We start from the raw sequence: 110,753 nt of genomic DNA, 5'->3' as shown, positions 1-110,753 counted from the left end.
TTGATTTTTTCTTAACAAAATATTGGGATCTTCCTTCTTGATGAGATTTCAAAAGGTATGAATTCCTTGTGAGTTCCCAAGTCCACGAGTATTCCAACTCAAAATTTTCATTGATCTCGTTAAGATGTGCTCCATCTCTTCCCCCTTCATATTTTTGTAACGGAGCATACTCTTGGTATCTTTTTTCCTTTTCTTCTAAGCAAACTTGGTGCGTATAAATCTCATTCGTTCTTAAAAAGCAAAAAGGGCGGCCAAAAGCTAGCGCCGACTGTCGGCGTTGAAAATTTCAACTATTAATATTCACATTCGTTCTTAATATGAACATTAAAAAAGAAGTATTAAGAGGTGGGCCGGGGTTTGAAAAATAGTCCACTTAGTTTCTAGTGTTAGATTATATGGAATGTACACAATGATCGATCGCCTCAATATCCATCACCCAATAGGTATGATAGTAACCTTAATTTTCAAGTCGATCCTACGTACGTTCCACTTGGAACTCATGATCTCTATATAAACCCAACTACCCCAGCTCTGATTCTCTACACTGAGAAGTTTTGGAGAGCCAAAAACAATACAAATATGGAAGCGTGGAAGAAGTCCTGGTTCTGCCTTCTGCTGATCCTTCTTTTCGCCTCATTTCTATGCATTGAAGGACGTCATAATACAGAACCATTGAAGGACGCAAAAGAGATTGTACCTAGAGTTTTTGTTTCTGAAAAAATCAGCCACAAGGAATTCATGGAGAGTGCCAGAAAGGTGTTGAAGGAAAGTATACGTAGACAAGAAATACTAGAAAGTTTGTATGTCCCTAATCGTATCAGTCCAGGAGGACCTGATCCGCATCATCATTAATCTGCATGCTCTTCTTTTCTTTCCTTTTTCATCTAATTTCTTTCTCTGTTTTTCTGCAGCAAGTACGTACCACTATAAAAAAATAAATGAGTTTTTGAAACTAAAATTTTGCAACCAAAATATTGGTTGCAAAATTTTGATCGCAAAAATTCATTTCCCTTGTAATATATATAAATAATAGTTTCTTGCATTTTTGAGGTGCGAAGTTGAGTGAGAAATGCAGTCATGGGTGCTTTACTAGTTAATCGAGGGAATGTATTACGTACATGAGCTTTGTTGTAAGATAAATAAAGCAAAAATAAGAAAATTAAAGTAATTATAAACAAATGATCCTATTTTAGAAATTAAGATGGCTGGCTAGTACGTAGTACTTGAAAAAGGAACATTTGAATAGCTTATCTCAACGTACAGTCGCAAGCAAATTATCATTATGGTTGCTCCATTATACCTGTACCAAGTACTGAGAATCATGTCGAGAATAAAACAGTCTCTTGCATTTTCCTTTCTCACCGTTTTTAATGGAGCAGCCATGCATATGGTGGGGTCCTCTCGTGGGAATCATGTGAATGATCAGAACAGATCATTAAATGATTAAAAAGTAAAGCAATGGCGACAATTAACCCACTTAATTCCACACTACAATTAAAATTTGTCCCATCAGTACTACTATTAACATGAAGTGGATCAACTTTAAATAGAAACCCCAGTTTCAGTAGTACTAATACTACTACTCATGCCTTGTTGCGGCCATCGTTGCAAGTGCACAGGAGCTATATGATCTGTTTTTCTTATGAGTCGCCGGTTCTAATATGTCGGTAAACAGTCACTCGATCGGTATTAGGCTATATACACTATAATAAAAACGAATTTTTGTGATCAATATTTTACAACTAAAAAGATTATTTCCGATGAAAACGTACTCATTTTCGTTAAAAATAATTCATTTGATTGCAAAATAAAAGTCACAAAAATTTATTTTTCTTGTAGTGATATAAACCCTGCCTTATTGATTGTGATTCTAATTTTTTTTAATAAAAGATATTTATTAAAACCTGATTTGTGGTGGGAGAAAACCATGGTTACAATATTCAACTACTAAATATAATGAACTCATTTACAACATCAATAAGGGATACCGGCTCTATTTATTGCCAAAGCACCCCTCACCATTGGTGGTAACTCATTCCAATCATAAAACATACGAGAGTACTGATGATCTCCCTTATCAGCTCCTGATCATTTTGCCAAGCTATGGCAACTTGATTGACCTCTCGTTAAACATATATATTGGAAAATTACTGATGATCATCACGATGCTAATTAAGCCTGGCCTTTGGATATATATCTATATGCAATAATATTTTAGATCACAGACTTTGGGCAATTACGAACATGCACTTTGATCATGATCACGATTGATTTGAAAATGAAAGCAAGCACCTTTTGTATGACCCTGTTAGCATCTAATATAATTTAATCAGCATTCTTAAACGCTCGAATTGGTGGGGGCCTACGAAGCATTTGGACTAGAAGAAGGACGTACAAATACTAGTTTTTTCCATTTCAACTTGCACGTACACAACATGCGCTGGGATATTGTATTAATGATCAATTTGATCGAGTACTCGATGCATGATATATCTATATATAGAGTATATATTTTCAATTGAACTTACCTAACACATCTATTTTAAAATGGCCGTCTTGGTCTGCCATCCCCACCTTCTTTCGGAGGTCAAATACTTGATCTTTTTTGTCCCCAAAATATATATTTGCACGTACACCAAAAATAGAAGTGGACTTAAGGTGGATCCAACTAATTATTATTGTTAATTTCTACAAACACTAGCTGGCCGCACCCCTAGTTGTTCCTGTAAACCTGGCGCCATTAATTCCAAAATTACATGCAGATCAGGATCATTTGATTACATATATTATAGATCATCTAGAATCTGGAGATCATTATAAATAAATATATATATATATATATATATATATATATATATATATCTTCCTAATTATAAATTATATATCTATTTCAATCAATATCATCTATCTCATCATGGCCGGCTAATTATTAAGATGTAACATCAATTGACTTTCTTAATTAGCTAGCTAGGTTCTATTAGATCAACTAGTTCATGTCATGCAGACCGGAATTAATAGCTAGCTAAATTCATACCATTAAATATTCTATATATGCAATTAACTAAGTTAGGATATATACATCGAGTCATGTTACGGCCTTACAGTACCCGGCCATTTGTTTGTATATTAAACTTTACTCGAATGAAGAGAAAGATCGATCACCAAGAATTATTTATAATGTGTTCCAAAGTAAAATGTCATGGGAAATTAAAAAGGTTCAATTAGTAATTTAATAAATAATGGTAATTTCAGTAATTAGTTTGATAATCATATATATGAAAGTTACATGGTAATATAGAATATAAATTTATTGGATTAATATCTTTTGTTTTTCAAAACTAATATTATTGGTTATATATATATGATCAGCTTGTTGAAGAAAACAAATCCTAGCTAGCTAATTAAATAATTCATTCTGCAAACATGTTTGCATGTTTTATTGCTTGCTGCCGGCCTGTCTTCTGCAAAAATAACCACTAGCTAGGGTTTTTTGTTTGCTCCTAATTTTCTGCATGCAGTCATATTCTACTACTTATGCAGCCTCTAAAAAAAATTATATTTGCAATTAGGAACGGGGACTGTATGCGCACGCTCTATGTGGTTTTTTGACTTTTTTCACTTAAATGATACGAATCGTTTCATTTAAGTAAAAAACCCAGTCTAACTTATCGTCTGACTCATCCCCTACCTCGATGTACCGTTAATTATTATTGCAGGGATCTGAGTCAACTTTCTTTGGAGGAGACACTGGCACCTGAGCTTGGGAAACTTAGTAACTTACGTTCTCTATAAGGATTCACTGTGTCTTGTTTCTAGAACTTAATGTGAAGGGAAAATGGCATGCCTCTCTTTGGTTGATTCATGTGAAGGAAAAATCACGGTGCTGTTATCGCATTACATGATAAAGTTTTAACTTCAGTCTCAGATAATTAATTTTCTCGTGAATACCTTTGTACCAGTTCTAGTGATGTTTCATTTTGAAGAGGTATTTTACGAAAATAAACAATTTGCATCTAGGAAACTACTGTTTCATGTTCAGACTTGGCAGTTCTTACATCTTTAACGTTTCTCAAGGATGTCTTTTTAAGTCGAAGAATGTCTTTTGGTAAGCATTTTTTTTAATATATAATAATAATTATTATTATTATTATTTATGTAAGTTCATGTAGGAGCATATGTTGTCATTGTATTGGGTACCTATATATTGACATTTGGGACTTAATAATTATGGATTCATATGTCTCTATCATTGGTAAATGAAGTACCATTCCAGTATTATAAGGGCTCCGCCATTGTAAACACTAAATCTAGATTCTTGTAATGCAGCTTGATATTTATCAATTTTGCTGTGTCTTTTGAATCTTATTGAAACATTCCGGTTCTTGCTTCCTCTTTTTCTATTTACTATTGACAGTATACTCTTCAAAGAACCATTTGTGTATCAAACTCTTAGAATATTCAAACCTAGCGGCTGCTGTGTACGAAACTCTCAGAACCTGTAATTTTTATTCAATATATTATATTAAGTGTTGTTATGTTTTTAGACAGTTCATATTGCTATGTTTTCGATACTTTCAGAATATCAATGATGACAAATTGAACATGAGGAAAATAATGGCAGCATGTACTAACAGGATCTAGATAATTATAATGACCAATCTGGTTTGCCACCAAAATTTATACTAATCCTGTAATCATTTTCATATACGAATCCATCTCATATCCACCAAAATTTATACAAATCCATACTCACACTACAATAGATTGGACTTTTTCCGACGATTATAAAATGATTCATGCAACACTACAACAAATACAGCCTATTGCTGCCAAAAGTTTTTGCAGCAAATGTGGACAAAATTGCAGCTAATAACCAAAAAGCCACAGAAAATGACCGCCACAGTTTTGCCAATAATAAATTACCAATTTAACTACCTATTTTGGCAATCTCAAATTTTGACGAAAATGATGGTCTATCTTGACAATTTATGCCGTTGCCATAAGACATTTAGTTTGTCAGTAATACGCCAAACAATCCTCCCAATCTCGAACACTAAACCCATTTCCTAGAATGCAACCTTGCCACTAATATGCTATCTCATCAATTCATAACTTGGGTATTGATGTTTTACCACAGATATAGGTTGTCCGTAATAGAAGGATGTTGGGAACTTATGTCGCCAAAAAAATGTTAATTTGGCAACTTGTATGACTCACAACTTCTTACTTGCGATGAGGTTATACAAGTAAGCACCGACTTCAATTGGCATTTCGTACAACTTGATTTCCTTATAATACGTTAGTATTGGCAACTATGTGTTCTGGAAAATAATTTTTAGCAGTAAATCTGGCTCATCAAGTCTGCCTTATAGCTGTCAAGATTTCAGTTTTACATATTACATTCCCATGGCAAAGAACAGAAAACAATTTGCCCTGAAATTGCTAATCATGTATTTAATATATCACTTAGTTCTCCATTGGACATACAATATCCATCCAAATGCACCCTGGTCATCCGTGTGAACATATCCAAGAAACATTAACCCATTTTGTAAAACTATGATCATATCAACACATAGATCGACTTAATCATCAAATCTAGTCTCATAAATTTAATGATGATGCCAAAATTGGCATCCTGTTCCATCTGACATGCCCAGCCAACAGAAATGTTATATGAGTCCCATATCTATGTCCCAAAACATAACTATTACATATCAATAATATATATTTATCAAGCTTCTAATCTCTTCCCTGGTCAAATGGATCTGTGGGGATCTTCACTCCAAAAAGGAACACCTCCATTTGTCCACATAGATGGCAAGGCTGGGCCCTCATTGTGTCTTGGTTTGACTGCCTGTTCATGTTAGCATCAAACTTTTCTCCCGCTACCAGGCTTCACACTCCCTGCACATATGCATTTGGCATAGCCTCATCATAATCCGAAACATGTGAGTTGGGTTACTTCCATCCTAGGTGAGCTGATAAATTATGTGCAGAATGACAATATTTTGGGATTACTTTGTACCCTATAACATCATGCAACAATCTGCACTCAACAACCACCACTTGCATGTATTTTTATCCATCGCATGCAGACAAATTTTGGAAATCTAAAGAACTATATCAAGAGTGAAGGGAATACAAAACCCAAACAATTTAACTATTTTACTTGTAGCATCAGGGAAATCCTACTCAATGAGGGATCAGATAAATTCCTAAATAGCAAGGCTGATAAATGTGGAAAAGCAAAATAAATTTCCATCTGTTTTCAATCCAATCTAGGTAATCATTAAACATTTGTACTCTCAGTCACCCCTTGCATGTATTTTTAACCAATCAACTAAACTATTTAGTTGATCTAAACCATTGACAGTTTGAGTGGATATCCAAATTCACTCAAACTGTCAATGCTTATAGGGTTAACTTTGGGGGGGGGGGGGAATCTCTCTGAATATGTGTCTCAAATAATGAATATTAACATCATGAAGCATTGGGAGTAAATTGCATACCTTAGTCAAGCTTTTTGGTTTGAAATGCATGGCAGCAACCGTTGGCACATTGTCAACCTATATACTATGCTGACTGTTAAACTGGACACAATGTAGAGACTGCCACCACATCCATATAGGTGCCATGCAAGAGAAAGGACCAAGAGACACTAATGTCTATCTTAACCATGCACACTAATGTCAACTACAATATTTTAATTATGTTATTGAATATTGTAGTTGGACATGATGGATCCAGTGGGCAAAATGCAGAAAATTCAAAACACTTTTATCTGTTAAGCACAAAATACTGGTTAAAATGGCCTACATGGATAACCCATGCAACACCACTTGTCATAACCAAACAACATAACCCAATACACATACCAACAAAATGTGAGAGCAAAACCCTTCTGTCCGAAAACTGACTGCATGTAATCTGATTGGGAGTACAGCACACTTGCCTCATACATTCTAGGTTGATATAAGAGGTTATGCAAGTTGTAACACATTAGCAATTCTTCACAAAATAAACTTGTCTAAGATTATCTCTCTAGATTTACTAACATCCCCTATTGACATAGGTATTTAGTGAGTAAAGCTTCCATATTTCTATATAACACAACACCCAATGTTCAAGATACAATTAGAACTGAAACATAGAAAAAAGTGTCCAGGGTAACAATAACAACCCAACCTTTTAAGTGATAAGTAACTGAAAAAAAATGGCATCTAACTATCACTTTTAAGGTCATGCTCAGTTTGCTTTAAATATACATATATATATATAAAGCAATTAGGTTTGCTATATATATATATATATATATGTTTTTTCCTTTAAGGTCATGCTCTTATACTAGATGTTCTTATAATCTTATACTTTATATATCTATATATATAAAACTAGATGTTCTTATACTTTTAAGGTCATGCTCTGTTTGCTCTGTTTCCTCTTGTTTCAATATATATTGAAGTGATTAAAGAGCAACATCATCTACCATTTTATTCATAACTGAAAAGTTATAAGAAACAATATTGAAATAAGAGGAACTAACCCAAAGGAGTCATCGAAAACAAAAGGAATCATGTTAGTTCAACAAAGAACCAGTATCAACAAAAATGATCTAGTTTGGAACTTATCCATCTATGCATACATCATGCTAAAACTATGGGATGAGAAAACCAAGAAGAGGAACTTAACCAACATATTCTGGACCATCCTTTCCAACAACCAAATACTCTTGGAGCATTCAACTAAGACACCTAGTTGCATCGTTCACTTCAAGGCTCTATAATATCCCACACAGATCCAGAAGCAAAGAAATTAAATTAAAATTATTAAGCTGAGGTAAGTCATAATATGCATATTATCTGAAAAAAAAAAAACAATAAAATGAAGAAGTGAAAAAGAAATCATATCTGCAAGCATCTGATTTTTTGCTACTACAACCTGGTTTGTCTCTTCAAAGTGAAATCAAATTCCATGATTCTGTCAAATAACAAAGTGAAACCCACATTTATTCTTCCTCTTCTTCTATTTTGTTGTACTAGGAAAAAACCCAATTTTGTTTAGCCTGAAATTCTAGAACTCAGTGCCACAAAATGAAACCCTAAGACTAAGATTCCATAACTCAATAACATTAAAATGAAAATTTATGTATCGTTCTTTTATTGCCTAGATATAGAAAGAAACAATACTATAAAATAAAGTCAACTGTTATAAATCCCAGAATATTTCCAAAACAAAATATCCAAGAGTATAAAAAGAAAAGACACATTATTTCAATACCTAGACACAAGCCACCCAAAAATAGCTCTACGAAATTTGTAAAAGCAACAAGATTTGAGGTATACAATAACCAATAATTATTGGATGAATATAAATAAGGGTTCACAAATAAGAGCATCGGTGACATAGAAATTTCATGAACAGGATGAGAACTTCAAATAGAGATTGTATAACAATAGAGAACAACAAAATTAGGTCTTGAAGTCAAGGAGATTTGCCTTCCCTTAGAGGATATCCACGGCCATCAATGGACACCTCGTGGGTATCATTTGAAGAGAAGATCTCGTGGGTTTTCTCAAACCAGAGGATCTATGGTGGAGAGAGAGAGCAATATTTACCTAAAGCACAAGGTTGGGCTTGTGTTGGAAACGTCAAGCGAAGGCTAAAGAAGATGTGAAGGGAATTAATTTGTGACTGGGAGCTAAAAGAGCGCTGGCTTAACTGAGAGATGGGAGGGAGAGATCCAACCGAAAAGAGGAAGAGAGTGCCAACATTGGGGATTGGATTTAAAGAAAGACCGGGAGAGCGGGGATAATAGATTTGAAAATGTTTTATACGGAATCAGTTATCAACTTAATGTATACGGCCTTCAGTGACGATTCTATGTCGTTATAACAAACACTTGCTGGACAGAATTTGACTTATTGTGACAATAATATTTTCGGTGTGCATTACTTGCCGAGAATACCCACTTTTACTGTCAACTTCATTGGACATTTTTGGGGACTGTATTTTTGTGAAAATACATATGTCTTTCCTGGCAATTTATCTTCTGCCGGAAAAAAAATGGTGGCAACAAGCAGATTTTGTTGTAGTGTCAATTATATTCAAAATACCCAATGTCATCAACAATACACTAAGTTATAACAATATAAACAACGTGCCATGATTCCATTGAGTTACACAGATGAAGTTACAAAAACATGAACCGATTCTTTTAATTTAGTCAAAATATAGCAATACACACAGTCTTCTCATCTCTCAACCATCAGTCAAATCTTATTAAGCCACCATCATGCAATTGCAAATCTCTTTACAAACAGCAACTATCATGCAAATTGTGGTCATCAATCTTCGAGAGGGCCATGATATTGGAAGTCCACCTGCAAGTAGTTTGAAAAATTGTGCAAAAATCATGACTAAAAATCTCATTATTCATTCAGTATAGAAACAAAAGGAAAAGGTAACAACATATACTTACGAAACAACACTTTATTACGTGCCAGACAATACTACCGCATATGCATGTTGGGTTTAATACATTTTCTGGACATGCGGTTGTCTACATTTGAATACATAAACAAATTAAACAAATTAAAAATAAATGTTTAACCTGAGTGAATGCAGCAATGTTGGCAAGCATTGCAATAGTATGGGTAGGCATTGCAACAGTGTTGGTAGGTCTTACAGATGTGCTTTCTTCTCCTTTCTCTAATGAGTTGTACATTAAGAATACCTATTTAGAGTACAAAATTATCATCAAGAATGAACCGATGAACCATCTTAATCTATTTAAGCACAACATGAAATTAAAAGATTAATTAAATAAGTAAAAAAATTTGCTACGGTAAAGACAACTTGTGTTCCAAAGAAAAAACCATAGTTGCTTATTCTAATATCACAAAGCACAAGCCTGATTCTGAAGGATAAAACTGGAGAAGACGTTATTTTTTACAAATTATAGCTTCTTTCTTTCTTTTTTTTAACAAAATTGATACTAAAATATAATGAGAATACATATTGATTATTATTTAGAAATTACTTTTCCACTACAATAACTTGTAGACTCCAAACACTTATGGGGAACTCAACAAAAATTACAAGGAAAAATATTGATTTATACCTCTGTAACTCTGTTATGAAACCATAACATGAGATAAAATCTGCTTTTGTTCAATTCATGTACAGTATCTGATTTTGGGATTTGTAATTGCAAAGTGGGATTTATATCCCATGTCTTTCACCGTACCTATACTAATTATGTGTTCCTCTCCATAATCTTTAGAAAAATTCTCAATTTTTAATAATAAATTCAACTATTAATTGCGGAGAACAATGCCTATAATATTATTAACAAATATAGTAAAGTGAGATGAAAATAAAATAACATTATACAATAATTAACTTTTACATATCAACAAATTAAATAGATCTGCATATTCTTTCAAATTTTAAACTTTTTTTTTTTTATACATTTGGGGGATGGGAAACCTCTTTCAAATTTTAAACTTTTTTTTTTTTTTGATACATTTGGGGGATGGGGGTTTCGAACTCCAAACCTCCATTTTAATTTGGAGACGGGGGTTATGCCAATCAGGCCATATACATTTGGCCTTTCAAAATTTAAACTAATTAAACTCAATTTGGGCCAATTACATGAATTTTGGATGGAGAGAGAGAGAGAGAGAGAGAGAGAGAGAGAGAGAGAGAGAGAGAGAGAGAGAGAGAGAGAGAGAGAGAGCTAGTAATTAATACATAATTACTCGAACATAAAAAGGTATATATAGAAGGGAGATCTATATCTCTATTAAATAATTACCAATGCAGGTGTGAACCATGATTTTTCATTCAATTTTGTTTTATTCTGCTTCTTTCCATTTTATTCTCTTCTATTGTCCAATTTTTCTGTTTTACCCTTGCCTTTATGACATATTTCCTTTTTTACCCCGGCTTTATAACATCTTTCCATTTTGTTTTCTTTTACTTCTTTCTCTAAGGAATATTTCTTATCCTTTTTTACCCTTGCTTTGTATGACATATTTCTATTCTTTTTCCCTTTGCTTGTTTTTTGAATGTAGGGGTGAAAGTTTAAACAGGAAAACTGGCCCAGACCGGACTGGTTGGTCTGATTTTAGACCGGTCCGATCTAGAACCGGTTTCTATACTGCAAAAGTTGGCCGGATCTAGTCTAGTTTTGGTTATATGATTTCTAGGACCAGACCAAACCGGTTTAAAAATATATATAAAATATTTTTTATATATAATTTGTATATATAATATATATAATTATATATGAAATATTTATATAAAATTATTTCATATATATAATTATATATCACATATGAAATAATTTTATATATGAAATAATTTTATATTATAGTTTAGAACATAAAATTTTAATTTTAAATATGAACATTTGTAATTTGTTTGATCATAAGTTATAAGAGTTATAGCATAATATAGTTAACTTAATATGTTAGTCTTAATACTATGATATTAGTATAGTATGATACTATGATATATATTAGTATTATACCATGATATTAGCATAATATTATAATTTATAGTAGTAACACTATAATACTTTGGTATATTAATTTATAATATAAATTGACACTTGATTAAAATCGAAAACCAGACCGAACTGGAACTGGTAAAACTGGAAGTACCAGTTTATGAGGGTAACCGGTGTAGAATTGGTTAATGAAAATACAAAATCAATATAATTTATTCGGTCTCAAAAACTCTACAAAATCGGACCGGTTACACTACTACTTGAATGTCTTGAACTCCAACAAAGAACTCATGCCCATAGAGAAGAAACGAAGAAAGATCGATTCAAAATAAAACAAAATAGATCTAAAGAAAAGAACAAAATTTTTCCATACCAATAGACAAATTTACAATCGGATTTGTACAAAAAGAAACAAAATCTGTCCAGATTTGTAAGGATTGAAAAAAGATTTCATACCCATATGTTTAGATCTAAAGAAAATCCCTTCAAATTAAGTTTACCACATAAATCATTCCCATTTACACTTTTCAAGAATAAAATCTAAAAAGAATATGCAATACATGTAGATCTAAAGATAATAACAAATCTCCTCATACCATTATAAAAATTTTCACTCAAATTTGCAGAAAAATAAACCAAATCCAATAAAATTTATGACGATTCAAAAAGCATTTCATACCCATATAACGGCAAGCAAAAAAATTTCTTTAGATTTGTAATGATTCACAAACAAAGTTTCTAACAGACAAACAAACAGAGAGAGAGAGAGAGAGAGAGAGAGAGAGAGAGAGAGAGAGAGAGAGAGAGAGAGAGTAGGATTTTGTAGAAATGGTGTCACATAGGATACAGGGATTGGGCTTTGCAAAAATTTTGTGAGTACCTGAGCTTCTGATGTTAAAATTTGGGCTTTCCATGTGAAAAAAAAAAAAAAAAAAAAAAAACACTACTTTAAACATTGGCCAATGTAAAAAAATACTAGATCTTCATAAAACTTTTATGAAAAATACTAACTCTTAAAAAAATAAACGTTAACTTAAGTAACGTGTTATTTTCTTCACTTTTAGATTCTGTGATTATTGTATTTATTTGTTACATTTTAGTATTGGACATTATATTGCTTTTGATTGTTTTACATGTGATTAATTACAAATTTATAAATAAAAAGTGCTTCTGTTTTATTTATGTCACTAATGGATTGTATAGTCTCTATACTCCGTGAACATACAAGTGAGGTAAAATGTACATTCATAGATCTATTTAGAAAATTCGATACATTACTTTTTTATATGTTCTAATTATTACAAGAGCATCTAACATATTTACAAAATATTTCAAGAAAAGTTTCAGAAAAATAATGGATAATCTATGCAGGTGCAGAAATAAATCAACTTGAACAACTACGTCAAAATAAGCTGAACATCCTCTCCATCAATCCTGTAACTGAAGCAACAATATAAACGTTTCAAATCTCTTGTTCTAAAAGTCTCAATATTGTAATTATATGTTTGGACAAAAGATTGACTCGTATATAAAGTTGATGTGTTTGTTTTCCACTTTCTACTATGTTTGATTTAACTTCTATAAATTTATAACTTATTTTAAATCTTTTTGAGTTTTTTAAAAAAGTAATCATGGATTAAGGGCTATATATATCCAATTCCCAAGCTATGTGCTATCTACCACTACAACAAACAAGACTTTTTGGGACGATTTTATTTTGGGACGAAATAAAATTCGTCTCAAAAAGTGAGATTTAGGGACGAATTTTATATTTCTTGCCAAAAAATAGATGGAAGATGGATACCATTTGAACGCGTTCGAACGGTATAGTTAGGGATGAAATATTTTATCCCTAATAATGAAACCGTTCGAATGTAATGTTTTAACATTCGAACGGTTAAATTTAACTGTTCAAATATAAATTATAGGGCTTTAAGTAAAATTATTATAGTGAAAAAGTGTTCTATTGTTCGAACGTACCAATTTCACCATTCGAATGATGAATCAGCACTGTTCGAACGTATTTCGTAATGTTCGAACGATATTCATATGTTTTTTTTTTACAAAATATATTTATATTAAATAGTAATTATAAGAAATTTATCAATTAAGTAATAGGAATAATATAAATCAATAATTAGTTCATAAAATATAAAATAATCCTAATTCATAATTCAATACTGAATTTACAAAACATAAAATATTGTTCATTCTAAGAACAAAAAATAAATAAAAAAAAGATAGAAAGTACTAAATCTTAACGAGAATATATAGTGTTCGAATGGTATAATATCTGTTTGTCTCGTCTCATTTGAATGCCTAAAAATATGTTCAAATGGGGTATTGTTAGAATCGTTAAAACAACGTTCGAACATTAAATAATTGATTAAGTTACCGTTCGAACGGTAGGGCATTCGAACGGTATGCGAATTGCACTCAGCAACGATGTTGAGTCGACTCAGCCATTGAATGATTTTTCGATTCTATGGATTTCTCAATAAAGTAAATCATAGAAACTTAAATAGAGACTTAAATAAACCTTCCTACAATGGATTTAACCAAATCTACTGTGAATATTGATGGATAAATTGTTTTATCGTAATTTAAACAAATAATCCAAAAAAAACCTAGATTTAAACGGTAAAATAATTAGAAAAAGAGCATATCGGTGTTTAGAGGAAGAGGTTTCGACTGAGTACTATTCGCGGCAGCGACGACAACTTTAAATGGTAGAGATGGATGGTTATAAAGGAGAAAACAACGTTTTGAGTGTGGTTCGGCATCCATAAAAATAAACGTCTGCGATAACTTATATATGCAAAACCGTTCGAACGGTTTTATTCAATATCTTTAAATACTATACTATATTATATAATATTTAATATATTATATTATATATATAATATACTATAAGTTATATGATTTAGTATAACTTATAGTATATTATAACTAGTATATATTGCATAACATATATTATGATATATTTATATATGTTATATAATATATACTAGTAGATAATATATATAATATATTATATTATACTATAGTCTAATATCAATGATACTAGCATAGTATATTATATACTACTCTAATATTGTTGATACTATATATTTTAGTTATAGTCTAATTAGATGACGCTATATATGATACTATATATATTTTATCTATAGTCTAATATATTAGCATATTATATTTTAGTTATAGTCTAATTAGATGACATTATATATATATGATAGTGTATATATGATATATATAGTCTAATGACTGATATATTAACATATTATATTTTAGTTATAGTCTAATTAGATGACACTATATATGATACTATATATATGATATATATAATTTAATATGATATGCTCGATTATGTTATAATATGATATTACTATGTTACTAAACTATAGTGTCATCTAATATGTCTATATACATTAATGTTGTTCTTTTATTTAAAGTTATAGTGTAAAAAAAAAAATATTATTAAACATTTACCAAAATCGTTCAAACTCTTGATAATAAGCTTTCAAACGGAAAAATAATATTTTGAGGCATCTGGAACAGAGAGGAAATGTATAGTTTACCGTTTGAACAAACTATTTACCCGTTCGAACGGGAAATTTTTGTCGCTTCTTAGTTTCACGTTCGAACGATTAGTAAATAACCATTCGAACGGAAAATGTTCTGCAAATAGACGACAAAACCTCATTCTTGCTCTCCTCCTGCCGCTCTCATTCTCTCATTCTCCCTCAATCCAGCCCCAAAATACTCCTAGTTTTCATTTCACTCAATCATTCTCTGATTAATCCTTTATTTTTACTGCTTTTTGGGGAGCTCCTTTGCAATGGGTACATGGCACACTTAATCTCCTTGCATTTTCATATCCATTAACTCAGGTATGTGACTTATATTCTCATTTAGTTTGAATATGATATTTTGCAATGTTAGAAATTTGTTTGTTTTTTATATTGTTGTTTGTGTTGTTGTGAGTTCGAGATTAATGGCATTTTTCATTGTTGCATACGACTAAAATCTGGAACATACTCGTTTCAACGGTTTAGGCTTATCGTTCAAACGTGTTTGTTCAAGTTTGAACATAGTTTAACACCGTTTGAACTTAAACTTATATATCAATGTATTTACAATTAGAAATTAGAATATATAAGGATAGTTGTCCATGATGATTATTCAAAAGTAGTTTAAAAATACTTAAACTAAGTAAGAATACAAATAGTTAATACGAAATCTTAAAATACAAATTAATAGTTAAGATTTAAGAATACTTAAATTGTTAATTATAAATTAATAAAATGAAGTAGTTAAATTAAAATACTACTAAATCTTAAAATACAAATACAAATAGTTAAGATTTAATAATATTTAAATAGTTAATTTTAAATTACTAAAATGAAGTATTTTTATTAAAATACTACTAAATCTTATTATTAAAATGCAGATAGTTAAGATTTAATGATACTTAAATACTTAATATTTAAATTAATAAAGTGAAGTATTTAAATTAAAATACTACTAAATCTTAAAATACAAATACAAATAGTTAAGATTTAATAATACTTAAATACTTAATATTTAAATTAATAAAATAAAGTATTTTAATTAAAATACTACTAAATCTTAAAATTAATGGAAGATTTATGAGTAATGCATTCCGTAAATATAAGTTTGAGAACAAGAAAGATGCAAGTCACATCCCTTTCAGGATATCCGACTTACTGAGTGGGTAAAACTTTATGACGTGTTTGAAGAAATATCATATCAGGTATAATTAAAGTAATTATTTTTCTTGTCGTAGTTGTCATTTTGCTTCATAATATTTTAATTTTTTTTGTAGGAGAGAAGTTCTATTAACAAAACAAATATATCAAAATTGAAGATTAATCATCATCCATGCTCAAGATCTTTCTATCGTCTCTGTAAGAAATTGATATTACTATTTTTTTTATTGGATATAATTAATTATTTGGATGAATCATAATGACTTTATATCTTAACACATATTTATTACAGCAAGATTCAGATACCAATTATAATTTGACAAAATTATATGCTACATCGCACACTGATCGTAATGGAGAGATGACTCATCCTGATGCATGCTCATGAAAATTATGTAAGCATTATAACATGTTTTAATTAAATATATTGAAATATTTATGACGATATTATTTTTTTTTATCTTATTTATGTCTAGGGTAAAATGGTTGCTCTATGTGCTAAATCTGCGTCAGATCAAAATTTCTCAACAAGTGATGTTGTCCTATCTTGGGTCAACGTTTAGGATATTTGAGGGGTTTGGGTCGTTGTGTAAAGCCTTCTCCCTCTTCCTCTTTTTCTAGGTTTGCATCTATGACCTATATAGCGTTAGAGAATGCGAATTCTAGAATCGAAGAATTGATTATAAGGCAACATGAGTTAGAAGCTCAATTGGCGAAACAAGCAGACATGAAAATGTGCATCAAACAATATGAAGACCAACAAGAAGATTTCAGGAGATAAATGCAACTCTAAATCCAGCAGCTTATGCAATAGTACAGGCTTCTAAGCAACTGATAGTTTTTTACGTATAACTTTTAGGATTATCTATTTATGTATGTATGAACATTGCTAGTACTGAATTACTTAGTTAGTTTGCACTTAGTGCAAAATATTTGTGAGTATTAAACAGTTTCTAATGTATTTTACTAAATATTATGAATGTCTATTTATTTTTTTATTGAGTTTAAATAAAATATTTACCGTTCGAACGACCACACACCGTTCGAAAGCAAATTATTAAATCATCTGAAAAATAATATAATCCAATTTATATTCGTATCATTTGAATATGTCTTTTTACCATTCAAACGCTTGTACCGTTCGATCTGCCCGTCTATCGTTCGAACTCTTGTACCATTCGATCTGTCCACGTACCGTTTGAACTCTTGTACCATTCATTCTGTCCATATACCGTTCGAACGTTCTCAAATTGTATTTTTGTTCGAACGTATTTCGCAATCGTTCAAACAAATTAATACCGTTTGAATGTAAATCTTAACCGTTTGAACGATATTTTGGGACGAATTTCAACCGTGACAAAAGAAATTTCGCGTTCAAACGCATTCAAAAGGTTTCCTTCAAATTCGTCCCAAAATATTTCTTTTGGGACGAGCTCGAGACGAATTTTTGTCCCAAAATATCTTCTGGGATAGTGTTGTTGGGATAAGCTCGAGACGAATTTTTTTTGTCCCAAAACATTTTTTGGGATGAAATACCTTTAATTTGGGACGAAATTTTTCGTCCCAAAAAACATATTCTGTTGTAGTGTACCTCTTCATACTAAATTATCAAGTAGTTTCGAAAGCCAATTACTTGGAAACTACTACTCTAGCATTAATGGCCGCTCCCAAATTTTGGTTATGCCTTTTGCTAGTAGTTTTGTTTTCATTAATTGAGGGTTCCGAAAGTAGTACTAGCCGTTCTGCAGCAGCTGGCCGTGCATTTCCAAACAAGGCCGGCAACCCCGGGAGGCACTGATCGAGAGTGCCAAACAGGTTTTTAAGGCCACCATTGATCAAAGGCATGCAGCTGGATTGAGCCCTTTCGAGATGTCGCAACGATTAAGTCCTGGAGGACCTGATCCGCACCATCACTCTCTCTAATTAATGATCTGTTACTCATCATCAATCACACCTAGGCAAGGTGACCTAGCTCCGTCATATATGCATAGCTAGCTAGCTTGGGTTAAAGCTGCTTTTAATTAGCCATCTAGCAACTCGTATAAGATATAATAATTTGCAGGATGAGGATCATGATGAAATTGTAGCATGCATGCATGCTATATATATATGTGCAATGGTACTTAATAAATTTCTATCCTTTACAATTAATCATGATGAGGGAGACATTGCACGAAATCTTCTAAAGTTCGAACCATGCATATGACCGGTATGATCACTCATTGACCATATGTACGTATAATATATTGTTAAATTCAAATGTATAATTCATGACAGTTGGCTAATAACATTATAATTAGTACATTGACGGTTTGGAAAACAATCGATTTGGCCAAATTTCAATACCGAATTCATGAATATTGTGCATGCATGGCCGTACATACTAGGCCTGTGACGAAAAGGTGCCGACCTGACTCGACCCATAAAAGCGGGTTGAACTAATTTGTTGGTCAAACGTGTTGTCGGTTTCAATCGGACTAAAACTTTTTAACAAGCAACAACTAGCTCCCCAAATCTCATTATCTCAAATCGTATGTCATCTCTCTCAAAATCTCAAACCCTAGCAGATACATATGTTAGAGTCAGAGAACAACAAAAAGAGATAGGAGTAACTAGACCAAGACGATGCTTTTGCAGAGAATTTGATTGGTGGGTGCAGTGAGGGTGTCTCTTCGTGATTCAGGAGGCCAATCGTAGTAATTGGAAGGGGCCTTTTTGAAAGAGAAGTTGTTGACGCTGTTCGCATGGAGGATGGAAGAGAGGCGAGCTTGGATGTTGCACACGGCGTGGGAGAAGGGAAGAGGAGCGAGGAGGGAAGATGCAGAGAGGTCATGGGATGAGAAAGAGAGCTCAAGATGCAGAGATGCAAAAAAGGTCAATGAGGAGGAAAGATGCTGAGAGCTCTAGATGCAAAAAGGTCATGCAAAGTGTGCTCCTTGCTGGAGGAAAAATGAACGATATTATGTGTGCTACTATCACACCATTCATTTGTATTCCTTGTAATTACAACTGCAACTTTAACACAAAGAAGCATATTTCAAGATCCATTTTTTTTTCCCTTTGTTTCTTTTGTTCTTTCTAAGCATATCATAGAGAAACCAAGAATTATAATTTAACCCTGTTGCGTTGACCGACTAGGGTTAATTATTTAAAAAAAAAATCTCATTATCAAGTCAGGCTCAATCTCATATTGGATTAGTCGGGTTACTGGCCTAGCAAGTACCATAAGTATATAATAAAAGCCGGATCAGGATCGTGATCCAGACATACGTACGTACTTACACTTGTACGTATATATACAAAGACAACAAGCTCATGACAAGGATAGGTTTCTTTCTAATTTTGTGTTTCTAACGATTTTGTTTTTGTCTGCCGGCTATTGTAACCATTTCGGTTCCCATTGGACTGAATGAATCAGCAAATTATCGCCACAGGAAAAGTCACGATCACTTATATTATAAAGTACTGGTGAAGTTATAATAATATTGTAGTCTATTAAAAAGAGTTCCTTGCAGTTATTAAAGAGAAATGATATTTGCAGTCGTAGTTGTGCAAGCGGCGTGCAGTCGCTTTGAAAAAAATGAATTAATATGAGACCTACATGAAAAAAAAAAAAAACTAACTTTTTAATCATGGACTCCACTCTTTTTCAAAGCGATTGCGCGGCATTTGTAATTTCACGACTATATGTAGCATTGCTCGTTATTAAATATTAATGTTTAGATCATGATATTGATATTCAATATTTCTAATACATAATTGATCTGTATTTTTTTATATATTTTAAAAAGAGTAATAATACGTACCATGCACGTGCACATATCATATCGTATAAAATGTAACACGTTTATCACTCTTAAATCATTATTATTTTAAAAAAAATTTAAATTTCATGAATAATCCTAATACTTTATACTATGACGAGAGTGTAGTATATGTATATTTTTTTGTTTTCAAGAATATACTATGATTTTGATCTGTTCATGCAGTACGGTACGTAGTACCCGACCCCATCGAACGATTTAACCGTCGTTTGGGCGCCCCCTTTAACCTTTATTACAAAATGATACGTTAAATCCAAAGGTTTTTGTTTTATCCTTCGCAATTAAATCTAAAATATTATAAGAGAGTACTGTAAAGAGAGATATAGCAGGTCAGTACAAAAATTAATGACCCAGAAAATTAACTAAATGCTTTAATTTTCTAATTATGGATAAAATAATGATTAATTACGAATTAAATGACCTTTTAAAATGCTCTCATACCATGACATGTTTATCAAAAATTTATATACAATCATTCTTACGTACTCCATTAATATATATAAATATATATATATGACTCGTAGTAAATTGCAGCTGAATCTGATCCTTATATTTTTCTATAATATATATATCTATATTAATGGTATAAATATTAATATAGCTTGAATATATATCATGTGTACGTAATGATATATGCTGGCTATCTCATGAAAGGCTCTCATGAATATATGGGATTAGTGATCACCACAAACTGATCAGTCGTCTCTCGTACGTGGCTTGAGACGATTTATCTCTAACACATTAACGATCACCACGAACTGATCAGTCGTCTCTCGTACGTGGCTTGAGATGATTTATCTCTAACACATTAACGATCATGTCCAATAGAAAAGCTGAAGGGACGGGACACAAATTAATGCGGATTTTTTTTTTCTTTTTTAAGCAAATAAATTTCATTAAATTAAAAGATAAGACATGTTAGGGAGTGGGAATCTCCAACAAATACCCCAATACAACAATCACAATATAAAAGTGGCGAAAAAGAGAAGGATTTTAAAACAATCCCAAGTTGACCCTATTAATATAATTATTAATTAACCAACCACTCACTAGCTAGCGTAAAGGACAGGACAATATGATCTGTAGGGAGGACTCGGTGGTGCTTTGGTTTTCCTCCTACTTTTATTTATTTTGATTTAGTGGAAAGCTGTAAGCTGTGGTCTTCTATCTCTCTCCCTCTCTCTCTTTTTGCGTTATACATGAGCCAAGCGTGCGATTTTGGATATACATATAACAGATCACCTTTTATTCCTTTAAGACACGAGCTCGTGCGTGGCCAATTTTCACAAGCCTTTCCTTACGTGGATACAAGATTTGTGATTCCGGACTGGTGCATGCAGTATGTGAAAGCTTTTGTAAGATTCTGATCTGGTACAAAGTGTGAAAGCTTTTGATAAGCAAAAGACAGAAACCAATGTCAATACTGTCGTCGGGCTAGCCTTGGTGATATGGCTAGATGGTTATACAATTAATTAGTAATTATGAGTATTAATTAATTTGTTTGGACGTAACGATTTTTGAAACGTACGTCAGTGCAAGAAATTTAGTCTTTTATGGTGATTTTATTATTGCCGTAAAAGATATCACCACAAAAACTACTATATTGCGACGCTTTCGGTTATCGCCGCACAAATTAATCGTGAATGTAAATGTTTTTAGTGAAGGAGTTAAAAATATTTAATATATAAAGAGATTTGATCATAAAAATAAATTCATAATTTAGTTATAATAAGCAATTAATTTAGACATTGTCAATGAAAATGATCATGATGTCTATATATAATATATATATTGATATTGGATTGAAAACTTAAGGATTTGATTCAAGGAATTATATGACTCACGATGCTCTCATGCCTATCCTCTACCAATAATTAGTAGATAAGATGATCTTATATATATCGGATATGAGAACCATCCTGATTTGACAAGTAAAGATTAGTATTTAGCTATGTATAATTAATCTCAATGCTAAAATGATGTTCTTTTGACCTGATCGATCCCTAGCTATGATCATGCATGATCTCTACGACAACGTCTATCTATAAATTTGATCAACCCCAAGATGATGTTCTTTTGACCCGGCCTCCCTATCATCAGGCACCATGTATATGCTTTCGTCTTTATCTTGTATATAGCCTTAGAATTACTCGTGAAATATATACTTACGATCGATTTGTTTCAAGTAAACAAAAGTTAGTTGGGCCCTATATATATAAGATGATCATCATGTCGTCTGGCGGCCTCTTATCTTAACAAAACAAAAATACTATAGGACAACGAAGGGGATTAATCATCGGCTTGCCTTTAAATTAGTGCTAAGACAAGAAGACCCAAATTGGGTTCAGCCAATAAGGACAGAACATCATATGTGTGTATGTAGAGGTAATGGGGATGACTAGAAACACAACTCAGCATTAGAAACACGACAAGCATTTTTCTCCCCGATGTTATCTGCCTATTCAGAGTCGCAATACCAATCTCATGTCTTGATCAATTGAATACAGTTTAATTATCAAAGCTTCCAAAAGGTTGTTCGTTCCTTGGATTGACTAGTTTCATGCTCATATATATATATAGAAGGACACTCTTGCTATACTACTCGAAGCTGCTAATTATTAGCACACATTGCATGCATCTTCATTGTAAGATCATAACATTTTAAACTACGTACATGGCTACTTTGTTGAAGGGTACTTATAGGTTGGGGATGCTGCCCATGATATTCATTGTGTTAATCATGAGTGTAGGGAGTTCCAAGGCACGAATTTCTCCCGTTTTCTCAACCATGCCGAAAAAGAATGACAACCACATTATCTTACATGAACTGGAGTTACAAATCCAGTACTTCCAAAGAAGGTTGATTCAAAATGCAGGAACACAGAGAGTCGCACCTGGAGGACCAGACTCTCAGCATCACTAGCCACTTTAATTACTACTTCTTATTCTACGGTATGGCAGAGCTCTTTTATTGTCGGATAGTCTCAAGATATATAAGAGTAAGGAATAAAGAAGTTTCTTTATGATCACTAAGAGATATGCTCGTCTTTCCTCGTAATTTGTATTATCTTTAGTCGTATTTTAATTAGGGTGAATATTATAGCATTAATGCTTTAATGTGAAACGCATTAGCTTGGTGTCTTTAAAGTAGTAGTTAAACTATATATATATATATATATATAGTAGTTCTTGTCATGAAGCTACAACTTGGCCAACTACCTTGTACCAATTCATGTGGTGTCATTGCTGTGTTTTTTTTTAGTTGCATTGTCTGGTAAGAAAATGTATTTGATGGCAATGGCGTTCATGTCTTTATTATTAAACTGTCATGACTTGGCACTAAAACCTATTTGCTCCACTTTTGTAATTATTTGCGTCTCTACTAGCTACTTGTTTATATACCGGCCTTAATTAACTTGTCGCATGGAACCACCACAAGTAATGACAGAGTTTGTCCTTTTTCTTTTAGCAAATAACATTTTATATATAGTAGGGATAGATGCCACAACGAGCATCCCCAAAGAAGACGAATCTCTACTACTTTGCATAGATATATCGATACTGCTTTCACTTTTCTCATGGAGTCCACCACAAACGCAGACAGAGTTGGTTCCATTTTTTAGCAGATAAATACAAAGGTAGAGACGTCGGGGACACAATGAACAGAAAAATAAAATAAAAGGAAAGGAAAAATGGAGACAGACAATGCAAGTCCAATCCTATATTTTTTAGATCCGAGGTCAAGAAAAAAACCGCATTGAATGCATTTCCGACTTTGAAGGAAAATTCAAAACAATAGTAGAATGAGCACATGTGAGATATTCTAAAATGAGGCAGCTGTTGTTTGTTAATGATCTCTGTCTCTCTCGCATCCATTGATAAGAGAGCATACATCAACCGTAACTCTTAACAAAAAGAGATGTCGAGTCTCGGCCGGCATGAATCTTACACGCTGGTGGGACGGAGATACCGGTAATGTCTGAGGGTGACGGTGGACAAACGGATCAAACTTCCTATTACCAAAAGAGAGAGGAGACAGATCAAGGGGAGGACAAGGAGAATAAATAGTAAGGGGGGAGGACAGAGAGGAGTTTTAGGCAAAGAGATCAGATTGTGAAATTGAAATAGAGAGATTATAGCATTACGAATTCACTCTACTCTTCAGACCCATTAATATGTCAATAATATTGCTAAGAGCTAAAAATACCACGTGCCCAAAAGTACATAAATGATCATGGAAAGCTGGCAGATTATAAATAGTTAGCCTTAATTAGCACTGATGAAATCAGATGATCTGATCATGCTATGCAGTTTTATGCAGTTTTCACCTCCTTTGGCAAGAAGTTATATGTGTTGGCTAGGGCATCACAGCTTACACAGATGCTGCAATATTAGCACGCATGCATGCATGGTGCTCCTTATGCTGGGTGTCACTTCAGTAACAATGTTGAAACGTCTCTGATTAGGCAGATTGCTTTTCTTACACAAGTAGAAACTATAGCATCTTTTTACATTCACTAGTTCAAGCTAAATGGATATATACTGCTAGATAAACAGATTATAAACTCAACACAGAATTTTTACGTTAATTATATAATGGGCCGGGATTACAAGATGATCACTATTTTGGTATTGAATCCAAAACAGCCTTTTCAACTTACACCTTTCATAATTAGCCGATCGAGGCCATTTTATTTTATTCCATGTGAACATCGAAAGCATATAATTCCTTGCAAGCCATGTCTTTCTTCTGCAACATGAGTACTTTCAGTAGTCCATCTCATATCGCTGACTCCAAGGTCTATCCACTAAAAGACTTCACATTTGGCGAAAAGGTAATACCCGAATCCTTCATTTACAACTATGTACTGTCCCAACTATGCTACCTAGGATGGTTAATTTGGGGACAAAACTGGCATCCCACAACGCATTGATTCAGTCAATGTAAGATGATCAAGGCCCTGAGGTCGATCTCAGTGTTGGGTTCTCAAACACATGGGGGAGAATACAGTACCGGGATGTCGTTTGACTATCGATGAAAAGGCTTGCATTGGCAGGGTCGACCTCATGTTTTCTTTCTTCTAAGCCCTAGTGCACCTGCTTCTGGATTTCTCTGCGGCAGTTGATAGATACTTTTGATCACTAGAACTTCAGTACTGGCATTGATACGGATGCTGACACATCTATATATGTTGTCTATAGCTTCTTGGAACTCTGTCATGGGGCCTTTTTGGCAAAGCCCCATTTGGATTTATTTATTTATTTATTTTTATTAACAACATACTTTCCATTCATTCATCAAAATGGTCATTACAATTTGTTATCAGATACAAACTCTGACAACCATATGCTGCTCAAACATAATTCAAAGTAGAGAAGTAATACATCTTGGCACTTCCTCTAGCTCGACCAGTTCACCTTCAATGTTGAGGGCATTCTTTACTAAACAATGAGCCACTTGATTTGTTGATCTACTAGTGTGAACCACTTTCCAGCTTTCAAATCTTTGGAGTGATTTTTGCACATCTGTGACTATCATTCCTACTCGTCCCCAGTGCTCCTTGTCTCCATTAATCTCTTTGACAACATTTAGTGCATCACCCTCAAGGATGATTTTTCTCAAACCCATGTCTAACCACAATAACACAGCATGAAGAGCCGCATAAGCTTCTGCTAGGTGTGGATTAGGAAAGAGAGGTCTGTTCATCCTCATTGTGCCCATGACATATCCTTCCTAGTTCCTGATAATGGTGCCAATCCCCACCCTGCATCGCTTGTGATCAATTGCAGCATCCCAGTTGATTTTATAAAAATCATTGGGAGGGGTTTGCCATTGTTCTGAATACACTGCAGCACCTCTCTGAATTTCTAGTGTTACTGGTGGTTTATGGTGCAACAACCTTATATCCTGCAGCTTTTGGTTGGCTTGCTTCAAAATGGTTGTGGGACTAGTGAATTCTTTTTGGAAAGTCACCTCATTTCTTCTTTTCCACAATCTCCATGCCACCACAGCCATCTCAATTGAAACTTCGTCCTCTGCCTCATCCAGTAAACTGAGAAATAGGTCTCTAAAGGTTTGGTTATTGATGTTTCTTTTCTGCAGCTTCATGGAGCACAAGCCCCACACATATTCCACAGATTCACATTCCCATAAGGCATGTTCAATGATTTTGACTTGGTGTAAGCAAATTGGACAGTCTAGGTCTTCAACAACTTTCTTTCTAAAAAGATTCAGCTTTGTTGGTAAGATGTCGTTGCAGGCCTTCCATAGAAACAACTTCTCTGCATTTGGCATATTTAGTTTCCACAGTTTTCTCCATTTTTCTTTACTCTTGCTACAACTCATCTATCCCTTGCTCATCTATTGCATTTCATTCTTCAAGTGATGGGCGCTTCTGACTGAAAATAGTCCATTAGTTGTGCACCTCCATGTGAGTTTATCTTGGTTGTTGCATACACTTAAGGGGATTTTCTGAATGGTTGATGCTTCCTCTTGAGAGAGTATTTCCTTAATCAAATGCATCTTCCGTGCTTTTGTATCTTGGTCAATTAATTCTTCTACCTTTGCCTCAGCATCAAGTTTGTTTATCCTGCTCTGTATTTTGAATGAAGTAGGCGTTGGCAGCCATTTTTCATGCCATATTTTGGTGGATTGACCATTCCCAATTCTCCATAAGAGCCCCTCCTCAAGTAAGGGCTTGGCTTCCAAATGAGAGGAATTTTTACCAATTTTAGCTTTTAGAAAATCACCCTCTGGGAAGTACTTTGCAGATAGAACTTGAGCGGCCAAGGAGTTGGGGTTTTTAATTAGTCTCCATCCTTGTTTTGCTAACATAGCAATATTGAAATTCTCAAAGTTTCAAAAACCAAGCCCTCCATCAACTTTTGCCAATCCCATTTTTTCCAAGAGCACTAAAGAATCCTTCTTTCTTAAGCTTTTTGCCCCCACCAAAACTACTTCATAATTCTATTGAGTTCCTACAAGATAGTCTTTGGGATTTTGAAGACTCCCATACAATAGGGTGGGATAACTTGGATAACTACCTTAATTAGGATCTCTTTTCCAACTTGGGATAGGAATTTGGTCTTCCAGTTTCTAATTCTACTTCCTGCTCTATCCATAATACACTTGAAGCCTTTTGACCGAGATCTTTCGATTAGAGCTGGAAGACCTAAGTACTTTTTATAAGGATGAGTAGCTTGAATTCAAGCTATCTGGACAATAATTTCCTTCACCTCTGGGTTGGTGTTTTTGCTAAAAAAGATAGATATCTTGTCTTTATTTAATCTTTAACCCAAGGCAAGCTCATAGACTTCTAAGAGGTGAATCAATCTACTCCACTCAAGAGGATTAGCCTTATATAATAGGAGGCTATCATCCGCAAAGAAAAGATGGCATATCTTCACCTGGTTTCGAGCTAGTGGGATCCCAGTTATTGCCTTTGTAGTTTCAGCTAATTGAAGCATGCAACTAAAAACTTCAGCACATAGAATAAAAAGATAGGGTGATAGTGGATCACCTTATCTGGTGCCACGAGAATGAGTGATGAAATTCTAAGGCTCACCATTTATGATAATAGCATAGGAAATAGATGAGATACATCTCATTATGACCTCAATCCACTTTGGAACAAACCCCATTTTCCTCATTACAGCTACCAAGAAGGCCCACTCTATTTTATTGTATGCTTTGCTCATATCCAATTTTAAGGCCATATACCCTTCCTTTCATTTCAATCTACCTTGCATGATGTGAAGTGCCTCAAAAGCTACTATGATGTTGTCTATAATCAACCTCCTGGGTATAAAGGCACTTTGAGCTAGGGATATAACGGTGGGTAGGAGCTTCTTTAGTCTATTGGCTAGGACTTTTGTGAGGATTTTGTAGACTACATTGCAAAGGCTTATAGGTTGATACTTAATGACTTTAGTTGGGTTGTGGCTCTTAGGGATTAAGGCAATATGTGTGGCATTGAACTCTCTAGGCCAACAACATGACTAAAAAGCTCTTTGAACTTCTGCACACACCTAAGAGCCTACAATATCCCAGTGGTCCTGGTAGAATATGGCTGAAAATCCATCTAGACCCGGGGAGCCTAAGCCATTCATGCTGAAAATTGCCTTTTCAATTTTTGCTCTTTCAATTCCCTCGGTTAAGCCAGCATTCATTACATCAATTATGGAAGATCTCATGTGCTGGATGCATTTCTCAATCCTATCAAGTTCTAAAGAAGTAAAGAGATACTGAAGAAAAAAAAAAAAAACCTTGGAATAATTGGCTCGTCTCTTCTGGTGTAGAGGTCGGTCTGCCATGCTCATCTGAAACTTGCTTATTGAGTTGTTCTTTTTCCTTTGGCTTGCACATTTGTGAAAAAAGCTTGTGTTTCTATCACCATCTTTCAGCCATTATTGTTTAGCCATTTGCTTTCATTTCATGTCCTCTTCCTCTAGCAAGCAATCCACCTCTCTTTTCAAGTTGTTGATTGTTCCATTATCCTCTCCCATGTTTAGCTCCTGGAGTTGTTTAAGTTGGTAGAGTTTTGCAGCTATAAGCCCTTTCTGGTTCCTAAAATTTGTTTTGCTCCATGTCACCAGGTGTTGTTTACATCTGTTAGACCATCTGTTACCTCTTGAATGCTTGCTTGTTGGTTATGAGTTGAGGTCCAAGCTCTCAGGATAATTTCCTTGCATTCTTCTCTTTTGCCCCCTGGCTAGCTTCATACCTGAAAGGTCTGTCCTTTTTTTTTTTGTTCCCTTCTCCTTTCTAATTAACAGAAGTTTGGGGCTGTGGTCAGAGCTTTGAGTTGCGAAGGAACTTACATAAGAGTCTACGAATAAACTGAACTAGTTCTGATTTCCAAAGGCTATATCTAGTTTTTCTTTTGTAAAACCCCTCCCCTCCTTTCTGTTACTCTATGTGAATCTATCCCCTTGAAAATGCACCTCACTCAGGTCACATAACTCGACAGCTTGCCTGAAATTTTTCATCTGCCTATATGGGTCTCTTAGATGCCTCCTCTTTCTCACACTAATGCAAAGTTTCATTGAAATCTCCAATGCATAACCAGGCTCTATTTCTCTATGGTTTCAATGCTCTAAGGAGCTCCCAGTTGCCATTCCTTTTACATGATTCAAGATTGCCATAAAAGCAATAAAGAGGGTCTTAATTTTTGAGTCTAGCATTTTGACAGATAATAAGATATGATTTCTGGTATAATTCTCTAGCTCAACATCCATACCATCTTTCCAAAGAAAAGCTAGCCCTCCATTTAGTCCCTTACTATCGACTACAAAGCTTTGTTGAAATCCAATTTGTCTCCTAATCCTTTCCACTTTTTGCCTAGTACAGTCTGTTTCCATGAGGAACACAAAGTTTGGACCCTTATCCATCACCAAATGATGAAGTTCCCGAATTGTTCGGGTTTTCCAAGCCCTCAATAGTTCCAGTTGAGGCTATTCATGGTTGTAGGTGGGGCTGCTTAACAGTCTCTACCTTTGAGATTGATTGGTTGTTCTCATTGCTAACCTTCTGTTGTTTGAATTTCTTGGATCCATAGACATTTGAAATGTCTCCCAGAATCTTGCTAGATGTTCTTTCTTTAATTTTTCTATTAATTCAGCGGTTTCATTTGAATTTTTGTTCTATGATACTGGGGCTTTTCTTTTCTAGCAAGTTTTTCTGGTTTTGAGGGGGTAAGTACCATAGGGCAACTATTCTAGAGACTCATTTTTACTATATATTGTGCCCTCTCCAACCTCAGATGCCTCATGTTCCATGTCAACCACCAAGCTTTTAATAGGTGGGGGTGTATTTGGAATTAAAGGTATATGCTGGTTGGAAAAGTTGGACAGATCCTTGGTAAAAAGCCAAGATTTGTCAACTACTACATTATTCAACTTCTCACCTGTCATGTGGCTACCTGCCATGTAGCTTTTTTGACTTTTGCCCTGACTTAGTTGGTGAGTAGATGAAAAATGCATGGAAACTTGCACTTCTGGTTCTGGAACCGTATGGTGCTCCTTATTTTGTGCCTTTGAACTCTCCTTAGGCTTTGTGCTACCCTTACTGGTTGCACTACCATTCCCTGCCGTGGCGGGTTGCTGCTACACTCCCATAGTGCCTGGTTGCCAAAATTGAGTGCCTGTATGGAGCTGCTCTCAGCCAAGGGCCATACTGAGTTGGATGATCATGCTGCTACTAGGTACTGAACCTTTGATTTTGGCATCCTCTCCCTTGATGTTTTATGGTCCCACACCTGAAACAAATATTTTGTAGTCTCTCATACTTAAAGGCTATCCACATTTTCCTTTCCCCCACTTGTAGCCACCTACCTCGAACAAGAGGTTTTGTAATGTCAACTTCCACATACTTTCAAGTATCTACACCATTCCTATCCCTCTTTATCAACTTTAATAATGAGAACTTTGCCTATGGCAGATGCAATTTGGATACCGTATTTTGCTGTCATGCTAGCGAAAGGGACATTGTGTAGTTGCACCCAAAAAGATTTATGAGAAAAGCTTACTGCATTTGGTGGGAGGTTATTGTCGACATCTTGGAGGGCTATCAGATTTTAGTTGAAAGTCCATGGCCTGCCTTGTAGAACTTTAGCTTTATCATCACTCTGGTTGAACTCTTTAAGAAGACAGTTATCTCCTACTCCAATGAAAGATAACTCCTTCCACTTTCCACACTTAGGGCATTGTGGAACAAAATGTTTCCTTGTTGAAGCCTCTCTCATTGATTATTATTACCATAGGGCAGTTTGTTCCTCTTTGTGATGCGGCCAGTATATCTTGATCTGAGAACTTGACTAGGTTTTCCTCATGTTATGTAAGGTTAAGGCCTTCCCATAGCTTTGATAGGTCATCCTTCGCCATGGCTACCCTTAATAAGTGTATTAAGCCTCTGGCTTCTCTGTTTTTGCAGGAAGAAAAACTAAGGTTCCCAGAAGAGGTTTTAGTTACTCTTACACCACTTTTATAAAATTAGTGCTCTCCGCTAATTCTACTTTGGCAAAATCAGTCCTTGAAAGCTACTCCACTCTCAGCTCTCATTGAGAGACCATTTCTTTATAAGAGAAGATATAAAGAAACTCACTTTACACTTTCTCTCTCAGAGAAGAAAGAGAAGGACCAGCACTTACCGTCATTTTTAAAACATGAAACAATGGTAGCTAAAGACCAAGCCCCATTTGGATTTGAAAGAAGCTTTTTGAACGACTTTTAGTGCAAAATTTCATATCAAATGCCATGCCACATTTCTGCTGCAAATATGACAACTAAACAATCAGTGTGTGCACGTAATCAAATGCCCCATTTTCATTTGCCATCCAAAAAATCTCGAAGGCTAGAGAGAGAAGCTAGAACAAGAAGTTGACTTACAATGTGAGTATTTCAATCTTTTTTTTTTTTATTGGCAGTGGGTGTCCAGGAATAACGTTCTGATTAATTTCAAGAGTGTACAGACTCTTGACAATGAGTTTCTCGCAAGTCCATATCAGATAATTCAAGGAAAAAATCTCTGTACATAGAGATTATTTGCATATAAGAGAATTTGAACCTTAAACTTAGGTATTTCAATCCATTAAGTAATGATAAATAAAGTTCTTTTTTATAATTTTTATATAATTATATTTTAAAATAAGAAAAAAAATATTTTATATAAAAGATATTTAATACTATATTTATGTGACATAATTTAATTTAAAAAATAAATTATAAATTATAAATCTTACCTTAAATAATATTAATAATATATTTTATACACCGATTTTATAATAGAAAAATTCTATATATAGTCACTTTTATATATTCTTTTACGCACTTTATTAACGTGATTAGTTATATATTAAAAAAAATCTAATTAATTATATCAGTCAAATATATAAATATATATATATATAAAAATCATTGTATATATAGTGAGTAATCAACACGGACAACTCTATTAATTATTACGCAAGCAACTATGACACGTGCGTATCAACATGGTCAGTTGCACGTCTCGGTATATTCCAATGCACGGGTCTTATCTGACGTGGCACTTATTACCTTCACTCGCTCTCCAGCGCGTGCTCTGCCAACCTCACTCCCCAAGTGTAAACTCTGACTCGCTACCGAGCCTGGGAGCAGGAAGCGTGGGATTGTTCTCGCAGCAGTCGCATTCTAGGGTTTTTCTGCAACTAATTCGAACCCTGATTCGGTCATCTTCTTTCTCAGCATCTCAAAATCCTAACTTTTGGGTATATTCCCCTCCGAAAACTCTTACTCCGTCCTTTTCTAAATCCACCCAAACCTCTAAATCCTAGGGTTTTCATATCACCCGTCCCTTTGGGTTTTTTTTTTTTTTTTTTTTTTTAACTTCTCCTACGCAAAAGATCCGAAACCAAAGCTTTAATCAGATTCAGACTGCTGGTTTTGTGTTCAAATTAGGGTTTTTTAAGCTTATTTACATGTATGGCTTCGGGGTTATTACGGGATGACGAAGCGAGAGAGAAGAAGCGCAGGTGGGAGGAGAGCAGCAAGGTCTATAGCCGAAAGAACCACAAGAAACCCAATAATTACGGCAATGCCACCCAGCTGTCCCCCTCTCAAACCCTAGCCACCACCACCGAAGATAACAACTCCTCTCAGCCGCCGTGGACGTTCGATTCGGTGGCGTCAGACGACTCTTCAAGCCAGAATCTGCATGAACCGGTTTCACAGAGCTGCCGTGAGCTCGCCAAGGGGAATGGCTTGCCGGACTATGCCAGGTTCGAGAACCGGGTTAGGATTAGCGTGAAATCAAGGTCGAAGAGTGAGGTTAGAGAGCTTAGGAGGAAGCTAGCGAGTGAGCTTGACCATGTGAGAAGCTTAATGAAGAAGCTTGAAGTTGTGGTTGATAAAGTTGGAACTGCAATGAGGGTCAATTCAGAGGCGGGTTCGAATTCAAAACCATTTCGGAGTTTGACCGTGTCTGCGGCGGAGAAGAATGAGCAACCAATTGGTGAATCAGCGGTTAAAGAGAAGAAGACGCCCAAGGCGAATAAGCATAATCAGAATTTGGGTCTCGTCTCGGGGAAGGAGACCAAAAAGAAGTTGAAATCCAATGGAGGGAAGAGGGATGGTGGGGGTGAAATGGGATTGGGGTTTGGTAAAGATTGGTATTTGAGTCCGGTGTTTAAGAGTTGCGCCGATTTACTCTCCAAGTTGATGAAGCATAAGTTTGGTTGGGTTTTCAATAAGCCGGTGGATGTGAAGGGTCTCGGGCTTCGTGATTATCATACCATTGTCAAGCACCCAATGGATTTGGGAACCGTGAAGAATAGGCTGAATAAGAATTGGTACAAGTCCCCCAGGGAGTTTGCAGAGGATGTAAGACTCGCATTTAATAATGCCATGTTGTATAACCCGAAAGGGCAGGATGTTCACTTCATGGCTGAGCAGCTTTCCAAAACATTTGAGGAGCAATGGAAACCTATAGAGTCTGAGTTCATTCGTAGTAGGAGAATTGAAATGGATCATGATGCAGGTTTGCCAACACCCACTTCAAGAAAGGCTCCCATGCTGGCTCGAGCTCCAGCTCTACCTCCCGTGCCTGCTCCACCACCAGTGGAAACGAGGACTTCAGAGATAGTAGAATCTAAAACCATGCCTGTGGAACCTAAGTTGAAACCCGCCAGTCACAGTCAGCTTGTTAGGACCCCGGTTCCGAAGAAACCTAAAGCTAAGGATCCTGACAAAAGGGATATGACTTATGAGGAGAAGCAGAGGCTCAGCTTAAACCTTCAGAGTTTACCTTCGGAGAAGCTAGATAATATTGTCCAGATAATTAAGAGGAGGAATCCAGGTCTCTTTCAGCAAGATGATGAAATTGAAGTGGACATAGCCAGTGTTGATCCAGAAACACTTTGGGAATTGGATAGGTTTGTGACCAATTATAAAAAGAGTTTGAGCAAGAATAAGAGAAAAACTGAAATTGCTCTTCAGTCAGAGGCAGAAACCGACAATGCTACCCAGGAGACAGTAAGACTATAAATTACTCATTCGTTCAGTCTCTCTATTTACCATATGAAACTGCTGTTGGCTAATAAAAAATTGATTATTATATTTTCAGAATTTAGCACCAGCCGTTGCTGAGGCTCCTAAAGAAACTGAAGCAGGTAAAATTCTTGACCTGAGATTGGTGGTTCTTTGGTTTGAGCTCGCCATTGGTATTTGAGGAAAATTTAATTGTTATGTGCTGTCGTCATTGGAAACCTGTTGAATTTTAACCAGTTGAAAACAATGTTACCAAATTCATCCCAGTTCAAGGAGAAAAGCAAGGTGATAACGTGAGTGGATCTAGTAGTTCCAGCAGTTCTGGCAGTGACTCTGGATCCTCTTCAAACGGTAAAAGATTAAAAGTTCACAGTTGGCTGCTATCTTTTCTAAAGTTGTAATAGTAGGATTTCATTCCTTTATTCCTGTTCCATCTAATCCCTGCTGTAGATTGATCAATTTAGCTTGCTATTCTGCATGCAGATTCCCACAGTGATGGTTCCTCTGCAACTGGGTCAGATGCACATTGACCTTGAACGTCAAAGGATCCAGGTGAGGTAGGAATCATTGTGTGTGTTTATACACAGGTCTCCTGTTATTTGTGTGTTTATGCATATACAGGTGTAAAATCATCGTAGTTATTGAAAACCATTGGTCTACTGTTGTTTACATGACTTGTAATCATATTGTCATTTAAGCTTTGCCATTCTGGCTTTGTACCATACACACAGCCCAACAGGCTGCCGGCTCATGGGATGAATGGCTAGTTGCATGACAATAGAGGCCAAAGAGGTGTTTGGAGAATCAAAAGACCTGTCATCGTCTAAGAACACTTGATGGTGGAACGAAGGGGTTCAAACAGCAGTTAGGTTAAAGAAAGATAATGAACAAACAGTGAGGTTTGTGAAAATTACAGAGTGATGAAGAAGAATCCAAAACAGGTAGCTAGTGAAGTCAAGGAAAAGGACAACATGAGAGTTGAGTCACTATAAATGTGTCAAAGATGAAGGTCAAAGAGTTTTAGCTAGTGAAGTAGAGATTCAAGAATGATGGAGCTTTTTTATAATCTTCTTTATAGAAGTAATATAGCAGATTAGGGAGGGCTTTATTCAGGATGGAAATTGTTGGATTCATACAAAAACCGAGGATGGTTTAGGTGAAGGATGCTTTGAGGAGATAAAAATGGATAAATCTTTTCATTAATGTGGTGCATTTTGGAACAGAAAGAGCTTCTCTAAGGTATGTTGACATGATCAAGTGGAAATGTCACATGCGAGAGCTTCCTAATATGGTAAGTTTACATCATGGATCAAAATTAAGGCTGTATATCTTTGGTGTATCTTTTTTCTATTTTGATAGGTAATCAAAGATATTATATTCATAGAAATAGGCAAAGCCCAGGTATATAGGCAATATACATGAGGAAATGTCTAGCTAGAGGAAATAAAAAGAAGAAAATTATGGACACTTGGTCTGTTACAAACGATGGCCCCAACCCACAAGAACAATGATTTAAAAAAGAAAACTTTTAGCTCATCCATTGTTCTCTCTCGATCTTCAAAGCTCCTAGCATTTCTCTCCCTCCAAATGCACCAAGACATGCATATCGGTACCAATATCCAAATTGTCGCTACCTGTGAATCACTATGTATTCCTCTCCAACTTGCGAGGAAATCCACCAATCTACATGGCATAATCCAAGGCAACCCAACTCTTGAGAAAAAATCATCCCACATGATCCTGGCCACCTCACAGTGTGAAAGCAGATGAGCTACTAACTCCCCATGCTTCTTACACATGCAACAACAATCGAGCACAATTACCTATTATTTCCTCAAATTATCAGTAGTGAGGATCTTATCCAAAGATGTTGTCCAAACAAAAAATGTTGCTTTTGAAGGAACTTTCGTCTACCATATACTCTTCCACGGGAACATAGACCTTCCGGAGTTCGTAAGCACTTGATAAAAAGAACTGACAGAGAAAATACTTTTCTTAGAATGACTCCAATATATCTTGTCTCCAGTGCCCCCTAAAATACTTGTGGACTATAGTGCCGCAAAACACTCCGTAATAGACTCCAACTCTTAATCTTAAGCTGCCCTAATGAAATCAATATTCCGTTGAGGGGAGCTCCTTATTTCTAATGAGCGCAAAGATAGTGGGGAATGTGTCTCGTAGACAATGGTTACCACACAATTTATCAAACTAGAAACTGACCCTAGAACCATCGCCCACAACAAAATGTTCATTTCCTCGAAATGTCTCCCAAAGACTCCCAATATTTTTCTATAACCCCACTCCATGAGTGCCTCGTACCTCTTTCGAGCACTGTCCTCCCCCAACTTCCCCGAACTGTGAATTTATAACAAACCCATAAGACCTCCATTTCATTTTGGTACCTCCACAACCACTTACCCAAAAGAGCTTAATTGACTTTCATCAAGTGCCGAATCCCCAACCCTCCCCAAGAAATTGGGGTACAAACTGTTGACCAATTAACCAGGTGGAATTTAAAGATAATATCATGTATCATGTTGATGAGACTATGGCCAAAATTAACTCCTAGTTGGAGTTTGGAATGATAATTTAGGATTGAAAGGTTTTAGGTCAAGTAGGAATAAAACCAAGGATATATAGGGCAAGTTTAGAAAAAATAGAAATACGGATGGGGGATAGTACATTGCACCTCTGTTTTGTACTTCTTAAGTTTTTTTTTTTTTGATCGGCCGTACTTTACTTTATAAGTTGTCAAAGCCATCTTTATATATTTATAAGTAAAGCTGTCGAAGCTATCTGCATGACATACTAAATTTTCTTCTTCTTTCGCTTTGGGAATTGAAAGTTGCATTTTCAGAAGATATGCCAGATGTTTCAGGAAACTTCTTTCCATATATCTGTCCCAACCTACACCAAATTGTCTTTCATAATGTGCATTAACATGAATTCGGTTTTCAGATTCGGTTCATGTTATAGAAAGATGACTGATATTGTATATATGTCTCTATTTGCTTGTGTCCGCGTTCATGTGTGGCGCGTGCATGTGCATGCGGGACTGTGCTTGGTACCAGTATGATAATAAAATCCAAAGTTGACAAGCTCAATAATTTTGGTGCAGTTTTCAAAGATGGCAGAAATAAGTTGATCTGCAATTGTTTCAGCTGACAATCTTAAGCAACTGATTTTGCATAGCATATGGTTGTGTAGAACCATTCAAGGTGCTTTTGCTTTATGGCTGCATTATGAAATGGAGTACTTGAGGAGTATGACTTGTAACCTTTATTTATAGGTGGCTCATTGTAATCCTTTTTTTTTTTTTTTGGCCCTTCTATTGTGATCCTTTGTTCTGGAAGCATTTTGTATAATAATGTTAGATATTATAATGACAACAAGAACCTTTTCGTGTAGCAAATGTTCATTGCCAACTCCAGTCATCCCTGATTTCAGGACCCTGATGCTAGGTTTTCCTGCTTTTCCTTTCAACACTGCATCAACATGATGGCCATTTACTTGTCAACAAAAATACATGGTGGCCGTTTACCATGAAAATGTACTAGACGGATTGGAGGGACCAATTTAGTCAGATGAATGTGTTTTGCCCGTGTATTGTTAACACTTGGGACCGTATGTTATGTATTGTAACGTGTCCTTAGGTTTCAAACCAGATGGAAAAGCCTGATACCTTGCAGATTGGCAATGAAAACCTACTGGACGTCATTCCGCATCTTTTTTATTGGTTTCTATCTACACTGGTTCAGAGACGCTCTACCGGACAGGTTGTAGACTCTCATTCATAAACAATAACAATTTTGTGGGCAATGAGCCAATAACCGTGTGTACCCAATGATACAAGATATTCCCAAAACGTAGCACTTCCTTGACACAAATGTTCTAGATTTTATGGTGAAAACTCGGGAATGGTAAGTAATTTGCCTCCGGCCCTTCTTTTCTTGTTTTTCCGTTTTAGAAAAGAATTTAAGTTAATTTCACATTCCGCCTGGTCAAGTCCAAGCATCCACTACATTTCCAACATCCTCTGGAAGCCAAAAGAGCTAACAATCCACAACACATTAATCCGCTGCAAGTCACGTCAATGAATTTATCAGTAGAGTTCGATGAATATATCATCCCAACTAAATGTGTACCGCTCAAAGCTATCCCTCCCTCGACATGCCACTGGGAATTATTGATGGAATCTTTGCTTTTTCAAAAGGCCTGACAAACAGCGAAGCCGGTGCCACTTGCAGCAACAAATACAACAATGGCAAAAGAAAACAAAAGGCAAAATTTGGGCGTCTCTCTCAGGAGTAGGGCATATACCGGAAGCCAAAAGAGCTAACAATCCACAACACATTAATCCGATGCAAGTCACGTCAATGAATTTATCAGTAGAGTTCGATGAATATATCATCCCAACTAAATGTGTACTGTTCAAAGCTATCCCTCCCTCGTCATGCCACTGGGAATTATTGATGGAATCTTGGCTTTTTCAAAAGGCCTGACAAACAGCAAAGCCGGTGCCACTTGCAGCAGCAAATACAACAATGGCAAAAGAAAACAAAAGGCAAAATTTGGGCGTCTCTCTCAGGAGTAGGGCATATACCACCCCAGCCATAAATAATAGTGTTATCTAACTCTGGTTGGCAAACTTGATTCCCTTCTCAATGGATGCCAGGAGTTCGGGCTTCAGACTTTCCAAGTTTTCCTTTTCATAGTCGGAGAGGGGGCCCAACTCCAGAACCTCCTCCACCCCATTCTTTCCAAGCCGCACCTGCAAAAAAGTAGGAAGCACGTTTTAATACTGATCACCAATAGAGGCAAAATATAGCCACACCGTTTCCATTATCATCTGCCTGAATATGAAAATCAGAATGGCCATATGTAAGTGGCACACAAAAGCAGGGAACATTCGAAATGGTGGCCTTTGTAAAATTCTCAAATAAAATGAACCAGTTTCAAGTCTAAACTTTTTGACCAACTCATTCCTCGTAAACCCCCCCCCCCCCCCCCCCCCCCCCCCCCCCCAAAAAAAAAAAAAAGAAAAGAAAAATGATCAAAGCATTAATGGTGCAATGCAGGGTACCATTGCACATTTGCACCAACGAAATAAAAGGTTAAAAGAACTCGTGACAATTGACAAGTGTGGACACTGCAATAAGCAAAGACCTTTCCGTAGAAATCATCAAACGAGTTCAAGGTCAATCACCTTAGAAGCAAAGAATGGAAGCTCAGTGACAGTTGATTGAACAAATGAACACTCCACTACATCTGGAACCCCATTGAGTCCCTTCAGGCAAGCATCAGCAAACATGGCTCCAGCATAGCTACAAGAAACACAGGCAGATACAGAATCATACATAAAGGTTTCCTTCTATTCCCCAGCACTACAAAAAGAACAGGTATAAGAGATGGAGTTACAACATGGGAAAACAATGGAAAGGTTGGGCAAGATAATATTACTTATCAAAATAATAAAAAGGTCGGGCAAGATAAGTGGGACAAGATACATATAATCAGACCAAATGAGCTTTAAAGCAAAAATTCTCAAAAGATCATAATTCTCTTAAGTAAAATCCAAATTTTTGCATTCATTCATCCATGAAAAAGATTTAACCGGATGCATTTCAAAAGTAGCATTGATAATTATAGTGTATCCATAGCAATTTCATCTGAAAGTTGAAACTAACAAAGCTTTTGTCTAAAGTTTTATCCATTTATTTTACACGTGTTCCTAAATGTGAAACCAATTCACAGATGGAACAATTGACCACTGATACAAGCAAATACCCAACTATTTCTGAAACTACGAGCGCATCAAATACACATGAATACATTTTTTTCATCTCCAAAAAGCAATGTCATGGTCTTTGAGAAACAAACCACAGTATCTGCATATAAACAGAAAATATATTTGTGATGAGTATAAATTGAGACTTACGCCATTGACAATGTTGCAGACCCCTTTCCAGCCTTTGCTTCTACAACTTCTGTGCCTCCATCTTGAGTTCTCTTTGTAAGAGCCTTGATATCTTCATCTGAAAAGTTGGCTTTTGGTGTGGCCTATTAAACAAACAACTCAGAATTAGCCATGTCTCCTTAAACAAGAGGGAAGCAAACCAGTTTTACCAGCATATATTCAATGGAGATATAGCTTGATATGATAGAACAGGATGGAAGTTGAGGAGCAAAAGAATTACTTGAGAAAATAGCGGGAGAATGGTTATGCCAGCATGGCCGCCAACAACTGGTACATTGACCTCTGTGTGAACAAATGCACAAAACTCAGTTCAGCCTGAAAACCATCCAGGATAACTTTTCCTTGAACATGAATGAACATTTTCGAGTAGCAAGAATAGAAAGATAACAAAATACTAGCTGGAATCCAACTCTTAAGCAACAAATATCATGCATTAGACCCAATGGAAAATGAAATCCTCAATTCATCTGAACCTTAAAATAGGATTTTGACCAGTTCAGCTGAGTTCTAGTTTATTACCAATCAGACAGGAATATACAAAAACTTTTTCATTAATTAATTAGAATTTATTATTTTAGCAATAACAGAGTAAAAGAACTAGTTTCCAGTTGTAGGCCATTAGCATACCTGCGACATTCACGTTTCCCTTCCCAGCATAGAATGTCTTAGCTCTAACCACATCAAGGGTAGTCACACCAAACAACCTCTTCTCATTGTATGTTCCTGCTTTCTTGAAAACCTCAGCAGCAATGGGAACCGTTGAGTTCACAGGGTTGCTTATCATGTTAACAAGAGCCTGATCCCACAAAACGTTTGCCATACAATCATATAAAAATATGTCATCAAAAGAACCAAAATAACAAATAGCTCAAATCACTCGATGCCTTCTAGAATGCAAAGGTCCAACCATGTTCTGCATAATATTTTACTTCCCGTGTACATTGGATATGCCTATTATTGCTCATCAATAATATCCTTCATTACTTATAAAAAAAAAATTGCCCAACTCCGCATTATACAAAAAAAATAAAATAAACATAAAAATTGAAAAGAACTTAGTGAAAAATATGAAAGGTGTTAAATGCTCAATTCAATGCGATCATTTTCAAAGTCATGTAGCAAGTTTAAAAATGAGAGGAAAAAAAAAAGGGACAGAAAAATATATACAGAGACTCACGTTAGGGCAGTACTTGGCGATGGCAGTGCACAGAGATTTGACGATCCCTGCATTAATATTGAAGAGATCATCACGGGTCATACCGGGCTTTCTCGGCACGCCGGCTGGGATGATAACAACATCGGATCCCTCTAAAGCTTTACCCAGCTGTTCTTCACCCATGTAACCAGACACCTATACCAAAGGCAGATACATAAAACAACTCATTCAATTAAACCCAGTAAATATAGACCATAAAGTAGACAGCTTTTGAAAGGAAAAGGAATTTACTAAAAAACATATATTCATAAAAGCAAAAGAAAATTAGGAACAGTGAGTTATTCAAGTATTAGACTTTCTTTTTCGTTCAATTTTTCGCTAACAAATAAAACCAATTAATTGAGCTGGGAAAAAAAATTGAAAATCGCACAGTCGCATGTACAAGGAATAGGGATTCCGAAACATTTACTCACGCGGACATGATCAAACCCAGTATAACAGTGAACCTCGAAAACAAAAAAAAAAAAACTCAGATCAAAGAAAAACATAGATGAAAACCCGAGAGAGAGAGAGAGAGAGAGAGAGAGAGAGAGAGGTGCGTGTGAGTGGACCTCAGATCTGGTGTTGATGTGGCCGACATCGGCAGCCACACCGGGGGTTCCCGCAATATCATAGAGGGCAAGCCTGGAGACGAGAGGGTTGAGCTTCATTAGCAAAGCCAGGGGCTGCCCGATCCCGCCGGCGGCGCCGAGAACAGCAACCTTGCGCTCCGGAACGGAGTGGGTGGAGTAGGAACGGCGAGGACTGTTTCTTGCAACCGCGGATTGTACGGATCTGAATATAGACGGCCTCATTTTTCACAAACACTGAGAAATTGTGAGAGACAAGGTTGAGCAAATGAGGGTTTTGGGAAGCAGCGTTGTGTGGAGTAGTTTCTCACGACAACTCCGTGCTTCTACGCTTTTACTAAATAAAAAGTGAAGAGAACTTTGTTTTTATTTTTTCACGAGTAAAAAGGGCAGATGGAGAAATTGGAGGTCACCATCTATTTATTTTAGGAAAAATGATAGGTTGACCCGACTATATTCATATATATATATATATATATATATACTAGGTGGGAATAACGTGTAAAATATATTTGTCTAATTTTATGAAATGATTATTTGTAAAAAATAATATATATTTTATAAAAATTATTGATGTCACTTAATAATTTAAGGCATATTGAAAAAAATAAAAAAATTAGTTCAAAGTATCATATAATCCAATACATGTTTATAACATCTATAATTTTAGCAAAGATGTATACGAAAAATTTAATAAAAGTCTAACACAAACGGTAGTTCAAAATATGTGTCGTTTGTTATTTGTATTATAATTCATCAATTTATGTCATCCTGTAGACAATCAATAGAGACAACATTGAAATTCTTATTTTGCTGTTGGTTGAGTCGATCAGGGACAACATAAAGTTAAAACATAATCTTTTTATAAAATTTGTGGTATAATATTTTCTATATATAGCATATATATAAATCATAAAATATATTTTGAAATTGTTGGCCGAATTTACTCTTTCTTGATTAGCTCAAGGATCACGGCCTTTGTCACGTGCCTATCATAGCAAGCCCATGTATGGAATATGACTTAGCGGAAGCTACATCCTACTACCATGGGGAAAAAACACTTTGATTAAACACACTTGTATTATATATTATATGAGATTTTTAAATTTGGAATACTCAATAATCTGAGTTAATGAAACGTATAATACACGTATATTATACTTAGGGATTCACGTCTTATGCACCTAATACACGTGTATATGTTAAGGAGAAAGAGAAAATTAAAATATAATAACTAATATTTAATTACTTATTATTATATAAACTATTAAGTATTATAATTATTGAGATTAATAAATCATATAACAACATTGAATGTTATCTCTTTTAACATTTATGTCTTCATTTTATGTGCCAAACCGTTAAAACAAACGGTGTTAACTTTAACGGAAAAACAAGAAAAACCGTTAAAACAAGATTTTCCATTTCATACACACTTTTTATATATAGAAGATATATATATTTCAGTATTTGTATTTGTGTATTTTATAGTATTGTGTTTTTTTTTTTAAATACACAAAAAATACTGATGCTTTATTCTATTGGGGTGGGTGGATGCTAGATCAGGTTATATCATATGATCCAATGAATACTATAGCATATTCTGTGTACCAAAGGCATCTTTGGATGCTGATGACCGGAAAAGGTTTTTAGCTATAGAAGGAATAAGTAATTAGACGAAGGGTCGTTCTATATACAGTCCCCTTAAGGGGATTGTATTGCAGTCCTAGTACATAAAATGACTAAATCATCCCCAACTTAAAATGTTAATTGACTAAAATACCCTTCCTTCAACCTAAATACGAAGCAAAGCCCTGGGTCTTTTCCCCTTGAATCCGGTTGACTCTTTTCCCTCTACCGTGCTGCTGCTGCCCCCGATTTGAACGGCCCTCTCCTCCACCATTGACGACCACCCTCCACCCACCATCGACAGACTGACCTCCACCATCGACCATCGGCTGCTGACGAAGTTAACGGTAATTTTTCCTACCGAAGAGGACTTGCAGGATTTATTTCGGACTCGTCTGGTTTTCATTTCTTGTAGATGTTGTCCATTCATCAGCCATTTCTTAGGCGCACTTTCCAAGCGGAACCCAAAACAGGTTCGGTTTTTCTGATTTCCAGTTTCTTTTTAGTTTCTCCACCCATTTATTTTCTCCTTGTAATTGAAGTACTAGCTGGAACATGGACAGATATTCAAGTTCTCAAGTTTGGAATTGGGAGCAGTTATCTTCGATGACTTTGCTCACTATAAACTGTTGGAGAGGCACAACAAAGCACGTCTCTACAACCCTCTTATCTTGTCGAAGTTCTACCTTCAATGGTTGGTTCATTCACCTGCTAACATATTGCGAACATATATTTCTTTTTAGACAAAGTAACAGTTATCTTTTTTTTTTTTTTTCAAAGCAACAGTTATCTGTATGTTATTTTTCATGTGATTATCAAGTAGAATTTGGCTGCTTTGATTTCTCCCGTAGAAATTATATCTCATGATTGTCAAATGTGATTACATGTTCTCAGGTGGGGAGCTCCTTCATCTTTATGGTGTGCAAAAGGTTCTACCTGCTAAATTGTTCAACGTGAGATTCTCATTCTGTAATGTGATCTCTAAAATTAGAGAAAATACTAGATTTTCGTTTTCTATGTCTTAAACCAACATAGTTATTTTTTGCAGGGTTTTAGACTAAACACAAGGGCTTTTGCTAGTCGGAATTCGGTGAGGAAATCGAGAAGAGATGTACAACCACCAAAAAGTGAAGCAGATAACACTCCCACAAGTGTTCAAGTTGACAGCATGGTTTCCTCTTCCGAAAATTCAGCTGCACAGAGTTCTTCAATAATTCCTTCCAGAAGTACTGTGCTTCAGGCATGCACTGTCACTTCCGGATTAATAGCAGCTCTGGGTATTATAATTCGTCAGCTCTGAGTATAGTTTCGGAATACGTTACAGCACCGATTGGAAGCTGCGATGGAGATGGGGAGCCGTGACGGTGCCGAAGCTGCTGGGTATCGGACTGGGTCTGCTGGGTTTTGGGTCAATAGCTTCTGCCGATGATTTGGCTTAGGGGGGACTTGGGTATCTGGGGGTGAAAGACTTGGGTATTCCTTCGTATGTTGCTTCGGACTCGTTTCGCAACCTTTGCTTTCAAACCATCGGATGTCTTTTGCACTTGGTCTCCTCCCGTGTAAATGAAATGAAACGCAGTGTTTCATTAAAATGAAACGACTCGTTTCATTATGACTATATTGCAGTCCACTTAATCGGCCTGCAAGAAGAATTATTCTTAGACGAATCATAGTGATTGATGTTGTTTAGCTGACCATTTGGAACAAAGATGCAAAGAGAAAGAGCCAAAAAAAATAAAAAGAGGTAATAAATAACAAGCTTGAAATCCCCAATATGCTTTGAATTTAAAAAAAAAAATATATATATATATATATATATAATGAAGGAAAAAGAACAGCAAATTACAGGCTAGTGCAACGCTTCCTGAAAAAAAATTAAGTCTGAACATTGTATATATAGACAATGCAACCTTAACAAAAATTGCGCAAAGTAGAATCTAAGTCATGTGAGAGGTGTGTGTACAGACATTGAACTTGAAATGAAGAAGATGGTGCAGGTATTGTGAAGCTAGGCACAGCTGACACCAGCAATTTACTCAACATGTCACTACCAAGACGGCAGATTCAATAGCATTGACCAAGTCACGCGTGCCGGCAGCAAGAGATGCAGCGTTGGAATTCACCAAGATATTACTTTGGTGAACTACTGATGTTCAATAGATGAAGTCACCCAGAAGTCCATAACCGAAAGAGCTAGCTTATTATGAGCAAAAGTTAATACAGCCATCGTCTTGTCGATGTCTTTAAGCAACAAGTTTTCTTCTTCTTCTTTTTCTTTTTTTTTTTTTAATGTCCAGACAAAGAAAGGCATGCAGCAATTTAGTAGATCATGTTGCATGAGAAAACATTAGCATTACTCCTAAACCGTTCAGGGCTAAAGCCCTTTCTCCTCTTCAATTAAAGGAACAAGAAAAGGAAAAAACAATGAAAAATGCTGAGGATCTTTCTCTGAAAAAAAAAAAAAGTGTACCAAAGTTGGTGTAACATCCAGTCCAGGCCCGATTTGCCTGTGTTGAAAATTTTAAGTTATCACATGCAACAACTACACAAAAAATGTGACACTCGAACCCTACTGATTACTAAGACATACACTGATCCCATTGTCAAAATCCTGCTTTTCTGGAAATGCACAATGTGGCTTTAAGAAGATGGATACTCAAATGAAGATTAGCTGGAGTCCGAGAGTCACTGCCAAGAAGATGAATGCTTGAAGGCCTTGATCAAAGCTGATGAGGATAGAAATATGCCATAATGAAAGGAAGGGCCTCAAAAACTAACCTAACCCATAAAACAAAATTATTTCAGTTCTGATTCCATGAAGTTGAGATGAGCTTAGTTCATGCGCTCATTGCTTCACCTGTGGGTTGGGTTCTCCTTATCCAGTCCAAGATATGAGAACAATCTTGACGGCTCACAAAATGCCTTCACATATAAAGAAAACCTTTTAGCTATCTGCAACAAACAACAGAACAACATAATATTAAGTATAACCATAATAGACCTATTTCTTGTGCGGTAGGCCTTGAGTTCAGAAGTTTCTCGGCGGTTTGAAATATCCTTCTTCATCCTTAGTGATTCAGGCACCACCAAAGCTCCACCCTTTTCGTGGTATCCATCATAAATGAAATTCATCACCTGTTCCTGCAAAATTTTCTCAAGAGAGGATAACATTAGAAAATAGTTTAAGCAACACCTGATATGATTAATCATTATTCCTTTGGTGCCAATACATCAAGAAGCTCATATCAACCAGTCTCAAAAAATCTGACGTTGCTAAATGTTAAAATGATTTCACAACTATAATTGCAGCACAAAGACTACTGAGTTGAAAACAGAACAAGTTAAAACCTACAATAGGGTTAAAACCTCAAAGTGTTATGATAAATAATGAATTCACAGTTCTGTTCTAATAGGATTTTACACTCATCTATGAGCTTCTATTAATTAAGATTTACTAAATAAGCATTTGCTGAAATAATGAAGACATTTAAACTACTTAAAGCACTCCAAGATGAAAGAAAAGTAGTTGAGACAGATTCAGGAACAAAGGAAAAAATGCATACACATACCAGGGGCTTAGAAGCATCAAGCCAATGATACATTTGCTCGTTACGAAACCAAGTCAATTGCCTTTTCGCAAAATTTCTGCACAACAAATTTACCGTTGCTGGATTGATATATAATGGATAGAGCATCAAAAACACATAAAAAAATAGTATTTTTATTACATACTTCCATTACCTAGATGCTTTCTGGAAGTCAGATAAAAAGGCAAAAAAATCTCCAGGAGAACTCCTACCTCCTTGCTGCCTACAGTATAATAAGTACTCCATTGCCTGAAATTATGAATGACAAAAAAAAAAAAAAAAAAAAAAGAAGAAAGAAAAGAAAATAAAAAGATTATTGAATGACGCAAACTAAATGAACTGTAGCATAACTGCCTAAGATAGAATAACCACTTAAGACCAAAACGAGCCAAAATCAGTTGAACATACAATTATTAGGCAAAGTCAAGTAGAGAGGAGGCAAGATTGCATCATGTTGAGGTTCAAATATTTACTACTTTATACAGAATGGCATTTAAGAAGTCATAGTTGTAAATTTAGAAAACATAACAACATTCAATACAGCATAGGTCAAGCGGAATCAAATTTCTAAAGCTTGGAAGTAACAAAAATTCAGTGAATCCACAGATATTAGAAAGTCTAATTAAGAGAATCATGCATTGCAGGAGATACCCAAACAGGCTTTGCCAAGGTGTCTGGAGATCACCAAGCATAGTATGAGCAAGAATCTAGCTTAAGGATCAAACGATGGGCCTTCCTTTATGAATCGTATCAGCTTTTGAAAACAAAGATTGGTTGAATCACCAAATTCCAGAAACAAATTATAAGGACTATCTTCACTACTTCTTGCAAACTAGACACTAAAATAAACAGAAAGAACAGAAGAAGAAATATCAAAGGCATACTTGTCTGTAACCAATTGCTCGAGTTGCAGAATTTGAATTGGGTAGAAGACCTGTATCAAGAAGCCAGCTGGCCTCAGACAAAATCCCGTCACTTCCTACAGGCAAAAACAACTGTTTAAAATGAATAGAAGTAACGAATATAACAAAGCTAATATGTCAAAAAAGAAAATATACAGACTTATTCATAAGAAAATATCCCTTAATATCAGTTTATCGTCCATTGCATAAAAATTCATCTCAGAAAGTACTATGCCTCTGTCTTTGTGTACACTGACAATAAACATATAATAAAATCACCTTTTAACAAGAAATAAGCAACACTATCATAGGAAGTGGTAATTGATAAACTATGTAGGTAATTTTTTTTTTTTATTAAGTAAAAATATGTAGATAAATAGGTGTGTACTCCAAAGAATTTGAGAATTTTTAGTGTCAGAAAACAAAAAACATAGTTATGTTCCCACAGCATGATCTACCTGAAAGCATATCTTCACAACGATAGTCAATTAGCTTATAGAGATCAACTCTCCGGCTAGAGAGGAAAAAACAAATAAAATCATAGTCCAAATCCTTCGAGTTATTCTCCTCCAGGACATCAGCAGAAGTGTTCACATCATGAGAGCTGACCATTACACCATCACATTGATCCCTGAAAGAATCATACGGTACCCGAAAAGCAGATGGAGGTGATCCAGTAGACTGCCATTCCAAAGGAAATATTGATAAATAGAGAACACTTGTAGTTATAAATATGTCCCAGTGTATTTAATTAATACGCTGAAAGCTAATTTTTAGTAAACTATCTCCCAAAAAATGTCCTTACTAGACATTATTGTGTGTGGGATTATCCTCTTGTAGAATAGATTACTGATAAAGCCAACTAAGCCAAAGTCTAGGTGATAAAAGGAAATAAGCCTTTTAAACAAAATCATACTTCTGGAGCTGTTATGGCAAAGCATTCGAATATTCATATTGAGTATTGTGCAGCTTTGTGTGTGCGTGGGGGTGCTGATAGAGAGGGGGGGAGCCGATGTTCATAAATAAATCAGAAAACATCATAAACTAACCTTGATAATCTCGAGGCTACGCCGTAACCGATACCAATCGTTGGCAGCTAAAAACTGGGCCTTTGGGTCACCTGCTTTGACCACCAACTGCACAGCTGCAGCCCAGTCTTCATTTCTCTGCAAATCTGCTAGCTCTGAACATACTTCAGAGGCAATCTCAGGAGACGCTTTTGGGACATCTGGCTTTCCATACATGAACCTTATATTTGAAAAAAATAAATTGCATTTACATGCCATAAAAGTTTGTATTTATTTATAATGCATGATACGGTATACCTGGGCATGCTAGCCACAACTGAAGACATGATAGTGCTAAACAAGCTTTACTTGCTAGCACTTAGATATTGCATTTGGGGTTCTGAAATGCAGCGCATATATTTGGAGTACATATAATGCTATTGCTAAGAATCTTTCTATTTTGGGGGCTGTGATAACCACATAATTTTTCTATAAAGAAGGATTTTTTAATTATAAAGTATTTAAAATTCCAAAGTTACAGAAATCCAGCAAGTCTTGAATTCAAGACCTCACCCTCCATCAAACACTCATGGAGGAGGTCCCATTTGAGAAACAGCTCATTAGTATTCTAACTATAAATTGCTTTAGTGACTGGGATTTTCAGAAATAAAGTTAATGGCAATTCGCTGAACTTGCATACTGCTAAGATGGCCGTTTGATTGTTTTCACTTTGGACCATCAGCCTTCATATCTGATTATGTTTGGATTGTTTTCTTTCACACCCCTTGTGTTTCTTTGACAGGATTTTATAAGTCATACTAGGTGGTTTGGAGGCAGACCAGACAAGATTCGTAAAAACAGGGACTAGAAATTTTTTTATCCCAGTAAGATATCCATCACTATTCATTCTCTGATGCCTCCAGTTGAGCATATGTTATGTAAATAGGCCAGACAACCTTCTGACACCCCAGAGAAATGAGAGTTTTTAATAAATGTGATCATATTCTTCCAAGATGACAACATCAGATCAACAGTAACTACAAACTATAAAAGGATTTATGGTAACATACCATCGCAAGTACAATCCAGTCCCACCGGAAACTATGGGAACACGTCCACTGTCAAGAATGCATCTTGTAGCCTGCCTTGCATCCTCAAAGAATTGCCCAACAGAATACTCTGAAAGAATATAATAGTAAATATTAAAGTTGGATTAGCCCAGTCTAGTTCCCAGCAGCTTGTATTTAGGTGTTTTCTCTTGTATACTTCCTGTGTACTTGGGCTATGCCTATTTACTTGTCAATAAAATTTTCTTTTTAATTATCAAAAAAAACATTAAAGTTGGATAAAAGAAATGTTCGAATACCTAACAATTGAGGAATCAACGGTATTAGAAGAAGCAATTTTTGAATCATAGCTTCAAAATTAGCACAATATAAACATTATTGCCTAGTTGAAAAAAGCCAGTCCCATGGGTAACATACCTTCGGAGGGATGCAGTATGTCAACAAGATGATGTGGTACCTCCTTAGAAAAGGTAAAGAGCAAAAATTAAAAAGTTGTATCATTATCATTTTCTTGATAAGGAATAAATTTATCAAGAAAGTGGAGAAAATCCAAGTACATAGGGCATAAAAATTGTAAAACTATGCAACAGAAATGGAAAGATCTGGTCAAATCCAGTTAACAAATAACAAGCAAGGTTAAATGACACAAGCAACCAAGTAGCTGCCTCCCAAAAAAAAAAAAGCTGATAGAAGCATAGTGGAATCAATAATTAAAAGAAACAATAGGCATGGTTTAGTTTGTTGCGTTGTGAATGGCAGGCGAATGTACAAATTGGTCTCTGCTCGTGATAGAAAAAAACAATGGGTATGGTCTAACTTCTTGTGTCGTGCATGACAAACAAGCAACACATATTGGATTCTACCCGTGAAAAATAATAATAATGGGGCATGGTTTCCAATTTGAATTTTCGAATAAAATTTGATGAATATTCGGGGAATACATGACTAGTTATGCATTCCAATGCAACATATAAATATTTGAAAGCAAAAGTAGAGCAATCATTCCATTGCTCAAAAGAACTGACGTGCACATGATTCTTGTATCACTAGATTATCAAGAATAAGTGACGCTCTTGTATATATTCCGTGTACTTGGGCTCTTTCCTATTCTTATTTTCGATCAAATTTTGATTACTGATAAAAAAAATTAAAAAAAAAAAAATTGACATGCACATGAGATATTTTCACTTTAAATATCAGTGCTTTATAATCTTTCGGTTTTCCCTCAATCTAATTAGGCAGAGAAATTTCTAAACATTCTTTAGGAACTGAAATTGAAACATGAGGCGTAGGCCTAATGTGAAATGACAGATATGGCAAAACAGTAGCCAGAGACACCATAGCAGAAAATCTTGTGGTATATACAAGTCAAGATAATCTGTTTCAGGATGATAATCCCAGACGTGCATTCAAGGACTTTAAAATACATTATGGCTCATCAAACACACATGCATCACACGCAATTACATTGAAACAGTAAACAGATAAGCTTGAAGTTTAGAGGGATAAATTCTTCCACCATAAAATAGATCTCCACATGTATACTTGAGCCATGGTATCAACATCACTCAAAAAATCATAACCAATAAAATTCAATTCTTAGTGGCTTCGAATTACCTCTAATATGACGTGCTATACCATGATAACATGAAATATATGGTAACCCACAACTCATTATTCATCAAAAGGAAAACATGATAGAAGAAGGAAATAATAAGCATCTTTCTTATCTTAATCAGGCACCTTTCTATCACTCGGAGTAGGCTTTGCAGATCCAACATCAAGACCCTGATATACCTGAGATATGAACAATATTTAATGGGTGAGTTTGGTAGAAAAGAAATTTCAGTGCCAATTTTAGGCAGAAAGCGAAGGCAATTCTATCAATATTTTCTTTTTATATTAGTAAGAAGAATTCTATCAATATATCCTATCAAAAACACGATGTCAAGTTCTTTCTTTCGCTACAAGTTCTTAGCTGCCAAATAGCTTCAGCGTGCCACTAACATTCAATCTTTTGTCCAAAATTATCCATAATTGTCACATTATTTCTACTATAGCTACAACTGATAATGCAGAAGATTATTTAACTCTCAAATGGACAACACTCGAGATTTGATATGGCACTTAATGAATTCAATGCTGGGAAGACAAAAAGTTTCGTTTTAAATTAAATCCAAAACAACCTCTCGTACTCGGCAGTTCCCAGCAGAAAATTACAATCGTCTTTCTCGTGTTTTATTTACAAATAAATGAAGCTACTTTTTCCTTGCTTCCAATTTCTCGGAAAAACAAAGAATGGAAGAATTAGTTTTTTTTTTTTTAATAATAAACAATAAAAGGAAAGTTTCTTTTCTTTTTTTCAAACCTGGACAGAGTCGGCGCTCATAATTTCGCCATTGAGCCGCTTGGCGAGTTCCAATGCAAGCCGGCTCTTCCCAGCACCGGTGGGTCCAGATATCACAATCACCTTCTCCTTCTTCGCGCTGGAAACTGGGCACGCGACCGAGAACACGCGGCGGCGACGAGTTAACCGGAAAGAATCGGCCCTGATGAGGGGCTTCTCAGGCGAGAACGAAAGGCGTAAGCAACAGGCGCGGAGGCCACACGTTCCACTCAGCATTTCGGTCCCCCAGAGAGAGAGAGAGAGAGACCACAGGGGATTACTTTGCGGTTTGTGCTACTGCCTCTTACAGTCCCACTGGAGTCTCTAGAGAGAGATTTCTGGCCAGTTTTTGGAAGCGGGATAAGGTTTTGAGGCCACCCAGTCCATTTTTCGTTTCCTTTTTCTACTTTTTTCTTCCCATAAAAATAATAGTTTCTTAACGATATTTTATATATATATTTAAGTGTAGTTTCGTTATAATATTTTAAAAGATTATTATTTTGTCTAGAGAATAGTTAAGAAGGCCGAGTAGAGTGAAAAACAAACACTACAGCCTACACAGTTAGCTTGTGGGCTGGGAACTTGACAACCCATCTTTCTTTATGGCATGAAAAACAAAAGATAACGAGGAGGAAATTCCTTGCGGAATTGGAAATGATTTCATTTAGGACAAACTTCCAATGGGTGTCTGTGTAATATGGATGGCCCATGTTGATGATACTCATCAGTCTACCTAAACTCGAATCTACCAACTGGTGGTTGGATGTAGCATAGCTCAGATGCTTAGAACTGAAGAAATTTCTTCAAGTAACCAAGAGAAAATGAATCTCAACTGTGAGAAAGACAACCATTTCAGCTCAACAGGCTATCCTAGATGATGAAGCAGCTCTGGATTGATCGCCGGATCCAATCCCTCTTCCCTGTTGCATTGGTATCTCTTCTAGTCGTAGGAACTGCACGGCTAGTCCTCGATAACTTGAAGAGCAACCACAGCCAGGCTTTCCAGTTATATGGCAGGGCAAGAGCAGAAAAGCATAGGATACCAGTTGTTATTTCTCCCAAGGATCGTATTGAAGAAGGATGCAATGTCTTTGAAGGGGAATGGGTGTGGGACAATGAGTCCTATCCTTTTTATACAGAAGAGAGCTGCCCCTACTTGGTTAAACAGGTGACTTGCCGAAGGAATGGGAGACCCGATTCCTTCTATAAGAATTGGAGGTGGCAGCCTAATGGATGTGATCTCCCAAGGTAAAATTTCTTTTAGACCTACTAAGGGCTCGAATTTTATCGTTTAAATAGTCATCTGGTCAGCATTTCTATAGCACTGTCCTAACTAATGAAAATGTTTGGTGAAAATGTTTTTCCACTTTGCACGTCTCAGGTTCGATGCATTGAAGTTGTTGCAGATCTTGAGGGGTAAAAGACTGATGTTTATTGGAGACTCTGTACAGAGAGCTCAGTTTGAATCAATGGTCTGTTTAGTACAGTCTGTAATTCCTGAAGGAAAGAAGTCCCTTCGAAGAGTTCCCCCCATGAAGATCTTCAGAGTTGAGGTACCCCAATTTGCTACTGTCACTTATGAACTATGATTAATATGAATCATGATAAAACTTAGGAGCATCCTATCAAAGTCTCGATATGTTTCCAGGAATTTGATGCATCCATTGAGTATTACTGGGCGCCATTTATCGTTGAGTCCAACTCAGATCATGCAACAAATCATACTGTATTAAAACGGTCGGTCAAGCTTGATTCCATAGCTAAGCATGGCAAACAGTGGGAAGGAGTTGATGTGTTGGTATTTCAGAGCTATGTATGGTGGATGTACAAGCCTCTGATCAATGCAACGTGAGTACTGGATTCTATACCTTTCTAATCAAAATTAGTTCGGGTTTCCATATATCATTTTGTTGCATTAAAGATAGGTAGAATGCAGTTAAGCATAACACTATTTATTTTCTCAAAGTTTCTGTATGTTTCATGGAGATTGAGTTGGTCGTGTGTATTCTGCAAACATTTAAGTGCAAAAGACTTTTAGACCGCTTTGGAATCAAGGGGTATGATCAAGGTTGCCAAAATGAGACAGAACTAACATTTCTCATCTAGGGGCAGACAATAAAAAATTGAAGAGGGAGCAATAGAATAATCATGACAGGCCATGGAAGAGTCCCCCCGGGGTTAAAAATTAAAAGCTAGAAGAACACTTTCGGCCTAAAATTCATGGTAAAAGAGAAGGGAATGATCCAAATTCATGGCTATGAGACATGCAAACACCCAGTACACTTGCCGCTTACATTTCAAGCTTATATTCTGTGGAATAAACTTTTGAGTGGAGACTGAGTCTTGGTTTTATGATGTCAGATTTGGGTCTCCAAATCATGTTAAAGAATATAATGTGACCACGGCGTACAGATTGGCTTTAGAAACTTGGGCAAGTTGGATAGATTCCACGATCAATCCTCAAACTCAAACGGTGTTCTTCATGAGTTTGTCTCCGACACACCTGTGGTGAGTTTTACTTCTTTCTTTTGTCCTGCGTAGTGGTGAGTGTTACTTATAAGACATGAAGACTACACAAGCATACATAACTCTTTTGCTCCTTTTAACTCCTCCCCTATCTCACTTGCCCCCTACAATTCCCTAACACTAGCAAAGGACCTGGGATTTGATCTTTAGAGTTCTAGTACAAAGGAAGAACCTCGATTCAGTTGTAACATGTCTTACTTTGACCATGGTTTCTCCAAAACCAGTGAAGAGTCCCCTGCTGTTCTGAGTTTCTACTTCATTTTGAAAACATCCTTTTTATTTTCTTAACATTGTAGGAGCTGGGAATGGAAGCCTGGAAGTGATGGAAACTGCTTCAATGAGTCGTACCCAATCCAAGGTCCATACTGGGGCAGTGGTTCAAGCCTCCAGATCATGGAGATAGTACACGACACAATGCAACAATTAAAACGCAACGTAACACTCTTGAATATTACACAGTTGTCTGAGTTTCGAAAGGATGCTCATACATCAATTTATGGGGAACGTAAGGGCAAGCTCTTGACCAAGGAACAGAGATCTGATCCGAAACATTTTGCCGATTGCATACACTGGTGTTTACCAGGCGTCCCTGATACTTGGAACGAAATTTTGTATGCGTATTTGTTGAAAAATCACCACAACTATTAGTAAGTTCAACCTGGATTTGACCCTACAAAAATTTGGAGGGCCTCATCTACATAATGATACAGAGGAAGAAAATTGCAATCTAAAAAATGTCAGGAAAAATAGGGAGGAAAACCAATGACTACGTCCAACGGTACTAATGTTATGCTTTATTAGCAAAAGGGTATAATTACTTGTTGAAATTGTATCTCAAAGTTGGTGCCATGTCCGGCAACAAAACCAGACAATAATACCATTCGATCTAGATTTACAGCACTCATAAATACTGCCTTATTATTACGTGTACAATTAAAATTGAGAACCTCAACCATGATTATTCACACAAATTGGCATATATCCGACATATTCATCTGCAAAGGCAACTGCAGCTATACACGGGTGTTTTTGTTTACCTACAGAAACTCCCAGTCGGAGTCGCAAGCCTGCTGTATTGGCAAATTCTTCAAATCTAAAGGTGTGGCAGGCATAGATTGCAAGCTGTCTTTGCTAGACCCCATATCAACATCTCCATACCAAACAGCTAGCTGTTCATATTCCTCTGCCAATCTCTTTTTCGAAGCAAACGCATCTTGAATCCTTTTCTATTTTTTTTTGGGGGGGGGGGGGGGGGGTAACACAGAGAGAGAGAGAGAGTCAGTCAGTTGCACAACTCTCCAGATAATAATTTAAAAACTGAATGAATCAAGAAAAAATACCCAAGATTCTAATATATTTTTCGAGAGGCATAACCAGTAATGAAGTATATAAAAGGAGAATGGGAATTATACCTTACATCCTCGAACTAATATCCTTTTTGTAATATGCACCATAAAATATGAAAAATTGTAATGTGCAACTCAAACTACCAAGGGGTATGTCTGGCTGTGCACTTTTATTTATTTATTTATTTTGATTAATAGGACTTCAATAAAAGGTGTAAAAGACACAATCCAAATACACAGGAAATATACAATAAGACACTCAATTAGAAAAAACAAAAAAAAAAAAAGATACATGGGAATCGTGAAAATAATGCAAGTTAAAGTCTATGGAAGCTGTCCAAGAGGAGACTATTGAAGAAGATAGTTTGAACTCCTCCAGCGTCCATTCATGATCTTCAAAACTTTGTTCATTCCAATCCCTCCAAATACACCATATGAGAGGTAGAAACCATTTCCCACACTGCTGCATTTTTGTGGGAGAACACCTAGCCCTCTCTAAGAATAAAATAGGTTTACCATTCTTCGGTCATGACCCCAGCCAACTAATAGTCCTAAAAAACGACTCCACAGAGTACTTGCAATCTTGCAATAAAGTAAAATATAATCCAGGGACTCTCCACTCTTACACATACAAGACCAATCAACCACCACAATTTGTCTTTTCCCTAGGTTTTCAATGGTGAGAATCTTTCTTAGAGAGGATGTCCGAGCAAAATACACAAACCCTATGGAAACTTAGTCCTCCATATGCTCATCCAAGGATAGGAGTTATATTATGTTGAGTAAGAATATTATAGAAAGAACGGACATTAAATATCCCTATCTTGGCAGGAGCCCAATAAATCATGTCAACTCCACCTCCAGTGGTAGATTTAATAATGCGGTGAAGGCATCTATCTCCCAATCATGGGTCACTCCGGCAGAACTGACATTCCACTTGTCAAAAGTACTAGATATGATTCTCCATATGGTCCACCACATAAGCCATCCTTAGAACATGCAATGGTGTATACATTAGGGAAAGCTTCCTTAAGAGCCCTATCTCCACACCCCAAATCCCAAAATCTAATCATGGTCCGCCTTCCACCACAAATCTTAGTCTGATAAGAAAACTTTCCCCACCCCTTTCTTATGAATTACACACTCCAGCCCATAAACCTCCAACCTCATAAGAGCACCATCTAACCCACATACTACCATACTTAACTTCCATCACTGAATGCCATAATGCCTCCCTTTCCATGAGTGCACTTTTAATTAGGATCTAACCGTTAAGATGAACGGGAAAAAAAAACAAGTGGTAGTTTAGGGTACACATTACAGAATGGGTATTAGTAGAGGTCAAAAATATAATTTCCCAAAGAAAATAATTGTTTTCAAAAGCTAAACTTGATCAGTGATTCCAAGAAACATGTTCCTAATGAGTGTGACCTAAGAAAATTTCATGTATTTGCTGAAATTTCCATAAACAGGTCCTTCCCACACGACGAAAAGGAATACGCCTCACCATGTGATGGATCCATTTTGGCAAATCCAGTATGATAAACCTAACCTTTGATGCATACTTTCTTCTTTTAATATAAAGCGTAATCAAGGGTATGAAGAGAGAAATACATTTCTAATTACACAGCTAAAACTCATTAGATCTAGTTCATTTCCAATCCATTTTTATTCATTAGCATCCAATGAGATACGGAAATGTTACAAAGTCCTTTCCAAATCTACTTTTCCACTGGACCTAACACAATAGCAGAGAGAGAGAGAGAGAGTACCCTGTATGATCTGAGCTTTCGGACTCTGCGAGAGACAGCATAAAGTTCACTAGGTTCTACAATGACACAGCTTTCATCAAGCTTCACCTCATCACACAATTTGACAGTTTCCATGCTAGAATCATTAATATCTTTGTTCAAGTCATATGAAGGTCCTGTAAAAGTTTTATTAGTGATAACTAATCAGGTAACTCCAATATCAGAGATCCATGGATGACCAGCTATATTTCCACAATTAACAATCGCTTCAGTATCATCATCGCCATCATTACATTTATAATTTCTAACTACCAAAAAAAATCAGCAAAAGGCTAATGAGCTCTTGCTCAGCTAGCTCCTCCTTCTCCCAAAAGACTGGGATGAAGACTTAAGGTCTGAGACCCACTGAGTTAACAATAAAAAAAGTATAGAAAAAAGAAAGCCAACTGACAGGAAGGGATGAGGTAAGGAAAAGAGTGCATCTAAGTCCCACCTTGAGCAGATTCCCTGAAATGAATATGCCTATTTCCAGATGATTCTTGAATTTCCCTAATGCTGGAAGTGTCTTCCTCTGCCAAAATATAAGTTTGTGACACCGCAATAGGGAATAAAGAAAAAATCTTATAATATAATAACATTATAAGAAAAAATTATATTATATATTTCTTATTCTTATTATAATATAATAAAAATATATATACCAACCAATGGATTCCGCTAGTAGGATACTGCTGGAAGAATCATGTCCTAATTTGTCTGCCTTTTCCTTACAGGGGATAACTGGGGCAGGTGCAGAAGAGGGGAGTTTACTGGAACTATGACAAATACAATCCCCATGATTATTACAAGATGCTGCATACAGGGAGTTGTCAGGTAATTTCCCAGGCAGGCTACAAGACTCTGCTGCTAGGGAACTGCCAGAGCACACGAGTTTCATCTCCACTATAGTTTTCTCATCAGATATAACTGAAAAGGCTGATTCAGAAGAAGTATTCATACTTGAGACATCAGACATGCTCTGACTGTCTTCTTCACGGCAGTCAGTAACTGTTCCCATTTTCGGAGGGGATTGGAACTCCACACAATGAAATGAAGATGCTGGCGGAACCTCAGTCACAACTCCAAATGTATTTTGATGATTACTTTCACTGAACTCACAAGAAAATGATGCTCCAAAGGGCTCTTTATCATTCAGAGAAAATAACTCCAACACCTCAGTTAAAGACTCCTCTGTGGCGTTTTCTTCAGCACTCACATTTGGGTTTTCATCTGTCATAATATCATCAATCTCTTGAGGAGATGGGACAATCTCTTCCACTTCAAGGCAATCAACAGAAGTTGGAGGTATGTTTTGATTTATAAGGCAAAGCTTACTTGAAGTGTCTGGCAGCTGCTTCTTCAAATGATCATCTGCATTGGGTTCCACGTGCGACTGCTTGATGACATCTACATGATTTTCCTCATCACCCATCATTGCCTTCAAATAGGTGTTAATCGCATCATTGCTTTTCAGAGCCACAACTTGTGCTTGACACTCAACAGGATCCACTAAAGGAGGAAGTACATCCTGAACAACATCAGAACAAAACTTTTTCACACTTCCACCCATAGTTTGCAACTGGTTTTCAACATATTTTACTGTATCCTGTGGATTAATTCAAAATTATGACAGGAAATGTCAGCTGCAGTAAAAAGCTTAACAGCAATTAAACTGGAAGATAGCCCTCAATTCAATCTTCTTCTTCTTTTTTCATATGGGTTGATGCAGCTTATACCACTAACGAAGATTTACTTCACACAAACATAACTTCCCAATAATACCCAAAAAGATAGGTTCAGTCAAGGCACCAAAAAGAACGGAAGATTTGATCGAAAAAATAAAAATCAAAGATACCTTGTTGACAATATCATCTACCTCTTGGCACACAGCTTCAAGCTTCTGGAAAAAGTTCCCAACCCAGGTTATACCTTTATGTTTCAGATCCATAATATTGCTGGAACAAATATTGTAGATATGTTAAAGCTCTCAATAGGTACAACTAATTATTCTTATTCAACAATGATAAAATTTACCGGAAAACTTGAAAATGAACTTTTCTAAAGAATCACAAGACACGTATCATTATAGTGCTAATTCTAAGACCAATATCTCAGCTCAGAGAGACTGTATAGATGCTAGTTTCCCCTACATCAGCAGGGTTAAAAAAACGTTTGAAAAACTGAAAAAGAGACATGAAAAACGAGAAAAAATTCATAATCCCCCCAGATATAGAGCCAGACAACATAACCGCATTTAAAATTAATCTAGTCAATATGTTCAAAAACATGATTAGGAGGAAAGAAGTCATGGAAAGGCCAGCTAATGATAGAGTGTGTACTGCCAATCATCCCAGTGAGAGAATAGCTTAATCAACTTAAGTGTGATATTGTTATGCTTCCGGAAGAAATCAAAGAATTTATTGTACCTTTATGATGGTTGAGTTCCAATATTACAAAGATTTTTATGGGTTGTCTTTTCATGATTTCTTTGTATATATTTATGTTTCTAATTAGGTGTTTCTCTTGTATAATTCATGTGCACTTTTGGCAGCACAAAAACACATCATGTGTTTCTCTTGCCAATCGTTACTCGTTCACAAAGCATGGGATTTCGCAAGCAAAGCACTTAATTTAATTTAACCATGTCTTCCCTCATAATCAAGTCAAACTAATCCAACGCCTTATAGCCTATAATCTCGTCGTCATACAGACCTAGAAAATAAAGAATTAAAACAATACGCCATACAAAACACAAACACACCCATACACAAAACACATGGTAGCGTATTCACGCAAGCATACACACATACAAGATTTATGCCAAACAGAGAACTTGAACTCGAGGCCCCGAGCTTGTACCCAAGTTTTCACTGTGTTTCCAGAGAAACATTAACGCGAGCAAAAAAACAAAGCAAAATATTACTCGGAGTTTCCACAGACAGGTATAATAATTTAACACTATACATTAAAGCAAAAACCCTACAAAACCGAGAGGGGAGAGAAAAACTGTTATACGCAGAAAACCTAAAGAAGAAGAGTATGTAGATGACGGAAGGGTGGATTACCTGTAGCAGCAAGTGATCGGCGTTGAGTGCTACCGGTGAACTTAGCACAGCCTTTTATCGTGGTGGCTGCTGGCTGATGCTTTTCGCAGGGCCACAGGTTATAACTTTATTAGTTAAAAGAGTGGGTTGTTCCGCGAAAAGTAAACGCTGAACTTGGGAGTGCCAAGCTCAAGACGGCGTCGTTTTTTATTTTTTACTCGTTCCTTATTTTATATAGAAAATACAAGATGAAAAATATATATTATTGTAGAGGGAACTTAAAATAGATTGTACGACTTTATCAAAACAATGCAATAATAATTTGTTCTTAATAACTATTATTTTGAATTATATACCATATTTTGAGTGGAAATACAAAGTTGCTTTCCCTCTTTGCTACTACTCATTACTCCCCCATACTCAATTTTAATTCCTACTTAATTGTAGTGTACATATTTCCTTATCTAGCGATCGAATCTTCCCTTCCAATCTCCTCTTTTGACTGGAAAATATCTTCTTCTTTATCAAGATTCTTTACTATTAGTAAATATAATATCATTACTAAAAGAAAAGGAAATACGATTGAAAGAAGTAAGAGCCAACAAAGGAATAGATACAGCATAAATAAAATAATAAAAGATAATTATTTGAAATTTTAGAGCAATCTATTGGTTAGGTTTGAAATATTTATTGTAGGTAAAACACAGTAGGAAGATATGCAGAGTGTTGAATCGATGGTTGAAAATTATATAATCCTCATTCTCTACATATCAGATAGAAAGTCACTTTCTGAAAAGAGAGAGCACTAATGTTTTCATAAAAGACGGAAGAAAAGTTGGACACCCTGACAGCAGTGACGGAGCAAACTTTCTAGCACCTATAAGAGAGCGATAGAGAGAGAGCCAAAACACCATAGGCTGTGCCTATCTTTCGTGAAATCGCTATGACAACAAAGCTCTAAAACGGTACCCATCATTAGGCATGCATACATTTTTTGGTGATGGGCTTCTTGGAAGGGTAATAACTACCGTTGAGAAATCACACATGCAACCGTATCTACACCGATTCAACTTCATTGCCTTCGTGTACATGTAAACCGTATCTAATATGGTTTTCTTTTTCAATTGAAATGGGAAAAAATAGTAGCTATTAAATACATTGTAGTCCACCGTACACAAAACGGCAACGGGCACGGGTTCTGGAAATCATGCAGTGGCAAGGGTTGCACATCCATCCAGCCTCATCTCGGCCAACTATGCTCCGACAATTATCTCGGGCCCCCAGGTTTGGCCTCATACCAGCCGAACACAAGCAACACAGAGACACACCAAACAAGACGACAGAATGGTCAAAAGAAACCAAGAAACAAAGACGAGAAGTCAGCCACTAAGTTAGTCTCAACCAGTTCCATGCCACACAATTAAACTGGACCAACGTCCTAGAAAGTTTAAATCCATTTGCATTTGCATATACATACCATTAAATACCAGGCAAGTTCAGTTTCATATGCATTTCTACAAAAATAAACAAGGATTACTGATGAGGTGTCAACGACCTTCTCACGAGAGAAATTTGCGACCACTTCTGTCAAATGTCCACATCACAACTCATAAGGGTGAACCACTTTTGGATATTATAATAAACACCACTTCCAAGACCACACTCTAAACTCTTATCAACTTATCTCATCGAATCATTACAACTTTTTCATATTCCAACACAAAATATAATAAACAATTCAACTTTTTCAAATCTCAAAATAATAATAATATTAAAAAATAATATTCTAACAATATTTTATTCAACTTTCAACTTTCATCTCAATTCAACTCAACTCAACATCTAAACGTAGCCTTAATTGGGGGGAACAAAAAACCATAGAGGGGGAGTGCGCAAATCGAGCCAAAACTCTAAAAAGGGTAACAAGGGGTCTATTTCAAGCTCAAATAATGCTCCAATAAGGAAAGCATTTCTTCTCATCTTATTAGTATAACTTTCTTAAATTTTCATACAAAATATAATAAACAATTCAACTTTTTCAAATCTCAATTCAACTTTTTAAAATCTCAAAACAATAATAATATTAAAAAATAATATTCTAACAATATTTAATTTAACTTTTATCTTTCATCTAAAACCATCTTACCTCATCTCTAATTCCAAACCAACCCTAAATCTATTCTACATACTCCTGACAAAGAAATCTCCTAATTTGGCATGCTCGTGAACAAAACTCTAAAATGTACCTCAATACCATGCCTTGATTTTAAGTATGCACGACACAATTCGCGACAGAAATGGCCCCCAATTTGGCAACCCAACTTATTACAATCCTAGTGTGATCCAGGTTGCAATACAGAGACAATCTTTTATGAAAAGCAGCCAAAACGGCTTGTGTCAATGACGAACTTCACGAAGTTGTGAAATAGATTTTCGCAAGTTAAGCGAAAAGGGTAAATTTAAACTTGGTAACTACTGAAATTCAAGATAAACGGAAACAGACCGTCTCCGAAATGCATTTTAGTCAGAAGGCAAACGACATATGTGAGAGAGAGAGAGAGAGAGAGAGAGAGAGAGAATTCATGAAAATTAAAATGAAAGATGAAAAGAACTCACGAAGCAGACAGGTCTAGCAAGTTACAAAGCTCAATAAAAACAATCAGCCACTGCTCACACCACAAATTGAATAGCATGCCTTCTAGAGCAGATTATTTTGGACTGTAGTGAAGATTTGGGTTGAAAACACAATGCAGCCTTTTTCTGATGTAATATGTAGAAAGATCACAACATTGAGCAGAAACGAGAAAAATATACATGATGGTAACAGCGACACATCTCCAACTGGCACTCAAGGAACCCGGGTCATCACAGAACAGAATCTGTGCAACTGGAACACATCTATCAGTTCACAACATCCCCTTAACAAGTGGTGTTCGACAGCCAATGCAAGAAAGTACAATGAAAAGGTCACCAAAGCAGGGTAAAACTTCATTTAGCAGGCACCTTCATTTAGCACAGTACAACTTCCACAATAATCAACACAAAAAGAAAATAACTAAATTAACCACTGCCATACAAAATGAGCTCTCTGATCCCACAAGACAATTGCGCCACAATTCAAATACACACTCAAACAAACCATAGTGTGCACGAACATTACAAACTTAGACAGAAATATAAACAATGTACCTACCGCACTACTTACTCGAAAAATAAAATAATCTACGAAACATAACAGCTGGGATAAAAGAAAATCCGACATGGATATAGTGCACACCATCTTAAAGATACAACTGCCAAACCAGCGTGTATATGGAGCACTGAAACCCCCACTAGGAGGTTGATTGCAACATACAACAGATTCTATTTCATCAAGCAAGTAAATAAACCTTCCCCTGCAGACTTCTTCACAGCCAAACATACCATACATTTATTTTTTATTTTTATTTTATAATTGCATCTATTAAAAAAATATTTTCTTGCATTAAGTTATGTAGAGCGTGGTTGAAAGAAGTAAATATACCAAGGAGAAGCCAGATAAAAGACAGGAAAACTTGAACTGAAATATATGAGACCAAACATCCACTCAAATAAAGAAGGCAAAGCATATTTTCATTACTTGTTTTACTAAAACTATATTATTGACTAAAAAACCCCAGATGGACACAATGGTTCCTGATAGAAGTACATAACTAGTCTAACTCAGTTGCCTTGACTACAAGCACTCAAAAGAACCACAATACAAAAGGTGAAGACGGAGAGGCTGTAAAGGAACAGCTAATGCATTCATCAAACTCTGCAATAACGCAATCACCCAGAACCACATAAAGCATCAGCGCCGAATAAGCTCTCATACACCTGAATCAAACATCCATTCACAACTCAATATATCATTCCACATTCATCACGCAAAACATAGTTCATTTCATTCTAACTCAAAGTGATAATCAAACCAAACAAACAAACAAAAGTATACCTTCTTTGGGCACCACTAAAAGAAACGGCTCATGTCTTTCCTAGCCACAAACAAAAACAAACATCGTGTGACACAGAATTCAGGGCATCTTAAATAGAAGTACTGGGCAAACAAAGTAGCAAGAATCATAACATCAGAACACAGGAAACTTACAATAAAACAAAACGGATCATGATGTGAAAAAAAAAAAAAAAAAAAAAAAAAAAAAAGAGAAATTGGAAGCACATCAGGAGGCAACTTCCATATTCTCTCTTAATGAAAGATACAACTGGAAAAGCAATAAACATAAGAAGGCAGCACGTCAGTAACAAATAAAGAAATAAGTTTCATTTGAGAGGATGCATAACTAGAACCAGATTTTGTATTAAAAATGTTAATTAAATATTCCAAGATAAACTAATAACAAGCCTTCCACATTTGCACATGGGCAACGACAAAAATGAAGGTTGCATTAAACAGAGCATATGAGTATAATACTAGAAGTAACAACAGCTTCAATCTTCCAAGCCTTTATTTGAACCATTTTTGGTTAAATTGCTACAATTGCAGTGTGACAAGTATAATTATTTTAACAGGAAAAAACCCACATACAAGCATCACAAAGATACTCTCCGAGAAGAAGATCAAAGATCAACATATGCTAAATAACGTGAAAACTCAACCCTCCATGCAATTTGCAATACTCAAATAATCTTAATGCTAAATTATATGAAAAAACAAGATAATTCAAACTAATTATTTTTTTTATTGGCACCGCGTGTCTACAGGGGTGCACAGGCTCTCGACAAGGAGTTTTCCACAAATGCACATAGGGTAATTCAAGGGGAACTTTCTCTAGTTCGATAGCCTCTAGAAATTATTTGCACTCAAGAGGATTTGAACCTTAAACTTGGAGGGACCAGCATAGTAACAAGACCAAGGCCCTTACCACTTGTGCCAAACCCTATGGGTTCAACTCAAATTAATAATTAGCAGGCTTTCAGCCCAACCAGCTCAGAAAAATATCTGATGTAGACAAGTGTCCAGCTAAACTCGAGAAAAAAGAATGAACTGAATTACAGCATTGACAAAGCAAAAGCAACATATGTTTTTCCATATTTTATTTGTCACGATCCAATTAGAGCTAAGATGTCATAATAAACAAGCTCCTGGTAAGCAAGATATCAGAATCAAGTGTGTCCAGTATCACAGAGCAACTAGGCTTATATACATCTTGACCCACCAGATTCCACTACCAGGATTTCTAAAACAGATGACCATATCAAGTAACGTAAATGCGTTGTGCAATATGTGGAGAGGGTCTATCAAGATTTATCAAAATCAATTCGCTCAGGTAGGCAAACAAGGCCCATAACAAATATCATCACTTTGGACCCACAGAAGTATATTATCTCAAATATATATAACAAAAAGGTATGATACTTGTCACCAAACTAATCATTAGTATCAAGCAATAAGTCATTTGAATATAAACCAAACAAAGGGGCTACGAGTTTAAATCTTATACCATTTCAATTGCTGGCACAATTTGGTAGTCAGAAATCAGCATCCAGGTTCAAGTTACAAAAGTCATTGATCATTATACTTTCGCATAAGGGAAATAAAAAGTCGTTTCACAGGTCGATTTCCAAGCAAAAAACCATAGAAAACTTTATTTTCCATAATTTTGTTATCCAGAAGCCCAATAAACTGCCGGCATACTATTTTTTTTTTTTTTAATCAGTTCCAGCATACTATTTTAAACAAGCAGATTAATTTACATATATAAAACAACTCCATATAAACCAAAACAATCGCAAAAAATAAATACAAAGTCAGTAACGATCACTGCCAACAGAACCTTTGTAAGGCCCCAATGAAAAGCCCAAACCACATGGCCTATACTCCAAAAAAACTAGTCAATAATATAGTTGGAGCTCCATTAAAATCTTATAAAGAGTAAGAAATTCTCATTCCTAAGCAATGTGGGATTCCATACACCACCTACCCTTAATCTTATCGTATGGGAGTATTACAATATACCCCTCTTAAATTTCTGACATCCCCGTCGGGCCTGTCCGTTGTAGATGGCAAGGGTCAAGTCCCACATTTCTGGTTAGGATAAGCTCTGATACCATTTGTAACGCCCCAATAAAAGGACCAAACCACATGGCCTATACTCCAAAATGACTAGTCAATGATATAATTGGAACCCCATTAGAACCTTATAAAGAGTACAAACTTCTCCTTCCTAAGCAATGTGGGATCCCATACACCACCTACCCTCAATCTTATCGTACGAGGGTATCACACCTGCAGACTTCATTACTACAAATACACATGCTCACCCCATTACCACTTAACACCAGAGTGACTTCTAAGACTTCAAACTTTCACAAAAAGAATACAAAACAAAAAACAAACGCACAGAGACAGGCAAAGCAACAGAAGTACGTACAAAATGAAACCCAAGGAACAAACCAGAACATACAGCCATGCCAACACGCAACAAGACAAGAAGCATCAACAAGCAAATCCATAGCATGGAACCCAGTCGGGCGAATCAAGCGCCAAATAAAAGCAAATATGAACACAATCTCGGCAGATAGAAAGCAGAAGGCAGCAAAGAAAAAATTACCTCAAAAATAATGCGGTACGTTAGGGTACATTCCTCCACCAGGTGGAACCCTTGGCACCGGCGAGGTTCCCGCTGGCTGGTGGTGCTGAGTCGGATACCCCGCCGATGACGTCAAGCTATAATGCGCACTGTCCGGATACCCACCAGAGGGCATTCCCCCCGAACTTGGCGGAAATCTATACAACGAAGACGACCCACCCGCAGAAGCACCAGCGCCCAAACCCCCACTAGTCCCACCAATGCCCCCATACCCACCATACGGCCCAGCTAGCCCAGTACCATAGCCAGCAGTCCCACCCAAAGACGATGGCGCCTGGCTATTAACTGAAGACAACCCTGGTCCACCCAACGAGGACGAGTTCAATGGATGATTCCCCATCGGCGGTGCACCAGGAAACGCTCCATACGTGCCGATTGAGCCTGGCCCGCCGTACTGCGACCCTGGAATCGGACCCTGCGCCATTCCCATTCCCATACCCATACCCATACCCATACCCATCCCGTCATTCCCAGTACCCGAAAGCTGGCCCGGAACACCATCTGGCCCGACTTGGCCGGGCGGCCCTCCTTGCTTTCCTTTCTTCCCATCTGCGTTCGCCAATTTACAATTCAACTGCCTCCCGTCGATCGTCTTCACCGGATTAGCCAACGCCATCTGTGCTCCCTCGGCGGTCTTATACACGAAGAGCGCGAAGCCCTTCGACTTCCCAGTGAACCTGTCGAACCCCAAAGGCCCCTCTTCGATCTCCCCGTACGACGAGAAGTGGGACAACAGCTTATCCGGAGACATGTCGTGCGGAACCTCCCAGACGTAAATCTTCCGCATCGACACGTCTCCTGAGTTCGCGTTTGCGATGTTACCAGAGTTCCCTGCGGCGGCGAGCTGCGTAACGGTCACGCGACCATCGATCCGCTTGCTGGGCTCCTTCAGAGCGAGGAACGCGCCGTCTACGTGCTTGAAGGTGACGAAGCCGTAGCCCTTAGACTTACCGGTCTGCTTGTCGAGGATGACAACGGCCTCCTCCAGCTCGCCGTAGGAGGAGAAGAGGCTGCGGAGGCCATCCGTGGTAGTGTCCCAGCCGAGGCCGCGGATGAAGAGCTTGCGCTGGGAGGCATCGGAATCGGCGAGGGATCGGACACCGTCCAGGACGTCGGCGTGGCGTGAAGCAGCGGCCGCCACGATATCGATGAGCTTGTCCTTGTCGATGCGGTCGACTATTTTGCGGACGTCTTCGGGGGTGAGTTTCGGGTGGGAGGAGTCGTTTTCTGCGGAGGGGGCGACACCATTCTCGTCGAGCTTACGCTTCTTTGTTGGGTCCATTGGATGAGAGTGACGGAGGAGAGGAAGAAGAATCTCCGGAGTTAAAGAGGCTAAACCCTAACCCTAACGACCGTAGGCTGGAGGAGTGAGGACTGTGAGGTACACACCACTGCGTTTCGATGAGGAATAGTGACATCCCTCATTTAAAGGGTTTTGAGATTGGGTTGGACCGTTGTGAAAGGCGGTGCTGTGAAACTGGGTTTGGGCCACTCCAATGAGTCCAATCCATGCCTCTTCAATTTTAGTTAAAAAATTATATTTTATTATTATTTAGAGATATTGGATTTAATTTAAAATAATTTTTTTTTCAAATCAAATTATATTATATCAATAATAAGAAATTTTTATTTCTCACATTAATTTACAATGATATGCATAAACTTGAACCAATGATGAGATAGGGTTTTTTCACAAAAATCGAATAAGGGTTAAAAAAATATAATTATTAATTTTTTAATAATATATCTCACTCTTTTTCAAAACGATAACGCGATATTTATGTATTTCACTGTTATATATATAATTACTTTTTTCAAAATCTCAAGTCAGTGTATAGGAAATATTATTCACATAACTTAAATAATAATATTTAATTTGTAAGATTTAAATTTTAAAATTTATTTTTAAAATCGAATCATGTCAAGTAAATATTTAAATATATATACTCTACACACGAGTTTGAAAATATATTTTTTTTAAATAACATTACTCTAAAAATCCTTTTAGGTTAAATAAAATTTAAAACTTGATTATTATACACCATACTTAGGGCCTCTTTGGAGTTGCGATATAAGTTTTAAAAAGTACTTAAATAATTTTAAAAGCTCTTTAATAAAAAAAAATTAGGTTGTTTGGATATTACATAATAAAACATTTTTAATCTCAAATAAACTAAAAGGTACGTTTGAGGAAAATCATCATTTTAATCTCAAGTGTGATTTTTCAAATAATACGGAACGTTACTCAAATTTTAAAAAAACTGTTAATTGATGAAAATATCCATATAATTTTAAGATAATTACAGCTTTCACACATTCAATGATATGGTAATCATCTTAAAAAATTCAAATAATCGTTATTTCTATCTTATAAAATATTTTTTTAATTTGTTTCCGAACAAACGTAACATGTTTGAAAGTGTTTTAAACATATGATTATCAAACAGTAAATAATTTTTTAATAATAAAATTTATTATAATATTAAAGCTATATGATAAATTTCTCACTGCAATCTCAAACATGCACTTACTTGACGATAGTAGGAAATGGACCTCGCAACCCAAACCCATCCGCCAAACTTGAATAGGGGTTTGCCATTTTTTTCCCTTTTAAAACAATGATTGGTGATTAGAATTTATGGTGTATTTGGTAAGTGAAGTTATCCCATACTACTTCACTATTATTTACTATTATTTATAAACAGTTTATTACTATTCACCACTTTTTGTTATTATTTATTACTAATATTCACGTATCATATAATATCACCTTAGTATCCAAACATATCCTTAGATTTTGGGTTAATAATATTTTGCTCTCAAACTCTCTTAGAAAGATATATGTTTGTTCATATGCTCTAGGAGAGACATGTTGGGTTTGTGAAGCCTATTCATATCTTATTCCTCAAGATAGATAAGATTATCTGCAATTTCATGGATATAAACCTGTTATCGAACTATGTAAATATTTGTGTAATATGAGTATTTCTTGTTTTACTTCACAACAAAACAAAGAACAAACTTTTTAAGGCAAAGATATTGATGGCAAATTGTTCCGGCCCTGCCAAATCAAAACAGCACATAATAAAGTCTACGATACACAAAAACATAGCTGCCCTATTTTGGAACAGGGAATTCAACTCGAACAACAATCTCAATCTCATGCCACCAACAAAGAATCCTACGCTTTTTCTTGTCTTCTCAGCACCCAAAAGGGGCCGGATTGAGGTTGATCACTGCAAATCAAACCCCTACAGACCAAACATAAATCAAGTGTTGAAATCCATATATACCTCAAAGATCGATTCGAAGCTCCCAATATATTTGCACACAGCTTTATTCCAATGATCAGAAAACACAGAGGGAACTCACCATTATCAGAACCCCATACTCCCCATCTGTTTAGTACATAACTTTATTCCAATACTAACAAATAAAACGAACAACAAAAAAAAAAAAAAAAAAAAAAAAAGACAACTTTACTACAAATTCAAACACATGCATATATAACCCAGATACACGACTTCAATCTTGCTTTGGGAGAGCAAGAAAAAGCGAAGTAACTTTATTTGGAAGTTTGATGTCCAAGATCAGTCTTTGGACCCACCTCAATATTGCTGCAACACATCATCAGACTATATTCCTTAGTATTCTTCTCCAAATACGAAAGAACTTTCTCTTTCTCCCCCTCGGTCTCAAACTCCACGTTTGAGCAGCACAATAACAACTTCCTCTTCATCATCTTCTTCTTGTTGTTGATATTGTTAAGGTTCAGGCCGTCAAGCGTCTCCTTCTCCTCCTCCTCCTCATGAGCTCCAGCATTGACCACCAAGTTCGAGCAACAAAGCCAGAAAGACTTCTTGGAGAAAAACCCACGTCTGTTTTTCTGCTTGTTCTTTGTTTGTGTGAGCACTGCTACACGATGGTCGGAGGGCATTTTCGGATGATCGGGATAATCATCTTCAGTTGGAACTGCGTCGTAATCCATGATAAAATGAGACTGAATATTGATTTCAAATTATAAGAATGGAGTGGTCCATAAATAGAGTTTTGATTTGCTTCATGTGCAAGTAATAGTCAATGTAATACGCACGTACGCACATAGAACCAAAACTCTCTACGCGTATTGATTTATTTTTAGATCAAAGTTTTTCATGGTTTGACAATGGACTTTGTTTGTTTAACAAACCCTGATGCTTGTACAAATTTAATCTTGATTCTTAAACCAGGCTAGAGAATTTAAAAACTATAAAGGTAACCGCGTTAGGCAACTATTAAAAGAGTAATAATATATATAGTCATGGTATATACAAATTCTGTGTAATTATTTTAAAAAAAGAAATAGAATCTGTCATTAAAAAATTAATTTTTTTTCATATTAATTTTTTAAAGTGATTATTTAACACTTACATATTCACGACTGAAACTATCATTTCTAGTTCAAATACGGTAATACTAAGTAAGATCACTTTCATCTTTTTTTCAAGGCAATGTGGTGATCATGACTTGTTGTAATAGTAGTTAACCAATTGTTGACTCTGTGGTTTATAAATAATAAAATAATCCCATTGGTTATGACAATCTAGCAAACCTACTAATAATAATAATAATAATAATAATAATTTTAATTTATCATTTGATGAGTGATTACAACATATAAATTAATTCTAACCTTAGCATTTAAAAAATTAAAAAAAAAAGTAGTAGAGCTTACGGTTCAAGAGGGGTGCATAAATAATGGTGCGTTTCTAAAGCTGTTGGCTTCACACTGTATTTATAAATTTAATTAAAAATACATATAATTTAGAAACTTAAAAATTAGATGATTGGAACTAACATTTCCCTCTACCTAAAAAAGCCATACATTTAACATAAATATTTATTAAATATTTAAATGCCCAAGAAAAATCATATAATATCTGTTATCACAACATAAATAAAACAGTGAAATTAAATTAAATATTCTGATCCCAATATTTTTCTTTTACTTATCAAATATGAAGAAAAATAGTAAAATACCATCAAGAAAATAGTTAATGAAGCAATTGAGTTCACATTTTTATATGGAATGCACTATGAGATAGATTTTAAATTTTGAAAATTGGCGAATATTTAGTTTATGAAAAGGTTTTACGAAGATAAAATTTATAAATTGATTTCATTTATCATAATATATTAAATAAATTCCTTTTAAAATAAAAAAGAATCTAATACAGCTTAACCAATTGTGAAACTTTTCAAGTTTCAACATATCTATTGGAATTTTCTTTTATATTAATTTATATTTAGAGTCTATTTGACAATACAGTTGTTCTAAAATATTTTAAGATATTTCATTTCCAAAAATCATTCAAATACAAAACATTTTTAATTATAAATTTTTAAAATTTTTTATTTAATCATCGTTTAATCATTACAATTTTTTCAAACTCTTAAATAAAATATAAAATTTATTTTAAAAAAATTTAAAATAAAATTTATATTCAAATAATGTCTTAATTTGATAATAGTTTTATTCTATTTTTTTTTATCTCTTATTTTTCAACATTATAGTTTAACAAACGTGCCTAAATTGGAAAAGTGTTTTCTCTTCTCACGAAAAGTGTTTTCTCTTCTCTGGTGAGAAGCAGTAAAGCTTCAGTGTCGTTGGCTCCCAACGGCTTAAGGTCTCACTATTTGTGAGATTTTGTTTATTTCTGTCTCCGTCGGTTCTATCTAGTGTCATTGAAGGAGTGTATTAGCATCCCGCCAAGTCTCAAAGGCTCAACTTCTACCTGTCAAACAAGTTAATTCTTGTGTTTTGAGGAAGCACACCAATGGAGGCAGAGGACCTAGCCAAACGATGGGAAAGATTACAGCTAACAACGGAGGAAAGCTCACCTATCCAGGTGAAACTGGATGGGCCAAAGGAGAGGATCAGGATTGGGGAATACTGCATTGTGGGACGGGCTATGGTGGAGAAGACGGTAAACAGCGAAGCTTTTAGAACCACGATGTCACAAATTTGGAGGTTGCAAGGATGGCTGAGGTTCAAAGAGATAGGTGACCAGAGCTTCTTAATAGAATTTCAGGAACTGGCAGATAAAGAAAAGGTCTTGGGTGGCAGGCCATGGTTCTTCGACAGGTGCCTATTATCTCTACAAGAAATTGATGCTAAGGTTTCTATTAACAGCATGCAATTTCGTTTTGAACATTTTTGGGTTCAATTGCACAACCTTCCACTAGCCACGATGACTGAGGAGGTTGGAATACAGTTTGCAGAATCCATAGGACATGTTATCCTTGTAGATGCAGAGGTTGATGGACGTGCATGGGGTCGTTGTTTGAGGGTGAGAGTGGCTGTGGACCTTCACAAACCCCTGCTTAGGGGAAAGTGGATGCTATTTGAAGACCAAGAATATTGGATCTCATTCAAATACGAACGCTTACAGAACTTTTGCTTCCACTGCGGTATCATATACCACAAAGGTAAAAACTGTAACAATATACGTCATGAACAACAAAAGGAAGACTAGGCCCCCCAACAGTTTGGTCACTAGCTAAAAGCTCAACACATGCATACAGATATCTTTAGTGTCTGTAAGTATGGTGGGTCAAAGGGTGGAGCAAGTGGTGGAGCAAGTGGAGGAGTATACGGTGGCAACAGAAACCGAGGAGAGCATGTGTCGGAGGAAGGACAATGTGACAGAAAAGAGCCCATGCCAAGCAACCATGCTGTGGAGCAGGAGGTGTCAGCGAAAATGAAGGAAAGCTTTCCAACGGGAAACTTGAAAAAGGTTGTCCAAAAAGCAAAGGGTCAAAAGGCAGATGAGGAAGTCCCAACCTCTGAAATGATGACAGGTACATATCTAGAAACTAGTACCAAGTTTCATTTAGATAGGCCACTCCTAAGTGTGCACGAGGCCCTCATACTGGACACTAACAATGAGACCTCACTGCCTCTGACCTTTACTATAATAGAAATAGATCAAGTCAAACAAAGTCTAGTTCAGGTAAATACACATCCAAAACTAGATAAACCAAATGGAACCAATGAGGAAAAGAATACAGGTGAAGGTTTGACTAGGAGGAAGGTTGTTAGCTCAGAGGCAAGGAAAGTACCCGTTACACAACTTGAGGGTCCCATTACCAGAAAATGGAAAAGGCTTGCACGAGGAGAGGAATCTCATGGAAGTATATTAGAGGAAACTGCTTTGAATGATATAACCAATATTTGCCAAAGGTCAGGTTATAGGAGGGGATGTAAAAGAGGAAGTGAAGAAAATAAACAAGATACTAAGAGAATCAAGAGGTTAGGAAAGGACCATGAAAACACAAACCAAGGCAGAGGCTGGGAGCCAGCCCTACCAATATCAATGAGCATTCTAGTGTGGAACTACCGAGGGCTTGGGAACCCTCGGCCAGTTAGAATCCTTAAAAAACTAGTTAAGGACAAGTGCCCCAACCTAGTCTTTCTAGTGGAAACAAAGGCTGGGAAACAAAGATTAGAAAGTGTGAGAAGAACTCTGAGGTTAGATGGCTGTTTTGCAGTGGATAGCATGGGACTTAGTGGTGGGATTGCTTTACTGTGGAAAGAGGAGTGGGAAGTTACAATTATTAACTACACCTGTTGGCATATCAGTGCACTAGTTAAGGAAGAAGACAATGGACAAACATGGCAATTCACAGGATTCTATGGACATCCAGAAATAGCAAAAAGAAAAAGGAGTTGGTAATTACTTGAAATGTTAAAACCCCCCACACTTATGGCCTGGCTATGTGCAGGAGACTTCAATAAAATCCTGCACCAGAAGGAGAAACAAGGGGCTGCAAGTAGGCCTTACAAACAGATTGAGGATTTCAGGAGGGTAGTCGAGTTCTGTGGACTCCAAGACCTCTACTCACTGGGACAAAGCTTTACTTGGTCCAATAACAAAAGAGGAAGGGACTTTACAAAAGAAATAATTGATAAGACAATGGTTAACAAGGAATGGAGTGAGTTGTTTAGCTCTGCCATCTGTACTGTTCTAGCAGCAATAAAATTTGATCACTCTCCTCTATGCATCAACAAACATAAGGAAGGCAATGGAAAAAGGAAGAGGAAAGTGTGCTTTAGATATGAGGCCGCTTGGGACCTAAAAGAGGAGTGTAAGGTAATAGTAGAAAAAGCTTGGAATGCAGATAGAATGAGTGAAAGAGGTGTCAACTCAGTGCGACTAAAACTTGAACCATGCCAGAGGGGTTTAGTGCAATGGAATCAGAAGGAAAAATTGCAGACTCAAAATGATATCAACCAGAAACTGAAAAAGATTAGTCATCTCCAGGAGACAGGCAGTGGGGAGCACATAGCAGCCATAAAGCACCTTCAAAACGAAGTTGAGATCTCAATGGAAGCAAATGACATGAAATGGAGACAAAGAGGTAAGCAACACTGGATGAAAGTTGGCGACAGAAACACTACATATTTTCACTTGCAGGCTAATCAAAGAAAGAAGATAAATACCATTAGAAGTGTTCAGGACCCACAAGGAAGGGTAATAACTGAGCAAGAGGGTATTGGTGAGGTTTCTATAGGCTTCTTCAAATCTTTGTTTACTACTTCCTCCTCAACTAATCTTGGGGAATGCTTGGTTGCTTTAAACACCACATTAACCACTGAGATGACATAATGGCTCCTTAATCCTTTCACCCGAGAAGAAATCCATGGTGCTGTAATCCAAATGAATCATTTAGGCTCCCCTGGGCCTAATGGATTCCCAGCATTCTTTTACCAAAAGCACTGGAAAGTAATAGGTGAGGAAGTATGCCAGTTTGCACTACATGTTCTAAACCAAGGTGGTTCCTTAGCTGAGGTAAATGACATGCTTATATCTCTAATCCCAAAAGTTAAATGCCCCACAAAAGTGACTGAATACAGACCCATCAGCCTGTGTAATGTACTGTACAAGATTGTCTCAAAAATCCTTGCCAACAGACTAAAAACCATCCTCCCCAACCTCATATCCCCCAATCAAAGTGCCTTTTTACCTAGCAAATTCATTTCAGACAATGTAATAGTTGCTTATGAAACTCTTCACTCCATGAGTACCAGAATGAAAGGAAAGAAAGGGAGTACGACCCTTAAGTTAGACATGAGTAAGGCTTATGATAGGGTAGAATGAGGCTTTGTGAAGGGTGTTATGTCAAAAATGGACTTTCCTATCAAATGGATCAACCTAGTTCAAACATGTCTTAATTCTGTCACATACTCAATCCTGGTCAGTGGGACACCACAGAAAAAATTCTTTCCCTCAAGAGGCATAAGACAAGGTGACCCTATGTCCCCCTACATCTTCATTTTATGTGCTGAGGCTCTCACCTCATTACTGAACCAAGCTGAAAAACACAAAGAGATAACCCCAGTTCTAATAGGAAGAGGCCCCATCACTGTAAACCACCTTTTTTTTTTTTTTTTACAGATGACAGCCTCCTTTTCTGCCAAGCAAACCCAAAGGAACTTATTCACTTGCTTGATACTTTAGCTGTGTATGAGCAGGCCTCAGGTCAAGTTCTTAATAAGGAAAAATCATCAATGTTTTTCAGCAATAACACTAAGCAAGAGACCAAAGATCAAATTCTGCTATTGGCAGGGGTTAAGACTAATGGGTCATTTGAAAAGTACTTGGGGCTTCCAACCTGTGTTGGGAGGAAAAAAGTGTCTGCATTCCACTCCTTAATTGACAAAACATGGGCCAGAATTGCAAACTAAAAAACTAAGCGCCTTTCAAGTGCAGGGAAAGAAGTATTACTCAAGGCTATTCTACAGGCCATTCCCACCTATACCATGGGGATTTTCCTACTTTCAGACTCGATCACAAGGAAACTGAATCAACTACTAAGAAAGTTCTGGTGGGGCTATAATGAAGACACCTCTAAAATACAGTGGATCAGCTGGAATCAGATTAGCAAAAACAAAGAGGCTGAAGGCCTTGGTTTTAGGGACTTCATAAGCTTTAATCTTGCACTTCTAGCCAAACAAGGCTGGAGAATGCTCAATAACCCAACTTCCCTAGTGGCCATGATTATCAAGCATAAGTATTGTGGAAAATGTGCTTTCTTAGAAGCACAGCTAGGCTCGAGACCATCCTTTGCTTGGAGAGGCATACATGCAGGCCTAGAGATCCTTAAAAAATGAGTGGTATGGAGAGTAGGTAATGGCCAGAGTGTAAATATCTGGTCGGATAACTGGATTCCATCTCTGCCATCATACAAAGTCATCACCCAAAGAGAAGAAGACTGCTGGTGTAAGCAAGTAAGTGATCTTATTGATCTAATATGTAGAAGTTGGAAGGAATGTCTACTCCAGGAATTATTTTCAACACACGAGATAGAGGCAATCAAAGCAATACTAGTGTGCCTTGGGGACAGACAGGATAGGATGATTTGGCAACATACCAATAATGGTCAATTCTCAGTTAAGAGTTGCTACCACATGCACAGGTCAATGGAAGCTTAAGTATATGGGGAACCCTCATGTAGAAGACAAGATACACAAGTGTGGAAGACAATATGAAAGATCAAAACCACACCAGCAACCAAAATGTTTATATGGAGAACATGCAGTGAGGCTCTCCCCACCTTGGTAAATTTGAAAAGAAGAAGAGTTGTGGAAGACAGTTCTTGTGGTATTTGCAAACAAGTCCCTGAGACATCAAGCCATGCCCTATGGGGTTGTGTTGTTGCGAAGGACGTATGGAACCATAGCATTAGAAAGGTTCAAAAAATGACATACCATAGTGATCACTTCTTTGATATATGGTCTAATCTAGTGGAGGTGCTGAACAATTGTGAACTTGGGATAGTGGCAGGCATCTCAAAAGGAATATGGAACAGGAGGAATGAGATTTTACATGGCAAGGAATTTAAACATCCCACCAGGGTATACAACCAGGCACTAGAAGAGTTGACTCTATACACAGACAGCTTGCAAACCTCAAGAAAGGGAAGAGACAACCCTCGAACAGAGTCACACAAGTGGAAAAAGACAGCTGAGAACCACTACAAGGTCAATTGGGATGTGGCAGTAAGATCAGTTGAAGGCAGAATTGGCATAAGTGTCATAATTAGAGATCACACAGGCCAAGTTGCTGGTGCACTTAGGGCTCAAAGAACCTTCAAGGAGAGGCCTTTTGATGCAGAGGCATATGGCTTACTGCTAACAGCAGTGTTCATCAAAGAGTTGGGCATACAGCAGGCTTTTTTAGAAGGAGATTCAAAACAGATAGTTGACTTGACTGAAAGATAAGGCTTGGACTGGAGCATGAGAGGATGTCTAGTGGAAGATGCAAGAAAAATACTGAACTCATGCGCACAGTGGAGTATTACTCACGTTCCTCGTGAGGAAAACATGGCAGCCTATCGTTTGGCACAAGAAGCATTAAGCTGTTCAGAGGATATCTATGATGTTGAAACCTGTCCTTCATGTGTAATGTCAATTGTAACTAAAGAAATGGTGTAATCATAGCACTCTATGTATGTATGTAGCATAGAGTTATCTGTTACAAATTGTTTCTGATTTATTAATGAGATGAGATTTCTTAAAAAAAAAAAAACAAACAAACGTGCCTAAATTTTTTGTGGTCTGGATGGTCCGTTTAATCCTAATTCGTAAATAAGCACTGCCCTTTTTGGTTCAAGTAAGACCGATACGCATTTGCAGGTGAAGTGGGTACCCAAGATAAAGTATCCTGACGGCGAAGCACTCCTCCATGATTCCTTGCTAGTGGTTGCGGCTGTATCATCCTCTCTGAAATGAGATGCCATATTATCGGTTGTAAGTCTCCCACTGCCTCACCCATTTCTGGAAGTCGGTCTGTTTTTTTAAAGTTTAGTATTTTTTCCCCCTTTCTTCTCTGAATTGTTCTCATGTTATCTTGTTCCATTGCCAAGAAACAAACAGAAACGGAAAAACCCTCGTTCAGTGAGCCCAATTTATAGTTTTTCTGGTCAGTAGTGAGCCTGATTAATAATATATAAGTTCTGTTTGATGAGCTTTGAGGTTTAGTTTCTTTACTTTCATGGGTTGAGCTTGGATTCTCAAGGTTATAGCTTGATAGGTTTCTTTCTAATCACTCATTTGCTTTCTATCAGGGGATCATCTTTTCTACATCATCCCAATCATTTTTCAATGCCGCTGTTTGGTAATGTGGTCAGGTGCGCGCAATGCAGTGCAAACGCAGTGAACTTGAATAATCATGTAGCTGTGGTGAAGAACATGTCTTCCTCATTGGCTTTCAATCGTTCTTTTCCAATATATTATCCTTTTGCAACCCTACAAATCAGTGTCGGTGTGGGAGATGCATTTAATTCTAGCAAGTGTCACCAGTCTAAAGTTTCTGAGAACCTGATTTTGGGCGAGGATCACTTTGTTGGTTACATTGACTCTGTAGAAGGTATTGAAGATGATAAGGAAAGGCAAAGACGAAGAAAGATAGGGTTAGCAAACAAGGGGAGAGTGCCGTGGAACAAGGGCAAGAAACATAGTGCAGGTAACTGCATTTAGGATGCATCCCTATCAAATTTTAGTCTCTCTGATTTTAACTTTTTCTGTAAACGTGAAATTATCATCGGATCTGAAGTCCTTATGTACTATACAATGTAGAGACTTGTCGGCGTATCAAGCAAAGAACAATAGAAGCTTTGAGAGACCCCAAGGTGAAGTCATGTAAGATTCAGTTAACTTTAGGATCTTTTTTTTGTTTCCACGGGATGTTGTCTAGCTTGCAGGTGATATTTCATTTTGAAAGGCAGAAGGATTGTTTCTGCAGATTTTTGGATCTTCATTTTGTTCATTTTTCTTTTGCAGTAGATTTCATTATAAGGAGCAAACTTACTATCCTTTCAATATAATTGAAAGGAAATCCTTGTTGTCTCATTTTATTGCTTTCTTTATTCTTTATTATGTATTCGTTGAAAGTTAGTACATACCAAAAACCTTTTTTTATAGATAGTTGTTTTTTATTCCCGACACTTCTTTCTGCTTTTCTTCCTTAACAATTTCAGGTAAGGAAGAAGATGTCTGAACATCCACGTCCTCACAGGTAATCTTGGTATGCCTACTATATGTCCTCCACCAGCCTCTATGTTTCAGTTCCTTCTCCCAAATTAGTTTTGTTGTTTTTTTTAAGTTTTTTTTTTTTTTTTTTGCCTATCTATCTTCTATTATTCTGCTTATTGCTGGTGAAAAAAGCAAGGGCAGCTTCTTGATTGGCACTGCCTACGGTTCCAGTCAAATTGTCCTTTTACAACCTTGCAAGATTGAATTTGCTAACATCGCTCGCCTGAACTTCACATAAATTATCGACATCATTTTGAAGTTAGGATATGGTTGTGCAGGGTGCAAAATAGATAAATTCTTAAAAAATTACAACCAAGAATGTGTATGATGGAATTAAACATTCCTTTTTTTATTGATTTCCTATCATTCACGTGAAAAATAACTTAGGGGAAGGAAGGACGTATTAAAGAGTCCTGCATTTTACCTCTTATATGGGCTCACAAGACATTTTCTATGCTGTAAATATTTTCCTTTTTAAGTGTTCCATTGATCAAAAACTAAAAGAAAGAAGAAAAGAAAAAAAAAATGTTGTAGGATTTTCTTAGTGTTGGTAAGCAAGTTCTGGTGATCCTGATCACAACAAGAATCTTCTTGTGGCTGGTAGAATTTGACCTTCCTCAGTTCTAGATTCACCTTAGGCTTAAAGGTAAGCATGAGGTCAACTTTTGACTCATTGGCTGATCTATGTGTGCTTGATGGCTGTCTTACCACTTCAGTTTTCTTGACCTCAACCTTGACTAGTAGACTTATTCACATGGACACCGTCTGCCTTTTTACAGCGATCATATCAAGGCAAAAATAAGCTCTTCACTTCGAAGTATTTGGCAAGAGCGCTTAAAATTGAAATGGTCAAGAGAAAGGTTCTTCTGTTCATGGCAAGAAAGTATAGCAGAGGCAGCTAAGAAAGGTGAGACCGACCAGCTAGAGCTAGAATGGGATAGCTATGATAAGATAAAACAAGAAACAGTCCTCCAACAGCATCAGTGGGTGGTAGAAAAGGCAAAGGCAAAGCAGGTGGCAAAGGCAAGTGCAGAGAAAATCATTCTTTCATGGGCAGAAAGCATAGCAAAAGCAGCTAAGAAAGGGGCAACAAACCAGCAAGAGCTAGATTGGGATAGCTATGATAAGATCAAACAAGAGGAAGTCTTCCGACAGCTTCAGTGGGCTGCAGAAAAGGCGAAGGCAAAGGAGAGGAAAAACATAAGGGCAAGACTTGCTCAAAAGAGAAAAGAACTGCAAGAGAAGGCAAGAGCGAGAGGAGAGATTCAGGTAACAAAGGAAGACAAAGATGACTTGGCTGTTGTCCAAGAGTCAAATCTTAAGCAGAGACTGACCAAGGTAATTTGCCCAAGGGACTTCATGGGTTTAAACAATGAAAGAATCATTTATTTCACTATTTGAATCAGAAAAGAAAATTATTTCACTATTAAGTATTTAGGGCCTATAATAAATATGATTCCATTAAGCTTGTCATCGTTGCATATGTATAGGCAGATAGATGAGGGAACTCTATCTAGAAGCAGACTAGTGATTATCACTTATCAGTTAGGGTGCAGCCTAGTGATCAAAGGGCGAGCTTGGGATGGGCTGTAGACTTAGACATCCTGGGTTCGATTCCCTAGTAGGGATACCTATACACACTTTTGGCAGGTGAGGTTGTGTATACAAAGTTTACTCCCAAGGGGTGTGAAGAAATTTATGAGCTTAATTCATCTCATTAAGCCGGTTCAATAAAAGATGATTGTTTATTGCTTATAAATATGTCCAAGACCTTATCCACATGCAATGTGAGATTTATTCCTCAACACACTCCCTCACGTGCAGGTTAGTATTTTTTTTTTATCCTTGTCATGGGTTAGTAGTGTGAGCCCCCATTCGTCTTGAACCTGGCTTTAATAGCATGAAGAAATTCATGAGTCTAACTTATCTCATAAACCGGTTCAATAAGAGAAGGTTGTTTATTGCTTATAAACATGTCCAAGACCTTGTCCACAGGCAATGTGGAATTTATTCCTCAACAAAGCGGTCCAAAGGGCCCTGCCTTAGTTGGGTTTTGCTTTATGCCTGACTCTCAGTGTACATTATAGCTTAATGTCTATCCATGGAATGAGCGGGACATGACAATATGGGCTTCTATCCAGTTTACAAGAAACGAGGGCCATTGTGTTCTCTTTAGTTTTCTCTTGACCATTGGAAGAAAATTGCTTATTTGATTCAAATTATATCATGGTTCTAGTTGTCTATTTGTTTGGGCTCCATGAATCATGTTTGTATCTTTACAACATGATTCTATAATGCTTTTTCCAGTGTTGTATTATGTAATGAAACTATTTTTTGTCTGTCCTTTAGATTCATGTAAAGAAGTCCATAAATTATCAACATGATTTTATGATGCTTTTTTCCAGTGTTGTATTATGTAATGAAACTATTTTTTGTCTGTCCTTTAGATTCATGTAAAGAAGTCCATAAATTATCAACTAGCTGATCGAGGGGACACAGTGGCTTCGCATTTTGGAGCCCTGGAGAAATTGAATCTAGAACACATAAAGAGAGAAAAGACACACAGGGAAATTTCACTCGCTGATCAGATCCAAGCCATCAGGAAGAAAAAGGAATCCCTGGCTAGGGAAGTAGTGGCAGCTCATACTCTGATTACTGATCCAATAGAAATATGAGTCAGCTTTGGTTCACTGTTTAACAAACAGTAAATCTAGAATGTATGAAGACAAGGTAACAAGGGAACCCCTCCTAACTTTGATCATTTTCTTGTTTTTGCAATAGCTCATGCTTTGTTCAATTGTTCACGATCTACTCAGTAGAAGTGTTGATGTCGTGCAACAGCCACCTCCATTTTAGTAGTTTTAAGATCCCAATTCTCATTTCTTCTCCCGTGAATCATTGTCATCATAGCTAAATTTCATCGATGCCTAAGCAAGGTCAATTGTTCTTCAACCATTTGTTTTAGGTTTCCATTTGAGAATGGACTGAGTTCTGGTTGTACATTGGAAAATGTTAAGCTGGCCCATCAGGAGCTAAATTTCTGGTTGTACTTCATTGGAAAGTATCTGCTTGGAACGATGAAATAACTGATGTGTTCATCTATATGCTGCATTATAAGATTTCCATAATTGTACTAAATCTTTTAATTCCCCGGACCAGTTTTGTCTGTCGAGTTTTCATTGTAGTAGGAGACCTTGGATGCTGTAGTTAACAATTTTTTTCATATGCGATTCTGTTTTTGCATGCTTTATGAAATCAGACCAGAAGCAGCTTTCGAGCTCCAAATATCAAGATTCTGCATGTTCCATTGTGGTGAGTCTATGGCTTGGAGGAAATCACAGAACCATATTCTTGTTTGGGTGACCTATGGACTATTGTTATGACATTAATTACACTAATTAATGTGACAGCGAGGACAACAATTCAACAAAGACGATGACAATGATTGGTGGTATGGAAACCATAATATAAAGTAATAATGGTGGTTTAGAGATGACGATAATGGTGATTGGTAATGGCCCAAAAAAAGTGGTGGCAACTACACAATGAGGATGAAGATGATGATTGGAACTTGGATTTGGATGTTTGAAATTTCAGACTCTCTTATAGCTTTTTTGTGAATCATCGAACTGAGGACTAACAGTGGGATTTTGAAGTCTCTATTGCCCCTGTTGAAAATTTCCCTATTCAACGTGCTTTTTGACTTCCAATCATACTTCTGTTTTAAGTCCCATTGGAGATTTTTTTATGGGCTTTCAAAACAACTTAGAAAGTCCGTTTGTACGTACCCAGAGCTTGCCCATGTAACGGACTTGTTCATAATCACTTGCGCGCAGTACTTCGATGTTATAAGGATTCACGCACTAGTTCGAGCAATTGCGCCTACAGCATTCCCTGGCCCATGAAAATTTATTTTAGCCTTCCTATCACCGATGTGGAAGGATGTTTCTTTCTGCTAAAATTGCTCATAAAATTTACATGCGCGTCAACCGCTAAAACCGAATGCCCCTAGAGAAAAAAAATTCAAAAATCTTTGTTTTTACTCTCACATTTAAAGGAAGAACACTGTTACCAGAAGAATGAGATTTGTAATAGAACAGAACATTGCTGCAAGGATGGCCATACTTCGACATCTAAACTTCTGTTAGAGAACAACCAATGGGCAACACTCAAAATCTGCAATACAAGAAACTGTACGAAACAACAGAGCAGCATAAATAACAAGACAGATACATTCATACAAAAGAAACAAAGGCAATGCCAAGTGAATAAAATTTCAATCTGGAGCCGTTTTTGTCAACCTCACAAGAACAAGAAGGTTATCAAAACAAAAAGTGATACATCTGGTCTACCATTGAAATTGTAGAAATATTTAGTTGAACATACAACCAGGTCTTTAAGCAGCAGCAGTGTGCCACAAGTAAAGTAACACTAGTACATCCAAGTATCTTAATAAAACGATGAACATAATACCATAACCCCTAGAAAGACTTGGACCTCCTTACTTATCTACAGCATGCCTTTGGGGCATGAGCAGCATCTCTCTCTTAGGGGCACACTTCAACCTGAGTAAGGGTATCCACCAGGCCCCATGTCCCTATTTGGAGGGTAGCTATTTGGGTGCTCTCTGTTTGGCATGTTATTACCCCATCCAGGATTAGGTGACCCTCCACCCATGTTGTTTGGTCGCACGCCTCCCATGTTTGGTGGAATGCCTCCCATGTTGTTCGGTGGAACGCCTCCCATATTCGGCGGCACCCCTCCCATGTTGTTCGGCGGCACCCCTCCCATGTTTGGTGGCACATTGTAGTTGGGTGGCCTATAGTTGTTGGGCTGCACATTGTTGTTTGGTGGGAACCCGCTATAGTTGTTACCACCCATATTGTTATTGGGTGGGAAACCACTGAAGTTGCTGGGAGGGCTTCCACCCATATTCGGGCCAGGATTCTGATTTGGCATAGGAGGCCTATTTTGATAATCAGGCATACCAGCCATATTCGGGCCAGGATTCTGCATAGTCTGATTCGGCATAGGAGGCCTATTTTGATAATCAGGCATACCAGCCATATTCGGGCCAGGATTCTGCATAGTCTGATTCGGCATAGGAGGCCTATTTTGATAATCAGGCGTACCAGCCATATTGGGCCCAGGATTCTGTGCAGTCTGATTAGGCAGAGGAGTCCTATTCGGAAAATCTCGGTTCTGCATATTTTCTCTCCTCCTCTCGAAATTTCTTGATCTATCAAAGTTGCGAGGTCTGTCATTGCGCCTATTTCTCTCATTTGCTCGAGCATTGTTTCTTATCCACTCCTCATGGTACTTGGGGTCATAAGGAACTGCTTCACCATTAATGAAAGGTTCACCTGCAAAAAGCAAAGCAAAGATCAGAAGGCAGAAAATCACATGCAAGATTCTGCTTGACAACAAATTTGTTTCCCTCATTTTACGGCTCTCTTTCTGATTATTTTACTTGCCAAACTCCAGCGATTCAAATGTCCCAATTCCATACTTTGGTACCCTAAGCCTTAATGATGGCAGTCAACACATTTAACATCTATCCTTCAACAGCATAAATGCACTCAGAAGACAATGGAGAAAAATTAATCTAGAAAACTGATCAACTTCATTAAATTTACTTCTCACAACAAGAAAAAAAGAAAAGAAAGAAACAATAAACTAGCACTCCTCGACTTTTTTATTTTTATTTTTATAACTAGCACACCTATATATTATAACGCGCACAATAGCATGACTTCTTTTTAGTAACCTCCAAATGCCAAGTGAATATGTGATAAAACTGGCAATAAATTACCTCCATAATCTTTGTTCTTTACATCCAAATAGGAATCAGGAAGAACCCATCTGACTCCGGGCAATTCTGAAACATTATAAACAAAATCAATGAGAACTTCCATCTAACAAAAATCTCCACGAATATTAACACTTATAAGGCAGAAGCAGATCACTTGAAAGAGGATAAACCTTTGATCTTGTATGAAAGTTCTTCAGACACAAGAGCCCCAAATGCAAAGTAACATCTAGTTGAAACTGAGTAGATCTTCATCCTTGCTTCTTGCTCACTGAAAATTTCAGTAAAGACTTTTCCTTTAAATATCACATGGAGAACTAAAGGCATTTCCACAGATGCTATTAAATTAAGCCAACCTATAGGTATAATTTGATAATGATTATATCTTATGAGCATTTTTACCAAACTTTAAGCCAAAAATCAACAACGGTCCTTTCACATACAATACAACGCAGATTTATTTTTCAGCCTAGTGATATTGTACTCTCACTGTGTTACTAGGAACAGAGTGCCGCAGAACACACGTATATAATGTTCTAGTAAAACAATCTGCCAACGCGGATTTCTCCAGTAAATTGAGTGTGGTATAAATTTCCACTATATCCAGATTTCACTCACCCTCTCCATTTTTTACTTCCCTAACTAGCGGTGTTCTTGGTGGCCAAATACATAGATGTAAAACCATTACATTCATACTATCTAGAAGGTTTTAATTAATAAAATCCCATTTCAACCGAATATACCATAAAGATCCCACTTCTGAAATCATATTAGCAAAACAAAAACTATATCTCCGGTGAAAATTACACCCTCCAATTTATTGACTTGATTTTTAAAAAATTTTAATTTTAAAATTTTCTGGCAAATCAAGTCTTGCCATGTAAATAAAATAGAGTGTACTTTACACGCTTCCAAATAATAGAGTTTTTCATATCGGTCGGGTACCGTCAACTCTTTCATCTTCCTTTTTCTCTCATTTCCCTTCGTTTTCTGAAAAGAACAGAGACGAAATCAAGTAAAAGTGAATTATAGAGATAACCATCACCTTCCGACGACCTTGGCCAGAGTTTTGATGTAGCTATCGATTATCTCGTCCCTTGGAGGGTCTCCCTCGGGCTTCTCCATCACGACAAGCCAGTGCTCGAAATCGCACCCATCAAGCAAAATTGTCTCCTTGGGGGGCCGGTTCGACCAGTTGGGGTTTGGATCGTTGAGCGAGGACGACGTCGCACGCGTCGCGAACCCTCTCAATGGAGTCGCTTGAGAAACTCGGTGAAGGGACACGCAGACCGCAGCGAGGGGACGTAGTAGCGAGAGGGAGGAGATAGAGTGGCGAGAGGCGGTGGGGGCCGATGAGTAGAAAGAGCGGGAGAGGAAGGAGGCTAGGGTTAAGGTTTTGGGAAGAGAGCGAGAATGTATCGCCATGGCTGTAAAGAGCGAAAGAGATATTCTCTGAGAGGGGAGAAAAACCCTAGAGAGAGTGACGGAAATGAGGGTTTTGGCCCTTCGGGGGTTTTATTCGAAGATGGATATTCGGAGGTTCGGAAATGCCCCTATAATTTTAGGAAATGGCTTTTTGGATTATTTTTTTTATAGGAAAATTATTTTAAACCTTCGAATTGAGAAATCATCCGTACAAACCTTAATAAAAAAATATAATATTATATACAATCGTGAGTGTGTAAAGAATAATGTTACATATGGTCGTAAATTATACAAGTGCAATGTAGTTATTTTGAAAAAAAAATGTAGTCTACTATTAACAAATTAATTTTCTTTTCATGTAAATATCGTATTTATTCATTTTTTTTAAAGTGATTACGCGCACTTACATACTCATAACTGTAAATATAATTTTTTATAAGAAGATTTATGAATAGTAATAAAAGTATGTGAAAAGTAATAATAAAATAATAAAAAATATGTAAAAAATAATAAATAGTAGTTAAAAGTAAATGGAAAGTAATAATAAAGTAATGAATAGAAGTGAAATATTATAAGAATACCTCAATACTCTTAGTACCCAAAAGTAGTTTAATAAAAAAAAAACATAATGTTATATACAGTCGTGAAGTGTACAAGTATCGTGTAGTCGTTTTAAAAAAGAGTAGCCTACTATTAAAAAATTAATTTTCTTTTCATGTCAATTTCATATTTATTCATGTTTTTTAAAGTAATTGTCAAGTGCTTATATACTCAGGACTGCAAATATCATTTATCATAAAAATATATATATATCTCACCATGAAAGTTGTTAAAAAAAAATATTTTTAAGTAAATTTATATTTTTTTCACAAAAAAATTGTACGAGATTTATTTATTTAAAATTTATATGTAACATTAAATTATACTTCTTTTAATAAATTGGCTAAAAGATAACCAAGCAATATATTTTAAAAACTCTAGTATTTATAAAGGAAAATAATAGTATGACTATCAAGTATACACGTCTAATGTACTCACTCATCTTTTTTTTAATAGTTAAGAAAGTGATTATTAATAAATTTATATATATATATATATTTCTTAATAGTTAAGGATGTTTAAAAAATAATTAAAAAAAAAACTCAATTGTACTAATACGTATATTTGGTGGGCACATTTGATAGTCACGAATTTATAAAATATAAAAATTCTCATTCAACATGGGTACAAGATTGTCCTCCAATTTTGTAGCATGCAATCTCGCCAGTTGCGAATGCTATTTGGGATATAATAGGAAGCATGAATTTTTCGTGACTCCTAACTTGTTTACATTCAACTCTTCCCTGCCTTAATTTTCTTGTTCTCTTTTTCTTTTTAACCTTTCTTTATATATATATATATATATATAATGTATGAATATATGTTAGGATATGTTATATTATGTTATTAACTTAACATTAAATAATTAAAATTATTTAATATTTTTTAATTATGCGTCAACTCATTTAATATTATATTGTATACTCTAAAAAAGCTGATTGACTTGTCCTGAAGCTGGTCACTTCTTATATTAACCATGGATCGAGTTACAAAAATCCAGGTCATCCAAGCTGAGCCGGGCTCAACAAAGCGGCCTGCCTTCTAGTTGCATACTGTTGAGCCACTTCAATCCGCTTTCTTAAATGGAAGGATGAAGGATCACCTAAGATTAAGAAAAGGGGAGATCGACTTCATCTTTAGGTGAGATCTGTCAATAAAATATCATTTGTCTAACTACAAGATTTAAGGGCCCCTTACAAGCATATGGTCCTATCGTTGGTAAAATCTGCCCTTTGTTAGATTGAGAGCACGTTTGGATTTAGAGAATATTTTTATTATAATTTTTTAAAATTTTCACATAAAATATAATAAATAATTTAATTTTTTCAAATTTTGAAATAATATTAATATTAAAAAAATAATATTTTATTTAATTTTTATCTAAAATATCTTATTTCATCTTATCTCATTTTTAAATCCAAATGAGACCTAATTTGGAGCAAGAAATCTCCTATCTCTCTTCTCTTTCCAGTTTCCAACCTAACTAACTGCTTATGTGGGATAGGGTGGGGAAGATGGTGGGGCAACCAACACCAACCCTGCTCAGTCAATGTTAGGTTTACCTGGAAAAAGTGGAAAAGGCTTACCAAGTAATGAGCCCCTCTTGCTTTCTTTCTTTCTTGAAGCAGTCTTCCAAACCCCACCAGAAGTCCCATTTTGGAAAGTAAAATCAACTCCAGCCCATGCTCATGTGCTGTCTAAGCCCATGCATGCCTAATATCTATATTGGCTTCTTAAGCTTTTTAACTTCCAACTTTGTAACACGTAGTTTGGTGTGTTAGCTCATCTTCTCCTCTTCTTCTTCTTCTTCTTGATCTTCTTCTTCTTCTTCACATTCCAATCTAATATTTTATATTTCCTTTATTTCACTGTGTTTCTCTCGATGGAATTGCCAGTGAAGGGGCCGGTTTCCGGTAGCCGGAGAGTTCGCTATGGAATAGAAACCAAAAATCTGTCCTACAAAATATGTGGTGGCCCTGATGAGTTGAGTGGAGTGTGTTGTTGTGGAACTCCAAAGAGACCTCCTAAATTCATTTTGAAGGAAGTAAATTGTGAAGCAAGGCACGGGGAAATCACGGCGATAGCTGGTCCTAGCGGAGCTGGAAAAACCACTCTGCTAGAGACGCTTGCTGGAAAGATATCACCGAGGAAAGTGTCAGGTCAGGTATTGGTGAATGGTTGGGCGATGGACGCTAAACGTTTTAAGAGAATATCAGGATATGTCACTCAAGATGATGCTTTGTTTCCCTTACTGACAGTAGAAGAAACACTCATGTACAGTGCTTTGCTGAGGCTAAAGGATGGGAAAAAGGAGGCTGCCGTTAGAGTAAAAAAGCTAATGAAGGAGCTGGGGTTGGATCATGTTGCAGGTTCAAGGATCGGTGGGGGATCAAATCGAGGCATTTCGGGTGGGGAAAGGCGGAGAGTCTCTATTGGAGTTGATTTAGTTCATGACCCGGCTGTTATTTTGATTGATGAAGCAACTTCTGGATTGGATTCAGCCTCAGCCCTTCATGTGGTCTCATTGCTTAGAACAATGGTAGTAAGTCACGGTAAGACAATTGTTTTAACCATCCACCAACCTGGTTTTCGAATCCTTGAGCTGTTTGATCGCATTGTTTTGCTTGCAAATGGATTTGTCATGCATAATGGATCACTGAACCTTCTTGAAGAAAGGCTTAGGTTTTCTGGCCATTTCCTTCCCCCACATGTTAATGTGCTTGAATTCGCTATTGATGTAATAGAAAGCTTAAGTACTATTCAAACTTCAGACACTCCCAGCAACAGAAATATATTAGAAGAGAAAGATTTGGAAGAAAACAAGGATGAATATCATCAAATGCTGAAGAGTGAATACTCCAGAAATGGTAGATTTGAGGAGGTTCTAATACTAGGACAGCGATTTTGTAGTAACATATTCAGAACCAAGCAACTCTTTGCCACAAGAGTCATACAAGCTTTAGTAGCTGGATTTGTACTCGGGACAATATTCCTGAAGGTTGGCAATGAGCAAGGGCGAGTAGCCTTGCAAGCCAGAATTGGGTTTTTCGCCTTCAGCCTCACCTTCTTGCTATCTTCCACAACTGAAGGACTGCCAATTTTCTTGCAAGAGAAAAGAATTTTGATGAATGAGACTTCAAGAGGAGCATATAGAGTATCTTCTTATGTGATCGCAAACACCCTCGTCTTTCTTCCTTTCCTTTTAATGGTTGGTCTTCTCTACACAACTCCAGTGTATTGGCTAGTCGGTTTAAGGAGGGAAATCAATGGATTCCTTTACTTCTGTCTGGTGGTTTGGATGGTTCTCTTGATGTCCAATTCTTTTGTAGCATGTTTCAGTGCTTTAGTTCCAAACTTCATCATGGGCAACTCTGTGATTGCAGGGTTAATGGGTTCTTTCTTTCTCTTTTCTGGGTATTTCATATCAAAGGAAAATATACCTAGTTACTGGATTTTCATGCATTATTTGAGTTTGTTCAAGTACCCGTTTGAGTGTTTCATGGTAAATGAGTATGGAGGAGAGCAAGGGAGGACCAGGTGCGTCACATTTGAGGAAGGACAATGCACTTTGAACGCAAACGGGTTTCTAGGGCAGCAACGTCTTAAGGAGTCACAGAAATGGAGCAATTTGATCGTGATGTTGGGATTCATCATTGGGTATAGAGTGCTATCTTTTATCATTTTGTGGTGCAGATGTTACAAAACCAGAAGCTAACTAGATGGACTTTACAAATCATTTCAGTAATTTAATTTTTTATATTATCCAAATAATGTATTATATTTACATGTATTGTACGCTTATATTTTTATAAGCTACTGAGTAAATAATGATTTGTACCTCTCACTTTGCACTTGAATGCCAATGTTACCATAGCAATCAGCTTTCTATATCTACTAATGATCGGGTAGCCTTGTAATACTTCTCTTGTAATATTCAAGATTCGAGATTCGAATCACAGTAGAAGCGGAACATTCTTTTTTTTTTTTGGATATGTAAAGATGGGAAATTAAAAGAGAAGAACATTTCTTAGAACAATAATTATGGATCACACTTATAGCACCTTGGGGAATTCATGTGACAGGTAATATATCACATTTCATTGAAGGTATTACCAACAAAGTATCCCTGGTTCTACAAGAGAGAAGGAATGGCTGAGGGGGAGGCTGTTGAATGCTCATAACTATATCTTTGTAGACCAGAAAAAATAATACGTGTCCAACAATGAAAAGGGAAAATAATCTGATTGATGACAAAAAGATTTACCATATTGGAACACCCACAAAAGAATTTTACAATTGTTGTTCAGTTAGCTCTTTGAAGGTACTTTCCTGGCTTTTGACAGAAAAATCTATAATGATATTTGCTCAAAAGAAATCAAGATAAGAGCCTTGAAAGCGCTGTCCAAACAAGATCTAAGAAACTGGTTTACCCTACTCACTCGGTTCGGTCGTATATTGAATTGAAGGTCATGGTAGCAACAGAGGAGGTTACGTTTCCATATGATGATGATGTATCTGGCTTTTCTAAGCCGGAAGATGCTGTGTAAGATGCATTCTTCATTTTGGCATCATCTTCCTGGCCTCTATCTTTTGAATCCATGAACTGAGCAAGCAGGCCTGGTTTTGATATTTCCTCATCAATCAAATTCATTTCACCCAGTAGCATTCTAACTACCGTGGACATGGATGGTCGTAGCTTTGGGTTGTCTTGGGTGCAAAGAAGACCAATCTTTAGAAATCTGCAAGCCTCCTCAACATTGAAATCATCACTCAATGATGCGTCCACCAATCTCAGCAATTCCCCCTTCTTATGTAGTTCCCATGCCTGCAATACAGATGTCTCTCAAGTGATAAGTTTGGCATGTTCTGGACACTTCCATGTTTTCTTTTTCTATTGCTTTCCTCATATTTGTCTATTATGTTTCCAAATTTTATTAATCAAAATAATTCGTTACAATAGGACTCGGAAGATATTAAACCACCTAAACCATTGGTTGCTCTTCCTCACTTAGCAACAAAAATTGCCCTTCCTGATTTGCAATTATTTATTAATAGGACTCGGAAGATATTAAACCACTTAAACCATTGGTCGCTCTTCCTCACTTAGCAACAAAAATTGCCCTGCCTGATTTGTTCTCTTAATAACGACACAAGGAGCTAACACTTCATCGTGGTGCCCATATCCTGATTAACTGAGAGCAACTAAAAGACCAACACGCCCATTTAGCAGTCTCATGGAGAGCTCAGAAATAACAATATTTCCTTTAGTTTTGTTTCAGTCTTTTTATTGCACAAAAGCAGAGGCAAAATTAAGAAGATTATTTTTTTGTGTCTGGAGGAGGCAATCCAAGGAAGTACATAAGCACATAGATACTTATAGTCTCTCTCTCTATGGGTGCATGTGTGTTCATGCACAATTGTATAAAACAAAAACAAAAAAGTCCTAAATTAATTCCATGATCAGTTAAGTTTCTATACAAAGGTTATACATCTATAAAATCAACTTAGAAAAGAACTTTCCTTTTGAATGCAGAAGTTTTCAAGTTTTTGTAGTAAGTCGTCAGATTTGTTTTTAAGGCAAAAACAGAATGTTAAACACGTCTGACAAGTTTGTCAGACCTGTTTATTGTAGCTAAAGCCTTTTCATTTTAGCATTGTAGGTATCAGAACTGCACAACTAAACCTAACAATGACAAACACTAATTGAAAATAAAAAGAGAGAAAAGAAAGACGGTGGGATGAGGAAGGATTTGTGCAGTCATTGGACTTTTTTTTTTTTTTTTTTGGGTTTCGGTTTTGTGTTTGTTTTGAGACATACATGTTCAAGCTTCCACGAGACTTTGAGAACTTTGGGGAACCCATATTAAAAAGCCTAGCATTCCGCATATAACTCAAACTTAATTTTGATTCTTTTTCTCTAAACCAACTGGTCAAAAATCAAAAGGATTTATTTTGGGAAATAAATTGATAGCCTTAACTTGTTATGTTTTATTGGGAAAAGATATCTTCTTTTTCCTGGGAAAACTATACATTTGGATTTTTTAAGAGTGAGCTTACTCTTTGGTAGGCATATATTGTTTTACTCAGGTGTAGAAGTCCTAAATGGACGTGTATGACTCTTTAAGAATTCTTTCTATTTAATCAAATTGAGGAAAAAAAAAAGAACTCCAAATTCCTTACCCTTTCAAGTAGATATTGTTCTTCAGCCGGTAACCGCTTGTTTGTGTTGTTCCTCCCACTAACAATTTCTATGAGCAGAACACCAAAACTATAAATATCTGCTTTCCTCGTCACTTGACCTCGTATTGCATATTCAGGTGCCAAATAACCTCTACAGGAACCAAACAAGGACACTTGATCTTATGAATATAATATACCAAAAATGGATCAATTTGGTGAGAAATGAATTGAAAAATCAAAATGAATATAAACTCTACAAACTTACGCTGTTCCAGCTACACGGGTACTAATATGGGTCAGGTTGGCTGAAATAAACTTTGCAAGACCAAAATCTGAAATTTTGGGTGTCAGGTCTTTATCAAGGAGAATATTGCTCGCTTTGATGTCCCTATGAATGATATGTGGTTGGACGCCTTCATGAAGGAATGCAAGCCCCTGTGCAACACCAATGCAAATTTTGTGCCGTGTTTGCCAGCTGAATTGGACACTACTGTGGCCTCCACCTAAAAATAGAAACAGACACTAAGTCACCTGGAAAAATCCTGGAATATTAATGAATTCCAATGAATAATAAGCAATTGAATTACCAAGAAGTGTTTGCGCAAGGCTATTGTTTTCAAGATAGCCATATACCAAAATCCTGTGGTTTCCTTCCGCACAGCAACCGTACAACTTAACCAGGTTGTCATGTTCAACTTCTGAGATCACATTTATTTCTGTCAAAAACTCACGCACCCCTTGACTGGAGTCAGCTGACAATACCTTTATAGCAGCCACACTACCATCTCTTAGCGTTCCCTGTTCAATTACAAAAGTTTTGGAAAAGGAAACCACTCATTAAATGAAAAAACCAGAAACATTTTGTACATAAGAAAATGGTGATACCAATTATTTCTTAATAAAAATATTTTTTTATGAGTAACAAATTTTATTAATGAGAATAGGCATAGCCCAAGTACACAGGAGGTATACAAGGGTTTACACCTAGTTACGAGGAAGTATTCCTTAATAAAAATATAGAAATATAATCATATGCAATGTGGAATCACCTTATAGACACAACCAAATCCTCCCTCCCCAATTTTATTGGCTGGACTGAAATTATTAGTGGCAACCCGCAATTCCTTGTAAGTGTACATATTAACATTCCTGATGCCTGAAATATCTATAGACATGAAACCAATTAGAAGCTTTAACATTTAAAAAAAAAAAAAAAAATGTTCCAAATATATACAATGAATTGGCAGGATGTCCAACAGGGTCAATTTTGAGCAAATCTATGCTCATGCTCAAGATACACAAAAGGCAGTCACAGTCTCCTGACATGGTAATAAGAAATTTTGATTTTTAGACATTCCAAAGAAAAGGCTTATCTTCACCCTGGGAAAAACTGAAGTCAAATATGAAGCTATCCAAAAGACCCATCAACGCCAATTGAGATGCAGGTGATTTTAACAAATTACACCAAAAATAAAAAAATGAAAAATCTCCTTTAAGAATCTATATTAAGGCATATAACTAGAACAAACTAAACAAATATAATCCAACTCATCCAGTATCCCAGCAAGAAATATTTGAAGTAAAAACCACAACTTCTATTCCACACCCAACTAGAGAGCCAAACTCCCCATCCAATAAGGAAAACAGTCTATCTTGTCTGGTTATATGATCTAGTTGAGACGGTCAGGGCTTGTCAAGAATTTAAAAAGAGGCCTAGTTATCTAGAAAGAACTCGAGCATAACCAATTGAGTACCTGACTTGTAAAATAGCAACCATTTGAGTTGTTTTTAAATATGAACTGGTTCAGAGAAGTGATATTTATAAGAAGATAGACCCTTCCAAATGTTATCCGTTGAGACAAGAAGGATCTAAAAATTTAATGAGTCTGTGACTATTTCATGGTAGAGAGCAGCCAATCTAAGTCAAGTATTTTCTTTGCCCTAATAAGTGTTGTTGGCACGGATCAATTGAGCATCAGCACTTATCAGCTGATAAATTAATTATACAAAAGAATAAAGTTATTTTAATGTGTACCTTCATCATCTTTAATCGTTTGTTTATCTGAGGAAGCTCCTTTTTTTCTAAAAAAGAAAGAAAAACAAGGCATCACCAGCTTCTTATGTTTATCAATACCTGCAATCAATCAAGCCCCTGCCTGTCAAGTTAAACCATTGAACATAAATCCATCATCATGTAATTTTAACTACTCAAAATCTTAGTCATGAACTCTGCTACAAGGAAGAACGGCTAGGAACTGTAATAGTCGGTTGCTTCATACAGAGCAACTTCACTAGTGTGATGCCCAGAATTTAGAGTTAGGTGGCCCAAATTAACTTCTTTGATCTGCATATCTAACTAGCAGAGTGAAGTAAAACATAGCTGCCCACAATATTGCAATTAGCCGCATCCTAATTACTGGTTAAATAATGTTGGGATTGCGATGCTCATACATCTAAAGATATCATCCCTAATGACTGTAACTTCGGTATCATGTATGATTGGCTTTAAAATTTCGTTCTCTTATGAAAGTTACTACACAAACAAATAAGCAGGCAGAGAGAATGATGTACAAGGAGGTGTCAACAAGCATAAAAAAAATGAGTTCTTGGGAAGATTAAAGAAAGAGCGATGAAAAGAAGAAAACCCAGGTTTTAAATCTTTGGTTTGGGCTCACCGTTTTCTGGAAAGAAAACTCGGACTTTCATCTTGAATAGTCCGTCTCACCCCAGTTTCTGAGAAAACAAACTGATAGAAGGCAATTTTCTCCCTAAATCAAGAGATGAAATCCTAAATTACTGAGAGAATTCGTAGAAAGTCCATATATGAACTTTGAAGAAGTTACCTTTGTAATTGTCCTGCCAACAATGTATTTGAGAGAGAGAGAGAGAGAGAGAGAGATATCGTCGGGTCTGTTGGGTCTGTTGTAACTTTAGAGCTTAATACTTGCAGTTTCCGGTCCGGTACGATGTCGGAGGACTCGACGAAAATGGTCAACAAATTAAGGCGTGGGAAAGCAACTGGTACCTCCCTAGAGTCTAGACAGTAGACTGAAGATTGTTCTCATGTTATCTCTCTCGCTGTTTTTTTTTTTGGGTGTCTAATTATTTATGAAATCAGGCGTTTTTCGCGGAAGTATCGACGTGGCGACGAGTCAAGTCAACTTTTTCTGTCTCCGTCTACAAGCTGCCTTCTTCTTCTTCTTCTTTCTTTTTTTCCTAAGCAAGCTTGTTATATTATAAATAAAGAAAGTTACAGAATTTAAAGAGGATAAAAAAAAAGGAAAAAAATTATATAAAGGTATGCTTCCAAAAATATGATTAATTGATGTTCATTGCACTATAGAATATGTATATTGATTTGTAGTTCGATGTATTTTGACTAGGATCTACTATTCATGAAGAGCGAAGAAGTGTTGGATATCAATTATGATGGGATTGATTTGCCAATTTGGAGAAGATGGAGCGTCTTTTACTGCTGTAATTACTTGCTGAGAGTCTCCTTCAAAGATGACATGCATGTAGTGAGATGATTCAATCATTTTTATAGCTAGGAGAGTTGCACTTGCTTTTGCCACAAGAGGATTTGTTGAAGTAATTTTTTCTGTCTGTATTTTTAAGACTTTACCTTAGTGGTCTCTGCAGACTACAGATATAGTGTAGAAGTTGTATTTAACTATAGTATCAAAAGAGTAGCTTAGGAAGTTTCTGAGTGGTGATTGCCATTTTTCGAACTCCTTGTTTTGCTTTATTTCCCAAGCGACTTGATAGTTGAGGTAGATTTTGCTTAATTGAGTTTTGGCTGTCTTCAATGAGAAGTTGAGCTGGTTATGAACAATGTCATTTCGCTGTTTCTAGATGAAATCTAAAGTTATAACTGCAAAGAGTTGAAATTGGTGGATCTCTGTGTTTTGAAGGCCTAATTCTTCCTTTAGATGGAGAATCATTCTAATCCAATCTATAATTGAGTGAATTAGCAAATTTCTAAGGTTTAGAGACCATAAGCTTTGACTCCATAATATTCTCACAATAGGGCATAATGACTACAAGCTGCCTTCTCAATATCATAAATGTGCACTTTCTATATGTATTGATAATTAAGTATTTTTTTTAATATTTTTTAAACATGTTTAATCATTAAAAAAATTAAAATATAAATATAAATTCACTTATAGTTTTTTTAATTATTAAAAAAATAAAAAAATATATGAATAAGCATATTTAGTGAAAATATTTAAAAGTCATTATTAATTTTCATATAATAAATATATTAGGCCAATATTTAAGGTCTCGTTTGGTTACGTAGTTCAGATGAGATGAGATGAGATGGGATATTTTGGATAGAAATAAATAAAATATTGTTATAATATAATTTTTTAATATTAGTTTTGTATTGAGATTTGAAAAAGTTAAATTATTTATTATATTTTGTATAAAAATTTAAAAAATTATAATGATGAGATGAAATGAAATTATTTGGTTTTTTTTTTAAAAAAAAAAACTCTCTTACAGATATTGAATTTATTTTTATGTACTAAATCGTCTAATTTGATGTGATAATAAAAAATTAAAAAAAACTTCAAATGCTTTGAAGGGAAAAAGAGAGAGAGAGAGAGAGACATAAATAAATTGTATAGACTAGGAAAACATTGGAGTCATCTACTTGTATGTGTTAATTAAGATATTTAGCCATAGATGTTAGAACCTCTTTTGCATGCGTCATTCTCAACCCATGCAGAGGAGACACTAAATACGTTATAATATAATAGCACTGCTAAATGTATGTGTATAATTACGTATAAGATTCATTTTATCTAGGGTTATATAGGAACCAACTGTCACAAATTAGAACTAGTTGCCTAAATCAAAAACTGGTGAATAATCGATTGGCTAATGGTAGAAAATAAAAGAAATCGACGTCGGCCGATTCGATTTTGGTCTAAACTAGTTTTAAATTGCCAAATCAGTCAATATAATATATATTATATATATTTGAGGTAAAACTATGTTGTTTGTCGTTTAGGTGAAACGGCGTTATTTTACATGTAATGTATATAAAAAAATAATTGAAACAAAATCATTTGACCTTAAATTAAACGATGTCGTTTCATATTTTACATATAAAAAATATATATATAAGTGACACCACGGCGTCGTTTCACTTTAGTCTGTCGTCTTCAACCTCCCCTCCCCTTTTATTCTCCAGAGGCACCATCTTTCTTTCGTTCTCTCTCTCTCTCTGAGAACCACGTTCATGCTCCACCGCCGACCAAGAAACCACTAGAATCGATATGGACGATATCCCTCCTACCCATAAGTTGGTTCGGCCAATCTTCTTCTAAAAAATTTACATATAGGTCGGTTTTGGTTTTTGACAAAAACTGACTACAATCGATTTTTACCCCTAATTTAATCATTTTTATTTTAAAATTTAAAATTTCATAATTTTTAACATATCGATAATTAACAAGTTATCACGTATTATTATATAAGTAAAAATTGTAAGTACAAATAACATTTCTATGTTAGAACTAATACTTTTAATAGGTTATTCAAATCCACCAAATATTCTAAAAAATCCTTAATCTAACGAACACACTTCATTAATTATCTTGATGGGTCAAACCGCCATGGTTGAACAAGATAGGTCGAAGTTTTTGAGAAAATAAACAGTGTGGATGAATTTAAAACAGGACCCCACGAATTAAATGGTTACAAAAAGACCGCCGTTCATGTTGATTCTTGAACAAACAGTGAATGCAATTCGCCTTTCGTGTTCCGGTACATCCTACTACTTATTAAAATTCATTGAAAAATAATTAGGGGATCGGAAAACATTTTCAAGCCTATTGTTTCTCTCTTTTCTGCATTTTTTTTTTATAAAAAAATTAATAATAGAAATTCTTATAAATAAATAAATTAAAAAAAAAAAAACTCGTGTACCCGAAACTCAAATGAACACTCTTGACTTAAAGCCTCAAATTTGTGTGGAAAAAAAAAAATAATAATAATAATAATAACCCACAACTTGAGATTTGGGTTCACGCGTTGATTCATTTTTTAGTGGCGAATCGTTTAGTTGACATATTAAAATGAAAAATATTATATATATAGTATTATTTATTAATTATTAAATTCATTATTTTCACAAATAATAATTTATCAAATAACCTATTAATATATACTATCACATCAACGCATTATGATAAAAATATAATAATAACATAAATTGTGTAAAAAATAATAACTAAATGGAAAGAAAATAGACGAGACTAAAAAAATAAAATGAAATAAAATTCAGTTAATAAATTAAAGAAACACAATATATATTGGCAATTACAGGAGAAAGCAGGGAAAATCAACGAAAGATACGGAAATTCTAGGATATTCTAATCTGGGAAATATATATATTTATATATAATTATTTAAATTTTCATTTATTTGGTCATTTTAATTGGACAATTTGGACTTTATAATTTTATGTGTGAACACACACATATGTGGATAAATTAAATAATAAAAGCCGAGATTTTAGACCATGGAAATGTTCAGTTTTGGAAAGCGAAAGATAATTATGAAAATCTCACCAATATAATCAGGTCGGTCCAGCTCTTCTAGCGCTAATTAGCTTTTATATCCATGCGCTAATTTTATTAGCTCTTCAAATAAAATTATTTATTGTTTTGTTCTGCAGTGGGCTCGAGCGAAAGCTAGATAGAGAGTTCACTCCATGCACACTCAACATACTGCTCGACTGAATGTTGTAGAAAAGTAGAGATTATGATTTCAATCGTGTAATCTTATAAATATGATTATTTTGTATAGTACGACCATTTTGAATCGTGAAAAATGGCCCAAAAGTATATCTTGTGATTCTTTAACATAATAAAATCCTATGCAATTCCGTAAACGTAAAAATGTTGCCAAACTACATAAATTTGTATCATATAATTGATTGCTTGATTATTTCTTGTTTATTTGTATTTCATTGTCATCATTTTTCACAACACTCTCCCCTCACTTAGAAGTCATTTCGAAGATAAGTAGAATGAGAGAATTCCATCTCTTTATATCTTCAAATAAGATTATTAAAAAATAAATAAGAAATTACAGGACAAACTTTGTTGAGTACTGTGGAGTCTAGTCCATACTGCTCGAGCAGAGGCATTGGCCGCTCGAACGAAATCAAACAGATTCGAATACTCGATATTATCTCGACAGTGAGCTCGAACGGATGCGGAAGAAAGTTTCGTTCGAACGAAGTCAGACAAAGTTGAACGCTCGATAGTGAGCTCGAGCGGATGCGAGAAGGAAGTTCGCTCGACACGCCGCTCGAGTGAACATGCATTTTACACATCTCTAAAATTTTTTCCGCCATTTGATTATATATATGATTATTATATCATATAGCCGTACTGTAGAAATACTGTAAACGTACAGTGATTGATCCATCATTATACCGTGATATTCTTCAATAATAAAATCCTCTACAGCTCTCGTAGACGTAGACAATTTACCAAACCACATAAATCTTATATCGTGTGTGATTATTTTTCTCGTTCCATATTCTTTTTTCAATTTATTGTTATTGTTTTTCACAACAAATTCCTCTATAAAATAGAGGTTACATACCGACTTGACAAGTCCTTGACTCAAAAAATATCAACTTGTTCGTTCAATCGGTGTATTAAAAAATTGAGAATGGTCAACATTTACCCATAAGAGAATATCCATATCTACTGCTGAAACTGCTAGTTCTTTCCAAACTCATTTATTTATACACAAAATCGTTGAACATAACTGCAAAGTGGATTCATACTCAAACGTGAACTCAAATCACCATGTTCATCTCGGTAGAGAGTCCTACACAACTTCTATTTATAAGCTCTATAACGCTCAATATACAACTTAAAAGGTCTATGGGTGTACGACAAGCATCATCTTGGCGAGCTCTAGTGCTTTCTGGCGCCCAAACAGCTTCTCCACAATTGCAAGTGCAAACTCCATCGAAGTTCCCGGCCCTCTGCTGGTGATGAGTGTGCCATCGACCACAACCCTGTTTTCAACTTCACTCTGATCCGACAGCTTGTTGCAAAGGGCAGGAAAAGCTGTAGCCTTTTTACCCTGGATCAGAGAATACATGTCAACCGAAGCCACAACAATGCAAATAATATAAATGGTCAAAACGCTTATGTTATAGATTTCAAGAAACTATTGATGCAACGGGAGTAAAGATTTTGGTAATAATATTACAAAGCATTGGACATAGATCAGAAGAAATTCAATAATTGTATGGGGAGTGAAGTCTCATGAATTTGGGCTTTCCAGTCTACAAGGCAGCACTGATTCAAGTGATATGCTTCCAAATATTGCAATTAAAACGTGTGTTACTCCCAATAGAATTCCATGAGATAATATCAGGTTGTAAAAGGCAATACCTTGAGTAAGCCATGGGGCTCCAAGACTAAAGCTGGGGATGCACATATTGCTCCATAAGGTCTATTTATTTCCCTCTGCTTCTTTAGCAGGTTCACAAGTTTTTCAGAGTTTGCGAATGCTTGGGCACCACCAAGTCCACCCTGAAAATTTCCAGAATGTGGTTATGCTGGAAAATGTTTTATGGATAAATATCAAGCCAGATCCCCAACTTACCGGCAATACTATTAGGTCAAACAAATGATTAGCAGCATCATCAAGGAGCACATCTGCCACGAGTTTAACTTTACGAGAAGCCAAAATTTCTAGTTTATCCTCAACAGAGGCCACCACAACATTTGCCTTTGCTCGTCGTAGAATATCAATGATCACAACAGCTTCCATTTCCTCAGTGCCATTAGCAATAGGTACAAGAATCTGAAAGGAAAGCAAATGCAGATATTCATGATTCCGTGATTTAGTAACATGTGTATGTGTGTAAGTGCAAGTAATAAGCCACATCATAATTTTTCATAAAGTGGGGATTCAGGAGACTAGATGTCAGTGCAGTGAACCTTATAACAAAATATCCCAACTAAATTCTCTTTATAATGGCAAGAGACATACATGTCCAGGCAATTGAACAAGGACAGGAACATCCCTAATATATATATATATTTATAAGTGAACATCCCTAAAATATATATTAAACGGCTAGCCACAGAAATACTTTTACAAGTTTGTTTTTGACAACAGAAAAACATCAAACAATCAAACAAGGGAGCATATCCATGATAGCTGATTGCATTCTAGGTGGATTATAAATGGGAGGACGAGGATACTGAGTGTTGTATCAAAATATTGAATGTGTTCTTTTATTTTTATAAATTGTTGGTCTGATAAAATTTATATTTGAATGACACTATAATTCCAAAGGATACTTAAAATTAATTTAAAAAAATCACTTGGAATATAACACAACTTACATTGCGAGGCAAAGTGTTAAGGCTAAATTAAGCAGCTAAGTAGTTTTTATGGAATTAAACACAATTCCAGACATATTTGCACATGCTCCAACACCCTATTTACTTTCTTCCTCAAAATAGCAATACATGTGTAATTTGTAGTTTTGTACCAAGGCAAAGACTGCGACACCTAAAATTTTATTAGACACAACTGGGTGAATGTAAATCAATATAAATGTCTATTGAATGCAACCATTTTTTTTTTTTTTTTTGGTAGGTTATTGAAGGCTACAATTATCAAGAAATAAACTTCTTAGCCCATAGGACCCTATAAAAATTGTCTAACGCATTACTGGAACCAAGCGATTCATACAGTGCAATTCATTGAATGGTTGTATAAAAATTAACATGGCCTGAACTATGCAGACAGCAAGAAATATAAATAACAACCAAAGCCTTGCCTTGGGGCAATCATCAAATTTCCACTCCACCGGATTTAGCTCCCTTACAGTATATTCATCCCCATGGTTTGAACGCATAACCTGAATACAAGACAACAGTGAAGCACAAGCTCAGAGAAAAAGAGAGGTTTTTTTTTTTTTTTTGGGTGGGGGTGAGGGGGAGAGGAGGAAATCCTAGTCTAAAAAGAGAAACAAATACAAGAGCATTTAAACCTGCTAAAGAGGCAGCTAAGCTTTACAAACTAAGCATTTCCATCCCAAAGGGGCAGTATTTTGGGTTGGTTCTTGAGCTATAGAGTGCAGGAGACTCTTTATTGTTTTTATGAGAACAGAGTGCAGGTAACATTATAATCCAGTCAATAAGTCTTTTTGATAGGGTAATCCAGACAATAAGTAACAGATTAGGATTGTGGCACAAAAGTTGGCAAACTCAGGACTCGCAAGTCTGACTAGGGATTAACTTTGATAGCATTTGTAGCCACTCACATAATTTATAATGACTCAAGGAAAGTCCAAGTCATATTTGGACATATTCAAGAGGAATAGCGAATGCTACAATTGAAGTTCTTTGAAATTATCATAAATTGCAAGAACTTCCCATTCTTAGGCAACATGGGATCCATTCACCATCCTCCCATAACAAAGTTGTGGTGTTACAGACAATATTATGAAGAAAAAAACATGTGCTGGAGAATGTAGATACCAGTGGCCCGGAAACCTCATTCGCTTTCTCTTTCCCATACAATTGCTCTATCAGTGCAACAGCAAATTCCATAGTGGTTCCAGGTCCACGACTTGTCACAACTATGCCATCCAGTTGCACTCTTGATTCAACAGCAGTTGCACAGGGGGCTAATTGTTCCATAAACGATGGATAACAGGTTGCCTATCAAAACCAATATACCAAAACCTTTGGACTTAAGCGTCTATAATCAAGAACATCTAGCAACACTGATAAGAGTTAAAATACACAAGATGACTGCTTAAAAACAAACAAATAGCTAACTTACTTTCAAGCCCTTCAACACACCCCATGGCCCAAGCGCCACAGCAGGTGAAGCACATACCGCAGCGTAAAGCCGCCCATCAGCTGCCTGCTTCTTCACCAAGCTCTCCAGAATGGCACAATCTCTAAGGTTGGTAGCCCCCGGCATGCCTCCCTATAGTACAATAAAGTAAATACTTAAAAATAATAGTAAGCTCTAATAGAACTCAGATGAATTAACAGTAATTGTAGAACCTTGTAGAGAGTATATGAAGAATACAGAACGAGACAGAGAGACATGAAAACACTTCCACTTGTCAATATAAAGGCTTACGGTAGCCAAAAAGGACAAAAAATACTTATTGGTTAGTAGCTCCAAACCGAAGTTGCAGTAAAAATACATAAATTATTTCAGTGGAATGCCTAATGATGGAACCAGAAATTTATATTTAGGGGGCCGAACTGCTTTACAATTATTAATCTCTCTCTCTCTCTCTCTCTCTCTCTCTCACACACACACCTAATGTTTAGTTTTCTATATTGATTATAATTGAGAAAAAAAGGCTATTATTAACATGTTCATCGACCTATCGATATATAGTGCATGCTTGTGGTAATAAAAAAACATATATGAATTTTAGATAACAGTTTCCCTCTTCAAACTAATACATCTTATATTCAATGGTTTCCTAAATGAGAAAGGAATTGGTTGAAGGGGGCTTGTTAGAAGATAACTGGATAAAGAAAAGTCAGGAGTGATGAGTCTTATAAAAAGAAATTATCTTTTGGCATTTAAAAAAAAATTAGGTCCAAGCATTTGAAATTTTAGGAAAACGGCAAAAAAATCATAAGACTTTGGTTCAAATTTTGAGCCCTAGAAAAATCCTACATATATGTATTTTTAAGAATTCTGAGAAATAAAACTGGATTTTATAGATTGGTGGGGGCTAAAGGAGGTGAATGGCCTAACCCGCTCATATTCATTTGCTATATTAGCACGAGTAGTCTATAAACCACACCATTAACCAAATTTCATTACTTTGATTTCTCCTATCATAACCAGAAAGTACTTCATCATGCTCAAAAACTTCAATTTTAGAGCTTCACATGCAACGAGGTGCAGCATTCACTCAATTTAACTGTGGCAAACTGACACAAAATAAATATTTTTTTGATAAGTACACACAAGATAAATATTTAAAGGTTAAGGAACTTAAGCACTCAGCAAAGCTAGATTTCGCCCCCACTATGGAAGCAAGAAGCACCATAAACACGCGCACAGAGAGAGAGAGAGAGAGAGAGGTTTACAGGTAGAGCGATGAGATCGAAGCCACCATCGCCGCAATCAGAAATCAAAGCATCGGCAACAATCTTCACGCCATGGCCAGCATCGACCGGAAGCTGCTTTTCTACTGAAGCCACCGTAACGTCAGCTCCGGATCTTCGCAGAACGTCGATCGTAATCACCGCCTCCATTGGCTCAGTGCCGTTGGCAATCGGAACCAAAACCTGAAAAGAATCAAAATCAGCCTTGAGCGAAACCAAATAATCCCAGAGCTTTCTTCACTAGATCATCTTTTAGGCTAACCTTCCGAGCAGGAGAAGCCATTGATGACGAGACGGACAAGAAGCGCTTCTTGGGAGAAAAGATAGCGTTCAAGTGAGAAATGCGCAAGAGAGAGGAGTGTGGGGCCAAATGACGCAACGCCATTTCTTTAAAGTTCGAGAAGGTCGGGAGAGCTAGTGTACTGTGCGGATATGGCGGAAGTGGGTCTCGAGTTATTTTCTACGGTGGATGTTTGTCCGCTTCAGGATCGTTTCGCGTTGTGATTTTGCCACGTCGTCTATCGGCAGTAGATAAAGCATTCGGGTCTGATTTCAGGGTCGACCCCATTGCTGATGGGCGTGGGCCCTTGTAAATGAACTTTGCTCTGGACTTTATTCTCTAACCCAACTCCGGTAATAAAGTATTATGACAATGTTCACTATTATTTATTATTTTAATATTATCTATATATATATATATATTATTTATTATTATTATTTAATATATATTTTTATTATTATTAACAAAATATCTAAAATTACTTCAATACTCCTTAAATTAGATTGCGCCACATGTCCAATATTAAATTATTCCATATTTAACCCGAAACACATTGACACCTTTCATATTTGGGGACACAATGATTAAAATGTAAAGCTAAGGCGATAAAGTTTTTATTATGCTATCAGCCTATCAGTCGGTCATTGTTTTCTTAAAAACGCCTTCCATTTGTCCTGTTCTTGCCTACCTAACATCGTCCGAAAATCAAAACCCAATATATGTAAGAGTCGATTCCAACTCTCTTTCCCAGTTCTATATTAAAAATTTTATATGCAGTTATTTATATATATTTTATTAATATAATTAATTATATTTTTTTTAATATTAAATAATTATTTTAATTAATTATATTAATAAAATATATAAATAATATATAAAAATAATTATATATAATATAACTTTTTTAATATCTCTATTAAATTATTTTATCTCATTTTATTTTATATAATTATTATATTTTTTATTAATTTTTATATAAAATATAATAAATATTTTAATTTTTTAAATATTAAAATAAAAATAATACTAAAATATAATATTTTAAAAATAATATTATAATAATATTTTATTCATAAATAAAAATATCTTAATTCATCCATCTTATTTAAAGCGATAACCAAAGTAGGCATCTTTCTTTACCGTATACTAGCCAAAGTGGCAAAAATAATTCCAGTACCTTAAAAGCAGCAAGATGATATACTCCATTTTAGCGGTTGCGCAGTAAATGAGACATTTTTTTAAGCCTCCCACACAAATAGAGAAAGAAGAGCGGTTCAGAGATCTCGTATGAAAATTTTGAGTTTTAAAATTAAATATTAAAATATTATATTTTAATATTATTATTATTTTAAAATTTAAAAAAAAAATAAAAATTAAATTATTTATTATATTTTATATAAAAATTTAAAAAAATTATAATAATAAGATAAAAAATTTATATGACTAAACACTACCTAAGCCTCCGTACAAATGGAGAAAAAAGAGCGGTTCAGATCTCAGTAGTCAGTAGACTCGGTGCAGGTAAGAAGATGCAATATAACTCACATGGGAGAGAGAGTCAGAGACTTGGAAAGAGAATGGCGAGGTTTGAGAGAGGGGGGGGGGGGGGTACGTGTCATCTGTTGTACTGCTCGTGTTTCCCAAAGCTCTCTTTACTGTTTGGGTCTGGTCAATTCGCAGGTGACGAGGCCAAAGGAAACGTCCTTATCTGCTCTCCCGCGAGATTCTAACTTTGCTGTCAGCAAAACTCATTAGGCTCCCTCAAATTTAAAACTAAATAACCTTTTTTTCCTTCTCGGGAAAATGCATTGCAAAGGTGAGCTTCATTTTTTAGGTATTTTTTAGTTTACTTCTTTTGCGTGAAGGATCATTGGATGTGGTTATGGAGAGGTGAAATGTGACCTATAAAAAAAAAAAAAGAAGAGGTGAAATGTGATATACAATTTTTTTTTTCTTTTTTGGGGTGGGGTGGGGGGGCTTTGGTCTGTTGTGGTTTTGATTGTTGATCAATTATTCGTTCCTGGAAATGGGTTTAAAGAATTGTGGCGAAAATGTTCATGGAATTTTGGTTCTGTTTGGTGTTTTCGTGATTTAATGCTCACTTGATTTAATGCATGGGTTGTTTCTGCTAGTGCTTCGTAAGGCAATTCACGTTTGCTTCTCACACTTTCCCTCTTCCTTTCTATATATGCATTTATTTTTTAAGGAAGACACTGTAGATACAAAATGATTCTACGCAAAGAATCTCACACATTGATGTAGTATACTACTAATATCCCATGTGCCCCATATTATTATTATTATTTTTCCCTGTCCCCACCCTTGCCCTCTCCCTGTGCACCCTCCCCGCACCCGACTATGGTGGTCGGAATGGTCGGCGAAAGACGCTGGGGCACGACCGGCATGGTGGCCGTTGATGAGCTGTGGCGATGGTGAGGGGAGAGATGGGTAATAGCAACCGACCCGAGACCTGCACAGCTTGTCAGCTGGAAGAGAAAGGGAGGAGAGAGAGACCGAGGGATGGACGGCTGTTTGTTGGCAACGGGTTGTGGGCAACGGCAACGGGTTGTGGTTGCAGGCTGGAAGAGAAAGGGAGGAGGGAGATGGGAAGGGAGAGCAGCAGGGGGAAGAGGGAGAGCGGGTGAGGGGGGAACGGCTGCTAGTAGTCGCCGTCAATGAGTTGTGGCGGTGGTGGGCGCTGCTGAGGGGAGGGGTGCACGGGGAAGAGGGGCCGCTGCTGAGGGGAGGGGTGCACGGGGGAAGAAGAGAGAGAGGAAAAGTGGGAAAAGTGGGGCTAGGGAAAATGGACACATGAAAGTGGGAAAAGAGGGGCTAGGGAAAATGGACACATGGCACACTAATATTGTGTCACATCAGTGTGTGAGATCTCTTTGTGTCTCTAGCAGCTCTCATTTTTTAAAGGCCCGACCTTTTCTATGGGCATTAGAATTCTCACGGTATTGTCATGATCAATGTGTATTTGGTCTCTCGTGCTCACTGTTTCTCTGACCTACGCATTGTCTAGTTTTCCAGTTTTGGAAATTTGAATTTTTACAATGCAGGAGATCTTGTATTTTGCAGCTAAAAATTGATCTGTTTTCTTGGAGAACATTCATGAGAACCATAATCACACAAACCTAGGAAATTTTCTTTCTTGTCATCATGAATCATCATCATTATTATTTTTAGATGCTGCTCTCTTAAATGAGGATTTTAGTAATGTGAGAATGAATCAAACTGCTCTCTTAAGCTTTTGGTTTTCATTTGTTCATTTTTGCCTTTGCATGCATATGAATGTGGTGTTTATTTATACTTGCTGGCTACATGCGTTTATTAAAGTGCATGCTTTAATACATAATGAAGGTCCATTGCTTTGATGAAGCTTAGTTAAGTTATGATGCCACAAGGCGATTAACATAACATATGATGAACAAGGGTTAGAATTCATATTGGATTATTGAAACAT

General features: G+C 36.2%; 13 protein-coding genes across 45 annotated transcripts; 5 read left to right on the top strand and 8 right to left on the bottom strand.

Moving 5' to 3' along the window:
• Positions 1 to 25,803: 25,803 nt before the first annotated feature.
• LOC122282493 lies at positions 25,804 to 26,364 on the bottom strand. Its single transcript, XM_043094441.1, has one exon. The coding sequence runs from the start codon at positions 26,362 to 26,364 to the stop codon at positions 25,804 to 25,806; it is 561 nt and encodes a 186-aa protein (XP_042950375.1).
• A 5,780-nt stretch (positions 26,365 to 32,144) lies between these two features.
• LOC122280790 (transcription factor GTE4-like) lies at positions 32,145 to 37,755 on the top strand. 7 transcript variants are annotated; one of them, XR_006230023.1, is made up of 6 exons: positions 32,145 to 34,076; positions 34,168 to 34,213; positions 34,329 to 34,442; positions 34,575 to 34,643; positions 37,210 to 37,380; positions 37,500 to 37,755. XR_006230023.1 is itself a non-coding variant. In XM_043091814.1 (5 exons), the coding sequence occupies exons 1-4, from the start codon at positions 32,529 to 32,531 to the stop codon at positions 34,619 to 34,621; spliced, it is 1,755 nt and encodes a 584-aa protein (XP_042947748.1). In that variant the 5' UTR covers positions 32,145 to 32,528; the 3' UTR covers positions 34,622 to 34,643; positions 37,500 to 37,755. The 7 variants fall into 7 exon arrangements, 6 of the variants coding, with proteins under 6 accessions (XP_042947748.1, XP_042947749.1, XP_042947751.1 ...); XM_043091814.1 differs by lacking the exon at positions 37,210 to 37,380; XM_043091815.1 differs by lacking the exon at positions 37,210 to 37,380 and having other exon boundaries at positions 34,575 to 34,648.
• Positions 37,756 to 38,161: 406 nt separating this feature from the next.
• Positions 38,162 to 42,251, bottom strand: LOC122280792 (malate dehydrogenase, mitochondrial). Of its 2 annotated transcripts, XR_006230024.1 has the most exons (8): positions 41,836 to 42,251; positions 41,246 to 41,419; positions 40,696 to 40,864; positions 40,289 to 40,350; positions 40,030 to 40,151; positions 39,298 to 39,415; positions 38,663 to 38,862; positions 38,162 to 38,379 (listed from the first exon to the last, which is right to left on the bottom strand). XR_006230024.1 is itself a non-coding variant. In XM_043091818.1 (7 exons), the coding sequence occupies exons 1-7, from the start codon at positions 42,076 to 42,078 to the stop codon at positions 38,722 to 38,724; spliced, it is 1,029 nt and encodes a 342-aa protein (XP_042947752.1). In that variant the 5' UTR covers positions 42,079 to 42,250; the 3' UTR covers positions 38,445 to 38,721. The 2 variants fall into 2 exon arrangements, 1 of the variants encoding a protein (XP_042947752.1); XM_043091818.1 differs by lacking the exon at positions 38,162 to 38,379 and having other exon boundaries at positions 38,445 to 38,862; positions 41,836 to 42,250.
• Positions 42,252 to 43,539: 1,288 nt separating this feature from the next.
• Positions 43,540 to 45,127, top strand: LOC122283029. 2 transcript variants are annotated; one of them, XM_043095180.1, is made up of 4 exons: positions 43,540 to 43,955; positions 44,046 to 44,176; positions 44,377 to 44,435; positions 44,531 to 45,127. In XM_043095180.1, exons 2-4 carry the CDS (start codon positions 44,089 to 44,091, stop codon positions 44,780 to 44,782), a joined length of 399 nt encoding a protein of 132 aa, XP_042951114.1. In that variant the 5' UTR covers positions 43,540 to 43,955; positions 44,046 to 44,088; the 3' UTR covers positions 44,783 to 45,127. The 2 variants fall into 2 exon arrangements, with proteins under 2 accessions (XP_042951114.1, XP_042951113.1); XM_043095179.1 differs by having other exon boundaries at positions 43,540 to 44,176.
• An 822-nt stretch (positions 45,128 to 45,949) lies between these two features.
• Positions 45,950 to 52,834, bottom strand: LOC122283025 (tRNA dimethylallyltransferase 9). Of its 6 annotated transcripts, none has more exons than XR_006230517.1 (12): positions 52,414 to 52,826; positions 51,789 to 51,842; positions 50,463 to 50,505; positions 50,049 to 50,157; positions 49,021 to 49,219; positions 48,430 to 48,652; positions 47,954 to 48,048; positions 47,224 to 47,318; positions 47,052 to 47,127; positions 46,484 to 46,623; positions 46,261 to 46,404; positions 45,950 to 46,170 (listed from the first exon to the last, which is right to left on the bottom strand). XR_006230517.1 is itself a non-coding variant. In XM_043095170.1 (12 exons), exons 1-12 carry the CDS (start codon positions 52,666 to 52,668, stop codon positions 46,203 to 46,205), a joined length of 1,407 nt encoding a protein of 468 aa, XP_042951104.1. In that variant the 5' UTR covers positions 52,669 to 52,830; the 3' UTR covers positions 45,950 to 46,202. The 6 variants fall into 6 exon arrangements, 4 of the variants coding, with proteins under 4 accessions (XP_042951104.1, XP_042951105.1, XP_042951107.1 ...); XM_043095170.1 differs by having other exon boundaries at positions 45,950 to 46,255; positions 46,340 to 46,404; positions 52,414 to 52,830; XM_043095171.1 differs by having other exon boundaries at positions 46,340 to 46,404; positions 52,414 to 52,829.
• Positions 52,835 to 53,020: 186 nt separating this feature from the next.
• On the top strand, positions 53,021 to 55,857 carry LOC122283028 (protein trichome birefringence-like 31). The gene is made up of 5 exons (XM_043095178.1): positions 53,021 to 53,679; positions 53,813 to 53,984; positions 54,080 to 54,279; positions 54,793 to 54,939; positions 55,254 to 55,857. Exons 1-5 carry the CDS (start codon positions 53,306 to 53,308, stop codon positions 55,603 to 55,605), a joined length of 1,245 nt encoding a protein of 414 aa, XP_042951112.1. The 5' UTR covers positions 53,021 to 53,305; the 3' UTR covers positions 55,606 to 55,857.
• Positions 55,725 to 61,307, bottom strand: LOC122283024. 7 transcript variants are annotated; one of them, XM_043095169.1, is made up of 7 exons: positions 61,159 to 61,307; positions 59,949 to 60,048; positions 59,429 to 59,699; positions 58,760 to 59,323; positions 58,548 to 58,625; positions 58,076 to 58,230; positions 55,725 to 56,183 (listed from the first exon to the last, which is right to left on the bottom strand). In XM_043095169.1, the coding sequence occupies exons 2-7, from the start codon at positions 60,039 to 60,041 to the stop codon at positions 55,995 to 55,997; spliced, it is 1,350 nt and encodes a 449-aa protein (XP_042951103.1). In that variant the 5' UTR covers positions 60,042 to 60,048; positions 61,159 to 61,307; the 3' UTR covers positions 55,725 to 55,994. The 7 variants fall into 7 exon arrangements, with proteins under 7 accessions (XP_042951103.1, XP_042951099.1, XP_042951102.1 ...); XM_043095165.1 differs by having other exon boundaries at positions 58,760 to 59,699; positions 59,970 to 60,048; XM_043095168.1 differs by having other exon boundaries at positions 58,760 to 59,621; positions 59,970 to 60,048.
• Positions 61,308 to 62,190: 883 nt separating this feature from the next.
• LOC122283027 (UBP1-associated protein 2C-like) lies at positions 62,191 to 69,184 on the bottom strand. Of its 3 annotated transcripts, none has more exons than XM_043095175.1 (3): positions 67,731 to 69,184; positions 65,114 to 65,153; positions 62,191 to 64,995 (listed from the first exon to the last, which is right to left on the bottom strand). In XM_043095175.1, exon 1 carries the CDS (start codon positions 69,049 to 69,051, stop codon positions 67,732 to 67,734), a length of 1,320 nt encoding a protein of 439 aa, XP_042951109.1. In that variant the 5' UTR covers positions 69,052 to 69,184; the 3' UTR covers positions 62,191 to 64,995; positions 65,114 to 65,153; position 67,731. The 3 variants fall into 3 exon arrangements, with proteins under 3 accessions (XP_042951109.1, XP_042951110.1, XP_042951111.1); XM_043095176.1 differs by having other exon boundaries at positions 65,114 to 65,148; XM_043095177.1 differs by lacking the exon at positions 65,114 to 65,153.
• Positions 69,185 to 79,398: 10,214 nt separating this feature from the next.
• On the top strand, positions 79,399 to 84,720 carry LOC122281655. Of its 5 annotated transcripts, XR_006230273.1 has the most exons (8): positions 79,399 to 79,560; positions 79,878 to 80,275; positions 80,389 to 80,441; positions 80,790 to 80,827; positions 81,624 to 82,182; positions 83,292 to 83,574; positions 84,104 to 84,156; positions 84,255 to 84,720. XR_006230273.1 is itself a non-coding variant. In XM_043093361.1 (6 exons), the coding sequence occupies exons 1-6, from the start codon at positions 79,544 to 79,546 to the stop codon at positions 83,517 to 83,519; spliced, it is 1,293 nt and encodes a 430-aa protein (XP_042949295.1). In that variant the 5' UTR covers positions 79,399 to 79,543; the 3' UTR covers positions 83,520 to 84,102. The 5 variants fall into 5 exon arrangements, 3 of the variants coding, with proteins under 3 accessions (XP_042949295.1, XP_042949297.1, XP_042949296.1); XR_006230272.1 differs by having other exon boundaries at positions 84,104 to 84,720; XM_043093361.1 differs by lacking the exons at positions 84,104 to 84,156; positions 84,255 to 84,720 and having other exon boundaries at positions 83,292 to 84,102.
• Positions 84,721 to 85,163: 443 nt separating this feature from the next.
• LOC122281714 (multiple organellar RNA editing factor 8, chloroplastic/mitochondrial-like) lies at positions 85,164 to 88,150 on the bottom strand. 2 transcript variants are annotated; one of them, XM_043093452.1, is made up of 5 exons: positions 87,699 to 88,150; positions 86,827 to 86,924; positions 86,657 to 86,722; positions 85,883 to 86,207; positions 85,164 to 85,810 (listed from the first exon to the last, which is right to left on the bottom strand). In XM_043093452.1, exons 1-5 carry the CDS (start codon positions 88,076 to 88,078, stop codon positions 85,405 to 85,407), a joined length of 1,275 nt encoding a protein of 424 aa, XP_042949386.1. In that variant the 5' UTR covers positions 88,079 to 88,150; the 3' UTR covers positions 85,164 to 85,404. The 2 variants fall into 2 exon arrangements, with proteins under 2 accessions (XP_042949386.1, XP_042949385.1); XM_043093451.1 differs by having other exon boundaries at positions 85,164 to 86,207; positions 87,699 to 88,149.
• Positions 88,151 to 90,172: 2,022 nt separating this feature from the next.
• LOC122281885 (ABC transporter G family member 10) lies at positions 90,173 to 92,558 on the top strand. The gene has a single exon (XM_043093736.1). It carries the CDS (start codon positions 90,561 to 90,563, stop codon positions 92,391 to 92,393), a length of 1,833 nt encoding a protein of 610 aa, XP_042949670.1. The 5' UTR covers positions 90,173 to 90,560; the 3' UTR covers positions 92,394 to 92,558.
• A 364-nt stretch (positions 92,559 to 92,922) lies between these two features.
• On the bottom strand, positions 92,923 to 97,953 carry LOC122281886 (cold-responsive protein kinase 1-like). 7 transcript variants are annotated; one of them, XM_043093740.1, is made up of 8 exons: positions 97,702 to 97,953; positions 97,534 to 97,626; positions 96,894 to 96,992; positions 95,908 to 96,014; positions 95,446 to 95,656; positions 95,124 to 95,361; positions 94,859 to 95,009; positions 92,923 to 93,503 (listed from the first exon to the last, which is right to left on the bottom strand). In XM_043093740.1, the coding sequence occupies exons 2-8, from the start codon at positions 97,562 to 97,564 to the stop codon at positions 93,114 to 93,116; spliced, it is 1,227 nt and encodes a 408-aa protein (XP_042949674.1). In that variant the 5' UTR covers positions 97,565 to 97,626; positions 97,702 to 97,953; the 3' UTR covers positions 92,923 to 93,113. The 7 variants fall into 7 exon arrangements, with proteins under 7 accessions (XP_042949674.1, XP_042949671.1, XP_042949672.1 ...); XM_043093737.1 differs by having other exon boundaries at positions 95,908 to 96,023; positions 97,702 to 97,952; XM_043093738.1 differs by having other exon boundaries at positions 95,908 to 96,023; positions 97,534 to 97,604; positions 97,702 to 97,952.
• A 4,613-nt stretch (positions 97,954 to 102,566) lies between these two features.
• On the bottom strand, positions 102,567 to 107,449 carry LOC122281999 (protein DJ-1 homolog B). The gene is made up of 8 exons (XM_043093906.1): positions 107,270 to 107,449; positions 106,990 to 107,190; positions 105,707 to 105,856; positions 105,400 to 105,582; positions 104,697 to 104,777; positions 103,508 to 103,708; positions 103,294 to 103,434; positions 102,567 to 102,979 (listed from the first exon to the last, which is right to left on the bottom strand). Exons 1-8 carry the CDS (start codon positions 107,390 to 107,392, stop codon positions 102,773 to 102,775), a joined length of 1,287 nt encoding a protein of 428 aa, XP_042949840.1. The 5' UTR covers positions 107,393 to 107,449; the 3' UTR covers positions 102,567 to 102,772.
• Between the last annotated feature and the right edge of the window lie 3,304 nt (positions 107,450 to 110,753).

Source organism: Carya illinoinensis, chromosome 11, assembly GCF_018687715.1.
Source record: "Carya illinoinensis cultivar Pawnee chromosome 11, C.illinoinensisPawnee_v1, whole genome shotgun sequence".
Taxonomy (NCBI): Eukaryota; Viridiplantae; Streptophyta; class Magnoliopsida; order Fagales; family Juglandaceae; genus Carya; species Carya illinoinensis.
Note: the sequence above shows the minus strand (reverse complement) of the source record. Positions and strands in the feature narration are given on the sequence as shown.

Bases quoted from the DNA above. Each gene is read 5' to 3' on its own strand.
- LOC122283029 (XM_043095179.1), top strand. From the start codon at position 44,038: ATGGACAGATATTCAAGTTCTCAAGTTTGGAATTGGGAGCAGTTATCT. The intron at 44,177-44,376 runs GTTGGTTCATTC...ACATGTTCTCAG, and splicing joins TCGAAGTTCTACCTTCAATG to GTGGGGAGCTCCTTCATCTT. The intron at 44,436-44,530 runs GTGAGATTCTCA...TATTTTTTGCAG, and splicing joins TACCTGCTAAATTGTTCAAC to GGTTTTAGACTAAACACAAG.
- LOC122283024 (XM_043095163.1), bottom strand. From the start codon at position 60,041: ATGGATCTGAAACATAAAGGTATAACCTGGGTTGGGAACTTTTTCCAG. The intron at 59,700-59,948 runs GTATCTTTGATT...ATTAATCCACAG, and splicing joins TAGATGATATTGTCAACAAG to GATACAGTAAAATATGTTGA. The intron at 58,626-58,759 runs GTTGGTATATAT...ATATTTTGGCAG, and splicing joins CCTACTAGCGGAATCCATTG to AGGAAGACACTTCCAGCATT.
- LOC122281885 (XM_043093736.1), top strand. From the start codon at position 90,561: ATGGAATTGCCAGTGAAGGGGCCGGTTTCCGGTAGCCGGAGAGTTCGC.
- LOC122280792 (XM_043091818.1), bottom strand. From the start codon at position 42,078: ATGAGGCCGTCTATATTCAGATCCGTACAATCCGCGGTTGCAAGAAAC. The intron at 41,420-41,835 runs GTCCACTCACAC...CCTTTGGTATAG, and splicing joins ACATCAACACCAGATCTGAG to GTGTCTGGTTACATGGGTGA. The intron at 40,152-40,288 runs GTAATTCTTTTG...TTTGTTTAATAG, and splicing joins TTCTCCCGCTATTTTCTCAA to GCCACACCAAAAGCCAACTT.
- LOC122283027 (XM_043095175.1), bottom strand. From the start codon at position 69,051: ATGGACCCAACAAAGAAGCGTAAGCTCGACGAGAATGGTGTCGCCCCC.
- LOC122281714 (XM_043093451.1), bottom strand. From the start codon at position 88,078: ATGGCGATACATTCTCGCTCTCTTCCCAAAACCTTAACCCTAGCCTCC. The intron at 86,723-86,826 runs GTTTATCCTCTT...ATAATGTTTCAG, and splicing joins ACTTTCATACAAGATCAAAG to AATTGCCCGGAGTCAGATGG. The intron at 86,208-86,656 runs GTAATTTATTGC...TGCTTTTTGCAG, and splicing joins AAAGAACAAAGATTATGGAG to GTGAACCTTTCATTAATGGT.
- LOC122282493 (XM_043094441.1), bottom strand. From the start codon at position 26,364: ATGCCAAATGCAGAGAAGTTGTTTCTATGGAAGGCCTGCAACGACATC.
- LOC122283028 (XM_043095178.1), top strand. From the start codon at position 53,306: ATGATGAAGCAGCTCTGGATTGATCGCCGGATCCAATCCCTCTTCCCT. The intron at 54,280-54,792 runs GTGAGTACTGGA...TTATGATGTCAG, and splicing joins AAGCCTCTGATCAATGCAAC to ATTTGGGTCTCCAAATCATG. The intron at 54,940-55,253 runs GTGAGTTTTACT...TTAACATTGTAG, and splicing joins TTGTCTCCGACACACCTGTG to GAGCTGGGAATGGAAGCCTG.
- LOC122281886 (XM_043093737.1), bottom strand. From the start codon at position 97,564: ATGAAAGTCCGAGTTTTCTTTCCAGAAAACG. The intron at 96,993-97,533 runs GTGAGCCCAAAC...GATTGATTGCAG, and splicing joins AGTTTTCTTTCCAGAAAACG to GTATTGATAAACATAAGAAG. The intron at 93,504-94,858 runs GTAAGGAATTTG...TCTGTATTGCAG, and splicing joins AACAATATCTACTTGAAAGG to GCATGGGAACTACATAAGAA.
- LOC122283025 (XM_043095170.1), bottom strand. From the start codon at position 52,668: ATGCTGAGTGGAACGTGTGGCCTCCGCGCCTGTTGCTTACGCCTTTCG. The intron at 51,843-52,413 runs GTTTGAAAAAAA...TTCATATCTCAG, and splicing joins TGAGCGCCGACTCTGTCCAG to GTATATCAGGGTCTTGATGT. The intron at 49,220-50,048 runs GTATGTTACCAT...TTCAAATATAAG, and splicing joins ACTGGATTGTACTTGCGATG to GTTCATGTATGGAAAGCCAG.
- LOC122281655 (XM_043093361.1), top strand. The intron at 80,442-80,789 runs GTGAAGTCATGT...TAACAATTTCAG, and splicing joins AAGCTTTGAGAGACCCCAAG to GTAAGGAAGAAGATGTCTGA. The intron at 80,828-81,623 runs GTAATCTTGGTA...GCCTTTTTACAG, and splicing joins GAACATCCACGTCCTCACAG to CGATCATATCAAGGCAAAAA.
- LOC122281999 (XM_043093906.1), bottom strand. From the start codon at position 107,392: ATGGCGTTGCGTCATTTGGCCCCACACTCCTCTCTCTTGCGCATTTCT. The intron at 107,191-107,269 runs GTTAGCCTAAAA...GATTCTTTTCAG, and splicing joins TGGCTTCTCCTGCTCGGAAG to GTTTTGGTTCCGATTGCCAA. The intron at 103,435-103,507 runs GTAAGTTGGGGA...GGAAATTTTCAG, and splicing joins TTGACCTAATAGTATTGCCG to GGTGGACTTGGTGGTGCCCA.
- LOC122280790 (XM_043091814.1), top strand. From the start codon at position 32,529: ATGGCTTCGGGGTTATTACGGGATGACGAAGCGAGAGAGAAGAAGCGC. The intron at 34,077-34,167 runs GTAAGACTATAA...TTATATTTTCAG, and splicing joins ACAATGCTACCCAGGAGACA to AATTTAGCACCAGCCGTTGC. The intron at 34,214-34,328 runs GTAAAATTCTTG...AATTTTAACCAG, and splicing joins TCCTAAAGAAACTGAAGCAG to TTGAAAACAATGTTACCAAA.